The sequence below is a fragment of the Ornithorhynchus anatinus genome, chromosome X1 (assembly GCF_004115215.2).
Source record: "Ornithorhynchus anatinus isolate Pmale09 chromosome X1, mOrnAna1.pri.v4, whole genome shotgun sequence".
Taxonomy (NCBI): Eukaryota; Metazoa; Chordata; class Mammalia; order Monotremata; family Ornithorhynchidae; genus Ornithorhynchus; species Ornithorhynchus anatinus.
The window spans coordinates 124,466,035-124,580,551 of NC_041749.1; the positions used below are offsets into that span (position 1 = coordinate 124,466,035).

Here is a 114,517-nt window from a genome sequence, read left to right on the forward strand (position 1 = left end):
TCGGGACAGCATTCCGCCCCCGCTGCGGGGATGGCGGAGCAATACGGGAAACGGACCGCTCCGGATCGAGTCTTCGATCACGCCACATCCAGGCAGGAGACCGCAGAGGGAAGCCAAATCACACCCCCTGGAGATTGAACCGACTTCGGGTCTCATGCCTTCGATAACACCGGTCGTTCTCACCGGTCCCGCCGTCGACCTCCGGCCCGGAACGCCCTCCCTCCTCACATCCGCCAACCTGGCACCCTTCCCCCCTCCGAAGCCCTCCTGAGAGCTCACCTCCTCCGGGAGGCCTTCCCAGACCGAGCCCCCCCTTTCCATCTCCTCTTCCTCCCCTCCCCATCGCCCCGACTCCCTCCCTCTGCTCTTCCCCCCTCCCCGCCCCACAGCACTTGCGTATATGTGTACATGTTCGTTATTCCGTTTATTTTATTGATGATGTGTATAGATCTATAATTCCATTTATTTATATCGATGCTATCGATGCCTGTTCACTTATTTGGTTTTGCTTCGTCTGCCTCCCCCCTTCTAGACTGTGAGCCCGTTGTTGGGTAGGGATTTGCTCTATCTGTTGCTGAACTGTACTTTCCAACCGCTTAGTACACGGTAAGAGCTCAATAAATATGATTGCAGGAATGAATGAATGAATTTAATATTCACCCCCACCCCCAACCCCACGGCACTTATGATCCTACCTGTAAATAATTTGGTATAAGTCACTAACTTATTCATATTCACATCTACCTCCCCCTCTAGACTGTGAGCTCATTATGGGCAGGTAGCTTGTCTGCTAATTCTGTTGTAATAATAGTAATGTCGGTATTGGTTAAGCGCTTACTATGTGCAGAGCACCGTTCTAAGCGCTGGGCGAGATACAGGGTCATCGGGTCGTCCCACGTGAGGCTCACGGTTAATCCCCATTTTACAGATGAGGTCACTGAGGCGCAGAGAAGCGAAGTGACTTGCCCACAGTCACACAGCTGGCAAGTACTCTCCCAAGTGCTTAAAACGGTGCTCTCCGTATATAGTAAGTGCTCAATAAATACTAGTGATTGACTGATTAAGTTCTGTGTGAAATGCACCGTTGTGAAGCCCTGAGATAATAGTGATAATGATGATGGTATTCATTAAGCGTTCACTATGTGCCAAGCGCTGTTCTAAGTGCTGGGGTAGATCCAAGGTAACCAGGTTGTCCCACGTGGGACTCGCAGTCTTAATTCCCATTTTATTCATTCATTCATTCATTCAATAGTATTTATCGAGCGCTTACTATGTGCAGAGCACTGTACTAAGCGCTTGGGATGTACAAACCGGTGACGGATAGAGACGGTCCCTGCCCTTCGACGGGCTCACGGTCTGATCGGGGGAGACGGACGGACGAGAACGATGGCGATAAATAGAATCATGGGGATGAACATCAATTTTACACATAAGGTGACTGAGGCCCAGAGAAGCGAAGCGACTTGCCCAAAGTCACACAGCTGATAAGCGGTGGAGCAGGGATTAGAACCCACGACCTCTGACTCCCGAGCCCGGGCTCTTCCCACGCTCTTTCCGTGCTCTTCATCTCTTTCATCGAGATAAACGCAGCGAAATCGATTCTGACGGTCTCCGCCCCACGGGGCTCCCGACACGCGGAGAACGATGTGAAGCTTTGACGACTGGAACAGCGTGGCCCGGTGGAAAAGAGCCTGGGCTTCGGAGTCGGAGGTCATGAGTTCAACTCCCGGCTCTGCCACTCGGCAGCTGTGTGACCGTGGGCGAGTCACTTCACTTCTCTGTGCCTCAGTGACCTCATCTGGAAAATGGGGATTAACCGTGAGCCTCACGGGGGACGACCCGATTACGCCGTATCTCCCCCAGCGCTTAGAACGGTGCTCTGCACATAGTAAGCGCTCAACAGATACCAACATTATTAGAACGGGGCGAAAACGGAACTTTCGAGAACCGCAACGTGTGAAATACGTCAGCTGAACAATCCTTGGGGAGGTGGGGATAGCAGGGAGAAGTGCCCCTCAGGATCCTCACCACTCCAAACAGACGGCCTCGCTTAGCGGGCTGCAATCCAGCGGAGGAAAGTGGCCAGCTTCACTCCGCGGGGGATGAACAGAGCTGCTTTCCAAGACCCCTCCGTCGAAACCGCTCGTTACCCTATTTATTCTGTTAATTTTATTTTGTTAATGCGATGTCCATCGCCCCGATTCTATTTATTCGCTATTGTTTCAATGAGACGTTCAACCCCTCGAGTCTATTCATCGCCATCGTTCTCGTCCGTCCGTCTCCCCCGATCGGACCGTGAGCCCGTCAGAGGGCGGGGACCGTCCCTATCTGTTGCCGACTTGTCCGTTCCAAGCGCTCGGTACGGTGCTCTGCACGTAGTAAGCGCTCGATAAATACTATTGAATGAATGAATGAAGTGGTCAGTACAGCGTTCTCCGCCCAGTAAGTGCTCACTAAACAGCGTTGACGGTGGCCTCGTGGGAGGTCGTCTGAAGCGCGGTGATGCATTCTCCAAGTCCGAGAGGTCGACCCCAACGGGAGGAGAAGCGGCGTGGCTCGGTGGCCAGAGCCCGGGCTTGGGGGTCCGAGGTCATGGGTTCTAATCCCGGCTCCGCCGCTTGTCAGCTCTGTGACTTTGGGCGAGTCACTTTGCTTCTCTGGGCCAGAGGTACCTCATCTGGAAAATGGGGATTGAGACGGTGAGCCTTGGGCCCTCCAAACGGGAGTGCTCAGACCCCGTGCATAAGGTTGGAGAGGTGCAGAAGAGATAAATGGCCTCGTCGACGCGACCTGACGTCCAGGGTTTCCAGAGCACGAGGAGGGGAGATGCCTACCTCGAAGCAGCGTGGCTCGGTGGAAAGAGCACGGGCCTGGGAGTCGGAAGACGTGGGTTCTAATCCCGACCCCGCCACTTGTCTGCTGTGTGACCTGGGGCAAGTCGTTTAGCTTCTCCGTGCCTCAGTTATCTCATCTGTAAAAATGGGGGTGAAAAAATGGGAGCCCCACGTGGGACAGTCAGATTACCCTGTATCTACCCCAGCGCTTAGAACAATGCTCAGCACACAGTGAGCGCTTAACAAATACCGCAATTATTATTATTATGATTACTTAACTTCTCTGTGCCTCAGTTTCCTCATCTGTAAAATGGAGATTAAGACCGCGAGCCCCATAGGGGACAAGCTGATAACCTTGTATCTACCCCAGCGCTTAGAACCGTGCTCATCACATAGTAAGTGCTTAACAAATACCATAATCATTATTATTATTATTAAAGCAGCGTGGCTCAGTGGAAAGAGCACGGGCTTTGGACTCAGAGGTCGTGAGTTCGAATCCCAGCTCTACCACTTGTCAGCTGTGTGACTGTGGGCAAGTCACTTCACTTCTCTGGGCCTCAGTGACCTCATCTGTCAAATGGGGATTAAGACGGTGAGCCCCATGTGGGACGACCTGATTCCTCCGTGTCTCCCCCAGCGCTTAGAACGGTGCTCTGCACATAGTAAGCGCTTAACAAATACCAACGTTATTATTATTATTATTATTCTCTGTGCTCGGCACATAGTAAGCGCTTAACAAATACCAACATTATTATTATTATCATCATCATCTATAAAATGGAGATTAAGGCTGCGAGCCCCATAGGGGACAACCTGATAACCTTGTATCTACCGCAGCGCTTAGAACAGTGCTTGTCACATAGTGAGCGCTTAACAAATACCATAATCGTTATTAGTAGTATTACTTAACTTCTCTGTGCCTCAGTTCCCTCATCTGTAAAATGGAGATTAAGACCGCGAGCCCCATAGGGGACAAGCTGATAACCCTGTATCTACCCCAGCGCCTAGAACAGTGCCTGGCACATAGTAAGCGCTTAACAAAGCAAGACTGAGCTCCTCATCTTCCCTCCCAAACCCGGTCCGCTCCCAGACTTCTCTATCACCGTGGATGGCACGACCGTCCTTCCCGTCCCGCAGGCCCGCGATCTCGGTGTCATCCTTGACTCGTCCCTCTCGTTCACCCCACGCATCCTATCCGTTACCGAGACCTGCCGGTTTCACCTCTACGATATCGCCAAGATCCGCCCTTTCCTCTCCACCCGAACGGCTACCCTACCGTTACGGGCTCTCGTTATATCCCGGCTAGACTACTGTGGCGGCCTTCTCTCCGACCTCCCTTCCTCCTCTCTCGCCCCGCTCCGGTCTATTCTTCACTCCGCCGCCCGGCTCATCTTCCTGCAGAAACGATCTGGGCATGTCACTCCCCTTCTTAAACAACTCCAGTGGTTGCCCATCGACCTCCGCTCCAAACAAAAACTCCTCACTCTAGGCTTCGAGGCTCTCCGTCACCTCGCCCCTTCCTACCTCTCCTCCCTTCTCTCTTTCCACCGCCCACCCCGCACGCTCCGCTCCTCCGCCGCCCACCTCCTCGCCGTCCCTCGGTCTCGCCCATCCCGCCGTCGACCCCCGGGTCACGTCCTCCCGCGGTCCCGGGACGCCCTCCCTCCTCACCTCCGCCAAACCGATTCTCTTTCCCTCTTCAAAACCTTACTTAAAAATCACCTCCTCCAAGAGGCGTTCCCAGACCGAGCTCCTCTTCCCCCTCTACTCCCTCTGCCATCCCCCCTTTACCTCTCCGCAGCTAAAGCCTCATTTTCCCCTTTTCCCTCTGCTCCTCCACCTCTCCCTTCCCATCCCCACGGCACCGTACTCGTCCGCTCGACTGTATATATTTTCGTTACCCTATTTATTTTGTTAATGAATTGTACATCGCCTCGATTCTATTTAGTCGCCATCGGTTTTTACGAGACGTTCTTCCCCTCGACGCTGTTTAGTGCCATCGTTCTCGTCTGTCCGTCTCCCCCGATCAGACCGTAAGCCCGTCAAACGGCAGGGACCGTCTCTATCTGTTGCCGACTTGTTCATCCCAAGCGCTTAGTACAGTGCTCTGCACATGGTAAGCGCTCAATAAATACTATTGAATGAACAAATACTATTATTATTACTATTAAGGGGTGAGGGCATGAAGTGGACTGAGAGACTGAAGAGCATCCTGCTGCTGCTTCTCTCCTTCCCACCGGGACTGAAAAAAGCATCAACAAAATACGAGTGCCTAGCAGATCTCGGAAACGGCCAAGAGAGATCCACTTTCTTCCCTCCCAATCTCCTGTCCCTCCCTCAGTCTACCTGGCTGATTTTGTGTCACCTCACTCAAGGGATAACAACTCCTCGGCTCCCATAGATGGGATTTCTCCCAAACTGGACGGAATGGAGAGACAAAGATGAGTACCTCTGTCTATAAGCGGAATTAGGAGATCGAACCGGACACCAGGAACCAACGGGTCTCGTGAGGCTTGCCGAGGGGGAGAATCCCTCCGTTTCGGAGGACGTCACAGCTGTCCCACCATTTCCCATCGGCTAAGGGTCACCGAAGAACGCCAGCCATTCTCTGGCATCGCTCTGGGGCAGGAGATCACGCCCCTAGACTACGTCCTTGAACAGGCTGGGGGGCTCTGGTTGTTTTCGCGTCACTCACTCAACTGATAGCAGCCCCTCACCGCCCGTAAAGAGGATAGCTCCCAAAGTAGACAGAAAAACAGAGAGCATTAAGCTCCAACGGTAAAGGGAGTTAGAAGACAGGATTGGACACCGGGCAGTCCGGCTCCTCGGGACGCAAAACCAGGGGGATGGGGACGATTCCTGGCACACCACCGCTGGGGGATTTCTGGTTTGTTTGTTTTTTAAAATAAAGAGAATGCTGCTCGCCCCTATCTCTGGCGGGACACTCATAACCGCAGATGGGGAATCCCAGCGCCGGGGGATTGATTTTTTACTTAGGACAGAGGTAATGGCAGCTCTCCAGCTCCCTCCCCGCCCATCCTGGCGGGAGGCAGTGGGGACAGGAGCAGCAGCTCTCCGCAACCAACCGGGAGACCCCAAGATGCAGTGGCCCGGACAGGGGTCCCTTCAGCTCTGGGGGTCGGGTCCAGGTTCGCTCACACCCTCCCATGATCAGGGTGGGCTCCTTCCTCTCTAGTTGCACGGAAAGCCCTGCCCCTCTCTTCCCCGGCTCCTCCTCCTCGCTTGCCAGATCTGGGGGCCTAGTGATTCAATCCGGGAGACTGCTCTCTGGTATCGTCTTGCAGGATTTCACCCCGGTAATCCCAGAGCAAAAAACGTGCCCATCTGTTGCGGAACCACAGCGGCTCCTCCGCTCCCATAGGTAGGATTTCTCCCAAAGGGAGAAACAAAGGGATACCGCTGTCCCCGTATCTCCTATAAGGGAGCCAGGAGATCGGACCGGACACCATCCAGCATCTCCATCTACAAGGGTACAGAGGAGGTGGGGCCGGAGAGCGGTCACTGATCGGTCTCGTAAGGCGGGCCTAGGGGGAGGGTCTCTCGGTTACCGCGGGGGTTGGAGTTGACCCATCATTTCCCACGGGCTCATGACCGCAGGTAGTGGGCAGGAGGTCAGGCCCACGGGCCAGATCCTTGAACAAGCTGGGGGCCTCTGACTCTTTCTGCATCGAGGGATAGGAGCTCCTCCACTCCCATAGGTAGGATTTCTCCCAAGATGGACAGGAGGAACGGACAAGGAGATACCAGTGTCTTCTTCGGCCACACAGTCGGGAGATCAGACCGGACGCCGGTTAATAGCAGGTCTCGTAAGTCGTGCCGAGGGGAGAAGTCCCTCGGTAACTGAGGGTGTCAGAGTCACCCCACCATTTCCCTTCGGCTAAGGGCCATCAAAGACAAACGGATATTCTCTGGCTCAAGTAGCGGACAGGAGGTCACGGCCCCGGCTCGTATCCTTGAATAGGCCGGGGGGCTCTGGTTGTTCCGCATCACGTCCCCAACTGATAGAAGCTCCTCGCCTCCCATAGGTAGGATTTCCCCCAGACTGAACAGAAGGAAGAGACAAAGAGATGCTGCCGTCCTTCGATCCGGCAGCCAGGAGATCGGTCTGGACACTGGGCACCAACGGGTCTCCTAAGACGGACCGAGGGAAGCAAGTCTCTCTGTTTCGGAGGAACTCTGGACAGGCTCTTGCATTTCTAGCGGGCAGGAGGTCACGTCCCTGGACCCTGTGCTTGAACAGGCTGGGGGGCTCTGGATGTTTCTGCATCACTCACTCGACTGATCTCCCCCAATTAGACCGTAAGCCCATCGAAGTGCAGGGACCGTCTCTATCTGTTACCGATTTGTACATTCCAAGTGCTTAGTACAGTGCTCTGCACATAGTGAGCGCTCAGTAAATACTAGTGAATGAATGAACCAACTGAGACAGTAGCAGGTACACGACAGGGGTCCTGACTGCCAAAACTACCTTCCGACTGGATCCCGGCTGTCTCTGGTGCCCCTGTCTGATCTCCCTTCACTCGGATGAATGGTTTTATTGACGGCCAGGTCATGAGACACCCTTTCTGACTGGGTCCCCCCGACGTGAGCCGTGATCTCCGTCCGGTCTTTGTTGGCAGGAACCCGAAACTCTATTAGAACTTCATTAGAGACGGAGAGAATGTGGAGCCTTCCCCATCCCCAGCTCCACTGTTCCTTCTACCGGAGGGGTTTGGAGCCGGTCCACCACGTCTCAGCGAAAACTTTATTAAAATCTTTCCGTTCCCAGGTAAGAATGGAATCAGAGTGGGACACAGAGACCCAGGGAAACAGAGAGAGCTTCTGAAAAATCGAAAGCATTATCCTTCACCGCGCCCAGCCCCACTGCCCCCGCTGAGGGAGGGTTTGGAGGCGATGGCAGAGGCTTTATGAAAATCCCCCTGTTCCCAGTTAATAATGGGGTCGGAGTAGAACACAGAGACCCAGGGAAACAGAGAACGTTTCTGAAAAATCCAAGTCGGTATCCTTCCCAGTCCCCAGCCCCACTGCTCCTGCTACGGGAGGGGTTTGAAGCCGGGGCTACCGCTTCTCTGCCCCCGTAACCATCCGGGCTCCTTGGGGCACGGAGTGGCAGAGAGGGACTGCAGGAGGCGGACAGAGGTCAAGAGGGCTAGAAACGGAGATCACCAAATGTCCCACGGGGACCGGAGCCTCCCACGGTGACCCCGGAACAGAGACTGGGAGCTTTCAAATCACCGAGACCCCCACGGCACGCGGACCTGGACTGACGGATTCTGAGAGTACACCGTGTCTCTCTAAGAAGGTCCCGTTCTGACGGCTTTGAACCCAGCCAGACACGGGGCCACCGAGTTTTGTCCAATATGTTCAAAGGACGCCGTAAGGGCATTTTACTCCACGGCCAAGGGCAGAGAACAGGTGGCGGTGGGGGGGGGGAGAGCGGAGAGATGACTCCGGGAATGTCTACTGCAGGAGTTGGGCCTCCAGAGGAGCTTGAAAGATGAGAAGGAGGGAGTGATCGTGAAATGGGAGGGAGTTCTGGGCCTGAAGGTCTGCCATCACCTTCCATGCTCCAGCCTCAGGGTCTCCCGGGGGAGGCTGCAGACTCGGCCCATCCCTTCAGACGGAGAGTCGCCCTTTGAAAGCCTTTGTCTTGAGTCTGACGTCTTGCTCCCACAGCCATAGGCCCCCTTCCCTCCTCATCCTCCCCTGCCGTGGCCCTGTCACCCATCACACGGGGACGGGTTTGAGGACCGGCGTGGCGAGAGTGAGAGATCAGAGTCAGAAAGGCTGAGCCATGCAAATTGCTTTCCACGTGGAGAACCGATCTTTCCTTTCAGCAGGAAGACAGTTATTTTTAGTTACTCACGCATGGCAAATTGAACTTCCCTCTCAGGAGGAACACACTTTTTAGTGCGGTGCCCTACATCCTTCGAATTTTTCCCTCTCGGGAAGACTGCACTTATGCATTACTCACACATGGAGAAGCACCTAGCTCCCTAGAGTAAACACCTCCCACTTGGGAGGAATTCACTTTTGCGTTACACACATGTAGCAGAGCACCTCGCTTCCAGCCCCGTGAACGCTCAGCGGGACACTCACGTGTCCCACGGTCTCTGACACGCTGCAGAGTGGGCATCCCATGCTCTGAGCAGAGGCGACAAGCAGCCGGCTGCCGCGAGTCTCGATCCTCTGCGCGGAACATCCGAGGGAGCGGGTATCTATTACCCGTCCTTCCGGTCCATCCGGGCTTCCAGATTCCACTCGTCCGATCTCCATTCCCCTCCTCCTCCCCTGCCCACATTCTTCCATACCTTATTTGGTTCGCGCGGGGGCGAGGGACACCTTCTTCCGCATTCCTGGCCTCGGGTGTCTGGCTGCTTCGGTCGCAGGGGCCGTGCTCCGCCCGCCCTTCCGAGTTCCGCTCCGCTAGCTCAGGCGGTCACGAGATAACGTTCTGACCTTGAGACGGTGGGTGTCCCGGTTCATCTTGGAACGGGCCCGGGTGCTCCCACGATGGCCAAAGAGGAAGGAAGGAAAGCGAACACCTGCCTTCCAGAAGGGCCGGGAGCAGGATGTTAGGGAATGTTGGCTCAGAGATTGAGTGCGGGCCCCAGAGAGGCTCCGGCATTGCCAGTGTGCAGAAGGTGGCTGTCGGCCTCAGACGTGACCACCCTTGACCAAATCCTTGGAAAGTTGGGGTGGGTCTGTTGCCTGGTCCTCACTCGTTTGAGTCACACAGTATCCCCCCCCCCGCTGACCAGAGACATCCCTTCTACCCTCTTGGCCCTGATGGGAGAAGGAAAGGAGACACCAGCCTGTGGGTCGGGCCGGGTTCCCGCTACTCCCCGGATAGAACATCACTCCGTGCCATCTTTACGACACACCGTAAGGGCGGCCATCCCCTCTCTTCTCCCCTCATCGGCCACTCCTCCCCCAGAACACCCGGGTAATGTCCTAGGCGTCACTGGACCGGTGGATCACAGGGGCAAGTGAGTCAGGATCCCCTACCTCCTCACCGAACACAAACCAGGCCGGCATTTGAAGGCAGCTAAGACTCTCCCGAGGCTTTTGCAGACCCTCTCCCGCAGATAGACGGCTTGAATAGGGGTCGCGGGGCTGGAGAAGGGGCGGAGGTCAGAAGGAGAGGTGTTTAGAACTGGGGTCCTCCTGCCGACAGGATGTAAAATCTCATCAAAACTTTTTAGAGACGGAGAGAAGGGGTGTCCTTCCTCGTCCCCTGCTCCACTGGCCCCGCTCTGGGAGGGGTTTGGAGCCTGGCCACCGCATAGCAGCAGAAGCTGGATTAAAATTCTCCTGTTCCCAGGTAATAGTAGAATCCGAATGGGAGACAGAGACCCAGGGAAACAGAGAAGGTTTCTGAAAAACCAAAATCAGTATCTCTCCCGATTCCCAGCCTCAGTGTCCCTGCTTCGGGAGGACTTAGGAGATGGGGCCGATGCCTCTTCACCCCCTACAGCCAACCCAGCTCATGAAGGTGCAGAGCCATGGAGGGGACGGAGAGGAGGCAGAAGGGGACCGGGAAGGGTAGAAGTCGGACACGCACCGTTGGGTTTCTGAAGAACACAAGCTTCCTCCCATGATCAGCGTGGGTACTCTCCTCTCTAGCTTCACAGAGAGTACCACCTCTCTCTTCCCCGGCTCCTGCCCCTTGCTCAGCAGATCTGGGGACCTAGTAATTCAATTGTAAGGACGGTCGTCCCAAAGACATATGAGATTACTACCTGATGTATCACCTTAAAGGATTTCAAATGAGTAATGTACCATAGGGAAAAATGTGCCACCCTGTCAGGGAACCATAGTAGCTCCTCAGTTCCCATAGGTAAGATTTCTCCCAAAGGAGACAGAAGGGAGAGACGGAGAGTGTCCCCATAGCTCCTTCGATATGAGAACAAAAGACTGGACACCGGGCACCAACAGGTCTCGTATGACGCGCCTTGCGGAGGGTTATTTCGGTTTCTGATACCGACAGAGCCGCCCCGCTATTATCCACTGGCTCGGGACCACCACCAGACATCCTCTGACATTGCTAGTGGGCAGAGGCCCATGCCCCTAGACCATGTCCTTGAACAGGGTGGGGGGCTCTGAGTGTTTCTGCATCATTCACCCACCCACAGGGTAGGATCTCTCCCTAAATGAACAGAAGGGAGAGACTGATGTTGGTATCTGTTAAGCGCTTACTATGTGCAGAGCACCGTTCTAAGCGCTGGGGGAGATACAGGGGAATCAGGTCGTCCCACGTGAGGCTCACGGTTAATCCCCATTTTACAGATGAGGTAACTGAGGCACAGAGAAGTCAAGTGACTTCCCCCTGGTCACACGGCTGACAAGTGGCAAAGCCGGACGTCGAACCCATGACCTCTGACTCCGAAGCCCAGGCTCTTCCCACTGAGCCACGCTGCTTCCCTAATCGTCCCCATGTCTCCTTTGGTAAGGGGAGCCAGGAGACTGGATGGACAACTGGCACCAACAACACTCGTAAGGCAGGCCAGGGGGAGGGTAACTTCATTTGCGGAGGCTGAGAGCGCCACCCCACGATTTCCCAGGGCCTAAGGGCCGCCAAAGAAGAACAGATGATCTCTGGCAGCATCACTAGTGGGAAAGCGGTCACGCCCTTGGAAAATTTCCTAGAAAGAGCTGGGTGTCTCTGGTTCCTTCTGCATCACTTACTCAAATAAAAGCAGGTTCTCACCTCCTATAGGTAGGATTTCTCCCAAAAGGGACGGAAGGGAGAGAAAAAGAGATACAGCTATCAGGGAGTCAGGAGATAGGAATGGACACCGGGCACCAAAAGCACTAGTAAGGTGAGCCTAGGGGAGGGTTACTTCATTTACAGAGTCCGTCAGAGTCACCCCACTATTCCTCATTGACGACCAAAGAACAATAGATAAGTTCTGGTACCAGCTCTAGTGGGCAGGAGGGCATGCCCGTGGACCATGTCCTTGAACAGGCTGAGGGACTCTGGTTCTTTTTCTTTCTGCATCGCTCACCCAGGCGACAGCAGCTCCTAACCTCCCAGAGAGATAGGGTTTCTCCCAAAATGGGCAGAAGGAAAAGACAAAGAGATGCAGCTGTGCCCCATCTCCTTCGGTAAGGGAGCTAGGAGAAAAAACCGGACACCGAGCACCAGCCGGTCTCGCAAGGTGTGCCTTGTGGGTGGGGGGGGGGGGGTTACTTCGGTTTCTGACAACATCAGAGCCACCCCACCATTACCCATTGGCTAAGGGCCACCAAAGAACAAGAGATATTCTCTGGCATTGCTAGTGGGCGGGAGGTCCCGCCCCTAGGCCATGTCCTTGAACAGGGTGGGGGACTCTGAGTGTTTCTGCATCACTCACCACCCCCACAGGTAGGATTCCTCCCCAAGTGGACAGGAGGAAAAGACCGAGAGATACCTCTGTCAGCGCCCGTCCTTCGGTAAGGGAGCCAGGAGATCTGAATAGACACCAGGCAGCAGCACACCCGTCAGGTGAACCTAATGGAGGGTTACTTCATTTTTAGGGTCTGTTAGAGTCACCCCACTATTTCCCATTGGCTAAGGGCGACCAGAGAACGATAAATAAGTTCCGGCAGCACCGCTAATAGGCAGGAGGTCACACCTCTGGATTATGTCCTTGAACAAGGTTGGGGCCTCTGAGTGTTTTTATGAGATGTTCTTCCCCTTGACTCTATTCATCGCCATCGTTCTCATCTGTCCGTCTCCCCCGATTAGACCGTGAGCCCGTCAAAGGGCAGGGACCGTCTCTATCTGTTGCCCATTTGTACATTCCAAGCGCTTAGTACAGTGCTCTGCACACAGTGAGCGCTCAATAAATACTATTCAATGAATGGATGAATGTTTCTGCATCACTCGCCCCCCCTTAGGTAGGATTTCTCCCAAAGTGGACAGAAAGGAGAGACAAAGAGACACCACGGCCAGGGATTCACCTTCAGTAAGGAATCCAATAGATCTGACTGGACACCGGGCAGCAACCACATTCGCCAAAAGGGCCTAGGGGAGGGTTACTTCGTTTTCAGACCCTGTCAGGCTCACCCCACTATTTCCCACTGGCTAAGGGCTACCAAAGAACAACAGATAAGTTCCGGCGGCACCGCTAACGGGCAGGAGGTCACATCCCCGAACCGTGTCCTTAAACGGAGTCGGGAGCTCTGAGTGTTTCTGCATCACTGACCCTCCATAGGTAGACTATCTCCCAGAGTGGACAGAAGTGAGAGACTAAGAAATACCACTGTCGGCATATCTCCTTCATTAAGGCAGCCAGGAGATTTGACCGGACATCCGGTGACAACGACACTCATAAAATGGGCCTAGGGGAAGGTTACTTTGTTTCCGGAGTCTGTCAGAGTCACCTCACTATTTCTCACTGTCTGAGGGCTACACGCATGCCGGGCAGCAGGGACATGGGAGAGAATCAAGGACAGAGACTCACGTTTACTGCGCGGGAGGCGACAGTGGTAAACCATTTCCGGATTTTTACCAAGAACACTCTACAGATACACTACCTGAACGAGTGCGGATAGAGAGCGGGGCGTTCTAGGAGAGATGCGTCCGTGGTGTCGCTACGGGTCGGAAACGGCTCGACGGCACAAGACAAGGGCTACCGAAGAACAACAGATACGTTCTGGCAGCACCACTGGCGTGCAGGAGGCCTTGCCCTGGACCGTGGCGTCGAACGGCCCGGAAGACTCTCATTCGTTTTCTTCCTACATCACTCACTCAAGTGACAGCAGCTCCTCACTTCCCCTAGATAAGGTTTCTCCCAAAATGGACGGAAGGGAAAGTCAAAGAGACACTGCTATCCCGACATCTCCTACGGTAAGGCAGCTAGGAGATCGGAGGGGACACCGGGGCTAACGGGGCTCTCGGTCACTAAGGATTTCAGAGCCGACCTATCATTTCCCACCGGATCAGGACCGCAGGGAACCCTGGACAGGCTCTTGCATTGCTAGTGCATCTCTAGACCGTATGGACAGGGAACAGGTCTGCTAATTCTTTTGTGTCGTACTCTTCCGAGTGCTTAGGAGAGTGCTCTGCCCAAAGTAAGCACTCCATAAATACGACTGATGGATTGCTTGATTGACAGTGGGCAGGAGATCACACTCCTGGAGCGTGTCCTTGCACAGGCTGGGGGGGGGGGGCGGTCTCTGCCTCCTCGTACCCGGGGTGACCCCCCCAAGGGGGCGCAGAAGACCGGAGAGGGGACAATTCACAGCAACGATACTTGTCGCCGAGGGTTACCCGTGATGAGACGCACGGTATTCTTGTCTTTAAGAAGCATCAGTGGGCAGGACCGGCTGACCCCTGCCTGGCAGGACCAAGGAGCACAAACAGCAATGTGTTTCCACCTCTGTTCCCTACCGACCTCCTCCACCTCCCCCACTGTGAAAATGAAAACGGCGAGCCCCGGACGACGTCGGCTCAAATGGACCCACTTTCAGAGGCCCTATTATAAGCTCTCCACAGTGCTTGCCCAGCAAACCAACACGACCCAATCTAAGAAAAACCCTGCAGGTATAATGGATGTCGAGGTTAACCACAAAAACCCCACGGGAGCTTGCCCGCCCGAGCCGAGAGAAATCTACAAATGTAAAAAATGTGGGGATGAGCTGCAGGGCCTTAATCGGAGGATCACTCCTATGACCCCCTCGGTAAGGAGAGTCAGGACGTGGGGCAGCTACAGGACTAGTAAGAGACACTTAAAAGAGGGGGAACTTTAGCTGCTGAAGCTTCCAGAGCCACCCCACCATTCCCCCAAGGCTCAGGACTGCCACAGAATCCAGACGTGCTTTCTGTCCTGTCCCCGGAGTCTGCTGGAAGACCATCATGCCCACCGATCTTATGTTTTGCTTTTCAACTGGCACGTGGAAAGTGCTTACTAGGTACCAAGCACTGTACTAGGCGCCCGGGTAGATACGAGATGATCAGGTCGGACACAGTCCCTGTCCCAGATGGGGCCCACATTTTAAATAGGAGGGAGACCGGGCACTGTATCCCTATTTTCCAGATGAGGAAACTGAGGCACAGCGAAGCAAAGTGGCTCGGTCACCTAGCGGACAAATGGCGGAGTCAGAATTAAACCCAGTTCCTCTGACTCCCAGGCCTAGGTTCTTTCCACTAGGTCACACTGGTTCCCTTTCAGGCAACTAAGGCCTCATCTTCTACCCAAAGCTGGAAGGCGCGACGAAATTGCTAGGGTCCAAGTGCCTGCATACGTGGATCCCAGCAGACCTCAGATCCGATCCTCCAGAATGCAGCCTCCCTCTATCTCAAGACCCTCCTGAAGCCCCACCTCCTCCAGCAAAATTTACACGATTGATCTGAAACACCAGACATCGAATGAATCCAACAGCCCCATTTTGCCACTTTGGTTTTCTATCCATCCTCAGCCCTTGTGAATTCCCATCCTTCCTCACTGTCATACAGTGAAGAGCTAGATTCTTGTTGATTACTTCAAAAGACAATCATCCCTCATAAACGTACTGGATTTTGAGTCACCCCCAAAAGAAAACACGCAACTCAAGATTATCTTCTGCAGCGGGTACCGGCCCACCGCTAAACCCCCGTCTTCGGGAGATAACGTCATCGGAATCTCCAACCTACATCCTGTGTGACGTAAATAGGAACTGCTCTGCCCTAGAAGGCAATTGAACTGTAATCGGTCTCCCTTAAGACGTTGAGAAAGGTTTCCTCGTTAGTTGGTCGTCCTTCCTGAGCAATTAATGCATCATTTTTTAGAAGTGCTACTCAATATGTCATACAGATGTGAAATAATTTCATCACAGTTCAGTCTTCTTCTGAAGGGAAAGGTAGGCTCAGCCAGCCCAGCGTTCTATTTCAGAGAGGGGCACCAAGAGGTTTGAAGGAACCAGGTGATGAGGGTCTACCCCCTGGACACAAGGGGTACATAGTAGTAGGAACAATATTAATAGTAGTAAGCTCTCACTGTATACTGTGCAACTATCCTAAGCACTGGGAGAGAATACACGGTTGGGAATTAATTAATCACAGTATTTGTTAAGTGCTCGCTACACGGCGAGCACCGTTCTAAGCCCTGGGGGAGATTCACGTTCATCAGGTAGGACACAGTCTCCTGTCCCATGTGGGGCTCACAATCTAAGGAGGGGGAGAACAGACACTGAATCTCCATTTCCCAGGCGAGGAAAACGAGGCCCGGAGAAGTGAAGTGATTGCCCAAGGTCACGCAGCAAACAACTGGTAGAGCCAATAATAATAATAATAATGTTGGTATCTGTTAAGCGCTTACTATGTGCAGAGCACTGTTCTAAGCGCCGGGGTAGATACAGGGTCATCGGGTCGTCCCACGGGAGGCTCCCGGTTAATCCCCATTTTCCAGATGAGGTCACTGAGGCCCAGAGAAGCGAAGTGACTCGCCCACAGTCACACAGCTGACGAGTGGCAGAGCCGGGAGTCGAACTCATGACCTCTGACTCCGAAGCCCAGGCTCTTTTCCACTGAGCCACGCCGCTTCCCTAAGGAAGCCAAGAGGAGACCCGCCCACCCCACCCCCATGCCCACGTCCTTTGCCTTCCAGGCCTGTCCTCTTTCCACTAGGCCAGGCTGCTAGGAGGCCGGGTGGCTCCCAGTCGAAGAAATGGCCCTCGACCCAGCCCAAACAGATAATAATAATAATAATGATAATAATAATATTGTTGGTATTTGTTAAGCGCTTACTATGTGCAGAGCACTGTTCTAAGCGCTTGGGTAGACATAAGGGAATCAGGTTATCCCACTTGGGGCTCACAGTCTTAATCCCCATTTTACAGATGAGGGAACTGAGGCACAGAGAAGTGAAGTGACTTGCCCACGGTCACACAGCTGGCGCGTGGCAGAGCCGGGATTCGAACCCATGATCTCTGACTCCAAAGCCCGGGCTCTTTCCACTGAGCCTGAACCATCCAGTCTGGTTACACACCCCGATTAAATTAAACACAGCCACCAACTTGGAGAAGCAGCGTGGCTCAGTGGAAAGAGCACGGGCTTTGGAGTCAGGGCTCATGAGTTCGAATCCCAGCTCTGCCCCTTGTCGGCTGTGTGACTGTGGACGAGTCACTTAACTTCTCTGTGCCTCAGTTCCCTCATCTGTAAAATGGGGATTAAGACTGTGAGCCCCACGTGGGACGACCCGATTCCCCTATGTCTACCCCAGCGCTTGGAACGGTGCTCGGCACATAGTAAGCGCTTAACAAATACCAACTCTCTCCTTGACTTTGTTCTGTCAACCCAGTCGGGCACAGCCCTAGATAAATCACCTTGCTTCGAAGTTTCAAACTACGCTCTCGGAGGGGAGGACTCGCGCTGAATACGCTGACTTGCACCGACCGTCTCTTTTGAAACCGCGGCTCTGTCTGGTAATCGGTTGGCCTGAGGATGGCCAGAAATTCCAAACCACCACGGGAACCCCTGTTTCATTCTGGAGACGGGGGACCCTGATTTGAAGGTCGGAGATGCCTTTTTACGAGGAGCCAGAATCTGTTTATGGAGGCAAGTCCAACAGGATGGGAAAATATCAACCTATCCTCATATTTACAGTATCTCAGAGGGCAAGCCTCACTCCACAGCCTCAGATCTGGCTCTCCCTATGTAAAAAGCAACCAGCACGCCACAATAGCTTCCTAAATTTATCTGGAGTTTTTTTTTTTTTTTCCTCTTTCCCGAGGCCCTCACTGGCTTCAACAGAATGAACAATAACAGGAAACTTGTAGGGTGGGACAGGGCTGAGCCCCAGCTGGAAAACCTCTGGGACCTGCACACTCCCAAGAACTTCATTCAGCGCACTAAAAAACAAAGTGTTTTGGGGGTTCTCTGTCGTCTAACGTTATGATTCCTGCCCACATTTAACAACTTCTGGGGACGTTGGGAGGCCTGGAGGCAGTCCGTTCTGGGAAATCAGGTAAGTGACTCTGCGCCAATCTGGGCGAATAAAACTGGGGTTTTCCGTTACCGTTTCGGATATTTGGGGAGGAAAACAAGTCTGCTCTACAGCAGAGTCGATGCGAGGTGCTAAAATGCTCTCCCGGAAGACGCGATGAATACCGCTGATCGATTTGATCGATCGAATGCCGAAAATGGAGGCTTTTGATGATTGTGGTATTTGTTAAGCGCTTACTCTGTGCCAAGCACCGTACTGAGCATTGGGATAGGTACAAGATAACCAGGTCGGACACAGTCCCTGTCCCACACGGGGCTCCGCACTCCAAGTCGGAGAAGAGTTGGGACCGGTTTCGGCTACGTGTGTGCCCCTGTCGGAATTTTCAAATGGAACCCCACATGACGATTCAGAGCTACGTGGAGCTCCGGCGAGGATGGGAGGGGAAAATTCCTATCCACGAGAGAACTTTAAAAAAGGACATAATAATGTGCTTCCGAAACGCTGGTAGGAGTCGGGGGGTTGGGGCGGGTGGGGTGGGAGAAAGCAGAGAAACACCCTCTCCCCTCTCAAACGCTCTTTGCCCCCAACTCATAATCTCAGCCCTCCCTCCCCCTCCCGCATAGAGTCGGGATGAGCGATCCGCAGCCCAGGTCTGTTGAATTCTTCTCTTGAAATTCTGTCTCCCTGCTTGGTCCGCTCCGGTGGTCGAGCGCAGGCTAGCTTAACTTGCTCCCGCAAAACCGAGCTGTCGAGAAAAGAGCTTCTGAAGGGAAAACTGACCCTCTGGCAGTTCACGGCCGACTCCAAGGAAACGCTAGGTTGCGGCATGGCAGTGATTTTGTATCGTGGTGATCTAACAAAGGGTTTGAGAGTCGTGTCTTCCCGATAGTCTAAAGCGCAGCGAAGCTACCACCGACGGGGCTCCTGCCTTTTCTGCGAACGCCCTCTTTAAGCAGTTTTTTTCTAAAGCACAGTAACAACCGTGCTGTCTGTTGAATGCTTACTATGTGCCAAGCACTCTACTGAATGCTGGGGTAGGTGAAAGGTAATCAGGCTTCCATTATACCGACACCCCCAGATCGAGGAAGAGGCTCAGCTTTACTCGACGTTGGAAAAACCTTAAGAGCCAGCTTGAACCCTTGAAGGGATCGGGCACTGTGAACTTATTCTCAAACCCAGTGAACGAGAAACAACCTCAGATTGGTTCCGAAGGGAATTGGCAACTGAGTCTATTGAATATCTACCCCGTGCAGCGCACCGTACTGAAGGCTCGGGAGGGTACAGCAGAATTAGTACCCCCGCCTCGGCCAGCTCAACCGGCCGCCATAAACTAAAGCAGACACCCGCTCTGGCACGACGTGATCTTGCGTTGCCCCATTCTGTTTTAGAGCAATTTCCACTCAAAGAGTTAAGCCAAAAGGCCTAGCCAACCTGAGCTATTGTTCGGCTAAAACAAAAGCAGGATGTGAAGGACAGGAAATTTGCAAGCTGGGTTGTTTGGATTTAAACTTGGAAGTCCAACTGATTGCTGCTACTTTGCTGATCTAGACGAGACGCCAGATGATCATTTGATCAAAAGGCCCGCTTCAGCAGCGAAAAGAAAAAGAAAAACCAAGGAGTCTTTCGGCCTCTCAGGAAGCTCAGTACCGAGAGTCTTGCGTTTCCTCCCGCGGGAAACGAGCAGAGGGGGTGGTTGGCCTCTGGGTGGGGCATCTACGGAGAGAGGGACCAGGCATGAATCCCTATTTTACAGATGTGAAGACCGAGGAAACCGAGCCACGGAGAGGTGGTGACTTGCCCGAGGTCACTCAGCCAGCCAGCGGCCTCGCTGGGGCTAGAACCCGGGCCTTCCCATTCCCGGTCACGTTCTCTTTCCGGAGTCCCACCTCAGGAAGGAACCCAGGAAGATGATTAAGCAGGAAGTGAGCTAGTCGATATCAACGCTGCTCAGGCACCGAAATGTAACTTCTGCCTGAAAACCAACCTGCTTTCTCTTTATCCCCTTCGCTAGAGGAGCAGCCCCGGGATGACTGGGAGATGACTAATCAGGGCGGGCAGTCCTTTTCGGGACTCGGAGGAATCCATTTCAGAATTCATGGAAATTGGTCTGGCAGAGTTGTGAGGCTTCAGAGCCAGTCCTGAGAAGAGTGTCGAGTCCTCTTCGAGACTCTTGAAGAAGTAAATCTGAGCCCCTAGGTTGGGAAGAGCTAACTGAAGCGGCGTGGCTCAGTGGAAAAGAGCCCGGGCTTGGGAGTCGGAGGTCATGAGTTCGAATCCCGGCTCTGCCACTTGTCAGCTGCGTGACTGCGGGCGAGTCACTTCACTTCTCTGGGCCTCATTACCTCATCTGCAAAATGGGGATGGAGATTGTGACCCTCACGTGGGACGACCCGATGACCCTGTATCTACCCCAGCGCTTAGAACAGCGCTCTGCACATCGTAAGCGCTTAACAAATACCAACATCATGAAGAGCTAGGAGCAACCCTCCCTGGAATCCCTGGCGGGATGACTTTTAGAAGTCCCTCTGGGGTCAAAAATCCCAGCACGGCCATTCTGTGAACGGGCGGTGCCGTCCGTCTGAGGTGTTGATTGAGCTGCCGGTCATAGGACACACACTCCACTGGAGCGATCAGAGGCGATTGATTCCCCCGTCTCCTTTTGAGCTGGACTCGTTCAGCCCAGCTATTTGACGAGGCTTGAGGGTTTCCCCTTTCTCCACTATTACCCCTTTGATAATGACAAGATTTATTAAGCATCACTATATGCTAAGCATCGTGCCAGTAGACCGAGCTAATCAGAGCATAGATTTAGTTCCCGCGTCACGTGGAGCTCCCGATCTAACAGGTGGGCAGATCAAGTCCACCAGGACACATCTGTCTGAGGTCAATTTCACTGCTTGCATAAAACGTGTCTCAAACGGGAAAAATTATATATTTCCAACGCGGCGGCGTGGAGCGAATAGTGATTTTTCTCTTAGTGGCATGTACTTGCTTTGCATTTCCTCTGATTAAATATGGTAGAAAACACTTTCCCTCAAATTCACTCGCTGGCTGACAGCCTGTGAGCAAATCCTTAGGGAGCGAAGAGCCGGTTCCTCAATGTTCCCAAAGTTGTGATTGATCAGAGAGAAGGAGAGATCAGGAAAGGCCCTTGGCCAGACCTAGGAGATTTTGCAGTTTGAAGAGCTACATCTCTTGCCCTTCAGTACATATCTGTAGTTAGGGCAGGGGGTAAATGTAGGTGAAAATGGGCTCCCTCGTGGTCAGCCTGAGTTCACACTTCATCCCCAAAGCCCAGTGGCTCTTGCCGCACCCGAAAGGGAGCTGTTTCAGGTTGGCGCTCTTAAATCGGCAGGCCGACCTGACCACCCGGATTTAGGATCAAGGGAAGAAGTCATCGCCCAGCCTACCTCTTTCAAAAGGGGCAATTATTCTTACCTAACCTTCCCCACCGCCCCCCCCCCCCGCCCCCCCACGCTCTCTCATTCAGCCTTAAACCTGAAGAGACCTCGGTTTTTCTACCTTCTTAGGTTAATCCCTTGTAAACAGTTGCATTAGCCTCTGATGAGATTACATTTGTGTAGATTACGTGGGATTCATTTGCTCTCATAAAGCACCCGACTAAAATCTCCCCCAGAGAAAGACGTGACAGCTTTTCAGCCCATCCTGCATAAATTTCCGTTTGAAATTCCTATTAAACCCAGCCGCATCTAGGCCCGCCGGAGCCCACCTATAAACTGCGGCAGGACCGCCCGCTGGGTCTGTGTTCTCCTATTGCCCTTTCACAAAGCTTTTCGGCTTGGCTCCTTTTAACTCGCTGGCGTGTTTTTCCCGACCCTAATTTAATAGAGCACACAGACGATTCGGTTCGCGTCAATAACTCTACGGGAACACTACACGATTTCAATAAAAGTGATTTTCGGGGCAGTTCAAAACCAACGCCGATTTTTGTTTGTTCGTTTGTTTTGATTGTTTCCAGTCAAATTGTGGGCGTTTTCATTTTATGGGACCGAATTAACCGCCCGTGAAAGATGTTGTACTGATCGCCCCCAGACTCCTTTTCCACCTAACTGATTTTGCGCAAAAGGAGGAAATTCACACTCTCTCCCGGGGGCTGGGGGAATTCATCTCCCGTGGAGTTTGGCCGGCGACACGCTGGGTTCTGGCGGAGCTCCCGGGGGAGGATCCCGTAATGTCCCGAGCTTTGCTGTTGCAGACGGCGGTTTGTAAAGAACGGGCACTGAAAAGTCAGAAGATCTCAGATGGGGTTTGCAAAGCTTAGGGCAGCCTTGCAAATAATAATAATGTTGGCATTTGTTAAGCGTTTACTATGTGTAGAACACTGTTCTAAGCGCTGGGGGAGATACAGGGTCATGGGGTTGCCCCACGTGAGGCTCCCAGTTAATCCCCATGTTCCAGATGAGGTCCCTGAGGCCCAGAGAAGCGAAGCGACTCGCCCACGGTCCCGCAGCTGACGGGGGGCAGAGCCGGGAGTCGAACCCACGACCTCCGACTCCCAAGCCCGGGCTCTTGCCGCTGAGCCACGCCGCTTCTCATGAATGGAAACCGGGGGACGTCCCCACCCCAGTCCGACCCGCTACCGCCTCGGTACGACGCGACGTCGTGGAAAACTCGCTCCCAAAAATCAGTTTGAGCGCAGGCGGGGCCGGAGTCCTCCGCCGGTTAATTCCAGGGAAATAGCCGAGGGAGAGGGCCAGGAAAAGAATTGGGCCGCGGTCAACGGGGAAAACCAAGCCCGGGGCCGCTGGGGGCGAGTCGACACCTTCGCCAGCCAGCCCCCTCTTCCCCAGTCCCCCCTCTCCGGCGCTTCCCTCAAAAATCTTCCTTCCCGCCCTTTCCCTTCCGCCCTCGGCGTCGTTTGATTTTGCCTCCTCTCTCTCTCGCCGTCTGCCCGTTTTATTTCCCTTAAAGTCCTCGAAGCCTCTCCTAACTGACCCCTCCTCGTGCTTGCCCTTCCTCTTCTTCCTCCCCGACCCCTCCGGTCGGAGCGCTGGAAAACGATCTCGGTTGCAAGAGGGGCTCATTGTATTGCTCCCGTTCCCTCATTCATTCATTCAATAGTATCTATTGAGCGCTTACTAGGGGCAGAGCGCTGGACTAAGCGCTTGGAAGGGACAATCCGGCAACGGATAGAGACCGTCCCCGCCCGGTGACGGGCTCACAGTCGGCGCCCCGCGGGCTGCTGAGGCGACGGCGGTCAACCGCCGCCTCGGGGGCCGTTCCCCGGGCGCGTGGGCGGGGGGGCGCGTGGGGGGGAGAGAGCCGTAGGCGGGTCGGCGAGAGGACTGGCAACTGGAGAGGGTCTGGCCCCAGTAGGCGTTCAGTACAGTACGGTACCTAGGCTTGATTGACTGCAAGGAAAGGGCTCCACCGGCACATGGGCCAGGCTATGGGCGGGAGGGGCGGGGCAGTCCGGAGCACGTGCGCCCACGTGCGCCCACGCGCTTTCCCGCCTCCCCCCCCCGGCCACGTGCGCCCACGCGCAATTGTACAGTTGTCCATTCCAAGCGCTTAGTACAGTGCTCTGCACGTAGTAAGCGCTCGATAAATACGATTGAATAAGTCCTACCCCTTGCCTACCCTCCTCCCTCCCTCCCAACCTCCTCCTCCCCATCTCCTGCCCTCTCCACCCTCCTTCCGCCCTCCGCCCTCCTTCCCGCCCTCTCCACCCCTTGTGATTCCATGTCGACTGGTCAGCCCGTCATCGGGCAGGGATCGTCTCCCTCTGTCGCCGGACTGTACGTTCCAAGCGCTTAGTACAGTGCTCTGCACGTAGCAAGCGCTCAATAAATACGAATGAATAAAATGGGCATCAAGACTGTGGGCCCCATGGGGGACAACAGCGTGGCTCAGTGGGAAGAGCCCGGGCTTGGGAGTCGGAGGTCATGGGTTCGAATCCCGGCTCGGCCACTCGTCGGCTGTGTGACTGTGGGCGAGTCACTTCGCTTCTCTGGGCCTCGGTTACCTCGTCTGTAAAACGGGGATTAACCGTGAGCCTCACGTGGGACGACCCGATTCCCTTGTATCTCCCCCAGCGCTTAGAACGGTGCTCTGCACGTAGTAAGCGCTTAACAAATACCAACATTATTATTACCTTGTATCCCCACCTCAGCGCTTAGAACAGTGCTTGGCACATAGTGCTTAACAGATGCCATTTTTATTATCTTTTTAGCAGGTTGCCTTCTTCAGCGTTTGCGTATATATGTACATATCTATAATTCTATTTCTCTTAATGATGTGTATTTACCTATAATTTTATTTATATCGACGTTATTGATGCCTATGTACTTGTTTTGATGCCCGTCTCCCCCGTTTTAGACTGTGAGCCTGTTGTGGGCAGGGATTCTCTGTTGCCGAGCTGTATTTTCCGAGCGCTTAGTAGAGGGCTCCGCACACAGTAAGCGCTCAATGAATACGACGGAACGAATGAACCAAATGGGGATTTTATTCCGGCCGAGCTAGGAATGGACTTTATTTATAATAATAATAATAATAATAATAATGTTGGTATTTAAGCGCCTACTAAGTGCAGAGCACTGTTCTGAGCGCTGGGGTAGATACAGGGTCATCAGGTTGTCCCCCGTGAGGCTCACGCCTTCATCCCCATTTTACAGATGAGGTAACTGAGGCACAGAGAAGTGAAGTGACTCGCCCACAGTGAGGGAGTGGCAGAGCCGGCATTCGAACCCATGACCTCTGACTCCCAAGCCCGGGCTCTTTTCCACTGAGTCACGCTGCCTCCCAATAAATATCATTATTTCTACTAATAATAATAATGGCATTTGTTAAGCGCTTTCTAGGTGCCAGGTACCGTTCTAAGCACCTCTGACTCCCAAGCCCGGGCTCTTTCCACTGAGCCGCGCTCCCCATCTTCAGAATCCTCCTGGGCAGGGAACTTATCTACTAACCAGCTGCATCGTACTCTCCCAAGAGTTCAGGACAGAGCTCTGCATACAGTAAGCGCTCAATAAATACCACTGATGGATCGATCGATAAAAATCGCACCTCCAAGAAGCTTCCCCTAAGCCCTCGTTTCTCCCTTTCCCCCTCCCCTCTACATCATGAATGCCCTCGGATCCATCCCTTGAGAAGTTGATATTCGCCTCATCCCAGGCCCAGCGGCGTGGCTCAGTGGAAAGAACCTGGGCTTCGGAGTCAGAGGTCATGAGTTCGACTCCCGGCTCTGCCACTCGTCAGCTGTGGGACTGTGGGCGAGTCACTTCACTTCTCTGGGCCTCAATTACCTCATCTGGAAAATGGGGATTAACTGTGAGCCTCACGTGGGACGACCTGACGACCCTGTATCTACCCCGGCGCTTAGAACGGTGCTCCGCACATAGTATTCATTCATTCAATAGTATTTATTGAGCGCTTCCTATGTGCAGAGCACTGTACTAAGCGCTTGGAATGAACAAGTCGGCAACAGATAGAGACAGCGCTTAACAAACACCAACATTATTAACATGATTATTAAGTAGGTATTCATTCATTCAACAGTTTTTATTGAGCGCTTCCTATGGGCAGAGCACTGTACTAAGCGCTTGGAATGAACAAGTCGGCAACAGATAGAGACAGCGCTTAACAAACACCAACATTATTAACATGGTTATTAAGTAGGCATTCATTCATTCAACAGTATTTACTGAGCGCTTCCTATGTGCAGAGCACCGTACTAAGCGCTTGGAATGGACAAATCGGCGACAGATAGAGACCGTCCCTGCCCAGGGACGGGCTCACAGTCTAATCGCATGCCTATTTTCTCCCATTCCCCCCTCAGTAATTTATTTTACAGCCTCTTTCCCCCTCTAGACTGGAAGCTTCTGGTGGGCAGGGAAAATAGAGTAGCGATCTCTTCCAAGCAGTAGTAAAGTGGTCGCACACAGAAGGCCTTCAATAAATACCACTGACTGACCGACTGATGGATTGATCGGTCTTCTGAAATTTAAAAAAATCATCCTCTTTGCTTCTGAGCATATTGAGTAGTCAGGGTGAGGCCACGGGTCAACTTTTCGGGGGTCAACGGCACCTAGATCTCAATCTTTCCTGGCCCTAAGCAGGACTTCTCACAATAATACCGGTATCTGTTAAGCGCTTACTACGTGCAGAGCACCGTCCTAGGCGCTGGGGGAGATGCAGGGTCATCGGGTCGTCCCACGTGAGGCTCACGATCTGAATCCCCATTTTACGGATGAGGTAACCGAGGCGCAGAGAAGTGAAGTGACTCAGTTTCCAACTGGCTCCCTGCGGGTGGAAAGCAACTGCAGTTAGCCTGTAGCTACCGCAGCGCTTTGTACGCTGCTTGGCACATAGTAGGTGCTTAACAAATACCGTAATCGTCATCACCGTCTCTAGGCGTCCTTAGAAGCCTAACTGGGAATATAAACTTCCCCACCAGTTGACCCTTCTGTTTCCCCAGAAGAAGAATAATAACGTTGGTATTTGTTAAGCGCTTACTATGTGCGGAGCACTGTTCTAAGCGCTGGGGTAGCTACAGGGTCATCAGGTCGCCCCACGTGAGGCTCACGGTCTCAATCCCCATTTAACAGATGAGGTAACTGAGGCCCAGAGAAGTGAAGTGACTCGCCCACAGTCACCCAGTCTGACAAGTGTCAGAGTGGGGATTCGAACCCATGACCTCTGACTCCCAAGCCCCTGCTCTTTCCACCGAGTCACGGGGCTTCCCAATAAATATCATCATTTCTACTACTAATAATAATGGCGTTTGTGAAGCGCTTACTAGGTGCCAGGTACTGTTCTGAGCACTGGGGCAGAGAAAAGAGGATCAGGTTGGACACAGTCCCTGTCCCACAGAGGGCTCACAGCCTCGATTCCCATTTTACAGATGAGGGAACTGAGGCACAGACTGGTTAAGTGACTTGCCCAAGGTCCCGCAGCAGGCAAGTGGCAAAGCCGGAATTAGAACCCAGATCCTCCTGACTCCCAGGCCCGCGCTCTACCCACTCGACCACCCTGCTGCTGCCCCTACCACTACTAATAACGACGATGGTATTTGTTAAGCGCTTACTACGTGCCAAGCACCGTTGTAAGCACTGGGGTGGATCCAAGGTTAAACGGGCCGTCCCCCCTGGGGCTCACAGTCCTCATTCCCCGTTTTCCAGATGAGGTAACCGAGCCACAGAGAAGTATAAGCGACTTGCCCGGAGTCACACAGCTGACAAGCGGCCGAGCCGGGATTCGAACCCATGACCTCCGACTCCAAAGCCCGTGCTCTATCCACTGAGCCACGCTGCTCTGGGCCTCAGTTCCCTCAACCGTAAAATGGGGATGAAGACCGTGAGCCCCACGTGGGACGACCCGATGACCTCGTCTCCTCCCCAGTGCTTAGGACGGCGCCTTGCACATAGTAAGCGCTTAACAAATGCCATTATTATTAAGTGGCGGAGGCGGGATAAGAACCCACGACCTCTGACTCCCAATCCCGGGCTCTGCTTCTACTATCCCGTCAGGCAGGCGACGGCATTTATTGAGCGTTTACCCTGTGCAGAGCACTGTACTAAGCACTTGGGAGGGTGCAACGTAACCACCTCATAACCACGACCGCTGTTACAACGGAGTGCAACCAAATGGTTGACAGACACGATCCCGTTGCCTATTCCAAGCGCTTAGTACAGTGCTCCGCACCTATCCCGGTTCTACCACTCGTCAGCTGTGTGACTGTGGGCAAGTCACTTCACTTCGCTGTGCCTCGGTGACCTCATCTGTAAAATGGGGATGAAGACGGTGAGCCTCACGTGGGCCCACCTGACGACCCCGTATCTCCCCCGGCGCTTAGACACGTAGTGAGCGCTTAACAAATACCAACGTTAGCAAGCGCTCAATAAATACTGTCGGATGAATCCCTGCCCAGAAGGAGCTTACGGAGCAGCAGGAGAGGCAGACATTAAAATCATTTACGGTTAAGGAAAGCCACGGCTTGTAAAGTTACGGGCGGAAGCGCTGTGGGGCCGGGGGGCCGGGGGCGGGGGGAATAGCCAAGTGCTTAAGAGGTTAAGATCCAGGAGCGCAGATGACTGCCAATGTTCTCGTCCGTCCGTCTCCCCCGATCAGACCGTAAGCCCGTCAAACGGCAGGGACCGTCTCTATCTGTTGCCGACTCGTTCATCCCAAGCGCTTAGGACGGTGCTCTGCGCAGAGTAAGCGCTCGATAAATACTACTGAATGAATGAATACTGAATGAGGGCAAATGGGGTGGGGAACTGAGGGCTTCCTCAGAGAAGGCCCTGTGGCGACGACGTGTCTTTGGGAGGGCTTTAAAGGTGGACAGTGTGGTGGCCTGTGGCCACCGTTCTCGTCCGCCCGTCTCCCCCGATCAGACCGCGCGCCCGTCGAACGGCAGGGACCGTCTCTATCTGTTGCCGACTCGTCCGTGCCAAGCGCTTAGTACGGTGCCCTGCACCTAGTAAGCGCTCGATGAATACTATCGAATGAACGAGCGAAAGGCCAGAGGAGGACGTGGGCGAGGGGTAAGTGGCCCGCTGCTTTTTGCATTTTTCCCTATCTAGACTGTAAACTCGTCATAATTCCAGTTATTATTCATTCAGTAGTATCTACTGAGCGCTTACTAGGTGCAGAGCACCGTACTAAGCGCTTGGAATATACAATCGGGCAACAGGTAGGGATCATCCCCACCCACTGTCGGGCTTACAGTCTGATCGGGGGAGACGGACGAAAACAAGACAACATCATCGCCATAAATAGAATCGAGGGGATGGACGCCTCATTGACAAATAAATAAGGTCATAAAAATATATATCCAGAGGAGCAGAGTGCTGAGGGGAGGGGGGGAGGGAGAGAAGCAGAGGGAAAGGGGGCTTAGCTGAGGGGAGGGGAAGGGGGAAAGGGGGAGGGAGCGGAGGGAAAAGGGGAAGCTCGGTGCGGGAAGGCCTCTCGGAGGAGGTGAGCTCTCGGTAGGGCTTTGAAGAGGGGAAGAGAATGAGTCTGGCGGAGGTGAGGAGGGAGGCCGTTCCGGGACCGCGGGAGGACGCGGCCCGGAGGTCGACGACGGGACGGGCGCGAACGGGAGACGGTGAGGAGGCGAGCGGCAGGTTATCATGGTATTTTTTCAGCGTTTACTCTGTTGCAGGAACTGCTCATTCATTCAGTCCTTTTTACTGAGCGCTCACTGGGTGCGGGGCACTGTACTAGGTGCTTGGAAAGTACAATTCGGCTACAGGGAGAGACGATCCCCGCCCACAGCGGGCTCGCAGTCTAGAACGGGGGGAGACAGGCGTCAAAACAAATTAACGGGCATCGCTAGCGTCAATATAAATAAATGATAATAAGAATGTTGGTATTCGTTAAGCGCTTACTCTGTGCGGAGCACCGTTCTAAGCGCCGGGGTAGACACAGGGTCATCGGGTCGTCCCACGCGAGGCTCACAGTCTTCATCCCCATTTGACAGATGAGGGAACCGAGGCACAGAGAAGGGAAGTGACTCGACCACAGTCACACAGCTGACGAGCGGCGGGGCCGGGATTCGAACCCGTGACCTCCGACTCCCAAGCCCGGGCTCTTTCCACTGAGCCCTATTGCTGCCCCTCCAATAGAACAGAATTGAATCCAAATAGAATTCAAATAGAATGGAATCCAACTAGAATTATAGATGTATACACATCATTAATATAAATAAGTAGAATTATAAATATGTACATATATACACAAGTGCCGTGGGGGGGGAGGGGAGCCAAGGGAGCGAGTCGGGGCGATGGGGGGAGCAGAGGAAAAGGGGGGCTTTGGGGTAGGTACAAGGTAAACGGCGTAGACACAGACCCAGTCCCTTAGGGTCTTAATCCCCATTTCAATAATAATAATAATAATAATAATAATGTTGGTATCTGTTAAGCGCTTACTATGTGCAGAGCACCGTTCTAAGCGCCGGGGGTGATACAGGGTCATCGGGTCGTCCCACGGGAGGCTCACGGTTAATCCCCATTTTACGGATGAGGTATCTGAGGCCCAGAGAAGTTAAGCGACTCGCCCACAGTCACACAGCTGACAGGTGGCAGAGCCGGGAGTCGAACTCACGACCTCTGACTCCGAAGCGCAGGCTCTTTCCACTGAGCCAAGCTGCTTCCCATTTACAGATGAGAGAACTGAGGCCCAGTGAAGTTAAATGACTTGCCTAAGTTATTATACTCTCCCAGGCGCTTCGGACAGTGCTCTGCCTATAGTAAGCGCTCATTAAATACCACCGGTTGATTGACTGCTTGATTTTCCAAAGCTCTTTCGCGTTAACGATCTCACCGCGGCCTCCCTGTGAGGTAGAGGGCGGAAAGTAATAGCCACCTGTCTGCTGTGGGTCCTCGGGCAAGTCGCTTCACATCTCTGTACCTCATCTGTAAAATGGGGACTAAGACCGTGAGCTCCACGTGGGACGCGGACTGGATCCGAACCGGTTAGCCCAGCGCTCGGCACGGTGCCCGGCACACAGTGAGCGCTCAGCGTATATCGTGATGACAATACGGTATGTGTTAAGCGCTTACTGTGTGCCAGGCACCGTAACGAGTGCCGCGGTAGCTACGAGTTGGCCGGGATGGACGCAGTTCCTGTCCTCCACGGGGCTCACAGCCTAAGTAGGAGACGGAACGGATCATCTGATTCATCCGCATTTAGCAAACGAGGAAACTGAAGAAATGAAGCGACTTGACCCAGGTCACGCAGCGGGGAAGTGGCGGAACGGGGATTGGAACCCAGGTCCCTCTGACTCCCAAGCCCGTGCTCTTTCCACTAAGCCACGCTGCTCCGACCCTCTCCGGGTCCCGTGGCTGCAACTCACCAACGAAGCCCCCGCGCCCGGTGGGGATCCCAGGCTAGCTGAGCTTTAATAATAGCGTCGGTATCTGTTAAGCGCTCGCCATGTGCAGAGCACCGTTCTGAGCGCCGGGGGAGATACGGGGGAATCGGGTCGTCCCACGTGAGGCTCACGGTCAATCCCCGTTTTACAGATGAGGGAACTGAGGCACAGAGAAGTGGAGCGACTCGCCCACGGTCACCCGGCTGACGAGCGGAAGAGCCGGGATTCGAACCCATGACCTCCGGCTCCCAGGCCCGGGCTCTTTCCACTGAGCCACGCTGCTTCTCTAGGAAGCTTTCCTTCCTCCGTCGCCGCCTGACGCCCACCCTCAGGCCCGTCACTTCCAGGGCAGAGGAAACCCGCCCCAGAAGCACCTCCTCCTCCTCCTCCTCCTCCAGCAGTCGTTGCCGGGGCCACCCCCCATTTTCCAGTTGAGGAAACCGAAGCCCGGAGAGGATCGATGACTTGCCCAAGGTCACGCAATGGGCCGGTGGTAGAGCCGGGACCCGGACCCGGGTCTCCGGATTCCCAGCCTCCTGCTCTTTCCGCTCATGAGATCCACTTTCCACTCATGGGATGCTCTTCCCCTCGACTCGGTCGATCGCCATCGTTCTCGTCCGCCCGTCTCCCCGGATCGGACCGTGCGCCCGTCAGACGGCGGGGACCGTCTCTACCTGTTGCCGACTCGTTCGTTCCAGGCGCTTAGTACGGCGCTCTGCACCTAGGAAGCGCTCAGTAAATACTAGTGAATGAATGAATGAATTTCCACGGGGTCCTGCTGCCTCCCACCTCCCACCCTTCCCCTCAAATCGCTTAGACCACAGAGCTTCCCGCCATCGGAGCCCTCCCAGACCGTGAGCCCGTCAGAGGGCGGGGACGGTCTCTATCTGTTGCCGACTTGTCCATTCCAAGCGCTCAGCACGGTGCTCTGCACGTAGTAAGCGCTCAAGAAATACCACGGAACGAATAAAATCCTGCGGAGAGCTAGGAGGGGATTTCTCCGTTTATTTCCTTTCTCATTAGCCGCTGACTGACAGGGGAAACCGAAACCACCTCGGAGAGATGAACGCGTCTAATCGGGCTCGCCGTTGTCCTTCCCAGGACTCATTAATTTTCAGGCAAAACCACAGCCCTGGTAGTATGCAAATGAGTCTCCCTGATTCCGATCATTCGAGCGTGTTCCGAGGATCATTTATTATGTTTAACTTAACCGGGGGCCGATGACGGATTCCCATCGACGCCTCCCGAACAGTCGCACGTCAGAAGGCCCCGCCCCCCCTGCCTGGGCCGGATTAGTTCCTATTTTATCTTATCTTTCTAATGATAATAACGGCGGTATCTGTTCGGCGCTCGCCGTGCGCGGAGCGCTGTTCTAAGCGCTGGGGGAGAGGCGGGGTAATCAGGTTGTCCCACGTGAGGCTCCCAGTCTCCGTCCCCGTTTTACGGGTGAGGTAACCGAGGCCCAGAGAAGTGAAGCGACTCGCCCACGGTCGCGCAGCGGACGAGTGGCGGAGTCGGGATTCGAACCCAACACCTCTGACTCCCAAGCCCGGGCTCTTTCCACTGAGCCATGCTGCTTTTCTAGTATTCGTCACGCGCTGACTCTGCACCAGGTACTGTTCTAAGCGCCGGGGAAGACACGAGGTGACCCAGTGGGACACGGTGCGTGTGCCGCAAGGGATTCCCGGTCTTAATCCCCATTTATTACAGATGGGGGGACTGAGGCCCAGAGAAGTGCAGTGACTTACCCAAGGTCACACAGCAGACAAGTGGCAGGGCAGGGACTAGAACCCAGATCCTTCTGACTCCCAGGCCCGTGCTCTATCCACTGGGGACTCGCCTCCAGTTTAGCGAGAACTCCGACGGGCAGGCCCTAGCACCAGGGGCTATCGTTCCATCCTGTACCGGCATCTGTTTATTAATAGTGATCATGATAATGTTGGTATTCGTTAAGCGCTTACTACGTGCAGAGCGCTGTTCTAAGCGCTGGGGGAGATACGGGCGGTCCCACGTGAGGCTCACAATCGTAATCCAAGGCCCTCCACCACGTCACCCTTCTTCATATCCGTTCTCTTCGCTCCTTACCGAACTGTACTTTCCAAGCCCCCGGTACGGTGCTCTGCAGAGGGAAAGCACTCGCTAAAGAAGCAGCGTGGCTCAGTGGCAAGAGCCCGGGCTTTGGAGTCCGAGGTCATGGGTTCGAATCCCGGCTCGGCCACTCGGCAGCCGTGTGACTCTGGGCGAGTCGCTTCGCTTCTCGGTGCCTCGGTGACCTCATCTGGAAAAGGGGGACGAAGACCGGGAGCCCCACGTGGGACGACCCGATTCCCCCGTGCCTACCCCGGCGCTTAGAACGGTGCTCGGCACGTAGTGAGCGCTTAACAGATACCAACATTAATTAATTAAATACGACTGAAGGAATGAACCCGCTCTCTTCACTCCCTCGAACTTACCGTTTAAATGGACCTGAAGCAGCGTGGCTCAGTGGAAAGAGCCCGAGCTTGGGAGTCAGAGGTCATGGGTTCGAATCCCGTCTCTGCCACTTGGCGGCCGCGTGACTGTGGGCGAGTCACTTCGCTTCTCTGGGCCTCAGCGACCTCATCTGTAAAATGGGGATGAAGACCGTGAGCCCCACGTGGGACGACCCGATTCCCCTCTGTCTACCCCAGCGCTTGGAACAGTGCTCTGCACATAGTAAGCGCTTAACAAATACCAACATTATTATTATTATTATATCTCCCTCTTCCAGCCCCTTCCTCACGCCGTCCCCCACCCCGCCGCTTGGAATTCCCTCCCTCCCCAAATCCGACAGATCCCAGCTCTGCCCACGTCCGAAGTTTCCGGAATTACTCCATCAAGCCATACCCAGCCCCTAAATCGTGTAGGCTACCCCTCCCAGAGCGGCGCGGCATAGAGAGGAGGGCTCAGCACCCGACTGCCGGGCCAGGGACTGAGCACGGATCGCTTGGAAGCAGCGTGGCTCAGGGGAAAGAGCCCGGGCTTCGGAGTCAGAGGTCATGGGTTCGACTCCCGGCTCCGCCGCTCGACAGCCGGGTGACCGTGGGCGAGTCGCTTCACTTCTCTGGGCCTCAGTGACCTCATCTGGACAATGGGGATTAACCGTGAGCCTCACGTGGGACCACCTGATGACCCTGTATCTCCCCCAGCGCTTAGAACAGTGCTCCGCACGTAGTAAGCGCTTCACAGATACCAACATTATTACCCGGGTGGGGTTTTAACGTCCGTATATTTGCTAAACCCACCCTGAGCTGAGACCGTAGGCTCCCCCCGGCCCTCCCGGAGATGTTCCCGCCGTTCTGTCAGCGGGATTCTGTGGCTTCTCGATGGCGGTTGAGCGGGAAGTTCTTTCATTCATTCATCCAACAGTATTTATCGAGCGCTTACTACGCGCAGAGCACCGTACCGAGCGCTCGGAACGGACAGATCGGTAACAGACAGAGCCGGTCCCCGCCCTCCGACGGGCTCACGGTCCGATCGGGGGAGACGGACGGACGGGGACGACGGCGATGGATAGGATCGAGGGGATGAACGTCTCATTAGAACGATAGCAAATAAATAGAATCAAGGTGATGTACAGCTCATTAACAAAATAAATAGGGTAATGAAAATATATACAGTTGAGGAAGTTGGCATCCCTTGGGGGGGGGGGGAGGGAGAACTCCCCCAAAATACCAAGATATTGGGGAAGCATGGGGCCCCGGGGTTGTGACGGGGCAGGGGTCGCCCGCCGCGGCGGCTCCGCGGGCTACGCTGAGGGCTAGGGGCCTGCGGTGGCGGGGGAAAGGGCGGGCGGGGGGTGGCGGGCCCGGGCAACCGTCCTACTTAGACTGAGAGCCCCATGTGGGACCTGAGGATCTCGTGTCTACCCCCGCGCTTAGTACAGTGCTCGACGCAGAATCAAAGCTTAACCAAAATCACGATTATTATCCAGGTCACTTGACTTCTCTGTGCCTCGGTTACCTCATCTGTCAAATGGGGATTAACCGCGAGCCTCACGTGGGACGACCTGATTCCCCTGTATCTCCCCCAGCGCTTAGAACGGTGCTCTGCACAGAGTAAGCGCTTAACAGATACAGATACCAACGTTACTGTTATGAGCCAATCAGCCATCTTTAGCACCTACAGACTCATCGGTAGCCATCCTCCACACTTACGTATATTTGTTCATTCAACAGTGTAGGCAGGTAGTCGGGCATTAATTTTAATTACTCCTACGAGAATAATAATGTCGGTATTTGTTAAGCGCTTACTATGTGCGGAGCACCGTTCTAAGCGCTGGGGTAGATACGGGGTCATCGGGTCGTCCCGCGTGGGGCTCACAGTCTTAATCCCCATTTGACAGATGAGGTCACTGAGGCACCGAGAAGTGAAGTGACTTGCCGAAAGTCCCACGGCTGACGAGTGGCCGAGCCGGGATTCGAACCCATGACCTCTGACTCCAAAGCCCGGGCTCCTTCCACTGAGCCACGCTGCTACGAGAAGGCGCGTGGCCTAGTGGAAAGAGCACGGGCCTGGGGGGTCAGAAGGACCTGGGATCTAATCCCGGCTGTGCTAATTCCTTGATGCGTGACCCTGGGCAAGTCACTTCAATTCTCTGTGCCTCAGTTTCCCCCACTGTAAAATGGGGATTAAATATCTGTCCCCTTCCTTCTCAGACCGTGAGCCCCTTGCGAGACAGGGACTGCGTCCGACCTAATTAACTTCTACTCAGCCCAGTCCTTAGAAAAGTGTTCGACACACAGTAGGTGCTTAACAAATGCCATTGAAAAAAAAAAAATAGCACCCAGGCTTGGGAGTCAGAGGACCTGAGTTCTAATCCTGACGCCGCCACCTATCAGCAGGGTGACTTTGGGCAAGTCGCTTAACTTCCCGGCGCCTCAGTTGCCTCATCTGTAAAATGGGGATTAAGGCCGTGAACCTCACGTGGGACAACCCGATTACCCTGTGCCTACCCCAGCGCTTAGAACAGCGCTCGGCACATAGTAAGCGCTTAACAAATACCAACATCATCATCATCGTCATCATCATTATTATTATTCACCGGCTGTGTGACGTTGAGCGAATCTCAGTGCCCGCATTTGTAAAATGGGGTTTCAATACCTGTTCTCCCTCCTACTCAGCCTTGTGAGAAGCAGCGTGGCTCAGTGGCAAGAGCCCGGGCTTGGGAGTCAGCGGTCATGGGTTCGAATCCCGGCTCTGCCGCTCGTCAGCTGTGCGACTGTGGGCGAGTCGCTTCACTTCTCTGAGCCTCAGGGCCCTCGTCTGTAAAATGGGGATGAAGACCGTGAGCCCCACGTGGGACGACCTGATCACCTTGTATCCCCCCCGGCGTTTAGAACAGTGCTTTGCACGTAGTAAGCGCTTAACAGATGCCATCATCATCATCATCATCATCATCATTGTGAGGCCCATGTGGGACCCAGCTAATTATCACGAATCTACTCCAGCACTTAGTCTACTCCTTGGAACGTAGTAAGCGCTTAGCAAATTCCACAGTCATTATTACTTTTAGGTCCGTCTTCCTCATTAAAGTGGAAGCCCCAGGCGGGCGGGCAGTGTGTCGGTTGTTTGTTTCGTCTATTTTTATTACGCACTTCCTCTGTGCCAGGCGCTGGATCTTCCGTGCCCTTAGTGTACCGCGTCGACTGGGCGCCCAAAAACTGCTCTGACGATAAACCTCGCATTTGCCGAGCACCCACTGCGTGCGGTGCACTGTGCCAAGCACTTGGGAAGACACACCGGAAGGAAGAGGACCAGGCCCCCGCCTTCAGGAGTTTACGGCGCGGCCTAGTGGGAAGAGCACAGATCTGGGCGTCGGAGGACCTGGGTTCTAATCCCGGCTCTGCCACTTACCCGCCACGTGACCCGGGGCAAGCCACCTCGCTTTTCTATACCTCAGTCCTCTCATCTGCAGGATGGGGTTTCAATCCCTATCCTCCCTCCTATTTGGACCGCGAGCCCCACGTGCGACCTGACCGGCTCGTACCCGCCCCGGGGCCCGGCGCTTGACAAACGCCACAGTTGTCATTATCGTTACGGTCAAGAGTTGCGCGGCTCCACCCTTTGGCGGCGGCTCCTCGGAAAAGGAGTCGGGGTTCAGGGCGAGGCCGGGAACTGCCTCCAGCTGCGTTGAGGTTTCACTTCCTTTGGGTTTTTTCTCCAAGTTATCTCTCGCCAGGCGGAAGAGAGCAAGGTAGGAGCCCGTTTCTGAGGAGTGATAGCCGCCTATCTTCTCCTCGCTGGCGCTGAACCCCGGCCGCCCCACGCCCGTCAACCCACAGGCAGATGGACTTTTCTCGGCGGTTGGGCCGGGCAAGCGACTCGCATCTCAGGTCCCTCAGCTCCCCTGCCCCACCATCTCCCCCCCTCCCCCCAGCCGCAACTAGGGCAGCCATTTGTCCAGCTGGACACGGTGGGCGTCGGGGCATCCCGACGTCCCGCGCCCCCATCCCGTACGGGTGCGGCACCGGACGCCTTCTTGCCCGGCGTTTTCTTTGTCCGTGTGGCTCGGAGGTGGTGCCCGGAGGGGAACCCGACCGGTCTGGAGCGACAGGGAAGGGGCAATCGGGGGTCCCCGGCCCTCCCCGTCTCTAGGATCTAGGATCGGGCGGGCTTGAACGGACTTCCAAAAAGTGGCGTGTGTGACATCATTACATTACACCGGACAGACGGGATGTCAATGCATCTGCGCGGTCGCTATTCGCGAGGGCCGGCGGTGGCCGCTCTCCCCGCGGCCCCGCCCCCGAGGCCGGGAGCGGGACGAAGGGCAGTCTAGGAGGCTGGCAGCACGAGGGTCGGTGCCCCGTGGGGTTCGGAGGGTTCTCTGTCGTCGTTTTTCGGTGTTTCCTAAGCGCTCGCTATGGGCCAGGCAGCGTTTTAAGCGCCGGGGTAGATCCGAGGTGGGACGCGGTCCACGTCCCACGCGGCGCTCACGGTCTTAATCCTCACCGTAGAGATGACGGAACCGAGGCACGGAGACCCGCCCAAGGTCGCCCAGTAGATACGTGGAGGAGTCAGGATCAGAACCCAGGTCCTTCTGGCTCCCAGGCCCGCGCTCTGGCCACTAGGCCATACTGCTGCGGCTGTTTCCGTCGCACCTCAAGATCCTCTGACCCTGCTAGCAGAACAGATATTATTATCATGCCACCGACGTCCGCGTGGAATCTGTTCTGTCGTGGCCCAACTGCTCGTGGGCTCCTACCGTGAGCAAAGCACTAAATCCTTGGGAAATGACAACAGGAGCAACGTACACTCTCCCCGCCCACGAAGAGTTTATCATCTAATGGATTCAGTTGGCTGCGCACGGTCGTGGCCAGTGGGCGTTCAGCTCTCTACAGCTGTTCTGACCGTGCTCGGCACACAGTTAGCCGTCGGTAAATACCGCGGATTGATCGACTGATTGATTGATTATCAAGCCAAAACTCCTCACTATGGGCTTCAGAGCCGTCCATCCCCTCGCCTCCTCCTACGTCACCTCCCTTCTCTCCTTCTCCAGCCCGGCCCGCACGCTCCGCTCCTCCGCCGCTCCCCTCCTCACGGCGCTTCGTTCTCGCCTGTCCCGCCGTCGACCCCCGGCCCGCGTCCTACCTCTGATCCGCCAAACCGGCACGCTTCCCCCCTTCGAAGCCCTACCGAAAGCCCACCTCCTCCAGGAGGCCTTCCCAGCCTGAGCCCCCCTCTCCCTCTGCTCCTCCTCCCCTCCCCATCGCCCCCGCTCCCTCCCTCGGCTCTACCCCCCTCCCCGCCCCACGGCACTTGTGTAGATGTGGACGTATTTATTATTCTATTTATTTCATTAATGATGTGTCTACATCTATACTTCTAGTCATTTATATCGATGCTACTGATGCCCGTCTACTTGTTTGGGTTCGTTGACCGTGAGCCCGTTGCTGGGTAGGGATCGTCTCTATCTGGTGCCGAATGGTACTTTCCAAGCGCTAATAATAATAATAATGATAATGATAATGTTGGTATTTGTTAAGCGCTTACTATGTGCCGAGCACTGTTCTAAGCGCTGGGGTAGACACAGGGGAATCAGGTCGTCCCACGTGGGGCTCACGGTCTTAATCCCCCTTTTACAGATGAGGGAACTGAGGCCCAGAGAAGTGAAGTGACTCGCCCACGGTCACACAGCCGACAAGTGGCAGAGCTGGGATTCGAACTCATGAGCCCTACAGTGCTCTGCACACAGTAAGCGCTCAATAAATACGACTGAACGAACGAATGCCGGAGAAGCAGCGTGACCTACGGGAAAGAGCCCGGGCCTGGGAGTCGGAGGACCTGGGTTCTCATCCTGGCTCTGCCACTTAATAGTACTAAGAATAATAATGGTATTTATTAAGCACTTACTGTGTGCCAAGCACTGTTCTGCTGTGTGACCTGGGGAAGTCAGTCAGCCTCTCTGCGCCTCAGTTCCCCCCTCTGTAAAATGGAGATTCGATGCCTCCTCTCTCTCCTATTTATCCCGTGAGCCGCATGCGAGACAGGGACTGTGTCTGATCTCACCGATTTTTAATCTTCTCCAGCCCAGCCCTCAGAACAGTGATAGGCACATAGCAAGGGCTTACCAAAAATAATAATAAAAATAATAATGGCAGATAAAGACTCACAGGACTTCGCAGGACTCACTGACCACCCAAGTGACTACAGAACAGTAGACAGCCGATATAAATATGATGGTAAAAATGGAAACTTTGAGGGAATCCGGATAAAGGTCAGCTGGGAGGTAGGGGATGAAAGGCAAGCAGGGGTAGGCGAGGCAGATCTGGTGGGCGGAGGGGGGGAAATGAAACCATTCTGCGCTTTGACAGCAGCTAACTCGCATCCTGTTGCGAAAACCAAAAGGTAACGGGAGTTTACAAAACTCCCTACCTAGCATTTTGCAAGCTGACCGAGACCTACAGGAAAGGAAGTTCAGAAAGGAGGCGAAGGTATCCCGGACCGCTGCTGGGGGTTTCTCTGGTCTCTCAACCTTGGGGCTCAGCAAGCGGGCGGTCGGAAGGGGCTGCTTTCCGAACCCGATCGATCGATGGTATTTATTGAGCGCTTACGGAGCGCAGAGCACTGTACGAGGCGGTCGGGAGAGTAAAATGCAATAGAGTTGGTAGACCCAGCCCCTACCCATCTTGAGACCTCACGGCTCTACTTGGAGTCAACGGGGCTTGAGCTCTCAGAAATCTTGGAACGTTCTGGGGGGTTTTTTTGGTATTTGATATTGGCATAATAACAGTAATGTTGGTATTTGTTAAGCGCTTACTACGTGCAGAGCGCTGTTCTGAGCGCTGGGGTAGACGCAGGTATTTGTTAAACATCTACTATGCGCTGGAGTGGATTCAAGCAAATCCAGTTAGACACAGTCCTTGCCCCATGTGGGACTCACAGTCTCACTTCCCCTTTTCCAGATGAGGCCCAGAGAAGTGACTCGCCCAAGGTCACACGGCAGACAAGTGGCGGAGTCGGAACTAGAACCCAAGACCTTCCGCCTCCCAGGCCCGTGCTCTAGCCACTACACCATGCTGCTCTCCCACACCATGCTGTTGAGTGGTCACTAAGTGCCAGACGCTGTACTATTCATTCATTCATTCATTCATTCAATAGTACTTATCGAGCGCTTACTACGGACCGAGCGCTCGGAACGGACAGATCGGTAACGGACAGGGACGGTCCCCGCCCTCCGACGGGCTCACGGTCCGATCGGGGGAGACGGACGGACGAGGACGATGGCGACAAATAGGATCGAGGGGATGAACGTCTCATTAAAACAACAGCCGATAAATAGAATCGAGGCGATGTACAGCTCATTAACAAAATAAATAGGGTGATGAAGATATGCGCGGTCGAGCGGACGAGTACGGTGCCGAGGGGAGGGGAAAGGAGAGGGGGAGGAGCGGAGGGAAAGGGGGGAAAAGAGGACTTAGCTGAGGAGAGGTGAAGGGGGGGGGGGCTGGTAGAGGGAGCAGAGGGGAAAGGGGTACTAAGCGCTGGGGTAGATACGAGTTAGGTTGAATACAGTCCCTGTCCCACGGTCTTAATCCCCATTTTACAGATGAGGTAACTGAGGCCCAGAGAAGTGAAGTGATTCGGCCACGAGTGGCGGAGCAGGGATTAGGACCCAGGTCCTTCTGACTTCAAGGCCCGGGCTCTCTCCACCAGGCCACGCTGCTTAAGCCCTAAATATTCACTCACACACCCACGCACACACACGTAACTGGATTTGAGAGACAAGCCGTCAGAGTGCATCGGGGGGTCCGTACGTTAAAAGGGTCGTCTCTCTTGGACAGAGCCCGGGCTTGGGAGTCTGAGGTCATGGGTTCGAACGCCGGCTCCGCCACTCGGCAGCTGGGTGACTGCGGGCGAGTCACTTCACTTCTCTGCGCCTCAGTGACCTCATCTGGAAAATAGGGATTGAGTGTGAGCCCCTCGTGGGACGACCCGATGACCCCCTATCTACCCCAGCGCTTAGAACGGTGCTCGGCACATGGTACGCGCTTAACAGATACCAACATTATTATCATTAGCTTGTATCTACCCCAGCTCCTGGCGCGGTGACTGGCGCAAGGTAAGCGCTTAACAAATACTTGGGCACTGTAATAAATGCTTGGGAAAGGAGAAAACTGGGAGATCCAATTCCTGTCCACAGGAAGTTTATGGCCTCCCGGGGGGGGGGAAATCATACATTAAAATCAATTACAGGGAGGGGAAATGGCTCCTCGTGGGCAGGGATCGCCTCTCTTTACTGTTGTATTGTACTTTCCCCAGTGCTCAGTACAGTGCTCTACACACAATAAGCGCTCAGTAGATACGACTGAATGAACGGATGAATGAATCTGTCCATTAGTGCTGTGGAGCTGGGGACGGGGTGACTATCAAGTGTTTAAGGGTCACAAGATCCAAGTGCCTAGATGACCCAGAAGGGAGGCAGTAGGGGAAATGGGCGTTTAGTCCGGGAATAATAATGTCGGTATCTGTTAAGCGCTTACTCTGTGCAAAGCACTGTTCTAAGCGCTGGGGGGGTTACAAGGTGATCAGGTTGCCCCACGTGGGGCTCCCAGTCTTCATCCCCCTTTGACAGATGAGGGAACTGAGGCCCAGAGAAGTGAAGTGACTTCCTTAAAGTCACACAGCTGGCAAGCGGCAGAGCCGGGATTCGAACCCATCACCCCCGACTCCCAAGCCCGGGTTCTTTCCACTGAGCCACGCTGTTTCTCGAGGCCTCTTGGAGGAGGTGGGATTCTCGTAGGGCTTTGAAGGCGAGGAGAGGGGTGGTTTACTACTAATACCGACTGTCTGAGCGTCGCTGGGGTCTACGCACAGAAGGCAAAACCCTCTTGATCTCCCACGGGCTGCTAACACTTTCTCTTTTGAGATACACGTTTGGGAGGTGACTGTATGAGAGCCGAGAGCGGTGAGAGGCTCACACTTAATCCCCATTTTCCAGATGAGGGAACTGAGGCACAGAGAAGTGAAGTGACTCGCTCACGGTCCCACAGCTGCCAAGTGGCAGAGCTGGGATTCGACCCCGTGACCTCTGTCTCCCAAGCCCGGGCTCTTGCCACTGAGCCGCGCTGCTTCTCGCCAATAATAATGTTGCCATTTGTTCAGCGCTTACTGTGTGCAGAGCACTGTTCTAAGCGCTGGGGGAGATGCAGGGTGATCAGGTTGTCCCTCGTGAGGCTCCCAGTCTTCATCCCCGTTTTACAGATGAGGGAACTGAGGCACAGAGGAAGTGAAATGACTTGCCCACGGTCACACAGCTGACAAGCGGCGCAGCCGGGATTCGAACCCATGACTTCTGACTCCCAAGCCCGGGCTCTGAGCCACGCTGCTTCAATAATGGTATTTAAGCGCTTACTATGTGCCAAGCACTGTTCTCCTCACCACTGATTGATCGATTGGCTTTAAAGAATTCAATCAGCTCTCCCCTCTCTTACCTTGCCGATTTCCTACTATGACCCAGCTGGGACACCTTTGCTCTTCTAACACCAACAGTAATAATGATAATGTTGGTATGTGTTAAGCGCTCACTATGCGCGGAGCACTGTTCCAAGCGCTGGGGGAGATACAGGGTCATCGGGTCGGCCCACGTGAGGCTCCCAGTTAATCCCCATTTTCCAGATGAGGGAACCGAGGCCCACAGAAGCGAAGTGACTTGCCCACCGTCGCACAGCTGCCAAGCGGCGGAGCGGGGATTCGAACCCGTGACCCCGGACTCCCGGGCCCGGGCTCTTCCCACCGAGCCACGCTGTTTCTCTAACCTAGTCCTAACCAACCCACTCACTGTACCTCGATCTCATCTATCTCGCCCCGACCCCTCTCCCACATCTTCCCTCTGGCCTGGAACGCCCTCCCCCTTCAGACGCCACAGACGACATCTCTCCCCACCTTCAAAACCTTATTAAAAACGTATTATTAAAAATAAGCCCTCATTTCCCCTACTCCCTCTCCCCTCTGCATCGCCTCTAAGCCCTTGATATTCACCCCATCCTCAGCCCCACGGCACTTCAGCGTGGCTCAGAGGAAAGAGCCCGGGCTTGGGAGTCAGAGGTCACGGGTTCGACTCCCGGCTCTGCCGCTTGTCAGCCGTGGGACTGTGGGCGAGTCACTTCACTTCTCTGGGCCTCGGTTCCCTCATCTGGGAAATGGGGATTAAGTGTGAGCCTCACGTGGGACGACCCGGTGACCCTGTATCTACCCCAGCACTTAGAACGGTGCTCTGCACGTAGTGAGCGCTTAACAAATACCACCATTATTATTATTATATACATAATTTATTTTAATAAAAACGATGGCATCTGTTAAGCCCTTACTACGTGCAAAGCACCGTTCTAAGCGCCGGCGGGGGGCGGATCCAAGGTCGGCAGGTCGTCCCACGTGGGGCTCACAGTTTTAATCCCCATTTTCCAGATGAGGTAACTGAGGCCCAGAGAAGTGAAGTCACTTGCCCAAGGTCACACAGCCGGCAAGCGGTGGAGGCGGGATCACTCATTCATTCAATAGTATTTATTGAGCGCTTTCTAGGTGCAGAGCACTGTACTAAGCGCTTGGAATGGACAAGTCGGCAACAGATGGAGACGGTCCCCGCCCTTTGACGGGCTTACGGTCTGATCGGGGGAAATTAGAACCCATGACCTCTGAGTCCCCAGCCCGGGCTCCTTCCACTGCGCCCCGCTGCTTCTCTATGTCTGCCTCTCCCTCTAAGCTGTAAACTCCTGGTGGGCAGGGAACGCGTCTACCAGTTCTGTTGTACCGTACTCTCCCAAGGGTACAGTGCTCTGCACAAAGTAAGCGCTCACTAAATAGCACTGATCGATTGACTGATTGCTCTAAGCCCCCGGGGAGATGCACTACAATCAGGTCAGACAGGACCCCCGTCCAACGAGGGGCTCACAGTCCTCGGGGGCGGGGTGCTAGGTGGAAAATCCCCCTTTTCTAGACGAGGAAACCTGGAGAAGCGGCTTGCTCGGGGTCATACAGCAGGTCAGCGGGGGAGGCGGGATTAGAACCCGGGTTCCCCGGCTCCAGGCCCGTGCTCTTATCCGCTAGGCTATGCCGCATCCCAGTTTCTCCTAACGGGATTTCTACCCGGTTGCCCGAAGCAGCGTGGCTCGGTGGAAAGAGCCCGGGCTTGGGAGTCCGAGGCCACGGGTTCGAATGCCGGCTCTGCCGCTCGGCAGCTGCGGGACCGCGGGCGAGTGGCCTCACTTCTCGGTGCCTCGGTTCCCTCATCTGGAAAATGGGGATCAGCTGGGGGCCTCGCGTGGGACGACCCGATGACCCCGTATCTCCCCCAGCGCCTGGAACGGTGCTCCGCACAGAGTCAGCGCTTAACAGGTCCCGACATTATCATGATTAGGAGACCTCCTGAGCGGAGCGGACCCTTTCGGACGCGCCGTGAACGCGAGGCCCTGCCATCTGCTGGAGGGATTAGCCCGCATCGTTGGCAATTACCCTCCGATGAAAACGTGTTCCAGTTCGCCGCAAGACATCTACCGAACGGACACCTCCGCCAGTCAGTCGATCGTGTTTATCGATATTTATCAGAGAAGCAGCGTGGCGCAGTGGAAAGAGCGGTGGAGAGATTACCCTGTACCTACCCCAGCGCCAGAGCACCGTTCACACCGTCGGTAGACACGTTCCCCGCCCACCGTGAGAGTCGGTGCGGGCGGTTGAATCCGGGAGACGGTTCTCAAGGGACGATGGGGCACTTGGAGGTTAGGTTCGAGCGATCGGGTCGGGCGGCGGATCGCTGGTGTGTCCTGAGCGGAGCGCTACGATAAGCGCCTGGGAGAATCCGACCGAGTCCGACGCGGCAACGTGGAAGCCTGCCGGGGGGCAGGAGCATGCGAGAGGCCTTCCCTGACCCAGCTCTCGTCTCGTTCTTTCATTCATCCATTCGTTCGTATTTACTGAGCGCCACTTGAGTGCTCTGGACCACGGGCTTGTACAACACGACAATAAACAGAGACGTTCCCTGCCCACAACGAGCTTCCGGTCTAGAGTCTACAGCCCCCTCTCCGCCCTCCCCTCTGCGTCAACCGCGCGCTCGACTGCGCCCCTCAAACCCTTCGATACTCGCCCCAGCCCCACAGCACTTACGTCCATGTCCTTATTATACTCTACTGTACTTTCCCCTTTCTGTAATTCATTTTAACGTCTGAGGGAAAAGGAGATGGGAACACGTCCGTGAGGCGGCAGGCGGGGCCGCTGTAGCGAGGATCGATTCACGAAGCTTTGCCCTTCTGACCAAGTGCAGAAACGGGTTTTTCTCCCTCCGAAAAGGCGGAGGGTCTACGGCGGTCACCCTCTTTTTTTTTTTCCCACCCCCAGATTCCCCGGGTGTCTCTGGTTTCGTTCAGAAGCCTTCTCTCTAAAGCAGAGTCGGTTCGGGAGACAACATTTTGAATGGTGGGCCTAGTAAATCAATCAATCATATTTACTGAGCTCTTACCGTGTACAGAGCACCGTATTAAGCACTTGGGAGAGGACGATATCGCGGAGTTGGAAGACACGTTCCGGCTATTTAACCGTGGGAGGGCCCTTTGAAGGTTCACCTTTAGTCCCCGCAGCAACACCACAGTATCCACGAAATAAGGTCGTGCCGCTGCAGAAATGTGAGAATGAAGCCGCCCGAGACAGAGAGTGGGATCGCGATCCCGACTCGATCCTCTCGCCTGACTGTCGGGTGACCCTTGATCTCCTTCTGAAAGCGCTTCCAAGAGAAGCTTCTTGGAGACGCCCGTTATTCCCGGCCGATCGGCTCGGATGAGGGGAGGCGGGCCTCGTCATCGCCATTATTTTTAATCCATCGCTCCGTGGTATTTATTGAGCACTTCCTCTGTGCAGAGCACCGGACTGGGCACGGAGTCGGTAGACACGTTCCCCGCCCACAGCGAGCTTTCGGTTAGTCCCAGAGGACACAGCTGGATCCCTGGCCCTTGGTACATCCAAATTTCAGAACGAGAGCAATGATGATAATGATTGTGGCATTTAAGCGCCTACTATGCGCCGGACACTGTACAAGATAATCAGGACCCACATGGAGCTCACAGTCTAAGTTGGAGGAGGAACAAGCGTCGAATGCCCATTTTGCTGATGAGGGAAGTGAGGCCCGAGAAGTGAAGGGACACTCTAGGCTTCAAGGCTGTCCATCACCTCGCCCTTTCCTACCTCTCCTCCCTTCTCTCCTTCCACCGCCCACGCTCCGCTCCCCCGCCGCCCGCCTCCCCGCCGTCCCCCGGTCTCGCCCGTCCCGCCGTCGACCCCCGGGCCGCGTCCTCCCGCGGTCCCGGGACGCCCTCCCTCCTCGCCTCCGCCGGACCGGTTCTCTTCCCCTCTTCGGATCCCTACTTAAAGCTCGCCTCCTCCGAGAGGCCTTCCCACGCTGAGCTCCCCCCTTTTCCCCTCCGCTCCCTCTACCCCCAGTTCACCTCTCCGCAGCTAAACCCTCTTCTCCCCCCTTTCCCTCTCCCGTCCCACCCCCTCGGCACCGTACCCGTCCGCTCGACCGTAGATATCTTCATCGCCCTATTTGTTTTGTTAATGAGCTGTACATCGCCTCGATTCTATTTATCTGCTATTGTTCTAATGAGACGTTCTTCCCCTCGATTCTATCTATCGCCATCGTTCTCGTCCGTCCGTCCGTCTCCCCCGATCGGACCGTGAGCCCGTCGGAGGGCGGGGACCGTCTCTGTTGCCGATTTGTCCATTCCGAGCGTTTAGTACAGTGCTCTGCACCTAGTAAGCGCTCAATAAATACTATTGAATGAATGAATGAATGAACGGGCAGGGAACGCATCTACCAGGTCTGTCACATCCTCCCCTCCCCGGCGCTCAGTACGGCGCTCCGCACACAGTAAGCACCCGGTAAATACGATCGATCGATCAAACGCCGCCGACTGACCGATCGGCCGATTGCCGTCCCCCACCCTCCTGGTCAGGGAGGGACCTCCTCGCACGACTAACTTCTCCCTCGACTAGCTCAGCCCGGGCCTCGATTTCCCAAGAACGAAATTCCTCGCTGCTTCGGGGAAGGGAGTCTCTCCAGTCGAACCCGGAAAGGGAGCGGACGCCATTTGGCTCCGTACCGTTTGCCGGGACTTCCCAATGGGACAGACTCATGAGAGCATAGCAGACGGGGGTTGTCACTGCCCAGAAAAATCGCCCTTCCCTCCCGCCTGCCCAAATAAGGTCAGATCTCCTTCATCTAAACCCAAGGCCCAGCCCCAAAACCGGAGCTGCCCGCTTCATCCCTCTCCCGGAGCCGGGCGTGATTTAATGCTCGCTTCACGGGGCAATGTTGACTTTCCTAAAAAATAAAAATCACCCGTCTTCGGATGCGCACCCTGACAGCTGATAAAAAACAAAACTGCTCACGGGAAGTCAGTCGTGCAGTTAATTTAAGTCAAAGGTCTCTGAACCTCGGAACGTTCAACTTCCTCTGACGCTCCTCTGCGTCGTGCCCGGCCGGCGTCGGGGTCCCGCTGGGAACGGCGAGTCGGGGGTTCGGACCCGCGGCTGCCCCGACCGCCCCCTCTCACGTTCTCCCCTTCGGCTTGCAGGTTCCGACGACGGCCGGGAGGATGGCGAGGCCCATTCTCCTGCTCTCCCTGATCGTGGCGGGCGCCGGGGCCCGGCTGGCCGGCGGCGACGGAGAAGGGGCCCCGAGCGGGGGGCAACGGGTGGAGCGGGCCCCGGCCCCCAGACGCCTGAAGCGCGAGTGGATATGGAACCAGCTGCACATCATGGAGGAGATCAACACTCCACTCCCCCACCACGTCGGAAAGGTAGCGTCCCGTGCCCGGCTGCCAGATGTCAAGTGGGATCCCGTCCCGCGAAGCGGCACCTGCCGCGACCCACGGGGACGCGGGGATTCTGACGAGCTCGGCTCCGGGAGGCTGTTGGAGCGCAGAGGGGTGGGAGGGACCCCGCGGGCGGATCCTTGATGGAAACGGGGGCGGGCACCTGGGAGGCGGAAGGCTCGGGGTTCCGATTCTCCCCCGGGGTGCCGGTTCAGAGTGGAGGGAGCTGGGGATAACCGTGGCATTTGCTAAGCGCTTACGACATGCCAGACGCTATAATGAGCGCTGCGGTGGATACTAGCAAATAGGGTTGGACACAGTCCCCGTCCCCCACGGGCGGGGCTCACAGTTTCGATCCCCATTTTACAGATGAAGGAACTGAGGCCCAGAAAAGCGAAGCGACTCGCCCAAGTGGCGGAGCTGGATTTAGACTCCCAGGCCCGGGCTCTATCCACTAGGCCACGCTCCCTCTCCCAGCGGGGATGGAGGGAAGATCTCTGACGTGGGCCGTTGTCGGGGCCCAGAGGCAAGGTGGCTGGTGTGCAGGGCATGTGGCTGGAGGGGAAGGAACCAGAAGCAGGTTAGTCCAGAGGCCTGCTTCCTTGACTTGGAAATGACCCCACGCCGGGCACTCACCTCGCTGTGGCTTGAGGCCGGGCGGCGAGCAAGGCTCTTCCGGTCGGAGTCCGAGATCAACGGACACCTGACTCCGATCCTGCAGATTGCAAAGCTGATTGCGAAGTGCCGACCGAGGTGGCCCCTCGGATTAGCCGCGTGGCCCAGTGGAAAGAGCTTGGGCCTGGGAGCCGGATGACCTGAGCTCTAATCGAGAAGCAGCGTGGCTCAGTGGAAGGAGCACGGGCTTTGGAGTCAGGGCTCATGGGTTCGAATCCCAGCTCTGCCACTTGTCGGCTGGGTGACTGTGGGCGAGTCACTTAACTTCTCTGGGCCTCAGTTCCCTCATCTGTAAAATGGGGATTAAGACGGTGAGCCCCACGTGGGACGACCTGATTCCCCTGTGTCTACCCCAGCGCTTAGAACGGTGCTCGGCACATAGTGAGCGCTTAACAAATACCAACATCATTATTATTATTATTATTAATCCCAGCTCTGCCGCTTGTCTGCTGTGGGGCTTTGGGCCAGTCGCTTCACTTCTCTGGGCCTCAGTTTCCTCAACTGTAAAATGGGGATTCGATATCTGTTCTCCCTCCCGTTCAGACTGGGAGCCCCACGTGGGACAGAGGGACCGTGTCCAGCCTGAGTGATTTTTATCTACCCCAGCGCTTAGAACAGTCCTTGACACATAGTAAACAGTTAACAGCTACCATTTAAGAAGAAAAAAAAAAACCAAAAACGAGCAGATGGTCGCCCGATCCGCTAGAACGTGTGCTCCAATCGAAAGGGGAGGGGAGAGTGGAGATTGAGAGTTTCCCAGAAATTCCAGCTTTCTCAGATTCCGTGAGGACATCACCATCCTGTGCCTTCAGCCAAGCCAGCAGCCAGTTGTTTATTTTTTTACGGCGTTTGTCGAGCACTTACTATGTGCCGGGTGTTATGCCGAGCACTGGGATAGATGCAAACTAATCAGGTTGGACGCGGTCCGTGTCCCACATGCGGCTCACGGTTTTAACCCCCATTTTACAGAAGGGGGAACTGAGGCACAGAGAAGCGAAGCGACTTGTCCAAGGTCACACGGCGGACAGGCGGCGGAGCCGAGACACGAACCCGGGTTCTTCCGACTCCCAGACCCGAGCTCTGTCCACTAGGCCACCCTGCTTCTCTGCCATGCTACACAGCGGGCTGAGGCATCGTAGGGAAGCAGCGTGGCTCGGTGGAAAGAGCCCGGGCTTGGGAGTCAGAGGTCGTGGGTGCGAATCCCGGCTCTGCCACTTGGCAGCTGGGTGACCTTGGGCGAGTCACTTCACTTCTCTATGCCTCGGTTCCCTCATCTGTAAAATGGGGATGAAGACCGTGAGCCTCACGTGGGACAATCTGATTCCCCTGTCTCTACCCCAGCGCTTAGAACAGTGCTCGGCACACAGTAAGCGCTTAACGGATACCGACATGATTACTATTATCAGCTGAAAGAACACAGGTCTGGGGAAAAGGAAGGGGTCGGAGACAATCTGGGTCTTCCATCAGCCAGGACTGGTCGGGGGACCTCCGTTAAAGGCGTGTGGGTCCGGGTTGACGGTGGTCCCAGGGGACCGGCTTGGTCTAGAGCCTCTCCAGGCCCACCCATTAGCTTTAGTTAGTTACTGAATCAGCTAGTTCTGGGATCGCTCAAGCAAACATTTACTCCGGGCCAGGTCTCAGATAATAGGATCAGGCACGGTCCCTGTCCTCGACATCTAATAATAATAACGATGTTGGTATTTGTTAAGCGCTTACTATGTGGCAGAGCGCTGTTCCAAGCGCTGGGGTATACTGGCTAATCAGGTTGTCCCACAGGAGGCCCACAGTCTTCATCCCCATTTTGCAGATGAGGTAACTGAGGCCCAGAGAAGTGAAGTGACTTGCCCACAGTCACCCAGCTGCCAAGTGGCAGAGCTGGGATTCGAACCCCTGATCTCTGACTCTTTCCACTGAGCCACGCCGCTTCTCTAAGACATCTGAGAGAGAGGGCAAACAGGGATCTGATCCCCATTTTCCAGAGGAGGAAATTCAGTCCCCGAGACAGGAGGTGACTTGCCTGAGGTCACAGGGCAGGCCAGTGGCAGAGCTGGAATTATTAGAAGCCGGGGCTCCTGACTCCCAAGACCTGCTCTTTCCACTAGGCCCTCCTGCCCTCCTCTCCCCAGATATGTCCAGAGCGAACCGGGAACCCTAAGGTGGTCCAAAACTTCAGGATGGGTCCTCTGGACTGGGAGGGTCTCTGAGGCCCGGGGAGAGCCCACGCTCCGGAGCCAAATCTCCACAATTTCCCTGGATCCGATCCAGCCTCCGGAGGTGGCAGAGACAGGGCAAGGCACTGAAGCCATTTCACAGAAGTGATTTTCCCAGACACGACTGATAAATCCTCTGTGGATCTGGGTCATGACTCAGTTCTTGAGTTCTACATTTGCTCGCCCGATCCAGAGAAACCTGTAAACACTATGACCCCTGGCCTGACATCTTTCTTTTTCTTTTTTTTTCCTGGTATTTGTTAAGTGCTTGCTATGTGTCAAACACCGTTCTAAGTGCTGTGGTGGGTACAAGTTAATTAAATCAGACACAGTCCCTGTCCCACACTTCTCTGTGCCTAAGTTTCCTCAACTATAAAATGGGGATACCTGTTCTCCCTCCTACTTAGACTGTGAACCTCATGCGTGACAGGGACCGTGTCCAATCTGATTAATTTGTATCCACCCCAAATTTAGAGAAGCAGCATGGCTCAACGAAAGGAGCCCGGGCTCGGGAGTCCGAGGTCATGGGTTCTAATCCCGGCTCCGCCACTTGTCAGCTGTGTGACTCTGGGCAAGTCACTTAACTTCAGTGACCTCATCTGTAACATGGGGATTAAGACCGTGAGCCCCGCGTGGGACAACCCGATTACCTTGTATCTACCCCAGCGCTTAGAACAGTGCTTGGCACATAGTAAGAGCTTAACAAATATCGTCGTTATCACTATTATATCCCAGCGTTTAGAACAGCGCTTGGGACACGTAGTAAGCGCTTCACAAATACCATAAAAAAAAGGAGGGGGTTGAATCCCGAACATCAACCCAAGGCTGAAAGGAGGGTTTAGGCTCACCGGCAATCCAGGACTGAAAGGTGGGGCTTGGGTTCGACCGTCAGTCCCGGGCAGAAAGGGAGGTTGGGACTTTACCATAAATACAGGAAACAAAGCGGGTACTTGGGCACTATCGTTTATCATTTATCCAAGATTAAAAGGTAGGATTGGGGTCATACCGTGAAGTGGGGTTGAGGTCTCTACGTTAATTCACTGCTGAAAGTGGAGGGCGGTTGGGCTCTGACATCAATCCAGAAAGGTAAAGGGAGTTTGGGGCCTTCCATCAATTCAATACCGAAAGGAGTATGCGGGCTCTACTGGCAGTCGATCAGTCGATTGTATTTATTGAGCACTTAACTGTGTGCAGAGCATTGAACTGGGAACTTTGGAGAGTTCAGTATAACACAGTCGGTAGACCCATTCCCTGCCCACAAGGATCTTACAGTCTAGGAATTTAGGACTGAAAGGGGGGTTTGGGCTTTACCACCATTCTAGGACCGAAATGCGTACTGGGCCTGTACCGTAAACCCAAGAACGAAAGGAAGGATTGGGGCCGTACCATAAAATCCAGGATTTTGAAGATGGCTTGGGAACTACATTCGCTCCACAACTCAGACAGGGGTTTGGGATCTTCCCTCTATCCAGGGAAGATGGATTGATGGGACTCTACCATCAATCCAGAATGGAAAGGGTGGTTTGGGATCACCTATTAATCCGGAATAGAAAGAATCGTTTGGGATCTCCCATCAACCCGGCATTAAAAGAGGGGTCGGGGGGGGGGGGGGGGGCTACCCTCAATCGCAGAATGAAATGGGGGCTTCGGCTGGTGTAACAATGCAGGACCGATGGGTCAGTTTTATCGATCGAGACTATAGAGGGTTATTTAAGCTTTCCCACCATTCCCCAATAGAAAGAGTGGTTTGGGATCCGCCGTCAATCCAGAACTGAAAGGGTGGTTTGGGTTCTACCATCAAGGGTGAGTTGTAAGGGGGTTTTAGGCTCAACCATCAATCCAGAACTGAAAGGGATGTTTTGGGTTCTCCCAGCAATCCAGGAGTGAAAGGGCTACTGGTGATATGCCACCAATCCAGTAATCAAAGGGGAGTTTCAATTATACCAACAACCGAGGACTGAAAATCCAGGTTTATGTTCTACTGGGTTTTGGGCTCTACCATCAATCCAGAACAGAAAGAGTAGTTTAGGATCTCCCAGCAATCCAATCGAAGGGCAACTTAGGCTCTACCATTAAACCCGGGACTGTAAGGGCGTTTGGGCTCCATCATCAATCCAGGACTCAAAGGGAGACTTGGGGGCCCACCGACAATCCAGGAATCCAAGAAAGTTTGGGATCAGCCACTAACGCAGGAATAAAAGGGGGTTCAATTATACCAAAATCCAGGCCTGGAAGATCAGGTTTGGGCTCTCCCATCCGTCGGGCTTAAAAAGGGGTTTGGGGGCTCTGCTATCAATCCAGAACAGAAAGAGCGGTTTAGGATCGCCCATCAATCCAGGACTGAAAATTGGGCAATTTGGGCTCTGCCCACAGCCCCGGATTGGAAAGGCAAGTTGAGCTCTGCCATAAATCCTGGATCCAAATGGCAGTTGGGGAGCTACCATAAATCTTGGAATATGGCGGGCGTGCAGTGAATTCTACTGTAAAACAAAGATTATAAGTGGGGGAGGAGGGGGTGGTATTGGACTCTACCATCAATCCGATTAGACCGTAAGCCCGTCAACGGGCAGGGATTGTCCCCATCCGTTGCCGAATTGCACATTCCAAGCGCTTAGTACAGTGCTCTGCACATAGTAAGCGCTCAATAAATACTACTGAATGAATCCAGGACTGAAAGGGTGGTTTGGACTCTCCTAGAAATCCAGGACTGAAAGTTCGAGTTTGGGCTCTAATAATAATAATAATGGTATTTCTTAAGTGCTTACTATGTGCCAAGTACTGTTCTAAGCGCTGGGGTCGATAGAAGGTAACCGGGTTGTCACTCGGGGGGCTCACGGTCTTAATCCCCATTTTACAGATGAGGTAACGGAGGCACAGAGACGTTAAGTGGCTTGCTTAAGGTCACACAGCAGACTAGTGGCGGAGCCGGGCTTAGAACCCGCGTCCTCCGACTCCCGGGCTCTTTCCGCTAAGCCGCGCCGCTTAGCGCTTAGAGCGGCGCTTGGCACATAGTAAGCGTTTAACAAATACCATAATTATTATGACCGAAAAGGGCAGTTGGGCTCCACCGTCAATCCAAAAGAGAAAATAAACTCCTTTAGGGTGTCCCAAGTCTCAAAGGGCGGTCTGAGTTCTTCCAACAGTTGAGGACTGAGAGGGCCATTTGGGATCTACCACGAATCTTAGAATAAAAAGGGTGTTGGGGCTCAGCCATCAATCCGGAACAGGGAGAAAGATTTGGCCTCTCCCATAAATCTAGGCCTGAAAGAGCTCGTTTGGGTTCAGCCATCGATCCAAAACATAAAAAGTGGATCTCACCTCAGTACAGGACTGAAAGGGAGGTTTCGAAGATACCGACGATATCGGACTAAAAGAGGGGTTTCGGCTCGGCCATTAACCCAGCGCTGAAAGCAGGGTTTGAACACTGCCATCGATATAGAATAGAAAGAACAGTTTGGGTTCTTCCGTCAACCCAGGCCTGAAAGGGCAGTTTAGATTGTACGATCATCGGCGGACTGAATGGGCAGTTTGAGATCTATCAACGACCCCGGAATCAAAGCGGGGCTTAGACTATGAGAACGATCTCGGACCGAAAGGCTCAGGTTTGGGCCGTACTCATTCAATCTTGGCACACGGCAAGCACATCGCAAATACCGTAATTATTATTCATACATATTTATTGAGCGCTTACTGGGTGCAGAGCACTGTACTAAGCGCTTAGCACTCTATTCAGAACGGTAAGGGGTGTTTGGGCTCTAGCGTCCATTCAGAGCAGAGAAGCAGTGTGGCTTAGTGGAAAGAGCCCGGGCTTGGGAGCCAGAGGTCGTGGGTTCTAATCCCGGATCCGCCGTTTGTCAGCTGTGTGACTTGGGGCAAGTCACCTAACTTCTCTGTGCCTCAGTTACCTCATCTGTAAAATGGGGGTTAAGACTGTGAGCCCCACATGGGACAACCTGACCAGTGCTGGGCACATAGTAAGTGCTTAAAAAATACTATTATTATTATTATTATTAACAGAAAGAGTTGTTTGTGATCTCCCATCAATCACTCGAGGAGGGTTTGGCCTGTACCATCAATCCGGTACTGAAAGGGTGGTTTGGGTTTTACCAGCAATCCAGGATTGAAGGGGGGAGGGGTCTGTGGTCTACTATCAGTATTGGAATTAAAGGGGGATAATAATAATGATGGCATTTGTTAAGCGCTTACTATGTGCAGAGCACTGTTCTAAGCGCCGGGGAGGATATAAGGTGATGAGGTTGTCCCGCGTGGGGCTCACAGTCTTAAACTCCATTTTACAGCTGGGGTAACTGAGGCACAGAGAAGTGGAGTGACTTGCCCAAAGTCACACCGCTGACAAGTGGCGGAGCCAGGATTTGAACCCATGACCTCTGGACTCCCAAGCCCGGGCGCTTTCCACTGAGCCACGGGATGGGTTCTACCACCACGTGAGGATTGTAAGGGGGGCTTGGGATCTAGCATCAATCAAGGAACGAAAGGGGGGTTGGGCTCTACCCTTAAGCAAGAATTTTAAGGGATGTTTGGCTCTACCATCAATCCAGGTCAAGAGTCATTTCAACCAATCCTATTTATTGAGTACTTAGTGGGTTCAGAGCACCGTACTGAGTGCTTGGGAAAGTACAATATAACGGAGTTGGTAGACACGTTCCCTGCCCGCAACGAGCTTGGCTCCACCATCAGTCCGGGACAGAAAGAAGTTTTGGAAATCTCCCGTCAAAACAGAACAGAAATAGTTTGGTTCTTCTATCCATCCAGAACGGAAAGGATGGCTTGGGCTCTACCATCAGTCCAGGATTGAAAGGGAGGTTTGGGGCTCTGTTCTCAATCCAGGACTAAAAGCGCTTATTACAGTGCTCTGCACACAGTAAGCGCACAATAAATACGATTGAATGAATAAAAAAGAGGGATTTGGGTTCAAACATCAATTCAGGACTGAAACAAAACATTGGGCCTCTTCCGTCATTCTAGAACAGAAAGAGTAGTTGGGGTTCACCCATTAGTTTAAGTTCTTCCATCAATCCAGGACTGAAAGGGTGGTTTGGGATGAGCCATTACTCCAGGATTAATAATGTCGGCATTTGTTAAGCGCTTACCATGTGCAGAGCACCGTCCTAAGCACTGGGGTAGACCCAGGGGAATCGGGTCGTCCCACGTGGGGCTCACGGTCTTCATCCCCATTTTACAGATGAGGTCACTGAGGCCCGGAGAAGTGAAGCGACTCGCCCACAGTCACACAGCTGACGAGCGGCAGAGCCGGGATTCGAACCCATGACCTCTGACTCCAAAGCCCGGGCTCTTTCCACCGAGCCACGCTGCTTCTCTGAGGATTGTAAGGTGTCTTCGCGCTGTACCATCAATCTAGGACTAAAAGGGCCGTTAGGGCTCTGTCGTGACTCCAGGATTGAAGGGATTTGGGGATCTACCATCAGTGGAAAAATAAAAGAGAGGCTTCAGCTCTACCATCAATCCAGGATTGGAGGGGTTCGGGCATCTACCATCAGTGGGAAAATCAAAGAGAGGCTTCAACCGGACAAACAATCCAGGGCTGAAAGGTTGGGTTTAGACTCTGGGATCGATTCAAGACAGAAAGAAGTATTTGTGTTTTACCATAGATCCAGAACAGCAAGTCTGGTCTGTGATCGTCCATCGACCCAGAATAAGAATAATAGGCGTTGGTATTTAAGTGCTTACTATGTGCAGAGCACTGTTCTAAGCGCTGGGGGAGATACAGGGGAATCAGGTTGTCCCACATGAGGCTCACAGTCTTCATCCCCATTGTACAGATGAGGTAACTGGGGCACGGAGTAGTTAAGCGACTTGCCCACAGTCACACAGCTGACAAGTGGCGGAGCCGGGAGAACTGAAAGAACTGTCTGGACTCTGCCATTGATCTAGGACAGATAGAGTGGTTGCGTGGTCTCCCATCAGTCCAGGTCAAAGAGTTGCTTTGGCCATACCCCGAATCCAGGACCGAAAGGGCGGTTTGGGACCTCCCACAATCCAGGATTGAAGCGGGATTGAGTAAATCCGGTCGGGGCGGGGATCGCCGAATCGTAATTTCCAAGCGCTCAAGTCAGTGCTCTCCACACGGTAAGCGCTCGGTAAATCCGATTGAATAAATGAATGAATGAAAGCAGTGTGATCTATTAGAGAAGCAGCGTGGCTCAGCGGAAAGAGGCCGGGCTTGGGAGTCAGAGGTCACGAGTTCGAATCCCGGCTCTGCCACTCGTCAGCTGTGTGACTGTGGGCGAGTCACTTCACTTCTCTGGGCCTCAGTTACCTCATCTGTAAAACGGGGATCAACCGTGAGCCTCAGGTGGGACGACCCGATGACCCTGTATCTCCCCCAGCGCTTAGGACGGTGCTCTGCACATAGGAAGCGCTTAACAGATACCAACGTTATTATTATCTACTGGAAAGAGCATGGGTCTGGGAGTTGGAGGACCTGGGTTATAATCTTGGCTCCACCATGTATCTGCTGCGTGATCTTGGACGAGTCACTGGACTTCTCTGTGCCTCAGTTCCCGCATCTGCAAAATGGAGATTCAATACGGATTCTCCCTCCTACTTAGACAGCGAGCCTCATGTGGGACCTGGTAATCTAGTATCTACCCCCGTGCTTAGTACCGTGCTTGGCACATAGTAAGTGCTTAACAAATATTATTATCATAATCATTGTTAGTATCCTTATTAATAAGAAGTTTTAGGATTCATTCATGAATAATAATGTTAATAATCTTGGTATCTGTTAAGCGCTTACTATGTGCAGAGCACCGTCCTAAGCGCTGGGGGAGATACAGGGTAATCGGGTTGTCCCACGTGAGGCTCCCAGTCAGTCGCCATTTTACAGATGAGGTAACTGAGGCACAGAGAAGTTAAGTGACTCGCCCACAGTCACACAGCTGACGAGTGGCAGAGCCGGGAGTCGAACCCATGACCTCTGACTCCGAAGCCCAGGCTCTTTCCCCTGAGCATTCATTCAACAGTATTTATCGAGCGCTTACTATGTGCAGAGCACCGTACTAAGCGCTTGGAATGGACAAATCGGTAACAGATAGAGACGGTCCCTGCCCTTTGACGGGCTCGCGGTCTGATCGGGGGAGAGGATCTGCCGTCGGTCTCGGAATTAAAGGGCAGAATGGCCTAGTGACATCGAGAACGATTCTACCACTCTGTTGTAATTTCCCAAACACTCAGTCCAGTGGTCTGCACACAGTAGGTGCTCAATAAATACCACCGACTGATTGATCGATTCACCCTTGACCCTTCATGACCCTTTAAAGAGTCTTTGCTCGATAAGGACCGAGGAGGGCATCCATCCGCTTTAAACCTTGCCCCCTCCCACTTCACCCTGCTACTCTCCTACTACAACCCAGCCGGCGCACTTCACTCCTCTAATGCTAACCTTCTCACCGCCTCGATCTCGTCTATCTCGCCGCTGACCTCTCACCCGCGTCCTGCCTCGGCCCCGGAACGCCCTCCTTCCTCATATCCGAGAGACGATTATTCCCTCCTCCCTTCAAAGCCTTACTGAAGGCACATCTCCTCCAAGAAACCTTCCCTGACTACGCTCTCCTTTCCTCTTCTCCCATTCCCTTCTGCGTCTCCGTGACTCACTCCCTTTATTCGTTCCCCCTCCCCCACCAGCCCCTCAGAACTTATGTAACATATCTGTAATTTATTCATATTAATGTCTGTCTCCCTCTCTAGACCGTAAGCTTGCTGTTAGCAGGGAATGTATCTGTTTATTGTTATACTGTACTCTCCCAAGCGCTTAGTACAGTCCTTTGCACAAAGTAAGTGCTCAATAAATACGATTGAATGAATGAAGAGGGCAGACCTGTGCGGAACAATGTTTCAGGAAGATGATCTGTGGGCTGAAGTGAAAAGAAACAGGGAGACCAGCAAGGAGGCCAAATCAGTGGTCGAGTTGTGATATGAACAGCGCCCGAACCTGTTTGGAAGGATTGGAAAGCGTTCTGAGGCACGGGGGTTGGGCAGCCCATCAGAGGTATTCTTTGTAGAAAAAGAATCTACTAGAACATTTTGCATCCTCTTTTCTTCATAGCAAGAGCAACTAGAGGGAAACTGTGAATTGCTTCAAAGATTTCCATGTTATCATAAGTCAATACGGTGTGCAGGCCCCCCAACGGGTTCTTGACATTTACTTGGGATTTTTTTTCTCTTCTTATTTTCCCTCCTTTTATCTTAAGATTCTGACTCTTATCCAAGTTTAAAATGGTCCCCGCCCTCCATAATGCTTAGCTTTTCAAATGTTAGTAGATTGCTGTCTTGCTCCCTTGCTTAGCTGTGGCATTGGCAAGCTCCCCAGAGGTAGTTCCGTTCATCCCGTTTGGCCTCTCCTCAGAATCCGTTCCAGTTTTTCTGCTGTTTCCAGAGCTCCGATGTTCCCGTGAAGACAAAATGTTCCTTTGCTGCTAGGCGACCCCCCAGCCAGGCAAATTGCAGATTCTAATTCACCGACTTACTCTCCATTCTCACACCAAGAATGTGGGCTAGTGGAAAGAGCAAGGTCCCGGGAGTTGGGACACCTGGGTTCTAATCCCGGCTCTGCCACATGCCCGCTGGTCACGTCGCTTCACTTCTCCGTGCCTCCGTTTCCTTCTCCGTAAAATCGGGATTCGACACCCGTTCTCCCTTCCCCTTGGACCGTGAGCCCCATGTGGGACAGGGACTGTGTCCGACCTGATTGACCTGTATCTCCCCCCAGAGCTCAGTACAGTGGTGAGCTCTCAACAAATGCCACCATGGTGATGGTTAGTGGAATGGGTTATACCATCCAGTGGAGATTGGAATGGGGCTTTGGGATCTACCAAGAAATAAAGGTGGGGTTTGTTTGGGTTCCATCCTCAAAGGAGGACTGTAAGGGATGTTTGGGAGTTACCCTCAGTCTGGGACATAAAGAGGGGGTTGGGCTCTACCATCAAGCCAATAGTGAAAGATCCATCTGGGCTCTGCCATCAAGATAGAATAGAAAGGGTAGCTTGGGTACTCCTATCAATCCAGGACCAAAAGGTCCATTGAGATTTTCTCATCAATCCAGGACTGAAAGGGAGGTTTGTTGTTGTTTTTTAATGGTATCTGTTAAACGCTTACCATATCCCAGGCATAGCACTAAGCACTGGGGTACATACAAGCTAATCGGATTGGACACGGTCCATGTCCTACGTGGGGCTCACAGTCTTAATCTCCAGTTCACAGATGAAGTAACTGAGGCATAGGGGAATTAAGTGACTTGTCCAAAGTGAGTGACTTGCCCAAGGTTCCACCGTTAATCCGGGATCCTAAGAGGGATTTGGCCCCTACTGTGAATGCAGGACTGAAAGAACCATTTGGGCTCTACCATCAATTCAGAGCTGAAAGAAGCCTTTGGGATCGCCCATCGATCCGGGACTCATAGGGTGGTTTGGGGTCCGACCATCACCCGGACTGAACGGATGGTTTGGGAATCTATCATCGATCCAGGAAATAAAGTCCCCGTTAAGCTCTGCCGTCAATCCTGGACTGAAAGGGAAGTTTGGGATCTACCACCGAGTGACAGTTCTAGGTGGGGGAGGGGGAAGAGGGGGCCGAAAGCTGCCATTACTCCTGGAATAAAAGTGGTGCGGGCCTCTGCCGTCATGAGAAGATCGCTGTGGGTGTTCCGACCCTCCCGAAACGGAAAGGGCGGTTAGGGACCTAGCACTGATTCGAGACTGACAAGGTAGTTTTGACTCTACCACCAATCCAGGACTGAAAGGTCAATTTGGGATGAAACCTGGCATAAAAAGGGGGTTTCCACTATGCCAACAATCCTGGACTGAAAAGATTGGATTTGGGCTCAACCACCAATCCAGAACAGAAAGCGTGGCTTGGGATCTACCATCAATAAAGTGTGTGTTTGTGGACAGGGGCGGGGTGGACACAAACAGTCTAGCACTCAAGTGTCGGGCTTAGGTTCTACTCTCCTTTCCAGGTAGAAAGGGGCATTTGGGCTGTACCATCAATTCAGAAAGACTGGTTTCTGAACCCCCATCCATATCGGACTCAAAGGGCAGTTCGAACTCTGCCATCAGTCCAGGATTAAAACAGGCGTTTGGGCTCCATTATCAATCTCAAAATAAAAGGGGATGTTGGGGCTATACCATCAATCCAGAACTGGAGGTGGGGTTTGGACTCTACCATCGATCCAGGACTGGAAGAGGCTTTGGGCCCTACCATTAATTTGAGACTAAAAGAGTGGGTTTTGCCTCTCCACGTTGTGGAAAACCCGCCTTCGGGCTCTTCTATCCCTAACATTTTTTTGGGAATTAATGCCTGATCCCTCACTATTTCAACAGTCCCCAAAGCAGTGTAGATGATAGCTTCATTAGCAGGATCCGTGCATCGTTTTTATGTCTTGAATCCAATTTCTATGTTCTAATTGAAAAGCCCTGATGTCTCCAATATAAGAAAAATCAATTATCCTGACATATTTTATGTTCCACAAGTTCTACGAGGATAAATCTCCTTAGAAGGAGGCCCAGTTTTAGTGGTACACATGTTTCATCCACCTCTCCCTGTGCAGTTGGAATTCCTGGGGTTTCAAATGCCAGGATTGCAAGAAACCATGGGCTGATATCAAGAGGTCAGGGACTGGATCTCCCCTGTGTCCATAGAGCGTATCCTCCTAAAATCCCATTTCCTCCAGGAAGCCTTCCCCACGTGATTCCCAACATCCCAATCACATCACCCTTAGCACCTTTGGATTTGATTCGTTATCCTCAGCCCTTCTGGGCACAGGTTCCTTGGATTGACTATTCAGTTTTTTCATCCTGACATACTTGTACTGCTCCGGTTATTAATCAAGATAGTATTAAGCATCGACTGTATTACCAACACTGTGCTAAGCGCTCGGGTCGGTGGAAGATCATCCTATTGGACACAGTTCCTGTGCCCTACGGGGCCCACGGACTAATATTCCCCCCACCCTCAACCCCACGGTATTTAGTACATATCTTTAACTTGCATATCGTCAATTACCTATTTATTCAAATTAATGTCTGCTCCCCCTCTAGACTGTAAGCTCGTTATAGGCAGGAGACGTGTCTGCTAATTCTGTTGTATTGTAGTGTTCTGCAAATAGGAAGCACTCAATAAATACCAGTGACTGATTGATTGGCTGATTGCAAGGGAGAGCAGGTAACTTCCCATTTTACGGAGAAGGAGACAGAAGCCCAGAGATGTTAATAACAGTAATAATAACAACAGTGATAACGGTATTTGTTAAGCGCTTCCTATGTGCCGAGCACTATTCTAAGCACTGGGGTAGATACAAGGTAATCAGGTTGTCCCACGTGGGGCTCACGGTCTTAGTCCCCATTTTAGAGATGAGGTAACTGAGGCACGGGAGAAGTTAAGCGACTTGCCCAAAGTCACACAGCTGACAAGTGGCGGAGCCGGGATTCAAGCCCAAGATCTCTGACTCCCAAGCCCGTGCCCTTTCCTCTAAGCCACGCGTGTTAAGTGACTTCCCAAGGTCACACAGGAGGCCAGTGGTACAGTCGTAGGCAGGCATCCATCAAGGGGCCCCGCAATCAAAGATGATAAGGGTAGGGAGAGGGAACTGGAGACAGGCACGTAAGGAGAGATGAAACACTAAAACACTAAAACAACATAAAAGACGAAGACAAATCCAGCAAAGAAAAACAAAGATCAAAAGAGTGCTGGGGCTAGAGGAGCAGCATTTCCGGCTCCTGGCAGCTCTGAATCCCAGATGCAGGCAAACCAACGTTCTAGATTTTGCGGCCGCTTCGAGCCATCCGCTGCTGGGGTCCTTCCCCCCTCGGTGGAGCAGGGCAGAAAGGGATGGGAATGAGGAGGCCCCGGGCCACGGGTTACTGACGAGGGCAGCATGACCGTTCTGCACTCAATGCTGGGACCAGAACCTGGGTCTTCTGACCCATTCATTCATTCCATCGTCTTTATTGAGCGCTTACTGTGTGCAGAGCACTGGACTAAGCACTTACACACCATCCTCCCGGTCCCGGGCATTTTGCTAATTTTGGTCTGTTTCTCTCACGATATCGTGGGCTTCTGCAGGGCAAGGAACATGTGCCTCTCGTTTCTGCCGTCCTCACCAAGTGCATAGCACAGCGCTTTGCACTCATTAGGCCCTCAGTAAATTCACTGGAGTGATCAGAAAAGTGTCACTTACTTCGTCTTGGTCCCTCTAAGTGATAGGTTCCTCGCGGGAAGGGATCGTGTCCATCAATCGGTCGATCAGTGGTATTTATTGAGCTCTGACTGTCTACCAACTCTGTTGTGTGGTACGCCCCCAGCACTTAGTACAATGCTCTGCACACTGTAAGCGCTCAATAAATGCCTATCCGGCGTGGCTCAGTGGAAAGACCCCGAGCTTGGGAGTCAGAGGTCATGGGTTCGAATCCCAGCTTGTCAGCTGTGTGACTGTGGGCAAGTCACTTAACTTCTCTGGGCCCAGGTTCCCTCATCTATAAAATGGGGATTAACTGTGAGCCTCACGTGGGACAACTTGATTACCCTGTATCTACCTCGGTGCTTAGAACAGTGCTCTGCACGCAGTAAGTGCTTAACAAATACCAGCATCATTATTGATCGATTGATCTGCTTAGTAAAGACTGTTGATGATGATGCTGATGAGGAGGACGGTGACGGAGATGCCAGCAATAAAGATCTCTCCCAGAATTAGAGCAGAATTGGGTCAAACATATTCATTCATTCAATAGTATTTATTGAGCACTTACTATGTGCAGAGCACTGTGCTAAGCGCTTGGAATGTACGAACATATATGTGATTTACCGTTCTCGCTGGGTATTTGTTACCTAATAATGATGGTATTTGTTAAGCGCTTACTATGTGCCAGGCCCTGTTCTAAGCTCTGGGGGAGATACAAGGAGAGGCATTTCTGTGCCTCAGTTTCCTCACCTGTAAAAATGGGGATTAAAAAAAAAAATGTGAGCCCCACATGGGACATTCTGATTACCCTGTATCTACCCCAGCGCTTAGAAAAGTGCTCTGCACATTGTAAGCGCTTAACAAATACCATAATTATTATTATTATTATTATTACAAGGTAATCAGGTTGTCCCACGTGGGGCTCACAGTCTTAATCCCCATTTTACAGGTAACTGAGGCACAGAAAAGAAAGTGACTTGCCCAGAGTCACACAGCTGACAAGCGGCGGAGCCGGGATTAGAACCCGTGACCTCTGACTCTCAAGCCCGGGCTCTTTCCACTAAGCCACACTGCTTCTCTAGTATGCTTCTCTTATGGGTACCAGCAGTCCATTTGCTGAACGCTACGGAGGGGCAAGCTTGCTTTCAATCAGGCCATCAAGAGGGAGCATTTAGTGCGTGCAGAGCACTGTCCTAAACACTTGGGAGAGTGTAACAGAAGCCAAACACACATTTCTTGCCCTCAAGGGGCTCCCAGGCTATTGGGAGAGACAGACAGGGAGACACAGGTGTTTTACAAACAGTGGGAGCGGGAAGAAGAACAAGGCTAGAGAAGGGAGTCTTCGTCAGGGGTGAAAGGGTTGAATAAACAAGACTGTGTACAAAGAAACATGCGTCTTTTCGTGAGTGCTGAGGATAGGAATGAGGAGGATCAGGCTGAGGCTCGCTCTGCGGCCCTGTTGGAACCAAGAACCAGGACCCCATCCTCCTCCCCGAATGCCGCTACATCAATCCAGGGTATTTATTGAGCGCTTACGGTGTGCAGAGCACTGCACTAAGCATTTGGGAGAGCACACTATAACAGAGTTGCTAGAAACGTTCCCTGCCCACAAGGAGCTCACAGCCTAGAGGGGAAGACAGACATTGAAATAAATAAATAAACAGATTACGGATGAGGACATGAGCGCCGTGGGGCCGAGGGAGGGGTGGATAAAGGGTGCAGATTCAAGTGCGGGGGCAGAAGGGAGTGGGAGAAGACGCAACACCACGCAACAGTCGGTAGCCACGATCCCTGACCACGAGGAGCTTAGAGTCTACGTGAGTCGGCCTCATCTTGAACAGTCGATCGTATTTGCTGAGCGCTTACTGCGCGCAGAGCACTGTACTGTCAGCGCTTGGGAGAGTACAAAATATAACAGCGTAACAGACACCTCCCCTGCCCACCACAAGCTTACAGTCTAGAGGAAGCAAGAGGGGGCAGCTCCACCCGTTGGTGTGGGAGGACCCCCGATTTCCATCCCAATTAACTGTCAGGAAGTGACGGGCAGGCAGCACTCAGAGAGCAGTCCGATCCTTAATAATGTTGGTATTTGTTAAGCGCTTACTATGTGCCGAACACTGTTCTAAGCGCTGGGGTAGACACGGGGGAATCAGGTTGTCCCACGTGGGGCTCACGGTCTTAATCCCCATTTTACAGATGAAGTAACTGAGGCCCAGAGAAGTGAAGTGACTCGCCCACAGTCACACAGCTGACAAGTGGTGGAGCCGGGATTCGAACCCATGACCTCTGACTCCAAAGCCCGTGCTCTTTCCACTGAGCCACGCTGCTTTCATATGATGATGCGGTTGTTCAGTTTCCTCTCTTGTATTCCTGTCAGCATCCGGCGGGCTGCCCGGAGAAAGCCAAACGGACCTTTCCGGACCAGCACTTTTATTCCGCAAGAGAGCAAGGAAGTCAAGGGCGCTGGGGCAGACCTGGCTTACTCAGACGGGCCCGGGGGTGGAGACAGGGTGGACCGTGGCGGGCCTCGGGCCTCACCGTTTCATCTGGGGCGAGTGACTGAGGAGAGGCCGCCCCTTCTGAGAGCGGCCGCGACCAAAGCAGAGTTCACTCGGTGCCAGCGTCCCGGCCCCTACCGCCCGCGTCGTCCCTAAGCGTTCTGGCAACACTCACGTTGCCGCCGGGCGCCTTTCGGGGCTGAGCGGTCGAGCTGGGCTGCGCTGAAACGCCTGAATTTTATCGCCTGTCACCTTGAGGGCTTTGTTATTTCCGTCCAGTCAAGGAGCCCATTGCCCAGAGGCTGGGGAAGAGGCCCGGTGGGACCTCACCAGCGACGCTGACTCCTGGGAGGGAGGGGGGAAGAGCCAAATGGCCCAGGCGGGTTGGACGGCGGCCAAGCAGATAAACGCGTAGGAATTTCGACAGCGACGTCCCCCCGCCCAGGCCACGGCTTTCAACCCGATCAATCGATCCGTCGTATTTATTAAGCGCTCGCGCTGCGCAGAGCACTGTGCAAAGCACTTGGGAGAGTACAGTAGACACGTTGTCTGCCCACGGTGAGCTTACGGTCTAGAGACGAGTTTACAGAGTTCCCCGGAGTGCTGTCCTAGACGAGGCGAAATGGGAGGGGGATAGTCTTCCCGCTCCCTTCTTGCCTCGGACGTCTCTTTGAACTTAAAACCTTCCGGACACAATCCTCTGCTCCTGTAAGTGTCGTCTGCCTTTGCCACTCCGCTCTCCAGGCCAGCGGAGAGGACAGGGACGGCGACCGAATGGGACTCAAAAGAACAAAGGTGGAAAATGGAGTCTACCGAAAAGGCTTTCGAGATTAAAATGAAACACTTCCCCACTCAGGGAAGACGCACTTCCCCTGTGAATTGAAAACAGTGAAACATCAAAGGGACTCTATGATTGTCCATCTGAATCTAGGAAACACGACCCTCGGTAGGGCCAGAACAAAGCCCTGGCAAATCAGGGAGATGACAGTTTCCAGGATGATGAACCAGATGGTAAATTTGAAAAGCAATTCCAAGCTACAAGGGGTGGCTCAGTAAAGGAGCTGAAAGGAAGTTTCCCTCTGAGTTGTGAAATGCGTGCGCTCACCGCTGAAAGTGAAATTCACCCATGGCACGAAGCTGCAAGAGGGAAAGAGATGGGGTTCGAAAGGGCGGGGGTGGGGGGCAGCGGGGGACAGATGAGCCTAGAGCAGCAGACACCGAGGGAAAGGCCTCTCGAAGTTTCTTTTAAAAACCAACTGTTGTGTGTGTACACCTGAGGACGGGCGTGGATGGGAGACTGTGAACGCGTATGCGTGTGTGCGTCCGTGGATGTGGGAGAGTCTGTGTCGCACACCCCCGTGGGAGTGTGCGAGTCTGTTTACGTGTGTGTGTGCTTCTGTGAGTTCGGTCCATGTCTCCCCCCTCCTCAGAAACCTCCAGTGGTTGCTCATCCACCCCCGCCTCAGACAGAAACTCCTCACCTTCGGCTTTAGGGCACTCAGATCGCCTCGCCCCTCCCACCTCTCCTCGCAACTCTCCTACTACAACCCAGCCTGCATACTTGGCTCCTCTAACTCTAACCTTCTCACTGTACCTCGATCTCGTCTCTCTTCTTCTTATCGTTATTCTTACAGTACTGGTTAAGGTGCTGTGTGCCAGGCACTGTACTAAGCGCCGGGGTGGATACGAGCACATCAGGTTGGACACAGTCCCTGTCCCGCCTGGGGCTCACAGTCTTCATCCCCATTTTCCAGATGAGGTAACTGAGGCGCAGCGAAGCCAAATAACTTGCCCAAGACCACACAGCAGGCAAGTGGCGGAGCCGGGACGATCTCACCGCCAACCTCTCGCCCTCTTCCTGCCTCTGGGCTGGAGCACCCTCCTTCTTCGTATCTGACAGACAGTCACTCTCCCCACCTTCAAGGCCTTATTCGAGGCCCATCTCCTCCAGGAGGCCTTCCCGGACTAAGCCCTCATTTCCTCTTCTCCCCCTCCCTTCTTCATCATCCCGATTTGCTCCGTTTATTCACCCCTCCCTCGACCCCACAGAACTTACGTGCATATCCACAATGTACTTATTTATACGAACGTCTGTCTCCCCCTCTGGCCTGTCAGCTGGTTGTGGACAGGGAATGGGTCTACCAACTCTTATATTGTTATGCTGCACTCTCCCAAGCACTTGGTACAGTGTTCAACACGGAGTAAGCACTCAATAAATACGACTGATTGATCGGTTGACGAATCCCCACTGGATCGATGGGGGAAACTGAGGACCACAGCGATCAGGGGGTCTGTGACAGAACGAGAGCCCCTGTTTCCCAGCCCGGGACTATTTCCACTGCTCCCATCATCCCCTTTGGCTCATAGTCATTTGATCTGTTAATAACTATGATTAATTATGGTATTTGTTAAACTCTTACTGTGTGACAAGCACTGTACTCAGCACTGGGGTAGATACAAGTTAATCAGGTTGGACACCGCCCCTCTCCCACATGGGGGGCTCACCGTCCAGAGGAGAGGGAGAACGGGTATTGAATCCCCATTTTGCAAGCAGCAAGGTATAGTGGATAGAGCCCAGGCCTGGGAGTCAGAAGGTCATGGGTTCTAGTCCCGCCTCGGCCACTTGTCTGCTCTGTGACCTTGGGGAAGTCACTTCACTTCTCTGTGCCCCAGTCACCTCATCCGTAAAACGGGGATTGAGACCGTGAGCCTGACGCGGGACCGGGACTGTGTCCAACCCTATTTGCTTGTATCCGCCCCAGAGTTTAGTACAGTATCTGGCACATAGTAAGCGCTTCACAGATACTGCAATCCCCCCTCTCTAGACTGTAAGCTTGTTGGGGGCAGGGAACGTGTCTGTTTAGTGTTGCATCGTACTCTCCCGAGCACTCAGTACAGTGCTGTGCACGCGGTAAGCGCTCAATAGATATGATTGAACGAATGAATGAGACGAGGAACCTGAGGCGCGGAGAAGTGACGTGACTTGCCCAAGGTCCCAGCAGACAAGTGCCGATCTAAACTGGGATTAGAACCCAGGTCCTCTGACTCTGAGCCCCAGGCGCTTTCCACTAGAGCACTCTGCTATTGTTTTCCGGGGAAAGGTTTCTCTTTCCAACAGAGAAAACGGAATGATTTCTCTCCCTTGCCTAGCTCCTGTACATCACACGTATCCCCGCCGTGATAGCAGCATTCGCTCTGTCCTGCAGGTTGAAATCAAAGAGCTTCCACAGGTGGACCAAACCCGAGTCATAAAACTCTTCGAGGATCTGGCGCTAATGCCACTGTTCCGTTAATTCCCGGACCCGTTTGCCTCCCCCCGTCTAGACCGGAAGATCCCTGAGGCTAGGGAGCGTGTCTACCAACTATACTGTATGGTACTCTCCGAAGCTGTGCACACGATAAGCACTCGGTACATATGACCGATTGATTGATTGACTGATTGGACCTATTTTGGAGTCAGGATTTGGGCCCCGTTCTTGGCCACCGTGTCATCCTCCTCATCATCAGAGAAGCAGCGTGGCTCAGTGGAAAAAACACGGGCTTTGGAGTCAGAGGTCATGAGTTCGAATCCCGGCTCTGCCACTTGTCAGCTGTGTGACTGTGGGCAAGTCGCTTCACTTCTCTGGGCCTCAGTGACCTCATCTGTAAAATGGGGATTAAGACCGTGAGGCCCGCGTGGGACAACCTGATTCCCCTGTGTCTACCCCAGCGCTTAGAACAGTGCTCTGCACCTAGTAAGCGCTTAACAAATACCAACGTTATTATTATTGTCATCAGTGGCATTTATCGAGTGCTTACTGTGTGCAGAGCACTGTTCTAAGCGCCTGCGAGAGCACGATGCAGCAGAGTTGGCAGAAACGTTCCCTGCTCGCGACAAGCTTAGTCCAGAGTTTACGGTCTACGTTCTGACGTCAGGGGAAGCAGCGTGGCTCAGTGGAAAGAGCCCGGGCTTGGGAGTCAGAGGTCGTGGGTTCTACTCCCGGCTCTGCCACTCGTCAGCTGGGGGACTGTGGGCGAATCACTTCACTTCTCTGTGCCTCAGTTACCTCATCTGTAAAATGGAGATTAACTGTGAGCCTCACATGGGACAACCTGATGACGCGGCGCTTAGAACAGTGCTCTGCACATAGTAAGCGTTTAACCAATACCAACGTTATCATTGTTATTATTACGTCGTCTCTCTTGCTAAGCTTTTGCGTTCCCTATTAATTGCTTCAATTCCGTGCCCTAGATCACCTCGAGTGTGAATAACAAAAATGCCAAGTATGTGCTGCAAGGGCCTTATGTCGAGACCATTTTCAAAGTGAAGGAAGACACGGGAGATATATATGCCTATGAGAAACTGGATCGCGAGAAGATAGCCGAGTACCACCTGACAGCCCTGATCATCGACAAGTACACCAACAGGAATCTGGAACCGCCCTCCAACTTTACCATCAAAGTCTACGACGTGAACGACAACGTGCCGGAGTTTGTGCAGAAGGAGTTTAACGGCTCCGTGCCGGAAATGTCGCCCGTCGGTAAGTCCTTTTCAGATCGTCGGCCGGCTTGCCACGGTCGCGAAATCGGGGGAGAGCGCTAGCGGCCGCGAAGGAGGCTGAGAGGCCCAGATGTTCCCAACTGCTTCGCTCATTCTCTCTCCAGGGACCTCGGTCACCCGAGTGACCGCCGTGGACGCGGATGATCCAACGGTGGCGGGCCACGCCATCGTGCAGTACACCATCATCAGCGGCCAAAAGTACTTCATGGTCGACCCCACCGGTAAGCCGGATCTCCCGACTCCAACGTTGCCCCTTTATTCCACTATGCCACGGTCAGGGTCGACTGGGCTGGGGTCTTCGCCAACTGGGGCCGACACTTTTCCGCTTCTTGATGCCTGCTTCTAACAATCTGAGCCATCCGGGAGGGTGGCGACGGAGTCTGCCCAGAAGGAGTCCCCAACCTGCTCCAGCAGGGACAGGTGCGGGAGAAAAGCAACCGGTGGTCTCCAACCAGATGGCCCCGAGCTCAAGGCAGAGACGGAGCCTTCTCTTTCGAAACCGGAGCCGGACAGGAAGGAGGCAGGTCAGAGATGGCCGGTGGTGATATCAGGATCGGAGAGTGTTCCAACACGATCCGCTTTCCAAATGGGCTCCCTCCCTTCCCTGCTGCCCCGTGATGTGTGCTTGGCAGTGGTGGGCATGCCGGAGTCCGAGATACTGCAGGGCTTGCGGGCCGAACGGGGGGAATGCTTCTGGTGGGGGTGGGGGGTTGTTTTTATGGTACTTGTTAAGCGCTTACTATGCCAGGCACTGTTCTGAGCACTGGGGTAGATACAAGTTGATCGGGTTGGACACAGTCCGTGTCCTCCATGGGGCTCACGGGCTTAATCCCCATTTTGCAGATGAGGTAACTGAGGCCCAGAGAAGTGAAGTGACTTCCCCAAGGTCACACAGCAGACAAGTGGCGGAGCCGGGATTAGAACCCAGGTCCTCGACTCCCAGACCAGTTCTCTATCCACTGGGCCACACTGCTCCTCTAGCCCACTGCAGGTGACGATTAGGGCGGCTCTTCTCGTATGTTTGAACCGCTGCCACCCAAGGATTCCCGTGGGCCCCACTCTTCCCCTTTCAGCCAAAATTCGTAGCGGGACCTTCATAGATAGATGGAATCTATGAGCACTTAATAATAATGTTGGTATTTGTTAAGCGCTTACTATGTGCAGAGCACTGTTCTAAGAGCTGGGGTAGATACAGGGTAATCAGGTTGTCCCACGTGAGGCTCACAGTCTTAATCCCCGTTTTACAGATGAGGTAACTGAGGCACGTTAAGTGACTTGCCCACAGTCACACAGCTGACAAGTGGCAGAGCGGGGATTTGAACCCATGACCTCTGACTCCCAAGCCCGGGCTCTTTCCACGGAGCCACGCTGACCCCAGACCCGTCCCTTTCGGAACTACTTTGAGTGACACTCTCAGCGATGGTTTCCCAAGTGGGAGAGGGTGCAACGGCGTCTGCTGCTGTTGGGGGGGTCAGAGCTGTTCTGCTCTTTTTGTTTTTAATGGTGCTTGTTAACACTTACTATGTGCCACGCACTATACTAAGCACTAGGGGAGAGACAAACTCATCAGGTTGGACACAGTCCCTGTCCCACACGGGGCTCACGGTCTTAATCCCCACTTTACGGATGAGGTAACTGGGGCCCAGAGCGTGACTTGCCCGAGGTCACACAGCAGACGAGGGGCAGAGCCGGCATTAGAACCCAGGTCCTCGTGACTCCCAGGCCCGGGCTCTGTCCACTGGGCCATGCCGTCGACCAAACCTGGCCCGGCCTCAGCCCCCAGGCCAACCCTAGGCCCACGCAACCGCTCCCGTCCAGCATCTTTAACTAAAATCACCTTTAGAAAGAGGGGGCTCAGGGAGGAGCGGGTGGAGAACCGATTCTATCGTAGATGCCGGGTTCGGCCCAGATAATAACGTGGACTCTTGCACATCATGGGAATTCGTGTCCCGGCTACCAATTTTCCCCAAGATTTCTAGCAGGTCACGGTGTGTTTTTCATAGGTTTCAATCACAGATTCCCTGGCTGCCACTCATCCTTTCGGTCGGGTGCTCCGTCTCCCCGGAAAGGGTCCCCGAAGAGCCCGACTCCAAGGGGCATCAGGCTGACTTGGAGCCTGGGAGAGTGTCAGGGGTGGGGGCTTGGGGGCGGAGAAGGGTCCTGGGTACCCCCCTATCATAGCGGGCCCTGCTTTGGTGGGCTCTGGAGTAATAATAACACGATATCTGTTAACCGCTTACTACGTGCCAGGCACCGTACTAAGCGCTGGGGTGGATAGAAGCAAATCGAGTTGGACACAGTCTCTGTCCCACGTAGGGCTCACGGTCTCAATCCCCATTTTGCAGATGAGGTAACTGAGGCCCAGAGAAGTTAAGTGGCTCACCCAAGGTCACACAGCAGACGAGTGGCGGAGTCGGGATTAGAACCCAAGGCTGTCTGACTCCCAGGCCCGTGCTCTATCCGCTACACCAGGATGCTTCTCACGTCGGGCTGAATAGCTCCCGGGTCGGGGCTGGGGAGAGCGGCTGTGCTTTTCCAGCCTTCCTCTTCCCTCTTACCTCTCACCTTCTCCTTCCTAGCCTAGGCGTCTGCCCTCCAGCCCTCCTCCCTCGGTTATCGAGCACAGTCTCCACCGTGTACTGACCCCCGCACCGCCCACTAACCGTTTCTTCCAGGACTCATTTCAACGGCCGTGAATGATCTGGACCGAGAGAAGCAATCTTTCTATGAGATCGTGGTGCAGGCCAAAGATTCCCCTGGCCTGTATGGAGGAGACTCGAGCACGGCTACGGTCAAAATCACTCTGACTGACATCAACGACAACTTCCCCAAGTTCACCCAAAGTGAGTCTGGCGGGCGGTTGGGGGCGGAGGAGCGGGAGGAGGGAACGTTTGGGGAAATGCCCAGCAGCAGAGTCAGGGTTGGGGCGAATCAGATGGATAATAACGAAAACAATAATAGTGGCGGTATTTGTTAAGCGCTTACTATGTGCCGAGCGCCATACCGAGCGCTGAGGTAGATAAAAGCTAATCAGGTCGGACACGGTCCCTGCCCCGACCGCGGTTCGTACTCTAAGTAGGAGGGAGAACCGGTATTGAGTCCCCGTTTTCCAGATGAGGCGACTGGGGCGCAGAGAAGTGAAGTGACTTGCCCTGACTCACACAGCAGGCGAGTGGCAGAGCTGGAATTAGAACCCCGGTCTCCTGAATCCCAAGCTGGGGACTCCGCTAGGCCCCGCTGCTTCCGCTGGGCTGGGCTGGCCTTCTGACCTCCCAACTATGAGGTAGGGTCCTGATCTTTACAGGGCTCCACCTTCAACAGAGGATAATGATAGATGTCCAGTAGGTTAGCTCCAGGTGTCTTTTGGCTTGAATAAGACATGCAAGAGAGCAGTTGGAAAATCAGCTCTTTACAGAAGTATTCATACCAGAAGGCCAAACTCACAAGATTTTTTTTATCACTGGGACGTATCAACGCGGTTAGTTGATCATGTAACTATTATATTTACTGTGGGTCTTCTTAATCTCTGGTGTTTCATATGTTGATATTGTTGGGGTTCTTCGGGGTCGGGGGGGATCTTGGAAATGCATTTTTGAATTTTACCTCATCTTTCACGTGACACTCTACTTTCACGGAGCCAGTGAAGAGCACCGAACAGAGTCCCTGCATCTTCTTTGTGGATTCTTGGCAGCAGATGAGTTCTAAACTCTCACCAGCTAGGACCCTGCCTTCCTTCCGCCCTCCTCCTTCCCCACAGCGACACCCACTCTCTCCCCGCTCTACCTACCCGGGCTGCCTCTCCCCTCCCTGGTCCTCCCCTTCCCCCCCCCCCCGCCACCTCCTGCAGGCCTTAGAGTGACTTCCCCCGCCCCCCCACCCCGCCTCTTCCCCAACACCGACACCATTTTGTATCCTCTGTGCCCCTTGCCCCTGCATTAACTTGGAGAGCGGGGAGTCGCCTGCACTCTCGTCAGTGACGACCGAGCCCGAGAAAGGGAGCCTCTCTTCCGGACCCTTTGACCTAGAGTGGACGAACCTTTCCGTGCCTCGTAAACCACAGATGTCCGTCCGCTCCTCCACTCTGTCTTCCTCCGAGTTCGAGGGAGCCGCTCGGAGCCGGCGTGGCCGACGGGGCCTACGACAACCGGCCCGCCTCGATTCTCCAGGGGGTTTGGGTGGGCTGGGCCCACCCTGCCCGCCTGCATTCCCTGGGGCACCATGTTCTGTGTAATGAGTTGGAAAAGAGGTGGACGAGCCTGTAGCCGGTTTCACTGACGCTTCTTTGGTTGTTGATTTGCACAGCAAGGTACCGGTTTAACGTCTCTGAAGACATCCGCGTCGGAAACCAGGTTGATTCCTTAACAGTCGAAGACATTGATGAGCCTCAGAACAGAAAGACCAAGTACAATTTTGTCCAAGGAGATTATCGAGATACCTTTGAAATTGAGGCAGATGCTTTGGCGAACAAAGGAATAATTAAGGCCAAAAAGGTACAGCTTTCTCTAGGCCACCTGAGCGGAAAGAAACCACATTCGGAGGAGTCCCGGTGGCCACCAGGCACGGTTGCCCGTTTTCTAGCTCGGTCAAATTCCGGGCAGGTCTTAAGGCCGGTTCCGCTGATACGCAAGGCCGCCAGAGGGCACGTGAGGAAAATAGGGATGTGGACGGCCCCTCCCTCCCCTTGCTGCTGGGTGTCAAGGAGGGCGACCACCATGCCGTTCTTCCGAGCGCCTTCCAGTGTCTTTTTAGGAGGGCGGAAAATGGGTCTGGCTCGATATGGCGTCGCTTAATGGCCTTCGCTTCTCAGGGAAAGCGGATCGGAATGACACGAGGGCAAAGTTCCCAAGGAAACACCACTAAAACCCTTTGTAGTTTCTGACAGTCCAACAGAGGGACTAGGACAGGGTCTTCACAGCCACGTCGACCAGGGATTCATCACTCCCCCCGCCCCCCTTACCCGTCCCCAGCTGCAGGTAATTACCCAGATAATTCGATGGCGGAGTCCTGGCCTGGGACTAAGTCTAACGCTGGCAGGCGGGGAACTAAGCCCATTTGAGTGTCACATCAATAGAAGGGTCATTCAATTAATTAGAAGCATTTAATGGGCGCTTACTCACTTGGGAGAGTACAACTGAACGAGCAGCCAAGATCCCAGCCCACGAGGACCTGATAATCTGGCGGGCAGCGACGGGCACTAAAATCATTTAGATTCGGAGGAAGAAAACCAGACAGGGAGGTGGGTTGCTGTTTAAATACTAGGATGTGGACGCTACGCTAGGAGAGGATGCTAAGAGAGGGTGCGAGTCCGCAAATCCTCTGGTGGCGCAGACGTGCTAAAGAGGCAGTTGTGGGGCTATGTCCTGGGGAGATGAGAAAATAATCGGGGAAGGCCTCTTGGAGGAAATGGGATTTCAGGAGGGCTTTGAAGATCTGGAAAGCTATAGACTGTCAGGTGTGAAGGGCGAGGGAGCTCCAGGCAGGGGGAAAGACGTGAATATGAGGTGGACTCCAGGTTCGAGGCTCTAGGCTGGCTGAACTAGAGCCAAGAGTGCGAGATGGGGCATCGAGGTAGAAGGACATGGATAGATAGGAAGGGGAGAGTTGAGTGAGTGTCTTAAAGGCAATGGTGAGGAGGCTGTGCTGGGCGGAGAGGATTGGGTGACTCTGGGAAGCTTTCGAGGAGTGGGGCAACATAGTAGCCTAAGACCCCAAGAATAGCCACTACGGGGTCAGCCCCGTGGTCCTCCCAGCCCGGGGCTCTGTCTCTGACGGGACGCCGGGAGGAACCGTGTGCCGGTCGCCCTCCTGGAGTCCCACCCCCTCATGGCTCGGGATGGACCCTCCGACGCTCCAAACTCTCCCCTCTGAAAACCCACCAATGCAGCAATCATCGAGGCATCTAATTAATCCATTTTGGGCCTTCCAAAATGTCTGCCTTTTTCCTCTAATGTCCCTATCTTTCCCTTTGATAACTCGTTAGGGTGGACCCCTCTTGAGTCCAGACCCTCTCTTGAGTCGATTGATGTTTTCACCCGCACCATTTCTTAGGCTAGCAAATTCCATCAGTTTGCCCACCCGCTGGGTGAAGAAACGTCTCTTCTTATGGGTCACGGAGAAGCCTCCCTCACACTAGACCGGGCGGCCCCTCGCCCCGATGGGATGGGATTTGGCAAACAACGGTTTGTTGTTCATCCTGTCCCCACCCCTCTTGGTTTGGCAAGCCTCTAGCCTGTCTCCTCTCAGCCTGCGTCTTTCCAGACTGAAGAGCCCTAGCCTACCTGGTCTGGCCCTTCGGTACCGAAGCTGCCTCGGTCGCCGAGCTATCGTGTCTCTCAACTGAACTTGCAACACCAAGGGCAAAATCCAGGTCCCTCCGCAAAGCGGATTTGCCTCCAGGCCCGTTAGCCTTTCGAAATCCTGCAGTGGATCCAGACCACATTGCAGCATTGGCTCCCAGAGGCAGGACTCGGGCCAAAATTGGTAGAGGCCTCCCTGCTGTCTGCAATCCCCGCTGCCTTCCACGTCGAAAGCCGCTACCGAGTTGGTGAAATAATATTGTGAGCGGGCCGAGCCCAGGGCTCCATTTATTTGCTTTTCAGATCGGCCCTGGAGACAGTGCGCCCGAAGCTCCTTGTTCCCCAGGGCACCATGGCACCACTGGCTCCCACCCGCCCGGTGCCATTTCCACTCGGTTAATAGTGGTTTTCCCAGCCTCAAATTTGGGGAACTCTTTGTCCGGGAGGAGGCAAGAATTCCACCTCTCGGTTAGCTGAGGTACACAGATGGCAATCCTTTCTCTCAGCCGCTTTCTAGAACCTCCGTGGCTTGGCAGACCCCAACCACGTCTCCACAGGCAAACCGGTGCCCCGGCTTAAATCCGGTCCGGGGTTCCCGGTCTCCCAGATGTCCCCCCGCCCTCCCAACCCTGACCCGTGTGTGGTCATTTCTGCTACTAATGGTGAGGGTATCTGCCTCGTCCCGGTCGAGTTGGCCACCATTTACCCTCTGTGCGCTCAGACGATGATCCCTGGTGGGGCTGCACGCTGACTCTTCTCCTGAGCGTCACGCGACCCCCACGGCCAACCAGACTCAGTCTGTGGGTGCCGCTCTGCTCCCGGGAGAACCGTAGTAACCTGGAGATTTCACTAAGGCTATGCAGTACATGTTCGATCATCCTCCAAGTGGAGGGGGGAGGGGAATGATGCGGATAATCCAGATCAACAGGGGAAACAGAGTCGGTGGCGGCGGGGTGGAGCGGAACGGCTCGGGCCTTGTCCGGTGGGCAGCAGAGGGAGGTGGGCCTCGGGAATCTGGAAGCCGTTAGATTAGCGACTCTCTTCGAGCCCGGAAATTCCTTCGGGGCAAGGAGCGCGTGCCTTCTGTTGTACTCTCCCAAGTGCCCAGTAGAGTACTCTGCATGCAGTAGATGTTCGTCGCAGCACTCTGCAGAGAGTAGGTGCCCAGGGCAGCACTCTGCTCTCAGTAGGCACCCAGTTAAGTGCTCTTTCCGCAGTAGGCACCCAGTACAGAGCTCTGAACATGGTAGCTTGCTCGGTAAATACTACCGATGGATTGACTGATCGATTAGCACCTCCAGCGACCCATTGCTCCGGGCCGTGGTTGCCCCGGCGTGGGATTTGTTTGGAAGGAAATCGGGCTAGCGGTGGAGGAAGAGAGCCGCGGTTTGGCCCGGATAAGCCATACTTTGGATAATCCACTCCAGACGATCACAAGCACAGCACGTCACCGTCTCCCCTCCCCACCCCTTACCGAGAAACATCAAAAAGAAATCCCAGTTCTCGGCTGCACTCGCTAGAGCCGCAAATCACCCATGGTCCGTTAGGATCAACCAGTCCCTGCAACTGCCTCACTGAGATTCCTTCTCCATGGCAGCGCTTCGTAATAATTCCTCCCACACGCCCGTACTTCAATCGAAACAAGACGAGTCATTTTGGGCTCAGGGCTCGGTTTGACCCTTCCAAATTAACCACGTATATTTTCCACTTTCAGCCCCTGGACTACGAAAGTATCAAGAGTTACAAGTTCACCGTCGAAGCATCCGACCCTACCATTGTTCACCACGGGCGGCAAACGCCGCACTACAAGAGCAACGCCGAAGTCATCATCCATGTCCTCGACGTGGACGAGCCCCCGGTTTTCTTCCGACCTTACTACGTGTACACACTGAAGGAGAACATAAAAGTGAATGTCATCGGCCGGGTCGTTGCCACGGATCCTGACGCGGAGAAGCGGACCATTAGGTAAGGGAACCGCAGCTGGGCAGCTGGTCTTTAAAATAAAATAAATAAATGGTGGTATTTGCTAAGCGCTTACTATGTGCAGAGCACTGTTCTAAGCGTTGGGGGATACAAGGTGATCAGGTTGTCCCATGTGGGGCTCACGGTCTTCATCCCCATTTTACAGATGAGGTAACTGAGGCACCGAGAAGTTAAGTGACTTGCCCACAGCCACACAGCTGACAAGTGGCAGAGCCGGGATTCGAACCCATGACCTCTGACTCCCAAGCCCGGGCTCTTTCCACTGAGCCATGCTGCTTCTTTACAACCATTCTGTGCCCTCCCAGCTTCGGGGGTTTTCTGATGATCCTGAAATTATTATCACAAAGAGGAGGAGGAGGAGGAATGCGATGGTGGTGGTGATAGTAGTAATCTTGGCTCAGTGGAAAGAGCATGGGTTTGGGAGTCAGAGGTCATGAGTTCGAATCCCGGCTCTGCCACTTGTCAGCTGTGTGACGGTGGGCATGTCACTTCACTTCTCTCTGCCTCAGTTACCTCGTCTGTACAATGGGGATTAACCGTGAGCCTCACGTGGGACAACCTGATTACCCTGTATCTACCCCAGCGCTTAGAACAGTGCTCGGCACATAGTAAGCGCTTAACAAATACCAACATTAGTAATCATAATATTATTATTATCATCATCATTATTATTCTGGCATTTGTTAAGCACTCACTACGTGCCAAGCACCGTACTAAGCACTGAGGTGGATACGAGCAAATTGGGTTGGACGCAGTCCCTATCCCAGGTGGGGTTCACAGCCTCAATCCCCAGCGTGGCTCAGTGGAAAGAGCCCGGGCTTGGGAATCAGAGCTCGTGGGTTCTAATTCCGACTCCGCCACCTGTCTGCTGTGTGACTTTGGGCGAGTCACTTTCACTTCTCTGTGCCTCAGTTCCCTCATCTGTAAAATGGGGATGAAGACTGTGAGCCCCACGTGGGACAACCCGATCACCTTGTGTCTACCCCAGAGCTTAGAACAGTGCTTGGCACATAGTAAGCACTTAACAAATACCACCATTATTATTATTATTTTACAGAGGAGGTAACAGGCACAGAGAAGCGAAGTGACTTGCCCAAGGTCACACAGCAGACAAGTGGCAGAGCCAGGATTAGAAGCCACATCCTTCTGACTCCCAAGCCCGTGCTCTCTCCGCTGGGACACGCTGCTTCTAGTAGCAATGATAAGAATAATAATAATAATAGTAACAATAATAATAGTAGTAGATTAGTAGTTGTAGCAGGAGTAGTAAAAATGTTAATAGTTTGGTATTTGTTAAGCACTTACTATGTGCCAAGCACTGTTCTAAGCGCTGGGGTAGATACAAGGTGATCAGGTTGTCCCACGTAGGGCTCACGATCTTCATCCCCATTTTCCAGATGAGGTCCCCGAGGCACAGAGCAGTTAAGTGACTTGCCCAAGGTCACGCAGCTGACAAGCGGCGGAGCCGGCATTAGAACCCATGACCTGCGACTCCCGAGCCAGGGCTCTTTCCACTAAACCACGCTGCTGCTCTCAGATGCCTGCCAGCTGGCATGAGAGAGGGGAGGGCTGAGAAATGCTTCGGGAGAAGGATCCGTTTCACGGACCGGAACAACCGGGAATGGCCTCTAGTCTGCCTGGCCACAGACAACCCAGAACTGGCCAAACAACCCTGACTGGTTTTAGCCAGTCCTCCCGTTTGGTATCATGGTATTTATTAAGCGACTACTCTGTGCTAAGCAATTAATCGTATTTATTGAGCGCTTACTGGTCCTAAGAGCTTGGGAGAGTACGATCCGACAGAGTTGGTAGACACCTTCCCACAGTGAGCTGACAGTCTCGAGGGAGTGACACACGTGAATGTAAAGATCAATAATAATCTTTACTTAATAAAGATTGATAGAAAGTTATAGACGTGCGTGTAAGTGCCGTGGGGTTGGACTGAGGGAGGGGCGTCGAAAGGGGGCGAATCCTAGTTTAAGGGCGACGCAGACGGGAGTGGGAGAAGAGGAAATGAGGGCTTAGAGAACGTCTCTCGGAGCAGGTTTGCCTACAGTAAGTCTTCGAAGGTGGAGAGAGTGATCGTCTGTCAGATACGGGAAGAGAGGGTGTTCCAGGCCAGAGGCAGGACGTGGGCGAGGGGTCGCCCGGGAGACAGACGAGATCGAGGTGATAGTTGAGCGCCGTGCTAAGCACCGGGCTAGATTCAAGATAGTCAAGCTGACAGCAGTTATTACCTTTACTACTGTACTGAGCGCAGTTTACTATACTGAGTGCCCGGGAAAGTCCAGAAGAAGCAAGATACAAATCGTCTGCCCCTCGAGGATTTACAGTCTGATGGAGGGGTCTTTCAACTAACTTTTGGTTCTGCACGAGAACGCACTGGCTTCACCATTGTTCTTACGTTTCTGAATTTGCGGGAGATGTCTGTTTCTCGAGGAAAGAGGAGAAGCGGAGGTGGAAGGAGGGGGAGGAGATTGGGGATAAATTCTGGGCTCGAGCGTGGCAGAGTCGCAGACACTCGGTGACAGGGCAAGTGGAGGGCAAGCTCCTGAAGGGAACAGAGAAGGGAGTGGAAAGATTTTCAGGATTTCTGACAGCGGCGGATTCCTGATGTCCGGAACTTGGGGACTGGTCCAGTCACTTCACTTCTCTGGGCCTCAGTTCCCTCATCTGGAAAATGGGGATGAAGACTGTGAGCCCCACGTGGGACAACCTGATGACCCTGTATCTACCCCAGCGCTTAGAACAGTGCTCTGCACATAACAAATACCAACATCATCTGGACCGGAAAAGTGGGGGTTAGAATGGCCACGGAAGGCACTCGCGGAGACTGGATGCCCCCTTGCTGACCCAGAAGTAACGGAGAAGTGTTTTGTTACCTTATGTGCGTGTCGAGGAGGCGACACGGCACGGAAGGGGGTCGTGAGGAAACACCAAAAGTTCTTTGCAGAAATCCTTAGAACGTAGAGCATAACACGAGGGTGGGGGGTGGGGGGATGGCACCCCAACCCTCCTCATCACGCTCAGTACTGGTTGCTTACTAGACCGAGACAGCTTGTTCGGAAAACCCGACTCTCACCATGATATCACTATATTCGCATTTAGAGAAGAAGCGTAGCTTAGTGGCAAGAGCCCGGGCTCGGGTTCTGGTCCCGCCTCCGCCACTTGTCGGCTGCGTGACCTTGGACAAGCCACTTAACTTCTCTGTGCCTCAGTTCCCTCATCTGGAAAATGAGGGTGAAGACCGTGAGCCCCACGTGGGACAACCCCATTACCCCGTATCTACCTCAGTGCTCAGAACAGTGCTTGACACATAGTAGGCACTTAGCAAATACCATCACCATCGCCATATCAAACAGGACGATTGGCCACCCTAGTCGGGGTTGTCCGGCCAGTTCTGTGTCGTCGACGTCCGGGCAGACTAGAGGCCACTGGGCAGAGGTTGTTTTGTTCTGTGAAACCGATCCATCTCCTCAAGCATTTCTCAGCCCTCCCTTCTCTCACAGCAGTGGGCAGGGATCTGACAGCAGTGAGTAGCAGAAGAAAAACCAATTCAACAGATGTATTTTGAAATTGTATTAAAAGCTTTTCTGGCCTGCAGCCTGATTTATCTCAAGCCCTGGCCAATTTCTTCCAAGGTTCACACTAACACACATTTACAGGCTCAAAGAAAACCTCTTCATTTTTTGCTGCTCAAAGGGCACCGAGGGGCTGGGGGCTCCCGCTGGGGTAGACCCCCCCCCCCCCCCGAGGGGGAGGACCTTACCCACATAGACGCCTTCATCAATCGATCATTCGTATTTATTGAGCGCTTACTGTGTGCTGGGCACTGTACTAAGTGCTTGGGAGAGTATAATACCCGAGCGTCAAAGTCACCAATATCTCTTCTCTCCACACAATGTAGGTACAGCATCCGGAGCCACAGTGACAAAGGCAACTTTTTCAAGATCTCCAAGCAGGGAGACATTTCAAACACAAAGCCTCTTGACCGGGAAACTCAACCTTGGTACAATCTAACTATAGAAGCAAGAGAAATCAATAGAGATGGTAAGGAACAAGCCGGAAACCTTTTCAAAAATTCCCAGAAATGGTGATTTTTCTAAGCCAGGTTGGGTCACGGGGGGAATGTGAGCAGACCAGAAAGTTGGCAATAACATGTAATTCCCTATTCATCACTCATGGTTTTGGGGAACAGAAGCTGAGCTTGGCCAACTCAGTGGTAGAAAGACTTGAAATGAATCCCAAGTCAGGGATTAGAATTAAGATTCCTGGCCAGAAATCCTGGCCTTGGGACCAACTCACTCAAAACTACTCAAGTGGGTTATTCTTCAATCAGTCGATGAATCAATCGATGAATCGATCCACTGTACTTATTGCCTCCTGAGTGCATGACCTCCAGGGAGTAATGCATCCAGGCCTTTCCGGAGGGACGACTAACCCTCCCACAGTTAAGGTAAGGAAGGCTCTGATTCCAGCATTTCACTGCTAACCTTTAGCCTTCCCCTCTAGACTGTAAGCCCGTCGTGGGCAGGGAATGTGTCTGCTAATTCTGTTGAACTATACTCTCCCAAGCGCTCAATACAATGCTCTGCACATAGTAAGCACTCAATAAATGTGATTGATTGATTGATTGATTAAAATTTAAACCCGGGCATTTCCAGTTACTCCACAGGGTTCTGACAAAGGAGAGTCCAAATGCCCCCTGCCCGGCCCCGTCGTGGGTTCTGGACCAGCTTCTGTCTTCCTGGAGATCCACCTACACTCCTTGGGGTGGAGGCGGGGGTGGGGTGGGGGAGCGTCCACGGTGCTGGATTCACAAAGCTGAAATCTGCTTTCCCATGCATCGTTATTTAAGGATCCCCGACAGACAAAGAATCCATTGTGCAAGTCCATATTGAGGTCCTAGACGAGAATGACAACGCTCCCGAGTTTGCTCAGCCCTACGAGCCCAAAGTCTGTGAGAACGCTGCTCCGGGCACGGTAGGTAGCCCAACTCCGTCGTCAGCGTTCGCCTCACGCTGTGGCTCCTGAACCCACGTTGGGGGGCGAGGGGATGGGAGGATGGGCGGGGCCCTCGCTCTCTACACTGACACTTGCTCTATGGGCTGCTCTTCATGGGCATTTGGAATGGTGTTCGCACCAGCAAGCCCTGGGAACCGTCATGACCCAGAATAATAATAATAATAATAATAACAATTATGGCATCTGTTAAACTCTTACTATGTGTCAGGCACTGTACTAACTGCAGAACCCATTAGGCCCTATCGGAGCCAGGAGCACAGGGGCCGGGGTGGCCATTTCCTCCCGGCCGTTGGCCCTGTGGCACCTAGGGCTCCTCCAACCCTTCCCCCTCCCGGCAAGTGAGATGAGGTAAGTGAAAGCCACGGTTTCCCCCAACAGCCTCCCTCCGATGCTGCCGGCCCCTCATTCTGCTTCCCATTCCTGTGCTTGGAAGCAAGCTCTTCTGTCCCTCCCCTGGGATGCAGGGGCGGCTCAGTGGAAAGAGCCCGGGCTTGGGAGACAGAGGTCACGGGTTCTAATCCCGGCTCCGCCGTTTGTCAGCCGTGTGACTTTGGGCAAGTCACTTCACTTCTCTGGGCCTCAGTGACCTCATCTGGAAAATGGGGACGAAGACTGTGAGCCCCACGTGGGACAACCTGATCACCTCGTATCCCCCCAGCGCTTAGAACAGTGCTCGGCACATAGTAAGCGCTTCACAAATACCAACATTATCATTATTATCATTATCATTAAATTGGGGTTCCTTGGGAAGTCCAAACCGGAAGGGAGTTGCCCGCAACTAGAATAGCTCCATCCCTGGGGGGTCCCAGGACCCAAGCCCAGCAGCCATCCCGAGCACATCGGAGGGGCTGTCCTGTTCTACCCAACCCAACGCCCTCTGGGGGAGGCTACTGTGGACCACTTGACAGAAGGCAAGATGCTGCTGCAATCGAGAGTCCTCTCCAGAGGCTGAGGGTCTGGGAGATGGGAGGAGTGCTGCAGTGGAAGGCCTCTCCTCCTCTCCCCCGACGTCCCACTCTGACCCTCCTCTGGCCATCACCCCTGCTGGGGGGCGGGGGGGACTGAAGTTTCTCTACCTCCCATTTGTCACTGTGAATAATCCCCCCCCCCCCGGCCCCCAATTCCCCTCTCCGCTCCACGCCATTATTTCCCCATTAAGCCTGGCTTGTCTCTCGGATTGCATGTGGAGGCAAAGCCCTCACTGACCTCCTCTTTTAATCACTACAGTTAGTCATGAGGATCTCAGCTGCTGACAAGGACAAAATGCCACCAGGAGCGAAGTTTAAATACTCTTTGGGCACTGGAGACAGCAATTTCACACTGACTGAAAACCACGGTATTGTATCTCTTCAGTGGGTTTTGTTAGACAGCTGAGTCAGCCAGGGAGAGTGTGAAAGAAGTGCGACAGAGATAATCACACTCAGTTCGGCTGAGCCGTCGGTCCCCCCCGCCTCCCGACTTATGTTAACGAGGGGGTTCCAGCAGCACGCCCGTGGCGGAGCTGGAAGACTTGCCCATCCTGTCGAAGACACCAAGGCCTTCGTGTCGATGCGTCTGTGCTGGAAAGCCTCGTTTGGCTCCTCCAGACTTTGAGAGGGACTGGGGTGTCCGCTCCCTGGGGGGGGGGGGGGGGAGAGAGCCGGCAGCCACTTGCCGTGAAGGGATCCTGGAAGGAAGGTATCTGATTCCCTCTTCCTGGGGATGGGCTGCAATATTGCTATCTCCGTTGAGGGCTGAATTGGGTCCGGCTAGCCTGACTTTGCTCCCGCGCTTTTTTCAAAGATTCAGAGGCAAGAAGAGTCCTGCCCACACCCCTCCCACACGCATACCGAACTCTATCCTCTAAATAGCCATTCCCCCACCTCCAGTGGACATGTCCAGCCCAGGAATCGCCAACCCATCTAAGCCCACTCTCCCCTGAACCCACCATCCCCGTTCGGACCCCGACCAAAGCCCCCCGCTCTCCGGCTCCCGGGGGCTACGTGGGGGTCTTTCACCGGGCCATCTCCATCGAGGGCTCCACCATTCACCATAAGGCAGGTGGCCAGATCATGTGACAACAACTCACTGTATTTCCATTACTATTTATTGAAGAGGAACTTGTGCCAGCCGATCAGACAGCCAACCTATCTTTCCTGGGAAAAGTGTCCGAAGGTAGAGCTTTGAATCCCGAGGTAGCTGGAGCTTCCCCGAAACTGTTTTCAGACCAATTCCCTCAAGATGATCCCCAGCAATTGGCAGAGCTGGGATAAGAACCCGGGTCCTTCTGACTCCCGTGGCCACTCTGCTTCATAAGTAAGGCAGGTCTAACGGAACATAACCCCCAGGACGAAGCAGAAAGCAGACTCCCAACCGTCAGACACAGAAATGTTTTGTTCAGAAGGTATTCTTAAATGCAAATTCTTAAAGGGGGTCAGGGAAGAGATTGCTGTGGTGTTTTGAGCGGGCTGTGATTTGGGTACAGGTGATTACAGTTTAATAGCTTCAAGCTTTAACCAGCCAGAGCTCAGCACCGAAGAAAAACACACTCGCGGAGGCTTCTGCTCCCCACAGCCACATATTCATAGGTTGCATGGATCGATCGATCAATCGGTGGTATTTGTTGAGCACCTACTGTGTGCAGAGCACTCCTCTAAGGCTTGGGAGAGTACAGTACAACAGAGTTGGCAGACACGTTCCCCGTCCCCGAGGAGCTTACAGTTTAGAGGAGGAGCTAGCCGCCTGACTCACCTCCCCCACCAAGGCTGCCCTCGGGGGTCAGTGCCCACCCCCTGCTCTAGGATCACCCCCTTCCCCTCTCTCTCGGCCTGCAGCGAGACCCCCGGGGGGAGGACTTCAAGGCGAGCCCTCCCAGACCGATCCATGAGGCCCCACGCCCCTCCGAAGACACTCCTTCCCCACAACCCTTGCAAGCCCCCCTGCAGCGCCCATTCCACGCAAAGCAGGAGGGACCAAACATCCCACAGCAGAAGGCAGGAGGGTCACAAATCCAGGGTGCCTCTGTGCCCCTGGAAAGCCTCCTCCAGCAAGATTCCACTCTCAGCCCCGGTGGCAGGAGGGTGAGCGGGGCAGCTGTGATGGGGATGGCAGTGGTGGAGAAGCAGTGGAGGACAGGCCGTCCACCCAGGTCCTGGGCCTCCTCTTCTTCCTCCTCCTTCCCCCGCTCTTCCCCGCTCCTCGCCAACTGTCGCCTCCACGGCTCTCTGGCCGCTTACCTGGAGGGGCCCGGCAGAGCCCCTCCGACACGTTTCCGGCCGCGCGGGGATTTTCCGGGACGCAGTGTGGGCGGGATGGGGTGACAGCTGGGTGAGAGTGTCTGTGTGCGTACGTGTGGGGTGTGTGGTCCCCACCCTCTCTCCCCCTCTCCATTCCTCTTTAGCCCCCTCTCGCTCTGTCCCTCTCCCTCCTTCTCTCCGCCTATTCTCCCCCACCTCACCCCGACCCCGGCACGCAGTAAGCGCTCACTAAATACAATAGTCTGACTGACCCGCCACCCCCCACGGGGACTTTCTATCTCTGACGGTTTTTCCTGCCTTTCCGGCTCCACCCCCTGAAGGCTCCACCCCTGTCCCACCATGCCCCCATCGTCACAGCTGCTTCCACAAACGGTCACCGACAATGCCTTTTGTTTTTGGGTTTCATTGTCCCCTTTTCCCATGTGGTGGGGCTAACCGATAACGAGGCCAAACCATCTGGCCCATTCACGTCCTCTGGAAAACGCCCCATCAGACCCCCTCGGCATCACGTCTGGTCTCTCGGTCGAGGCAGGAAAAAAGCCCGGCCGATCACCCGGTAACCAAACTCCCTGCCCCTTCCAGATAACACAGCCAACATCACCATCAGATTCGGGCAGTTCGATCGGGAAAAGGCCAAAGTCCACTACCTGCCGGTGGTGATCTCGGACAATGGGACCCCTGACCTGACCAGCACAAACACACTCGTCATCAGCGTCTGCAAGTGCAACGAGCAGGGAGAATTCACATTTTGCGACGAGCCGGTCAAACAAGTGGGAGTGAGCATCCAAGCGCTCGTAGCTATCTTTCTCTGCATCCTCACCATCATTGGTAAGTGCTAGAGCTTTCAGTGGGGGCCGAGTCTCAGCGAGTCAAAGCCCGCTGCTTTGCCAAGCGTCTCTGGATTCGTGCGGCCTTTGTTTTTGGCTCGCTGAGACTCGGCCCCCTAGCCCAGGTTTACAACGCCGAGGACCCGGCCGAAACTTCCCGTCTCCCGTTGATTTTCTGTCATCGATCAGGATGGCTTTGGCTGTTGCAGAGCCTTTTTTACACAGCTGGGTCCACCTCCACAGGCATCCGGTCACCACTAACGGCCGGGGCTTCCACGGGGCAGGACGGCAGGGGCAGGCAGAACCGGGGCCTTTGAGTTGAGTCCAGGCAGCCTGTTTGGGGCAAGGGGGATAGGCGGCTTCTGCTTCAGTTTTCAGGAGGACATCAGGCTTTAAGCCATACCATCGCTGGATCAGCCCCATGCCTCATCCAGCCAGGACTCTCTCTCCAACAGGGGCACCAGGATGTTGGAAGGAACGATGTACTGGCTACCCTCCTGGACTGCCACCTTCATGGCTAGGGATAGACCGTTCAACCTCCCTGACTCTCCCCTCCACCTCCGCCTTCCCCCCCGGTGGCCTAGCATGGACCGCCCAACACCCCCGACTCTCCCTTATCCATCCCTGACTCTCCCCAGCCAGCCAGCATGGATCACCCAATACTCAGCCTCTCCCCTCTCCATCCATGACTCTCCCCCAGTGATCCAGCGCGATCCATCCAAAACCACTGACTCTCCCGCCTCCATCCCTGACTCTCCTCTACTGAACCAGCACAGACCATCCAACACCACTGACTCTCTCTAGCGAACCGGCAAAGACCATCCAACACCCCGGCTCTCCCCCAGTGACTCGACATGAACCATCCGACACCCCTGACTGTCCCCAGTGACCGAACGTGAACCGTCCCACGCCTCTGACTCTCCCCTCTCCATCCCTGACTATCTCTCCAGTGCCCCAGCCTGGACCACCTAACACCGACTTTCCCCTCTCCAACCAAGCAACCGACCAGTGTGTCAATCAGTCATTCGGTCCAGTCAATCAGTCCCTTTCTGTCATCCTCAACCCTTCCAGTTCAGCCATCCTGCCCTATAGAGCAAATCGCAAATCCGCGGGCCAGGAGTTTCAGGCACACACGCACCCGTGGCTGAAGTTCTTCATACTTCATAAAGTAGACACCACCGCTGGTGAAGTTCACCCACGGGTGCGTGTGGGGCTGAAAAGGCCAACAGGGGCCCCCAAGTCCCCACCGTGCCGGGCACACAAGCAGAAGGGCCCTCGTCGTGTTCCTATGTGTGCTGCTTGCCTCCGTGTCTCCCTCCCTTCCCGCGTGCAATGAGTCATGCTGAATGTGCCCTCGGGGGGATCCCTAAACGTGTGTTGCGATTGCAGTCATCACCCTGCTGATCATCCTGCGGAGAAGACAGAGAAGAGAGGCCAAGGTTCTCCGGAAAAGCGGAGCGGAAATCCACGAGCAGCTGGTCACCTATGACGAGGAAGGCGGCGGCGAGATGGACACCACCAGTTACGACGTTTCCGTGCTCAACTCCGTCCGCAAAAATGGGCTGAAGCCCCCGAGGCCGGCCCTGGAGGCCAGGCCCTCGCTCTACGCCCAGGTCCAGAAGCCGCCCAGGCACGTGAACGCCGGAACGGGGGAAATGGCCGTCATGATCGAAGTCAAGAAGGACGAGGCTGACCACGACGGAGGGGGCCCCCCGTACGACACGCTGCACATCTACGGCTACGAGGGGGCCGAGTCGATCGCGGAGTCGCTCAGCTCTCTGGGCAGCGATTCCTCCTCCTCGGACATAGATTACGACTTTCTGAACGACTGGGGGCCCCGTTTCAAGATGCTCGCCGAGCTGTATGGCTCGGAAGCCCGCCCCAAGGTGGGCTACTGAGTCGCCGTCCCCTGTGATGGTGGTGGAGAGACAGGTTTCACAAGGAACCCACCTCAGCTTTCACTTCAAAGAGAGGCTCCACGTCCCTGCCTCCAGGGCTGGGACTCTGCTCAATTGGATTCTCATAGCCGATCGCAATTTGCAACCTCCTTCCCCCCCTCCCCGCCCTCCCAGTCGCCTAGAGCTGGCCCCCGGTAAGCGGACGGGCTTTCCGTCTGCTTCTCTCCCCCTAGGCCAGGATCCGCCAGCGAACCCACCCACACACCCACTCTCCTAAGTAAACGATCCATCCATCCATCTTTGGTATATATTGAGTGCTAACTGTGTGCAGAACACTGTACTAAAAGCTTGGGAGAGTATCCTACAGTTGGTAGACACAGAGTACATCACGCGCCTGACCGTGATTTCCTTGCACAAGGTCAGATCGCTGACTTTAACCAAAATGGCCCCTCAGAGGGGCCGGAGATCCTCAAGCGGAAGTCTCCTTCTCCAAGACCGTGATCGGCACCGACCCCCCCCCAGTCTGGGCCGTCCAATCCCAGCCGGAGAAAATCGGAGAATCCCCAAGTTTTTTTCCCAAGGGACCCAGGTCATTTTTCTTTCCCCTTAACCCCGCGAGGTCCCTAAACGCTAACATCTGCTCTTCCTCTGCCTTTTTATTTTAAATGGTATTCGTTAAGCGCTTACTATGTGCCAAGCAATGTACTAAGTGCTGTACTAAAGTCAGACACAGTCCCTGCCACACATAGGGCTCACAGTCTCAATCCCCATTTTACAGGTGAGGGAACTGAGGCCCAGAGAAGTGAAGTGCCTTGCCCAAGGTCACACAGCAGACAGGCGCCAGAGCTGGGATTAGAACCCAGGTCCTCTGACTCCCAGTCACGGGCTCTCGCCATTAGGCCACGCTGCCTCCCAGCATGGGGACTTGGGGAGGGGAGACATATCCGATGGGCAGAACTGTACCCGACTGTGAAAATGGTGGACGCGCCCCTCCCCAGTCCATCCAAATGTCAGCCAAAGGAGGAGGAGGAAGCGCATCCCAGTGGCATCCATAAAACGTCTCATCCCGCAGCTTTGTTTTTAACCCCTTGGCATTGCAGCATAGTACATATTTAAACACTCTCCTCTATTTTTATACTGCAGAGAGGGCTTCATTTTATGCAGGGAAAATGCTCTCCAAGCTTTGAAACTCCTGTGACGCTTCCCCCACCACCCAGATACTGTAAAATGAACATTTCTGCACCCCTCTTCGATTAGAAGATGGGGAGGTAGGGGCCAGTCAGAAGGAGGGAGACGCCGGGGGGGGAGAGGGACACTGACCGTGCCACCCGGAACCCCCAAGTCCAAGGAGGGAATCCAGATCTACAGAATCTTCCCTTCATTTTCCAGCCCAATATGAACCAAGGGGCGGTGACCGATCCCAATCCAGCCTCTCTACTCACTGGGCCCAAAGGCTATCAGGATCTCCCAACCCTCCCTCACATCACCTCCTGCCCACCAAACCACGAATGCCCCCGCCCCCCCACCGTCACTTCCCCAGTCCCCTCCCAGTCCCCACCAGAGAATGGACTACAGTATCTGGAAACAGGGGTCCAGCGCTCTTGTGGATCTGGATCATTCTGGAGTGGAGCTGCAGCCTCTGAGCCTGTCAACTAAGGCCTTGGGCCTTTTCTGTTTCTGTTTAATTAATCTGTGAAGGAGCACAAATAACCTTGAAATGTTTTCTTAACCAGTAACTACTTTTTCCCAACGGGGTTTTACTAATATACTTATAAAAATCCTTGCAACCATATATAGTTTTAAGATATTTGGGCCAACTTTAACGAGTTGCTGTTCGGGTTAATAATGTATTAGGAATTTGGGGGGTTTAGTTGAATACAGAGTTGGCATTTCTGATTTTTTTTTTCCTTTTCACTAGAATAGAAAGTGTTCTATACTATTTACTTAATATTGTACTGGCCTACATGTTGTTGCACTGGATATTGCTCTTTCCCTTCCCATGTACTGTACTGTATTTTTTTTTACTTTAATAAAATAAAATTGCAACTTTGTTTCTTCCTAAGGCATCACACTCAATGGGAAGTTAAAGCTGATCCTATTTTAATCAGTCCATCGATCGATCGTCTTGATTGAGCGTTTCGTATTTGCAGAGTGCCGTACCAAGCACCCGGTAAGAGCAGAAGCGAGACACACATTCCCTCTACAGTCAAAGGCACAGGGTCCCTGCCCTCAAGGAGTTTACAATTTAATGGGGAAGACAGACGAATTGTTTACCCATGGAAGGAAAAGCCCTATGGCACTTTGGTACATATCTGTAATTTATTCATTTATATTAACGTCTCTCTCCCGAGCTAGACTGTGAGCTCACTGTTGGCAGGGAATGTGTCTGTTGATTGTTGTGTCGTACTCCCTGAAGCGCTTATTACAGTATTCCGCATATAGTAAGCACTCAATAAATGGGACTGACTGACTGAACGCTTAATCAGGGCCCACCTGGGGCTCAAGTCTAAGTAGGAGGGAGAAGAGGTACTGAATCCCCATTTTGAAGATGAGGGAACTGAGGTCCGGAAAAATGAAATGATTTGCCCAAGGTCACACTGCAGACGAGTGGCGGAGCCGGGATTAGAACCCAGCTACCTCTGACTCCCGGGCCCGGGCTCTTTCCACCACTAGGCCACTCTGCTTCTCATCATTTTGTCTCTATTGTGTCTTCACGAGCACCCTGTACATTGTTCAGCACCCACAAGGAGCCCAATAACAGACCTCTGCATCCAGCAGCAGGGGTGGAAAGCGGGCGGAACGGTTCCGAATGGCCTGGAGCGGCCTGGAACTGTCCAGACCAGGGCACCGCTCAAACAGGCCCACTCTCCTGCTGCCCTCGCTCTTCCGGCCGGCGGGACGCGACTTCCGTCCCGATCGGGGGACCCCTCTCTGGGTTCCCCCGCCGTCCGCACCGAGCTGCGGGGGGAGCCGCCGTCACAATCGATCGGTCAGTCGATCAATGGTATTTATTGACCGCTTACCGTGTGCAGAGCACTGTACTAAACGCTTGGGAGAGTACAATACGAAACAGAGTAGATAGGCACATTCCCGATGAGTGCCTCGGCCTCATCCTCTCCTCCCACAGTGCAACATTCAGTTTTATTGGAACTGCCCTACCCCCATTTCCATGCCAGGAGACTTCTCCTTTCAGCCCTGATGACGATAATCATGATCGTGCCCATGATGACGAAGACGACGGCGAACTGAACTGGTCAATGGCCCAAGGCTGGCTAGTCTGGGGTATCTGGCCTCAGTTGCCTCCCACCTCCCCCCAATCCCCTTCCCCTGTGCCATTCCCAACCCCCATTTCACCCCTTCTTGGGCAGAGCCCCCAAGGCCAGCCAGTCACGGTCCGGGAGAGGTGATGAGCGGCGACAGTTAGAGGCGATGGGGGTCCCAAGGAGAGAGGTAGGGTTGCGTTGAGAGAAATCAGGGTCCTGATCTGGGTTTTTTTTGGGGGGGGGGGGTCTCCCTTCACGTGACCGTCAATGACATCATTATAGCATCACCAGCCAGAGTGGAAGCGGAGATGTAGGAGAGCGGAGGGCAGCCTCGACAGTCAGGGCCCGGTGGCTTTTTGGGGGGCCTGGCGGGGAGGGGGCCAGGAAGAGTACGGAAGGAGGGAGCAGGCGTCAGGAATCCAGAGGCCCCCGCCCCACCATGACCGGGTGACCCACCTCATCTCCCATCTGTCAATCAATCAACGGGCAGGGAACGTACCTGCCAAACTACTGTGCTCTCCAAAGCACTTAATAAAGTGCTCTGCACCTAGTTAGTGCTTAATAAATTCCACTGATGATGACGATGATGATTTATTGAGTGTTTACTGTGTGCAGAACACTGTACTAAAAGGGCTTAGGAGAGTTCAACCCCCGCCCTGTGTTTGCTTTTCAAAAGCCAACGTGGCTGCTCACAGTGAAGTGGGGTGGGGATGGGGGGGGCACCTCATGAGCGCACACACGCAGCCAAGAAAACACGAAAACACACAAGTAACTGTCATCTCCCCGGCTCCGTGAACATCAGACACATTTTCCCCTTTCTTTTCCCTTCTCGGTTTAATGACACTCCCCCAACCAAGCAAGGAATCAGCCCATTAGGGGGTGGGCAGTGCAGTTATTAGCGTGGGTGTTTCGCACCTAATGGCGTTAATCGATGTTCATCGCTTCTCCTCCCCCCCCCCCACCACCTTCCAGACCTCATCACCCCAAGTGTGACAATAACTGTGGCTAAGGCCCGAGATTTTTCAAGGAGGTCTCTCCGGCTGTCTTATTACCCGCAATGTCAGCTAGCCAGGCACAGGCACGGGCAAGGGCTACCTTGAAGAGGCCACGCGAAGAAGACCACCACCTTCATGATGCCCCGAGCGGCGACTAGGTCAGTAAACTCGGTGACGAGGAGGGGAAGAGGGTGGTGTCAAGATCCAGAACCAGCGGTTTAAAGTCTGAGGCCTTACTTTAAATCGAATCCAGTACATTAAATCTAATCCAGCCCTGGGCTGCCAGGGGCCTGGGGGTAGGCGGATGACAGGGTAATCAGGTTGCCCCACGTGGGGCTCCCAGTCTTCATCCCCATTTTCCGGATGAGGGAACTGAGGCCCAGAGAAGTGAAGTGACTCGCCCACAGTCACACAGCTGACAAGTGACAGAGCCGGGATTCGAACCCGTGACCTGCCCCGCCACTTGTCAGTTGTGTGACTTTGGGCGAGTCACTTAACTTCCCTGGGCCTCAGTTCCCTCATCTGTAAAATGGGCATTAAGACTGTGAGCCTCACGTGGGACAACCTGATCACCTGGTATTCTCCCCGGCGCTTAGAACAGTGCTTTGCACATAGTAAGCGCTTAACAAACGCCATCATCGTCATTATTATTCATTCATTCGATAGTATTTATTGAGCACTTACTATGTGTAGAGCACTGTACTAAGCGCTTGGAATGTACAATTCGGCAACAGATAGAGACGATCCCTGCCCGGTGACGGGCTCACAGTCTAAAGGGGGGAGACAGCGTCGTCGGGCAGTGGCAGCTGAGTGGCGGAGGGGCTGATGCCCCCTCTTTCCCTCCCCCTTTTTCCCTTCCTTCTCCTTGTCTTCGTATCGCTGTCCCCTCTCTCCTTCCCCCTTTCCCTGTCTGACCTTGGGCAAGTCGCTTCACTTCTCTGGGCCTCACCTGTAATAATAATGTTGGTATTTGTTAAGTGCTTACTATGGGCACAGCACTGTTCTAAGCACCGGGGTAGATACAGGGTCATCAGGTTGTCCCACGTGGGGCTCCCAGTCTTCGTCCCCATTTTACAGACGAGGGAACTGAGGCACAGAGAAGTGAAGTGACTCGCCCACAGTCACACAGCTGACAAGTGGCAGAGCCGGGATTTGAACCCGTGACTTCCGACTCCCCAGCCCGGGCTCTTTCCACTGAGCCACGCTGCTTCCCTTAAAGTGGGGATTAAGACTGTGAGTGGGACAGGGACCGTGTCCAACCCAATAACCTTGCATCTACCCCCGGGGCATAGTACAGAGAGGCTCAGTGGAAAGAGACCGGGCTTGGGAGCCAGCGGTCATGGTTTCGAATCCCGGCTCCGCCACTTGTCAGCTGTGTGGCTGTGGGCGAGTCACTTCACTTCTCTGGGCCTCCGTTCCCTCATCTGGAAAATGGGGACGAAGACTGCGAGCCTCACGTGGGGCAATCTGATGACCCTGTATCTATCCCAGCGCTTAGAACAGTGCTCTGCACAGAGTAAGTGCTTAACAAATACCAACATTATTAGCAGTAGTAGTAGTAAGTGCTTAACAAATACCGACGTTATTATTATTACAGTGCCTTGCACATAGTAAGCGCTTAACAGATACCATCATTGTGATTAATATTATTATTATTACCATTATTGTTGTCACTTCCCCTCTCCCTCTCCGTTTTCTCTCCCCTCTGGGCCCCCACCTCCGGTCTGGCCAGACTCTCTCCGGCGACTTGCGGGACCCTAGGTCTGGTAGCCAGTTTGGGCCCAGAACTGGTCCGGAGGACTATTGTCTCTACCTGTCGCCGAATTGTCCATTCCAAGCGCTTAGCACAGTGCTCTGCACATAGTAAGCGCTCAATAAATACTATTGAGAATAAATACTATAGAGAAGCAGCGTGGCTCAGTGGAAAGAGCCCAGACGTGGGAATCGGAGGTCATGGGTTACGAGTCCCGGCTCTGCCGCTCGTCCGCTGTGTGACTGTAGGCAAGTCACTTCACTTCTCTGGGCCTCAGTTCCCTCATCTGGAAAATGGGGATTAACTGCGAGCCTCACGTGGGACGACCCGATGGCCCCGTATCTACCCCAGCGCTTCGAACGGTGCTCTGCACATAGTAAGCGCTCAATAAGTACTGTTGAACGAATGAACGGAATGAATGGGAAGGCAGACCGGCCCTCTGTGGGGCCGTAACTCGATCCGCCCGGCAGGTGGCGCCAGGTTCCAGCCGTATTTTTCGCTCGATAGTCGGGTCGGTGGATTATCGGGCCCGAAAGCTTCGTCCTTAGTTCTTGGTATTTACTGAGCGCTGACTATTGCCGTGGAACTGTGCGAAGCGCTGTTGTAGATACAGAAAATCAGCACAGAGGTGCCGCATGACCCTCACGCAGGCTCAGCCCTTGTCACGATACTAATAATAACTACGAGAAGCAGCGGGGCTCAGTGGAAAGAGCACGGGCGTTGGAGTCAGCGGTCGTGAGTTCGAATCCTAGCTCTGCCGCTTGTCAGCTGGGTGACTGTGGGCGAGTCACTTCACTTCTCTGGGCCTCCGTTCCCTCATCTGGAAAATGGGGATTAAGACCGTGAGCCCCAAGTGGCACATCCTGATTCCCCTGTGTCTACCCCAGCGCTTAGAACAGTGCTCGGCACATAGTAAGCGCTTAACAAATACCAACATTACTATTATTGATTATTATTAATGATAATAATTATTATCATTATTATTAATTAGAGAAGCAGCGCAGCTCAGTGGAAAGAGGCCGGCCTTGGGTGTCAGAGGGCATGGGTTCCAATCCCGGCTCTGCCACTCATCGTGTGACCGTGTGACCGGGGGCGAGTCGCTTCACTTCTCTGGGCCTCAGTGACCTCATCTGGAAAATGGGGATGAAGACCGTGGGCCTCACGTGGGACGACCCGATGACCCCGTATCAACCCCAGCGCTTAGAACGGTGCTCTGCACGTAGTCAGCGCTTAACAAATACCAACAGTATTATTTAATAATAATAATGAGGATGGTATTTGTTCATTCGTTCATTCGACCGTACTGATTGAGAGCTTACTCTGTGCAGAGCACTGCTTGGAATGTACAATTCGGCAACAGATAGAGACAATCCCTGCCCAACAACGGGCTCACAGTCCCAAAGACTTTGTTAAGCGCCTACGATGTGGCAAGCACCGTCCTAAGCGCTGGGGGAGATACAAGGGAATCGGGTTGTCCCACGTGGGGCTCACAGTCTTAATCCCCATTTTACAGGTGTGCGGTCACTGAGGCCCAGAGAAGTGAAGTGACTCGCCCACAGTCACACAGCTGACCGGTGGCGGGGCCGGGATTAGAACCCACGACCTCTGACTCCCAAGCCCGGGCTCTTTCCACTGAGCCACGCTGCTTCTCACTTAAGGACAGTGAGGCCCAAAGAAGTTACGTAACTTAAAGTCACCTGGCTGCCCAGAAGCAGGCTTGAACTAGAACCCAGGTTTCCCGATTTGCAGCTCCATACTCTTTCCACCAGATCAAGCAGCCTCCCTCGCATCATATGCCAATTTTACAGATGAGGAAACTGAGACTCACAGCTCAGTTCATACGACTGAATGAGTGAAGGCTTCCACGAGCACTTCATCTACGCCCACCTCCTCGCTTGTTGCACTTGGGCCCCAGTGGGAAAGCACCTGGAGGGAACCAGAGAGTGCGAGACACGCTGCGCAAGCCACCGGCCTCAATTCTCCCGCGTGGTTCTCACTCCCATACTGGAGTCAGTCAGTCGGTCAATCAACTGTATTTATCCCATCCTCAGGGCGGTGTCAGTGTATAAGTGCTAAGGGAGGTGACTGGGGGGTGTTGTGAATGAATGGAGAAGGCTTCCTGGAAGAGGTGGGATTTCAGGGGGACCGTGAAGGTGGGAAGCGACGTTCGGGACAGTGCAGGGTGCTGACAGGCCGTGCCGCTGCTGAAAACTCTGCGTGGTGGCCTCATCGGTCGGTAGCCGGCCCCTCTTCCGGGCGGGGCGGCCCGAGGGGCCACGAGGGCCTTCGAATCGTGTCCCCCGTATGGAACAGCCGGGAATACAGCAAGTTGCCTCGTGCTGTTTCCTGTTCCGTGGTGCCTCGGAAAGTCGAACGGGTAAACCAGTCAACAGTTCTGTATTGTCTCTCTTCTTCTGTCCTGGGTTAATACCCGCCGGAGACTGCAAATACCAAACCCACCTACGTAGCCAACAATAAGGAACAGAGTGTGTGTGTGCGCGCGCACATCCAGTTCAGGCGGGACGGCGGCTCCCCCATCAGCCTTCAGCTGCACACGCACCCATGGGTGAACACCGACATTATTCATTCAATAGTATTTATTGAGCGCTTACTATGTGCAGAGCACTGTACTAAGCGCTTGGAACGAACAAGTCGGCAACGGATAGAGACAGTCCCCGCCGTCTGATGGGCTTACGGTCTAATCGACGGGCTTACAGTCTGGAGTCATCGTCCAGTAGCAAGAGGAGTTACACATGTACGTGCGTAGACGCACGGACACACACGTGCGCACTCTTTTATAATAACCCCCATAGTCCAAAGAGTCATCAACGGCAATGAAACTAGACTGTAAGCTCCTTCGGGGCGGGGATCTTGTCTACCGACTCCACTGAACCGTACTCTCCCCAGCACTTATAGTACAGTGTTCTGCTCGCAGCGCGCGCTCAATAAATACACCACTGATCGACCGAAAACATTCACTTTGGGCTGAACTTGCTCTCTTCCACCTCCCCAGACTGGCACAACCACCATGGCCCTGGGAAACAGCGTGGCTCAGTGGTAAGAGCCCGGGCCTGGGAGTCAGAGGTCATGGGTTCGACTCCCGGCTCTGCCCCTTGTCAGCTGTGTGACCGTGGGCGAGTCGCCTCACTTCTCTGGGCCTCAGTTCCCTCATCTGTAAAATGGGGATGAAGACTGTGAGCCTCACGTGGGACGACCTCATTCCCCTGCATCTACCCCAGCGCTTAGAACGGTGCTCTGCACGTAGTAAGCGCTTAACAAATACCAAACCCGCCTTGGAATAGCCGGGCCTGGCCCCAGATGATAATAATAATAATGATGATTATGGCGCGTGTTAAGCGCTTACTACGTGCCAGGCACCGTACTAAGCACCGGGGTGCATACCAGCAAATCGGGTTGGACGGTCCCTGTCCCTCATGGGGCTCACCGTCTTAATCCCCATTTTACAGAGGAGGGAACTGAGGCCTGGAGAAGTGAAGTGACTTGCACAAGGTCACACGGCAGACAAGTGGTGGAGTCGGGATTAGAACCCATGACCTTCTGACTCCCGGGCCAGTGATTTCTCTACTCCGAGGGTTGTCACCAGCCCTCTGAGGAGCTGTGTTGGTAGCTCCACTCGCTCGTGCGTGGTCCAGCCCACTGGAGCCCTTGAGCCCGGAGAGCCCCCGGCTTCTGAATGGCTCACGCCAGAGAGGGCTGACTTGCTTCATGCATCTACTGTGCCTAGAGTGCTGTCCTGAGATTGAACAACTTCTAGACTGTAAACTCCTCCTCAGCGTGGCTAGTAGAGAAGCAGCGTGGCTCAGTGGAAAGAGCCCTGACTCGGGAGTCAGAGGTCATGGGTCCGAATCCCAGCTCCGCCACTTGTCAGCTGGGTGACTGTGGGCAAGTCACTTAACTTCTCTGGGCCTCAGTTACCTCATCTAGAAAATAGGGATGAAGACTGTGAGCCTCACGAGGGACAACCTGATTACCCTGTATCTCCCTTAATGCTTAGAACAGTGCTCTGCACATAGTAAGTACTTAACAAATACCAACATTATTATTATTATTTATGGCATTTGCTAAGTGCTCACTATGTGTCAAGCAGTGTTCTAAGTTCTGGGATAGATACAAGTTAATCAGGTCAGACAGAGTCCCGATCCCAAATGGGGCTCACCATTAAGTATTATTATTGTTATCGTTATTATTATAAAGATATTAATCAATCGCATTTATTGAGTGCTTACTGTGTACAGAGCACTGTACTGAGCACTTGGGAGAATGTTATTATTCCATTATTATTAGAATTGTGGTATTATATGATTGTTATTATTATATAACTATTCTATTATTGTGAAATTATTATTAAGATGTCTGTTAAACACTTACTCTGTGTTGAGTACTGTTCTAAGTGCTGGGTTAGATACAAGTTAATCATATTGGACACCGTCAATCAATCAATTGCATCATTGAGCGCTTACTGTGTATAATAATAATAATAATAATAATGTTGCTATTTGTTAAGTGCTTACTATGTGCCGAGCACTGTTCTAAGCGCTGGGGTACATACAGGGTAATCAGGTTGTCCCACATGAGGCTCACAGTCTTCATCCCCATTTTACAGATGAGGTAACCGAGGCACCGAGAAGTTAAATGACTTGCCCAAAGTCACACAGCTGACAGGTGGCGGAGCCGGGATTAGAACCCATGACCCCTGACTCCTAAGCCCATGCTCTTTCCACTGAGCCACGCTGCTTCAGTACAGTAGAGAGCACTGTACTAAACACTGGAGAGAGTACAATACAACAGAATTGGTAGATATATTCCCTGCCCACAACAAGCTCACAGTCTAGAGGGGGAGACAGACACTATATGAATAAATAAATAAATTACGGATATGGACCTAATAATAATGTTGGTCTTTGTTAAGCGCTTACTATGTGCAGAGCACTGTCCTAAGCGCTGGGGGAGATACAGGGTCATCAGGTCGTCTCACGTGAGGCTCACAGTCTTAATCCCCATTTTACAGAGCCTCTGTGCCTCTGTAACTGAGGCACAGAGAAGTTAAGTGACTTGCCCACAGTCACTCAATCACAGTCACACAGCTGACAAGTGGCGTAAGTGCTGTGGGGGAGTGAACAGGGTGATGCAGAAGGGAGTGGGAAAAGGGGAAATGAGGGCTTAGTCAGGGAAGGCCTTGGAGGAGATGTGCCTTCAATAAGGCTTTGAAGAGGGGGAGAGTCATTGTCTGTTGGATAGGAGCATGGCTTAGTGGAAAGAGCACAGACTTGGGAGTCAGAGGTCACGGGTTCTAATCCTGGCTCCGCCGCTTATCAGCTGTGTGACTTTGGGTAAGTCACTTCACTTCTCTGTGCCTCAGTTACCTCATCTGGAAAATGGGGATTAAGACTGTGAGCCCCACGTGGGACAAACTGATCACCTTGTATTCCCCCCAGCGCTTAGAACAGTGCTTTGCACATAGTGCTTAACAAATGCCTTATCATTATTATTATTATTATATGAGAAAGGAAGGTGTTCCGGGCCAGAGGCAGAATGTGGAAGAGGGGTCAGCGGCGAGACAGATGAGATTGAGGCACAGTGAGTAGATTAGCAGTAGAGGAGTGAAGTGTGCAGAGTTATAGTAGGAGAGCAGCGAGGTGAGGTAAGAGAGGTCAGAGTGATTGCTTTAAAGCCGATGGTGAGGAGTTTCTGTTTGACGCGGAGGTGGATGGGCAAACCCCTGGAGGTATCTGAGGAGTGGGAAAACACGGACTGAACATTTCTGGAGAAAGATGATCGGGGCAGCAAAGTGAAGTAAGGATTGGAGTGGGGAGAGACAGGAGGCGGGGCGGTCAGCGAGGAGGTTGATACGGTATTAACGTGGTAACTGTTTGGATGGAGGGGAAAGGGTGGACTTTAGTGAAGGTCGATCCAACAGGATTTAGTGACAGATTGAATATGTGGGTTGAGTGAGAGAAAGAAATGAATTGAAGAGCACCTCCTGGAGGAGGCGGTCCAGTTTATTTGCTCTTCGGGCAGTTGGCCAGTATTCTGGTTCAAAAAGATCCCGTCGCTTGGGTTTTGAGTGAGGACAAGCAAGCCTATTTATCCCCTAAACCCAACTCTTTCCATGGGAGCAGAGTTGGTGAGTAGAAAACACAAAGACCATTGAGAACACTAGGGTGACTAGCCTGGACGACTGAGAGAAAATATAAATAATTACTAATGTTAATATTAATAATATAGATTTAGCACTGACTGTGTGCCAAGTGCTGAGGTACATTCCTCGCTCTTGGCTTCAAAGCTCTCCATCCCCTTGCCCCCTCCTACCTCACCTCCCTTCTCTCTTTCTACAGCCCACCCCGTACGCTCCGCTCCTCTGCCGCTCACCTCCTCACGGTCCCCTGTTCGCGCCCGTCCAGCCGTCGACCCCTGGCCCACGTCCTCCCGCGGTCCCGGAATGCCCTCCCCCCTCACATCCGCCAAACTAACTCTCTTCCCCTCTTCAGCGCCCTACTGTGAGTTCACCTCCTCCGGGAGGCCTTCCTAAACTGAGCCCCCCCTTTCCCTCTGCTCCTCCTCCCCTCCCCATTCTCCCCTCTCCCACCCTCGGCTCTTCCCCCTTCCCCTCTCCTCAGCACTGTGCATATTTGTATATATTATTTATTACCCTCTTTATTTTGTTAATGATGTGTATATCTCTCTGATTCTATTTATCTTGAGGATGTCTGCGCTAGACTGCTTGTTTTGATTTGTTCTGTTTTGCTTTGCTGTCTGTCTCCCTCGTTTAGACTGAGAGCTCGTTATTGGGCAGGGATTGTCTCTATCTGTTGCCGAACTGTACGCTCCAAGCGCTTAGTACACTGCTCTGCACAAAGTAAGCACTCAATAAATACTACTGAATGAATGATAATAATGGTATTTGTTAAACGCATACTATATGCTAAGCACTGTAGTAGACACAAGATAATCAGGTCAGACACTATGTCCTGTCCCACATAGGGCTCACGGTCTCAAGAGGAGAGAACAGGTATTGAATTCCCATTTTACAGAGGAGGAAACTGAGACACAGAAAAGTTATCTTTGAGACTGTGAGCTCTATGTGGGCAGGGAACGTGTCTCCTAACTGCTATCCTCTCCCAAGCATTAGTACAGTGTCTCCTAACTGTCATATCGCACTCGCCCGAGCATTAAGTACAGTGCTGTGCACACAGTAAAGGCTCAATAAATACCACTGATTGGTAGATCAAAGGATTTGCCCAAGGTCACCCAGCAGGCAAGTAGCAGAGCCACAGTCGGAACCCAGGTCCCCTGACTCCCAGACCTGGGCTCTTTTCATTAGACCGCATCTCTTGGACCCAGTCCCTGCCTCACCTGGGGCTCACGATCTAAGAGAGTGGGAGAGCAGGAACCAGATCCCCATTTTACAGAGGAGTAAACTGTGTCCCAGAGAATTAAGAACTGCGACCTCAGGAATCCAAGCACTTATCCTATCCCACCTTGATTACTCTGTCAGCCTCCTTGCTGACCTCCCTCCCCACTCCAGTCCACGCTTCACTCTGCTGCCCAGATCATCTTTCTACAAAAGGGTTCAGTCCATGTTTCCCCGCTCCTCAAGAACCTCCAGCGGTTGCCCATCCACCTCTGCATCAAACAAAAACTCCTTACCATCGTCCCTAAAGCGGTCAATCGCCTCGCCCCCTCCTACCTCACCTCACTACTCTCCTACTACAACCCAGCCCGCACGCTTCGCTCCTCTAATGCCAACCTTCTCGGTGTACCTCTATCTCGTCTTTCTCACTTCTCGCCCACATCCTGCCTCTGTCCTGGAACGCCCTCCCTTTTCATATCCGACAGACGATAACTCTCTCCACCTTCGAAGCCTTACTGAAGGCGCATCTCCTCCAGGAGGCCTTCCCTAACTAAGTCCACCTTTCCTCTTTTCCCACTCCCTCCTTCATCGCCGTGACTTACTCCCTTTATTCACCACCCACCCGCCCCAGCCCCAGAGTACTTATGCCCGTATCCGCAATTCATTTATTCATATTGTCTGTCTCCCTCTCTAGACTATAAACTTGTCGTGTGCAGGGAATGTGTCTGTTATAATGTCGTGTTGTACTCTCCCGAGCGTTTAGTACAGTGCCCTGCACACAGTAAGTGCTCAATAAATACGATTGATTGATTGATTGATTAATTACAGTGACTTCCCGGAGGTCTCAAGGCAGTCCAATCAATCAATCAATTAATGAATGGCATTTATTGAACATTTACTGTATGCAGAGCACTGTACTAAGCGCTTGGGAGAATACAACATAGTTGGTAGGCACGATCCCTGCCCAATAGGAACTTACAGTCTAGAGGGAGAGAATACACTGATATAAATAATTTATAATATATAATTCAAGGATTAGGTACCTAAGTGCAGTGGGGTCGAGGATTGGGCAAATACCAAAACCTCAGTGGTCATAAATCCTGCCCATGCCATTCTCTGTCTCCTCTCTTTGTCTCTCTGTTTTTCTCTCCGTCCATCTCCGGTTCTCTTTCGTTCTCTTTCCTTCCCCTGGGCTACACGACCATAGAGGCCCCTACCCCTGGAAACCCCAACATTTTAAGAACTCTCTTCAGACCAAACGAGAAGACTGCCCAGAGTGTTAGTGCTGGCGTGCCCTCTGGGGAGGGGAGAGCTTTCCTCGTCATGGTTGCTGTTTTGTGTTTTTATGTTTGTATGGTGTTTGTTAAGTGCCTACTCTGCATCAGGCACTGTACTAAGCGTTGGGGTAGAGACAAGTCCATGTCCCACTTGGGGCTCACAGTCTTCATCCCCATTTGTTTCTAAATTAACACTATTTCTCAGGGTTTCTCACCGGCCAAGGTTCTGGGAGAGAATCCCCTAGAATTCACTGACTATTCTGAAATAAGTCCCAAGGGCAGCGGTTACTGTACCCCTTCCCACGCCCATGCCCATGAATTTATACACGCCCACACACATACACACACACTCTTGGAAATGGCAGAGAACAGGGCAGGGTTGCAGGATGTGGATAGTTGTCCCGGCGCTGGTTTGACCTGGGGGGTGTCCAGCCACACTCCTGAGTTACTTGGGTTGCCAACTTCTCTGTCTCTAGCCTCACCGCGCTCCAGTCCATACCTCACTCTGCTGCTCGGCTCGTTTTTCTTGAAAATATTCCGTGCACGTCTCCCTGGTCCTCAAAAGCCTCCAATGGTCACCTATTCATCTCCACATCAAACAGAAACTCCTCACTGTAGGATTCAAGGCACTCAATCAACTCCTCTCCCACTACCAATCCAATCGGCTCACTTTGCTCCTCTAACACCAGATCTACTCTCTCTACCTTGATCATATCTATCTTTGTCTCTGACCCCTTGCCCATATCCTCCCTCTAGCCTGGAACTCCCTCCTCTTTCATATCTGACAGTCCACCACTCTTACCTCTTTTTTTTAAAAAAAAAAATAGTACTTACTAAGCACTTACTATGTACCAGACACCGTGTTAAGTGCTGGAGGATAAACAAGAGGATCAAGTTGGATACAGTCCTTGTCCCACATGGGGCTTACAATCTTAGAGGGAGGGAGGAGGATTTAATCCCCATTTTACAAATGAGGTAACTGAGGCACAGAGAAGTTAAGTGACTTGTCCAAGGTCACACGGCAGACAAGGGGCAGAAGTCTTCAAAGTCTTACTAAAATCACATCTCCTCCAAGAAGTCTTCCCTGACTAAGCATTCATTGCCCCACCTACTTGCCCTCCCTTCTGCTTTGCCTTATGCACTTGGGTCTGAATCCCCTGAAGCACTTGGATATTCACCTCACCCCATCCCCACAGCACTTAGGAACCTTATCCTTATACTCTGCCACATCCCCATCTGTAATTTATTTTAGTGTCTATCTCCACCAATCAATCACGGGTATTTATTGAGCGCTCACCACGTGCAGAGCAGTGTACTAGGCGCTCGGGAGAGTGCAATACAACAGAGTTGGTAGACGCAATCCCTGCCCACAAGGAGCATACAGTCTAGAGGGGAGAGAGAGGGGAAGCAGCATGGCTTAGTGAATAGAGCACGGGCCTGGGAGTCAGGAGGTCATGGGTTCTAATCCCGGCTTTGCCACCTGCCTGCTGTGTGGCCTCGGGCAAGTCACTTCACTTCTCTGTGCCTCAGTTACCTCATCTGTAAAATGGGGATTGAGACCGTGAGCCCCACGTGGGACAGAGACTGCGTCCAACCCGATTGGTGTGTATCCACCACAGCACTTAGTACAGCACCTGGCACATAGTAAGCACTTAACAAATACCATTATTATTAGTATTAAAATCAGAGGATGGGCATCAGACGTGGTCACCCTTGATCACTCGCCCCACTGAGACGCCCACTGGCCCCCAGCCCCATCAAACTGGCCAGCAGCGGCTGAGATGCCCTCACTCCCTGCACCGGCAGGAAAGCCGCAACCGGGACAAAGGCACGGCAGCAGCATGGAGCTCTGCTCTCGGGGCTCCGCTCTCGGTTTACCACTCAGAGCCCTCCTCGGGCAGTGGATCAAGTGGGGGATGCCCAGGGCTGTGGCTGGCAGCTGGTTCTAAGGTGGGCCAACATCGCCAGTGATGGGCCGAGGGGTGCGCCGACCCAGGAGCTCCACTGCCCACGACGCCCCCTTGGCCGTTGCTGCCCGTTGTTGGCCGTGTTCCACCCCAAGGGATGGAGTTGTTGTTTGCCCTCACCTGGTCCCCCCCCCCCCCGCCCTCACCGTCCCAGGGCTCCAGGAGGATCGGGGGAATGGAAAGTGGCCACCAAACCCAGCCCTGCAGTGGCGCCTGTGAAAGGCAGGTAACTTGTGCCTCGCTGGAGGAGAGATGAAGAGATGGGTAGCTGCTATTACAATAATTACAGATATTTACGGAAATGCACTTTGTGTACTGAGCTCCGAGGCAGATTCGGGATAAACAGATTAGAAAGGGTCCCCGTTCTAACTCCCTTCTTCTCCCCTCCCCTCCTCCCAACTCCCAGACTGAGAAGAGAGGGAGATCAAGCATCTCCCCCATTTTACAGGTGAGGACCCCCGAGGTCCAGATAGAGGGGAAAGTATCTACCCATACAGCAGCCTAGTAACAGAGTCGGGATGATGATGATGATGTTGGTATTCGTTAAGCGCTTACTATGTGCCGAGCACTGTTCTAAGCGCCGGGGTAGACACAGGGGAATCAGGTCGTCCCACGTGGGGCTCACAGTCTTAATCCCCATTTTACAGATGAGGGAACTGAGGCACCGAGAAGTTAAGTGACTTGCCCAAAGTCACACAGCTGACAAGTGGCCGAGCCGGGATTCGAACCCATGACCTCTGACTCCAAAGCCCGCGCTCTTTCCACTGAGCCGCGCTGCTTCTCTACTGTACTAAGCGCTGGGGTGGATACAAGCAAATCGAGTTGGACACAGTCACTTCCATGGGTGGGGCTCACAGTCTCAATCCCCATTTTCAGATAAGGTAACTGAGACACAGAGAGGTGAAGTGACTTGCCCAGGATCATGCAGCAGACAAGCGGCGGAGCCGGGATTAGAATCCATGACTCCCTAACTCCCAGGCCTGTACTCTATCACTCTGCCACGCTGACAGATGCTTCCCTCTCTCACAGACCGTGGGACCCCGGGGTGGGGTAGGGCCTGAGTCGGATATGACTATCCTGAATCTTGTAGGCACTTAAGCTCCTTGTGAGCAAGCTCATCCAAACCTCCTCTTTTAATAATGTTGGTATTTGTTAAGCGCTTACTATGTGCAGAGCACTGTTCTAAGCGCTGGGGTAGACACAGGGGAATCAGGTTGTCCCACGTGGGGCTCACAGTCTTAATCCCCATTTTACAGATGAGGGAACTGAGGCACAGAGAAGTTAAGTGACTTGCCCACAGTCACACAGCTGACAAGTGGCAAAGCTCTTTTGTATGGTTCTCTTCCAAGCACTTAGTATAATAATGTTGGTATTTTTGTGTTAAGCGCTTACTACGTGCAGAGCACTGTTCTAAGGGCTGGGGTAGATACAGGGTCATCAGGTTGTCCCATGTGAGGCTCACAGTTAATCCCCATTTTACAGATGAGGTAACTGAGGCACAGAGAAGTTATATGACTCGCCCACAGTCACCCAGCTGACAAGTGGCAGAACCGGGAGTCGAACCCATAACCTCTGACTCCGAAGCCCAGGCTCTTTCCACTGAGCCTACGCCAAGTAAGTGATCAATAAATACCACTGATTGATTGATTGATTGACCTGTGACTTTGGGCAAGTCACTTAACTTCTCGGTGCCTCAGTTACCTCATCTGTAAAATGGGGATTAACACTGTGAGCCCCACGTGGGACAATCTGATTCCCCTGTGTCTACCCCAACGCTTAGAACAGTGCTCGGCACATAGTAAGCGCTTAACAAATACCAAATACCAACCTACCACCTGCAGGCACTCACTCAAGGCCGGCTCACTCCCTATCGCTAATCCGATGAAGTCACAACACGTACGAAGCCATCCCTTGAACCTCAGGAAAGGATGGAGTCCCGGGGTCTCCTGGCGCATGCAACGGACGGACTTCAGTCCGGTCACAAAGACGTCAGGAGGGAGACGGTGCACAGGAGAATGGATTGTAGCGCTAGAGGTTTCTACGGTTACCACACGCACTTCTCATCTCTGCCTGGCATGTTCCCACTGGGGTCCAGGGTTCAGTGAACCCAGTAGGTGAGTAGAGGGGCAGAACACGGTGAAAGGAACAGAGAGGTGTCTTGTGTTCAGGACCCACTGACAGCCCGAGTGATTGCCGTGCGGTACTGACGCCGTGCCGTAGTGCAGGGTCGACGGTCAGTCGATCAATCGATCGGTGGTATTTATTGAGCACTTACTTTGTACAGAGCACTTTACCGAACGCTTGGGAGAGTACGAACTAACAATAAGCAGACACGTTCCCGGCCCTCAGTGAGTTTAAAGTCTACAGGGGCAGACATTCATATGAATAAATAAATTACGGCTACGTGGGGCCGGGAGGGGGGACGAATAAAGGGAGCCGGTCAGGGTGACACAGAAGGGAGCTGAAGAAAAAGAAATGAGGGCTTAGTCAGGGGAAGGCCTCTTGGAGGAGATGTGCTTTCATTAAGACTTTGAAGGGAGGGGAGAGTAATTGTCGGATATGAGAAGGAAGGGTGTTTCAGGCCTGAGGCAGGACGTGGGAGAGAGGTCGGAGGTGAGATAGACGACATCGAGGTACAGTGAGAAGGTTAACGTTAGAGGTGCGAAGTGTGCAGGCTGGGTCGTAGTAGGAGAGTAGCGAGGTGAGGTAAGAGGGGGCAACGTGATTGCTTTAAAGCCAACGGTGAGGAGTTTCTGTTAGAGACAGAGGTGGCTGAGCAACCACTGGAGGTTCTTGAGGAGTGGGGAAACATAGCCTGAACATTTTTGTAGAAAAATGATCCAGGCAGCAGAGCGGAGTATGGACTGGAATGGGAAGAGACAGGAGGCTGGGAGGTCAGCAAGAAAACACTGAGCTGTAGCACCAGAGCCGCCCCCCGCCCTCCCCCCTCCCACAGGTGGTTGCCTTGGGAACTGCCGCAGTCTTCGCCACCCATGTTAGGCAGCTCTGCTTCAGGATTCCCACTGGGCCCGCTCTTCATGGAAATCCAAGAGGTGTTCTTCGATCAGAAATCGACACCCCTGAGGGTACGAGCTCCCGCAGGCACAAGGTGTTGTGAACTTTCCCATTGACTTTGTTTCCCTTCAACCAGACCAGTGCGCTGCCCTCGGTAAGCGCTCGATAAATACGATCGATTGATCGATCGACCGAAGGGACAAGCACGACCTTTTTTTAAGAACTATTTGCTGATAGGGGTCATTTGGTGTGTCGATGAGAGTGGAGCCCAGGAACGCTCCTTCTCCACTGAGATCAGAATCAGGGAAAATTGGGCAGCTAAAGTGTTTGTTGACCCAAAAGGACCCTGATTCTCTAGAGGACTCCCCAAATCGATGGTATTTATTGAGAGCTTACTATATGCAGAGCACTGTACTAAAGCACTTGGGAGACTACTCCACATCAGAGTTGGTTGACACGTTCCCTGCCCACAACGAGCTTACAATCTAGGGGGGAGACAATCGGTCACATTTAATGAGCGCTTACCGAGTGCAGAGCACTGTACTAAGCCCTTGGGAGAGTACATTATAACAGAGTTGGTAGACACGTTTCCTGCTCACAGTGAGCTTAAAGTCTAGAGGGGGAGATAAACTAGAACCTCATTCTTCCAGCCTGGTGTGCAGGTGGTCCTTCCTGGAGGCAGAGGGAGCGCTTAGTACAGTGCTCTTCACACAGTAGGTGCTCAATAAATCGATTGAATGAATGAATACACTAGATGACCCCTCCAAGTCTGTTCCAGCTCCTTGGTGTTAGGAATCAGTCAATCAGTCAATCAGTGATATTTTTTGAGTGCCTACTGTGTGCAGAACCCTATACTAAGCACTAAGGAGAGTACAAAAAAGCAGAGTTGGTAGCCACATTCCCTGCCCACAACAAGGAAGCAGCGTGGTTTAGTGGAAAGAGAACAGGTTTGGGAGTCAGAGGTCGAGGGTTCTAATCCCGGCTCCGCCACTTATCAGCTGTGTGACTCTGAGCAAGTCACTTCACTTCTCTGTGCCTCAGTTGACCTCGTCTGAAAAATGGGGATTAAGACTGTGAGCCTCACGTGGGACAACCTGATTACCTTGTATCTACCCCAACACTAAGCACAGTGCTTGGCACATAGTAAGTGCTTAACAAATACCACTATTATTATTATATTATTATCAAAAAGCTTACAGTCTAAAAGGAATAAAAATTCTTAGTTATTAGTATTATTAAGAAGAAGAAGAAGAAACTGTCCCTTGGCAAACCCACACTGCACATGGCTGAGAAGTGGGCAAGGGATTAGGCAAGTGCATAAAAGCCAGGGAAATTATTTTTTAGAATAAACTGGCCCTTGGCAAACCCACACTGCACATGGCTGAGAAGTGGGCAAGGGATTAGGCAAGTGCATAAAAGCCAGGGAAATTATTTTTTCCTCCCATCTGTCAGTGCTTTGGGGCCAGCTCCCCCACTAGACTGTAATCAATCACTGATATTTTTTAGCGCTTTGTATGTCTCTGAGCTCCTTGAGGGTAGGGATCATGCCTAATCGCTCTACTGTCCTCTCCCAAATGCTCGGTACAGTGCCCTGCACACAGTAGGTACTCAATAAGTATAATCAATGGACTGATGATCTTTGAGTGGTATTTGTTAAGCTCTTCCTATGTGCTAAGCACTGTACTAAGCACTGGGGTAGATCCAAGATAATCAGTTTGGACACAGTCCATGTCCCAAATGGAGCTCACAGTCTTAATTCCCATTTTACAGATGAGGTAACTGAGGTACAGGAGAAGCCAAGTGACTTGCCTAAAATCGCATGGCGGACAAGTGGCGGAGCCGGAATTAGAACCCAGGTCCTCTGTCTCCCACTAACTACGCTGCTTCTCACACTGTTTCCTTGAAAATGTTCAATGGTCTTGCTTCTGTACCATTCACAGGCCCTGCAGTTCCATTTTCCAGTAACAGGGAAGTCACGGAAGGACACCTCATCCCTGGTTGAACCCTCCATTTTCTTCAAATAGGAAACTGCCCAACTACCAAACACTTTGCCGGGAGAAATGTTCTGACCCAAGATACAACCTGTACGGCTCAGAAACTCAGCATTGACGCACTCAGCTTCAATAGAACATAACCAGTGAGCAGGGATAACATTCTTATTATTACCGTTATTATTCCTTCTGGTATTTGTTATGCACTTACTCCATGCCAGACCCTATATTCAGCCCATAACCTTGGCATTATCCTTGACTACTCTTTCTCATTCAATCCACGTATTCAAGCCGCCACTAAATCCTGTCCGTTCTACCTTTACAACATGGCTAAAATCTGCTCCTTCCTCTCCATCCAAACTGCTACTGTATTAATAATTAATTGAGAAGCAGTGTGACTCAGTGGAAAGAGCACGGGCTTTGGAGTCAGAGGTCATGGGTTCGAATCGCGCCTCGGCCACTCGTCAGCTGTGTGACTGTGGGCGAGTCACTTAACTTCTTGGTCCCTCAGTTACCTCATCTGTAAAATGAGGATTAAGACTGTGAGCCCCACGTGGGACAAACTGATTCCCCTGTGTCTACCCCAGCGCTTAGAACAGTGCTTGGCACATAGTAAGCGCTTAACAAATACCAACATTAACATTAATACAAGCACTCCTATCCCGCCTTGATTATTCTACCAGCCTCCTTGCTGATCTCCCTGCCTCCTGTCTCTCCCCTCTCTCCTCTCTGCTGGCCAGATCACTTTCTTTCAAAAACGTTGAGACCATGTTTCCCCATTCCTCAGGAAACTCCAGTGGTTGCCCATCCACCTCCACATCATGCAAAAACTCCTCATCATTGGCTTTAAAGCAGTCACCTTGCCCCCTCCTACCTCACCTCGCTACTCTCCTACTACAACCCAGCCCGCACACTGCGTTCCTTTAAAACTAACTTTCTCACTGTATCTCAATCTCATCTATCTCACCCCTGACCGCTCACCCTCATCGTACCTCTGGCCTGGAATGCCCTCCCTCCTCATATCAAATAGATCATTTCCCTCCTCCCCCACTTCAAAGCTTTATTGAAAGCACATCTCCTTCAAGAAGCCTTCCCTGACTAAGCCCTCCTCTTTTCTTTTCCCATTCCTTTCTGCATGTCCCTGACTTGCTCCCTTCATTCATCCTCCCTCCCATCCCAAAGCAAATATATAGAGATCTATAATTTATTTATTCATTTATATTAATGTCTGTCTCCCCCTCAAAACTTTGAGCTCATTATGGGCAGGAAATGTCTTGTTGTATTGTACTCTCCCAAGCGCTAAGTACAGTGTTTTGCACACAGTAAATGCTCAATAAATACAACTGAATGAACGAATTCAGTGCTGGGGAAAAGTACAAGGAAATCGAATTAGAGGTGATCCTAGGCCCACAGGGGACTGACAGCCTTCTAGGTGGTGTGCGGAGAGTGGGGGAGTTCCACCCTTGGAGAAAGAAACACCCAGATACATTCAGCCATGACCAAACCAGCATCCAGCCCCGCACCCCCGGGACTGTTCCGGGTCAGAACAGTGACAGCCGGCCCCCATGTTCTGATTGTTGCTTCCGTGGATCCTGCCCCCCAACCCTCCAGGCTCACCGGACAGGGCTTCTCCCCAGCAGTGGCCGGGAAATCAGGGTGGCACCCCACCCCTGAGCTCAGGTACTGCCCTGCAGACCTGCCCCCATCTTCCCACCCCCTACAGGAGACCACTGGACAACAGATAGTCCAGGCAACACTCTTTGGCCTGATTTGACAGTTGGAAACAGTGGCAAATAGCAGTAATGGTATCTAGTGAGGGCCTCCTTTGTGCTAAGCACTGTGGTAAGGGGTGTGGTGAATACAAATTCAACTAATTCAGACAGAACCCCTGTCCCACTCGGGGCTCATAATCTCAGTGGTGGGAGGCAGACAAAGGGAGCTCGAGGGTCCTGCGTGTAAACACGTGCGTGTCTCCTCCTTGTCGCACCCCATGCCCCAGCAGGAATGTGGCGGGCAGGGACGAGAGAGTGTGAGTGGTAATGCATCAGCCATCCGTGCTAGAATCAAATCCTTTATGCAGGATCTCGGTCCTGAGACAGAGGCTGAACTTCCATTCTCCAGAAAAAGCTCCCATGATTTCCAGAAGCACGGTAGGACTCTTTTCAAAGCCAGAGGCCTAGTTTGAATTGAATGCCCAATGCTCAGTGTTTGTTCTTCAAATGAAATTCCAATTTTTTGTTCCATGGCATGGAAATGAATTCCACAGACGTTTTCTGACCTGCATCATTTAAGAGCATTCCCTCAAGTGTAATATCGGTTCTGGCCTAGCTTGTGAGGTCATTGGCAGTGCATATTGCCTGTCTGTGCAGGACAATCTCTCTGAAAACCCTTTAAACCTCTCTGACCTCATCACGACCCCTCAAACTCCTCCCTCTAATTGTCCCATCCCTTCACACTTTATTGAAACATTTACCCCTTCCCTTCTTCCCTCCCTGACCGTCATTTTCAACTGCTTCTTCAACTTCCAATGACTTCTTCCCCACTGCTTTCAAACATGCCCATGTCTCCCCATCCTAAAAAAAAACCCTCGATCCCACGGCTCCCTCCAGTTATCTATCTCCCCATCTCCCTCCTACCATTCCTCTCCAAACTCCTTGAATGAGTTGTCTACATTTGCTGTCTCCAGTTCCTCTCCTCCAATTCTCTCCTTGACCCCCTCCAATCTGGCTCTGTCCCCTTCAATCCATAGAAACTGCCCCATCCAGTCACCAATGACCTTCTTGTCATATCCAAAGGCTCCTACTCCATCCTAATTCTCCTTGATCACTCAGCTGCTTTCAGTACTGTGGCCTACCCACTTCTCCTGGAAATATTATCAAGCCTTGGCTTCACTGACCCTGTCCTCTCCTACTTCTCTTCCTATTCATTCACTCATTCAATAGCATTTATTGAGCACTTACCGTGTGCAGAGCACTGTACTAAGCTCTTGGAAAGTACAATTCGGCAACCGATAGTGACAATCCCTACCCAACAACGGGCTCACAGTCTAGAAGCCTATCTCTCTGGCTGATCCTTCTCAGTCTCTTTCACAGGCTCCACCTCTGCCTCCCACCCCCTAACTGTAAGGGTCTCTCAAGGCTCAGTTCTGAGTCCCTTTCTATTTTCCATCTATATCCACTCCCTTGGAGAACTCAGTCACGCTCATGGCTTCAACTACCATCTCTATGCAGATGATTACCAAATCTGCCTCTCCAGTCCTGACCTCTCTCCTTCTCTGCAGCCTCACCTTTCCTCCTGCCTTCAGGACATTCCAGTGACACCTCAAACTTAAAATGTCAAAAACAGAACCCCTCATCTTCCCACCCAAACCCTGTCCTCCCTGAGAATTTCTCATAAGTGTAGACAGCACCACCACCCTCCCTGTCTCACAAGTCTGTTTCTTTGACATTAACTTTTGTTCATCCTCATTTAACCCATATGATGACACACATCCATCTATCGTCAGATCCTGTTGATTCTACTTTCACAACATCTCTATCCAAACTGCTACCATACCGATCTGAAG

The 114,517-nt window shown here is 53.2% G+C and overlaps 1 protein-coding gene across 1 annotated transcript; it reads left to right on the plus strand.

The window, feature by feature from the left end:
- The first annotated feature begins 17,627 nt into the window (after positions 1-17,627).
- CDH5 (cadherin 5) lies at positions 17,628-89,614 on the plus strand. The gene is made up of 12 exons (XM_029051858.2): positions 17,628-17,785; positions 47,678-47,902; positions 69,746-70,034; positions 70,159-70,275; positions 72,730-72,897; positions 74,357-74,544; positions 78,065-78,315; positions 82,241-82,383; positions 83,192-83,316; positions 84,586-84,694; positions 87,177-87,422; positions 88,811-89,614. Exons 2-12 carry the CDS (start codon positions 47,699-47,701, stop codon positions 89,317-89,319), a joined length of 2,349 nt encoding a protein of 782 aa, XP_028907691.1. The 5' UTR covers positions 17,628-17,785; positions 47,678-47,698; the 3' UTR covers positions 89,320-89,614.
- The last annotated feature ends 24,903 nt before the right edge of the window (positions 89,615-114,517 follow it).

Excerpts from the sequence above, each read along its gene's own strand:
- CDH5 (XM_029051858.2), top strand. The coding sequence starts at position 47,699 with ATGGCGAGGCCCATTCTCCTGCTCTCCCTGATCGTGGCGGGCGCCGGG. Across the intron at positions 47,903-69,745 it reads TCCCCCACCACGTCGGAAAG|ATCACCTCGAGTGTGAATAA; the intron begins GTAGCGTCCCGT and ends TCCGTGCCCTAG. Across the intron at positions 70,276-72,729 it reads CTTCATGGTCGACCCCACCG|GACTCATTTCAACGGCCGTG; the intron begins GTAAGCCGGATC and ends CGTTTCTTCCAG.